Source organism: Salmo salar, chromosome 13, assembly GCF_965601325.2.
Source record: "Salmo salar chromosome 13, fSalSal1, whole genome shotgun sequence".
NCBI lineage: Eukaryota > Metazoa > Chordata > Actinopteri > Salmoniformes > Salmonidae > Salmo > Salmo salar.
Genome location: NC_138303.1, coordinates 92346706 through 92490744, shown reverse-complemented (window position 1 = coordinate 92490744; position 144039 = coordinate 92346706). Strand labels below are relative to the sequence as shown.

General features: G+C 42.2%; 5 protein-coding genes across 6 annotated transcripts in view; 2 read left to right on the top strand and 3 right to left on the bottom strand.

Moving 5' to 3' along the window:
- The window catches only part of LOC106568265 (neuropeptide FF receptor 1-like), an 11918-nt gene extending 265 nt beyond the window's left edge, over window positions 1–11653 (top strand). The window contains exons 1-3 of the mRNA XM_014138436.2: window positions 1–36; window positions 10517–10616; window positions 10822–11653. The exon at window positions 1–36 is cut by the window's left edge and continues 265 nt beyond it. Of these exons, the coding sequence (XP_013993911.2) occupies window positions 1–36; window positions 10517–10616; window positions 10822–11653 (968 nt within the window). The remainder of the gene's footprint in view (window positions 37–10516; window positions 10617–10821) is intronic.
- Window positions 11654–22717: 11064 nt separating this feature from the next.
- On the top strand, window positions 22718–81067 carry bmp1 (Bone morphogenetic protein 1). Of its 2 annotated transcripts, none has more exons than XM_014138167.1 (20): window positions 22718–22995; window positions 30140–30253; window positions 30465–30617; window positions 30893–31010; window positions 33790–33968; window positions 34068–34173; window positions 37843–37967; window positions 38714–38829; window positions 50619–50721; window positions 51226–51342; window positions 64646–64791; window positions 65125–65320; window positions 67503–67628; window positions 76421–76581; window positions 76824–77004; window positions 77156–77281; window positions 77487–77614; window positions 77984–78197; window positions 79819–80069; window positions 80237–81067. In XM_014138167.1, exons 1-20 carry the CDS (start codon window positions 22857–22859, stop codon window positions 80369–80371), a joined length of 2934 nt encoding a protein of 977 aa, XP_013993642.1. In that variant the 5' UTR covers window positions 22718–22856; the 3' UTR covers window positions 80372–81067. The 2 variants fall into 2 exon arrangements, with proteins under 2 accessions (XP_013993642.1, NP_001167068.1); NM_001173597.1 differs by having other exon boundaries at window positions 22778–22995; window positions 76418–76581.
- Window positions 81068–84144: 3077 nt separating this feature from the next.
- LOC106568238 (E3 ubiquitin-protein ligase TRIM62) lies at window positions 84145–88194 on the bottom strand. The gene is made up of 6 exons (XM_014138412.3): window positions 87417–88194; window positions 86884–86979; window positions 86500–86733; window positions 85842–85864; window positions 85624–85739; window positions 84145–85189 (listed from the first exon to the last, which is right to left on the bottom strand). Exons 1-6 carry the CDS (start codon window positions 88047–88049, stop codon window positions 84645–84647), a joined length of 1647 nt encoding a protein of 548 aa, XP_013993887.1. The 5' UTR covers window positions 88050–88194; the 3' UTR covers window positions 84145–84644.
- A 1627-nt stretch (window positions 88195–89821) lies between these two features.
- On the bottom strand, window positions 89822–90377 carry LOC106568266 (profilin-2). The gene has a single exon (XM_082959712.1). The coding sequence runs from the start codon at window positions 90269–90271 to the stop codon at window positions 89843–89845; it is 429 nt and encodes a 142-aa protein (XP_082815838.1). The 5' UTR covers window positions 90272–90377; the 3' UTR covers window positions 89822–89842.
- A 38287-nt stretch (window positions 90378–128664) lies between these two features.
- Window positions 128665–136027, bottom strand: LOC106568105 (uncharacterized). The gene is made up of 4 exons (XM_014138138.3): window positions 135437–136027; window positions 130090–133715; window positions 129840–129914; window positions 128665–129737 (listed from the first exon to the last, which is right to left on the bottom strand). Exons 2-4 carry the CDS (start codon window positions 133647–133649, stop codon window positions 129485–129487), a joined length of 3888 nt encoding a protein of 1295 aa, XP_013993613.3. The 5' UTR covers window positions 133650–133715; window positions 135437–136027; the 3' UTR covers window positions 128665–129484.
- Between the last annotated feature and the right edge of the window lie 8012 nt (window positions 136028–144039).

Here is a 144039-nt window from a genome sequence, read left to right as displayed (position 1 = left end):
GCGTTCCAACGACTTTGATTGACAGCCTAATATCAGGTGAGAAAGTGGAGGGAGCAGAAATGCGTAGGGCACATGCAGAAATCGATGCGGGATCCCCGCCGCAAGGGGAATCATATGGTTCTGGAGGCGAGAGTGTTAACTTTCTATGAAGGGATCAAAGGTTTCAGTCTGGCTTTTACAGCTCGAGGCTGTCTCCAGTTGAGTCAACCAAGTGTGAGAACGTCTGGAGTGGAGTGAAAAGGCTGAATTTCAATCAACTTGCTGTTGATATGAATGAATTATTGCATACCCGCTGGGCACACCACATCATTTCAACCGGTACATTTTTGGTAATATTTGGTTAAGTTGTTCAATGAGATTTCAACCTTTATTTACCTACTCAAAAAGACAGCCATAAGTTTCTTGAATTCCAAATGTTTGTTGAATTCACTATGCTTTCATCCATCCATAAAAAGCACAACAAAATTCCAAAGGAAAAAGTTAAAACAATGTCAGATTTTTGATTTAGTTGTCATCTAAATGTGTTATCACTGCACTTTCAACAATTTACAAGCGCAATAAAGTTCAAATGGGAATACAATGTCAGAAATGTTGTATTTATACAACTACTTAATGTTTGTTATTACTGTGCTTCATCTAAAAGCACAACCAAATAACCTGGGCCTGGGTTCCCATAGTGTTGGAATTTAGGCTTACTTTTATAAATGTTTTATTTAACCTTTCTTTAACTAGGCAAGTCAGTTATGAACAAATTCTTATTTACAATGACTGCCTATCAAGAGGCAAAAGGCCTCCTACAGGGACTGGGCTGTGATTAAAAATACAAATTTAGGACAAAACACACATCATGACAAGAGAGACACCACAACACTACATAAAGAGAGACCTAAGACAACAACATAGCATGGCAGCAACACATGACACAGCACGGTAGCCCCACAAAATGGCAGCAGCACAACATGGTAGCAGCACAAACATGGGTACAAACATTGTTGGGCACAGACAACAGCACAAAGGGCAAAAAGGTGAAGACAATAAGTGTTTTAACGATGCATGTTTCCTACAATGGCCGAAGATGTAACAGGTGTTTCCCAAAACAACACCCAGAGAAAATGCGTTGTTGAAGCATGTGTTGATACGCTGCTCTCGGATCAGCGTTCTCCATTCAAATCTTACATTAACGTTCGAATTATTCCACAATACTGACGACGGATCAGCTCCTAGAAAGATATTATTACCTATGACTGCAAATATTGAGGTGGCTTATTCTAACACTTACCCTATAATAATGCAGTAAAATATATGGCACATCATTGGACACATTAGGCTACACATCATGAAATATATTGAGACAAATTACAGACAGTAGCCTACAAGTAGCTAAATAAATCTCAATTGATTGGACATTAAATGCATTTCAATATAATATAATTGAAATTGGCCTAGCCTATAGCCTATAGCCTACTGTATTTTTTTTTTAATACAGTCACCACTGTTTTATATTTTTATATGAAGCTTTATATGTCGCAATTGCAAAGACATTGGTAACTTTGTATTTGCAGTCAACTTTGTTCTGAATTATCGGCGGTCACAGAGAGGCGGACAAACCATGTGATTTTATGTTTAGCGGAGATGTTCTGTGTATAACGTGATGCTATGGGTAAAAAAACATCTAACTACGCACTTAGTTGTTCTTTGAGTGGTCTGACGTAAACTGAGATTATGAGCGTTTTCAAGTGAAAAGTTAATAACGATGGTTTTGGGCAGGAGCGGAGTTGTGGGAGGACCTTTGGGGGCTTGCCCCGCCCAACCTTATCTGCTTGCCCGTCCAAATAAAATATTGAAATATTGATAATTTATTTGACCGAGATTCGCGTCGAGAGAAAGATGCATCAATCTCAGTTAAAGCATTCGAGTGAGCGAAACAGCGACCCTCTGTCTCAGTATGTGTAGACCATGTATCTGATGCTGTCTGGACCAAAAGAGTATGGCATGTCATACTATTTCTGTCCAGACAGCATCAGATGCATGGGCAACGTATAGAGGGGGCGCTGTTTAGCTCGCGCGGATGCTTTGTCCGACGATATAGTGTCAGCGGAGAGGAAAGCGACAGGGCACAGTCGCCAAAATCTGTCCAGTATAAACCCAGTGCGTTTCTATGGGAATAATATGCAGACCTAAACTTGTCGTCTGCCTTCCAGCCTTTGAGACAAAGAATCCCATTGTTAAGGTGGAGACATGAGCATCTCATCATGACAGATCTCTGGTTTCAGCCTCTTGTGAATTGGAAAGGAAAGTTAAAATCAAAATCAAATTTTATTGGTCACATACACATATTTAGCAGATGTTATTGCAGGTGTAGCGAAATGTTTGTGTTCCTAGCTTCAAAAGTGCAGTAGTATCTAAAAAATCACAACAATACACAAAAATCTAAAAGTAAAAGAATGGAATTAAAAAATATTGAAATATTAGGACAAGCAATGTCGGGGTGGCATTGACTAAACTACAGTAGAATAGAATAAAGTAACATATGAAATGAGTAAAGCAGTATGTAAAAATGATTAAAGTTACTAGTGTTCCATTATTAAAGTGATTCCATGTCTATGTATATACTGTAGGGCAGCAGCCTCTAAGGTGCATGGTTGAGTAACTGGATGGTAGCCTACTAGTGATGTCTGATGGCCTTGAGATAGAAGCTGTTTTTCAGTCTCTCGGTCCCAGCTTTGATGCACCTGTATTGACCTCTCCTTCTGGATGATAGCGGGGTGAACAGGCAGTGGCTCGGGTGGTTGATGTCCTTGATGATCTTTTTGGCCTTCCTGTGACATCGGGTGCTGTAGATTTCCTGGAGGGCAGTGTGCCCCCGGTAATGCATTGGGCAGACCGCACCCTCTTCTGGATAGCCCTGCGGTTGTGGGCGCTGCAGTTAGCGTACCAGGTGGTGATACAGCCCGACAGGGTGCTCTCAATTGTGCATCTGTAAAAGTTTGTGAGGGTCTTAGGGGCCAAGCTGAATTTCTTCAACTTCCTGAGGTGGAAGAAGTGCTGTTGCGCCTTCTTCACCACACTGTCTGTGTGGGTGGACCATTTCAGATTGTCAGTGATGTGTACGCCGAGGAACTTGAAGCTTTTTACCTTCTCCACTGCGGTCCCATCGATGTGGATAGGGGCGTGCTCCCTCTGCTGTTTCCTGAAGTCAACAATCAGCTCCTTCGTTTTGTTGATGTTGAGGGAGAGGTTATTTTCCTGCACTGTGTGGGTGTACAGTGCACTGTTAGGATGCTGGAATGCCCAAAAGTAAATTGATGTTTCAACAAAATTATATAATTACTCCTGTCTAAATAAAATCATTCAAAATACTTCACCATGGAGCATGACTTACCCACAGAGGATCATTATTTTATTGTTATTTTTAAATGCTGTGGATTGTTTCATGCATGCATATGTAGGAAGGTGCCCATTTGGCAATGTCTTATTTCTGATTGTCTTAACTCACCACTCATGTTTTCTTCGCCTCACACGAGGCAACAAAGTCTGTTTTTCTATCAGCCATTGCGAATGATACATGTAGTTCCTCAGTATTTGAAAAATCTTTCAACAGTCCCATCCTTGTTAATCACTAAGCTTCCGTGTGAAAGAGCAAGATATCATCATCTGATGATTCCATATATCCAGTGGAAACGTCATAAAAAAACAGCTTTTTGTCCCGAGCTCACGTGTGCAGGAAACTTTGAGGGCCCGGAATAGGCTAGTTGATTCAATGTTGCAAGTTACTAAGAGACAGCTTCCAGACGGACCCTGTGATAATTTGATACAATGTTGAACTTCACTAGCAATAGCTCAGGTCAAGACAGATAAAAAGGGAGGCAGACAGGCGGAGAAGAGAGATGAATGTGATTGAAGGAACCAGAATTTTTATCAGGATATTTTCTACTGTTTGTAGTTATCGGCTTTAGGCCTATGTATTTTACTTACTTGACGATGGAAGTTATAGGCCTTCTGTTGCATCTCTGAGTCCTATGTTCTCATTTCTTTAGCCACCAATGGGTCACAGTGTATCAATGTGTCCATATGGCAGAAGCTAGTGCTCTGGCCATAGTTGAATTTTAACTTTGAGATTTTTACCATTTTACTTCAGATGTTTATTATTAACCACGTGACACCTTAGGTGCTTCCTTTTGGGGCGGCAGGTAGCCTAGTGGTTAGAGAGTTGGGCCAGTAAGTGAAAGGTTGGTGGATCGAATCCCCGAGCTGACAAGGTAAAAATCTGTTGTTCTGCCCCTGAACAAGGCAGTTCACCCACTGTTCCTAGTCCGTCATTGTAAATAACAATTTGTTCTTAACTGACTTGCCTAGTTAAATAAAGGTTACATTTAAAATATATATATATTGTCACGTGGTTAATAATAAACATCTGAAATAAAATGGTAAAAATCTAAAAGTTAACAAACAATGACTTTGAGAAACAAAAACATTATTATTCAAATGAAACTGTTCCAAGAAAATGTGCATTTATACATACAGTGAGGGAAAAAAGTATTTGTTACCCTGCTGATTTTGTACGTTCGCCCACTGACAAAGAAATGATCAGTCTATCATTTTAATGGTAGGTTAATTTGAACAGTGAGAGACAGAATAACAACAACAAAAATCCAGAAAAACGCATGTCAAAAATGTTATAAAATGATTTGCATTTTAATGAGGGAAATAAGTATTTGACCAATCTGCAAAACATGACTTAGTACTTGGTGGCAAAACCCTTGTTGGCAATCACAGAGGTCAGACGTTTCTTGTAGTTGGCCACCAGGTTTGCACACATCTCAGGAGGGAATTTGTCCCACTCCTCTTTGCAGATCTTCTCCAAGTCATTAAGGTTTCAAGGCTGACGTTTGGCAACTCGAACCTTCAGCTCCTCCACAGATTGTCTATGGGATTAAGGTCTGGAGACTGTCTAGGCCACTCCAGGACCTTAATGTACTTCTTCTTGAGCCACTCCTTTGTTGCCTTGGCCTTGTGTTTTGTGTCATTGTCATGCTGGAATACCCATCCACGACCCATTTTCAATGCCCTGGCTGAGGGAAGGAGGTTCTCACCCAAGATTTGACGGTACATGGCCATGTCCATCGTCCCTTTGATGCGGTGAAGTTGTCCTGTCCCCTTAGCAGAAAAACACCCCCAAAGCATAATGTTTCCACCTCCATGTTTGACGGTGGCGATGGTGTTCTTGGGGTCATAGGCAGCATTCCTCCTCCTCCAAACACGGCGAGTTGAGTTGATGCCAAAGAGCTCCATTTTGGTCTCATCTGACCACAACACTTTCACCTAGTTGTCCTCTGAATCATTCAGATGTTCATTGGCAAACTTCAGACCGGCATGTATATGCATGTATATCTGCTTTCTTGAGGAGGGGGACCTTGCGGGCGCTGCAGGATTTTAGTCCTTCACGGCATAGTGTGTTACCAATTGTTTTCTTGGTGACTATGGTCCCAGCTGCCTTGAGATCATTGACAAGATCCTCCAGTGTAGTTCTGGGCTGATTCCTCACCGTTCTCATGATCATTGCAACTCCACGAGGTGAGATCTTGCATGGAGCCCCAGGCCGAGGGAGATTGACAGTTCTTTTGTGTTTCTTCCATTTGCGAATAATCGCACCAACTGTTGTCACCTTCTCATCAAGCTGTTTGGCGATGGTCTTGTTGCCCATTCCAGCCTTGTGTAGGTCTACAATCTTGTCCCTGACATCCTTGGAGAGCTCTTTGGTCTTGGCCATGGTGGAGAGTTTGGAATCTGATTGATTGATTGCTTCTGTGGACAGGTGTCTTTTATACAGGTAACAAACTGAGATTAGGAGCACTGCCTTTAAGAGTGTGCTCCTAATCTCAGCTCGTTACCTGTATAAAAGACACCTGGGAGCCAGAAATCTTTCTGATTGAGAGGGGGTCAAATACTTATTTCCCACATTAAAATGCAAATCAATTTATAACATTTTTGACATGCGTTTTTCTGGATTATTTTGTTGTTATTCTGTCTCTCACTGTTCAAATTAACCTACCATTAAAATTATAGACTGATCATTTCTTTGTCAGTGGGCAAACGTACAAAATCAGCAGGGGATCAAATACTTTTTTCCCTCACTGTATTCATAACTGGCACACAGATCGGTAGAAATGGAAGAATAAATGTTAAGCTTCTCCAAACTTGAAACTCATGAGTTGCTTATGGTCTTTACTACTACACCCATTCAGTGGCGATTTTAGCATGTAAATCTTGGTGGGGCAAACTCCCCATTTCTTTTGTTGATGCATGCCAGCAAAGCCACTACACAACACAGCACAACACTAAACAATACATTATTTGCACTATAACGGTGACAAACTGTGTCCATACTGTTAGGGCCTACATAAAGCTGTCCCAACAGCAGAACTTTCCTTTCAGCACCACCGCTACACCTACACAGCTGAGCCTTGTCTGGCAGCGAAACAGTTCATTTTGGGCGACTGGTTGCCTAGTGATTAGAGTGTTGGACTAGTAACCGAAAGGTTGCAAGATCGATTCCCCGAGCTGACAAGTCTGTTGTTCTACCCCGAGAAATCCGTTAAACCACTGTTCCTAGGCTGTCATTGAAAATAATAATTTGTTCATAACTGACTTGCCTAGTTAAAAAAAATTCAGCCTCATTTACTGCCTTTAAAAAAAACATAGCTGATATGGCTGACTTACTGAAACAAATGTGGTTACTACATTTGTGTAAGTCGATAAGAACCACATTCTCCTTCAATAATAATGAATGCTAAAATAGACTTTTTGTTCAGTAAATTCATACTGTTTATTCTTATATCATTAACACTTAGCTTGAAGTATAAGAAAGTGCAAGCAAACGAGCTGCGACGAGGTATGCCTATTCGTTCAGCACTTTCAAAATGGACACAGACAGAAATTCAGATAGATGTTAGTTCAGATAAATTTAGCAACATGTTGAGGCCTTAACATGTCTAGCTTGCTAGCTAAGAAAGTATGATGTTGATATGATCAGTCCAATCAAAGCTATGTAGATATAACGTGATTTGATGTCATTTTATCTATAGTCAATGACTTTGAGCCTTCTTGGATGGTCACTTCTAATGTAAATCTATGGCAGCACCCAAAGGGGCTTGAACTGCCTAGCTCTCCCTGTAGATTTTGCGGTGACACTAGAGAAGATTACCAATGCCTACGCTCTGTATTTTCCACTGGCTGCCCCTCCACCACAGAAAGCACTGAGCAAGGCTGAAACATCTGTATTTTGGAGCTGCCATATTCAAGAAAGCAAGAAAGAGATCATGTTTGTATTTTACTTTATTCGCTCAATAAATTCGTTTTTACATTGTTCGCAGACTTTATTTCAAGTTCATTTCAAATTTAATTTAGTTGAGATAGAGGTGAATCCAACATATAGTTTAGTATTAATTTGTAGAAAAACTTGAATTAAAGCCAGACTAAATCAGTGGCACCAATGGATCTATCCAAGCAGAAGATCTCATTCAAATGGTGATATTTGTTTGCGTTGACAACCAAACACAATACAAAATTCAGTTTGTCTACAAATATTAATAGTTGATGTATTAATAATATTAAATGTTGGATTCATGTCTCCATATCAACCATAAGTCAAATTTTAGGAATAAATCTAATCTATGCAAACTTTAAATGCACTTTAAATAGACTTTGACTTATTTTTTTTAGGTTGAAATGGAGACGTGAATCCAACATATTCTAAGTGTTGTGTTTATGTACTGACATGTATGTGTAACTGATAGATACACACACACACACACACACACACACACACACACACACACACACACACACACACACACACACACACACACACACACACACACACACACACAATGTATGTCAGTTGTAAGTCTTTTGTCTGTAATGTCTTTGCGTTATGTGTCGGACCCCAGTAAGACTAGCTGTTGCCATTGGTGTTGGCTAATGGAGATTCTAATTAATTAATTAAAATCAAATATTAATGATGACTTTGAAGATTACATTTTAAATCAACCAAAGCTTGAAACCCTAGGCCTATAAGGCTGCATTTACACAGGCGGCCCAATTCTGATATTTTCCAATAATTGGTCTCTTGACCAATCACACCAACTAAGGAACTATGTTTTGCATATTTTTAGTTGAACCCAGAGTTGAATTGAGACAATAGCTGTTTATGACTTTGCAAATGCTATACAGGCCAAAATAGTACAATTGATGACATATGACTTATAAATATATATGGTTACATTTCAATTGCTCTGTCAAACCTACATTTTGGAATGACTTTGATAGCAACAGTGAATATATTTAGTTATATATCGGTAGTAGTCAGTGACAAAATAAAAGCTAAGCAGGGTTGGGCACGGTTAAAATCCTGGATGGGATAACAATTTAATAGTCGTAGATCAACTCTCCAGTAGGAGGTAGTGGATGTAACGTTGAAGATCTGACATTGTTTCAAAAGGTACCAATTATATATATTTTATACACAGTTTGTCAATGTTGAAAATTGGTTACTATGATGACATAATCCTATGGTTGAAATTTCACCTTCAAAAGAACAGTTTTGACTTTTTTCAAATCCAATGTACTTTCCATGTAGATTCCATGTCACAATACATTGAAAAATGACATTCAAACAATGTTGATTCAACCAGCTTGTGCCCAGTGGGTACAGTTCAAGTCGGAGGTTTACATACACTTAGGTCGGAGTCATTAAAACTGTTTTTCAACCACTCCACAAATTTCTTGTTAACAAGCTTCTGATAGGCTAATTGACATCATATGAGTCAATTTGAGGTGTACCTGTGGATGTATTTCAAGGCCTACCTTCAAACTCAGTGCCTCTTTGCTTGACATCATGGGAAAATCAAAAGAACTCAGCCAAGACCTCAGAAAAAAATTGTAGTCTGGTTCATCCTTGGGAGCAATTTCTAAACGCCTGAAGGTACCACATTCATCTGTACAAACAATAGTACGTAAGTATAAACACCGTGGGACACACAGCCATCATACCGCTCAGGAAGGAGACGCGTTCTGTCTCCTAGAGATGAACGTACTTTGGTGCGAAAAGTGCAACTCAATCTCAGAACAACAATAAAGGACCTTGTGAAGATGCTGGAGGAAACAGGTACAAAAGTATCTATATCCACAATAAAACGAGTCCTATATCGACATAACCTGAAAGGCAGCTCAGAAAGGAAGAAGCCACTGCTCCAAAACTGGCATAAACAAGCCAGACTACGGTTTGCAACTGCACATGGGGACAAAGATCGTACTTTTTGGAAAAATGTCCTCTGGTCTGATGAAACAAAAATATAACTTTTTGGCCATAATGACCATTGTTATGTTTGGAGGAAAAAGGGGGAGGCTTGCGAGCCGAAGAACACCATCCCAACCGTGAAGCACGGGGTGGCAGCATCATGTTGTGGGGGGTACTTTGCTGCAGGAGGGACTGGTGCACTTCACAAAATAGATGGCATCATGAGGCAGGAAAATTATGTGGATATATTGAAGCAACATCTCAAGACATCAGTCAAGAAGTTGAAGTTTGGTCGCAAATGGGTCTTCCAAATGGACAATGACCCCAAGCATACTTCCAAAGTTGTGGCAAAATGGCTTAAGGACAACAAAGTCAAGGTATTGGAGTGGCCATCACAAAGCCCTGACCTCAATCTTATAGAACATTTGTGGGCAGAACTGAAAAAGCGTGTGCGATCAAGGAGGCCTACAAACCTGACTCAGTTACACCAGCATGGGCCAAAATTCATCCAACTTATTGTGGGAAGCTTGTGGAACGCTACCCGAAATGTTTGACCCAAGTTATTATTCTGTCTCTCACTGTTCAAATAAACCTACCATTAAAATTATAGACTGATCATTTCTTTGTCAGTGGGAAAACGTACAAAATCAGCAGGGGATCAAATACTTTTTTCCCTCACTGTACATGTATTGTGTAATGTTGAGTCCTGGGAGTGTCATCTGATGAAGATCGTCAAAGGTTAGTGATTAATTTTAGCTGTATTTCTGGTTTTTGTGACGCCTCCTTGCTTGGAAAATGGTTGTGTGGTTTTTCTTGTCTGAGCGCTGTCCTAACATAATCTAATGTTATGCTTTCGCCGTAAAGCCTTTTTGAAATCGGACAATGTGGTTGGATTAACGAGAAGTGTATCTTTAAAATGGGATATAATAGTTGTATGTTTGAGAATTTTGAATTATGAGATTTTTGTTGTTTTGAATTTGCCGCCCTGCTATTTCACTGGCTGTTGAATAGTGTGTCCAGCGGGTGGGTCCCACATACCCCAGAGAGGTTAAACTGTATCTATTAAATGCATGCATTTTCCCTCCCTTTCCCACCGTTTGCTCCCTTAATGCAATTTAAATCCAGTGTCAATCGAAACACATTAAGATTCGTTAAGATTAAAATATTTGGTGTTGCAACCGGGCTACCGCTTGTGTGTAATGCAGTCTTTCTTTCCAGGATGGCCGTTTGGCCAGATTACATGCACCATGAGCAACCTGGTCCAGGGGATGTCAGTGTCAGCATCAGTCTTCACTCTGGTGGCCATAGCTGTTGACAGGTAATCCACTACCACACCACCGCACTATCCTGTCACAGATCTGTTTGTGCTCTTGTCAACTCCATTGCTGTAATTGTCAAGCCAAACATTTATCTCTGTGGCATTCGGTCTCTCTTCCTCCCTACCCCCTTCCTCTCTCTCTCTTGCTCTCTCTCTCTCTCCCTCTGTCTGTTTTCTTCCCTCCCTACCCCCCCCCTTCTCTCAGGTTCACAGGTATTGTGTACCCCTTTAGACATCGAATGAGGCCTGTGACTGCTCTCGTCACCATCCTCTTCATCTGGGTGCTGGCGTTTGCTGTAATCTGCCCCTCGGCCGCTACCCTGACCATCATTCACCTGGAGGACACCTACCTGGTCCAGGACAACCAGACATACCCTGTCTTCGTCTGCTTCGAGAAATGGCCCTGGCCCGAGATGCGTCGTGTCTACACCATGGTCATCTTCGTGCACGTGTACCTGGCCCCCCTGGTTGTCATCAGCATCATGTATGGCTGCATCGTTGCCAAGCTCTCAGTCAACCTGAGGCAGGTGAGGCTGGCAGAGGTGCGGAGGGCCCATTCCCAACGCAGGGTTAAAGTGATCAACATGCTGATCATGGTGGCGGTGCTCTTCATGGTGTCATGGCTGCCTCTGTGGACGCTGATGCTGCTGACTGACTACAGGGATCTGGACACGCAGCAGATTGACTTCCTCAGCAGCTACGTGTTCCCTGTGGCCCATTGGCTGGCCTTCTTTAACAGCGGGATTAACCCCATAATCTATGGCTTCTTCAATGAGAACTTCCGCAGGGGGTTCCAGGCTGCAGTGGCCTGCAGGTCCTGTTCACAAAAAACAACAACAGGGGTGGTTAATACACGCTTCAACTTCCCGCCCCCTAACAGAGTATTTAATGAGAACCCTGAGTCCTCTGGTGGGAGAAAAGGCCACTGCTCTAAGGGCACTCCTAAGATTATCCCACATGGAACCAATGGAATCCTCCTGGATGACATTAACAGGAATGTTGGACTCAACAGGGTGATTGGAGCCTGGGTGGAGTGACTCTAATTAGGGCTGTGACGATTATAGATTTTGGTATAGATTAATTGTCGTGCAAATGGCCATGGTTAGTGCAATAATTGAGCAAGTAATGCATCATAATGCATCTTTACAAATTAGCTATGAGATACCTAAGGAATACAACATAGCTTTGTTGACACACCCCTGTCTCAAAAACCAATTGTTTTGACTGCTGGGAACTTTTGGAAATGAAGCTTCTATTAACTATTAACCATGCTGTTCTGCTTGCAAAATGATAACCAACGTTACCCACCCATGGTGTAGGTGTGGTTCCCTTGCGCACACTGAATAAATGTAATTCAACCACTGAAAACCCTCCCACTTGCTGGCCAACAGATTTCATTCAATAGGGTTTTCAGTACATTTATCTAAAGCCATCCCTTTGAATACGGTGTACCTTTAATTCAAATTTTCTCGACAAACTCACTATAATATGTATCAAGAGAATGGGCTCAGAATAGGGATCAATCGAAGCAAGCCATGTAAATACACACCTATTCATCACCAATTGGTAGATTTTAAAATACTCAGATTTTATAGATTATTTGGCTTAGGAAAGTATTTATAAATCATACATAAACAGTGTTGGAGAGCCTTCACACACAAAATATATTGGTGAATCAAAATTACAGTGGTTTGATTTATCCTGAAAGTTGCCATATTCAATAGATCAACCCTTAAATATTGGAAGATGAGAAAGGTGTACGATAGAAGTTGAACAGTAGTCCAATAAATCCCCGGACTGTGATGACAACGGTCCAGTCGCCATGAAGCGTGCGCCAGGCTCCAGGTTTAAACTGCTATGTATGGTCTGCTTCCCATAATGATTTAAAAAGGCTACGTGTCCCAAATTATTGCACAACTTGTAATACGCTAATACTGTATGTCCACTATTGCTAGCGACCCTCCAAAACAACCGCATGGACGTGACAGAGGAAAGAAAGGGAGGCCTAGACGATGTAATGGAATGATGCAAAATGTAGACTACAAATTTAAGGAAATTAACGGTCCCTGCACTAAAGTGACAGTTATTATGTACAGTGCCTTCAGAAAGTATTCATACCCCTTGACGTATTCCACATTTTGTGTTACAGCCTGAATTCAAAATTGATTAAATATATTGTTTTACAAACAATCCCACATAATGACAAAGTGAAAAGATGTTTTTAGACAGTTTTGCTAATTTATTGAAAATGAAACACATCATATCTCATTTACATACAGTACCAGTCAAACGTTTTGACACACCAACTAATTCCAGGGATTTTCTTTATTTTGACTATTTTCTACATTGTGGAATAATAGCGAAGACATCAAAACTATTAAATAAAATATATGTACTTCAAAGTAGCCACCCTTGACTTGATGACAGCTTTGCACACTCTTGGCATTCTCTCAACCAGCTTCATGAGGTAGTCACCTGGAATGCATTTCAATTAACAGGTGGGACTTGTTAAAAGTTAATTTGTAGAATTTCTTTATTTCTTAATGTGTTTGAGCCAATCAGTTGTGTTGTGACAAGGTAGGGTTGGTATACAGAAGATAGCCCTATATGGTAAAATAGCAAGTCCATATTATGGCAAGAACAGCTCAAATAAGCAAAGAGAAACGACAGTTAATCATTACTTTAAGACATGAAGGTCAGTCAATCCGGAAAATCTCAAGAACTTTGAAAGTTTCTAGATGTGCAGTGGCAAAAAACATCTAGCGCTATGATGAAACTGGCTCTCATGAGGACCGACACAGGAAAGGAAGACCCAGAGTTACCTCTGCTGGAGAGGATAAGTTCATTACAGTTTCCAAATAAATGCTTCACACAGTTCAAGTAACAGACACATCTCATCATCAACTGTTCAGAGAAGACTGTGTGAATCAGGCCTTCATGGTCAAATTGCTGCAAAGAAACCATTACTAAAAGGACACCAATAATAAGAAGAGACTTGCTTGGGTCAAGAAACACCATTAACGGACATTTGACCGGTGGAAATCCCACCGTGAAGCATGGAGGAAGAGGATAGAGGTGGATAGAGGTGTGGGGGTGCTTTGCTGGTTACACTGTCTGTGATTTATTTAGAATTCAAGGCACACTTAACCTCTCTAGGGTAGGTGGCACCAAATCGTCCCACCTACGTAACAGCCAGTGTAATCCCGTGGCGCGTTATTCAAAAACCTCAAAAATGCAAAAACTTCAATTTTTCAAACATATGACTATTTTACACCATTTTAAAGACAAGACTCTCGTTAATCTAACCACACTATCCGATTTCAAAAAGGCTTTACAACGAAAGCAAAACATTAGATTATGTCAGCAGAGTACCCAGCCAGAAATAATCAGACACCCATTTTTCAAGCTAGCATATAATGTCACATAAACCCAAACCACAGCTAAATGCAGCACTAACCTTTGATGATCTTCATCAGATGACAACCCTAAGACATTATGTTATACAATACATGCATGTTTTGTTCAATCAAGTTCATATTTATATAAAAAAACAGCTTTTTACATTAGCATGTGACTAGCATGTGACTAGCATTCCCACCAAACACTGCCGGTGAATTTACTAAATTACTCACGATAAACGTTCACAAAAAGCATAACAATTATTTTAAGAATTATAGATACAGAACTCCTCTATGCACTCGATATGTCCGATTTTAAAATAGCTTTTCGGTGAAAGCACATTTTGCAATATTCTCAGTAGATAGCCCGGCATCACAGGGCTAGCTATTTAGACACCCAGCAAGTTTAGCACTCACCAAAGTCAGATTTACTATAAGAAAAATGTTATTACCTTTGCTGTCTTCGTCAGAATGCACTCCCAGGACTTCTACTTCAATAACAAATGTTGGTTTGGTTCAAAATAATCCATAGTTATATCCAAACAGCAGCGTTTTGTTCGTGCGTTCCAAGACACTATCCCGAAAGGGTAAATAAGGGTGACGAGCATGGCGCAATTCGTGACAAAAAAATTCTAAATATTGCATTACCGTACTTCGAAGCATGTCAACCGCTGTTTAAAATCAATTTTTATTCCATTTTTCTCATAAAAAAGCGATAATATTCCGACCGGGAATCTGCGTTTAGGTAAACAGACGAAAGAAAATAAAGCATTCGGTCGACTCGGGCCGCGCCTAAGCCCATAGTACTCTGATCGGCCACTTGCCAAACGCGATAAAGTGTTTCAGCCAGAGGCTGCCTCGATATCGTTCAGCTTTTTCCCGGGCTCTGAGAGCCTATGGGAGCCGTAGGAAGTGTCACGTTATTGCAAAGATCCTCAGTCTTCAATAAAAAGAGCCAAGATGAAACACAACTTGTCAGACAGGCCACTTCCTGCATGGAATCTTCTCAGGTTTTGGCCTGCCATATGAGTTCTGTTATACTCACAGACACCATTCAAACAGTTTTAGAAACTTTAGGGTGTTTTCTATCCAAAGCCAATAATTATATGCATATTCTAGTTACTGGGCAGGAGTAGTAACCAGATTAAATCGGGTACGTTTTTTATCCGGCAGTGTCAATACTGCTTCCTAGCCCTAACAGGTTAACCAGCATGGCTACTACAGCATTCTGCAGAAATACCCCATCCCATCTGGTTTGCGCTTATTGGGACTATCATTTGTTTTCAACAGGACAATGACACTTCTAGGCTGTGTAAGGGCTATTTGTCCAAGAAGGAGAGTGATGGAGTGCTGCATCAGATGACCTGGTCTGCACAATCACCCAACCTCAACCCAATTTTTATATATATATTTTTACCTTTATTTAACTTGGCAAGTCAGTTAAGAACAAATTCTTATTTTCAGTGATGGCCTAGGAACAGTGGGTTAACTGCCTTGTTCAGGGGCAGAACAACAGATTTTCACCTTGTCAGCTCGGGGATTCGATCTTGCAACCTTTCGGTTACAAGTCCAACGCTCTAACCACTAGGCTACCTGCCGCCACATTAGATGGTTTGGGATGAGTTGGACCGCAGAATGAAGGAAAAAACAGCCAACAAGTGCTCAGCATATGTGGGAACTCCTTCAAGACTGTTGGAAAAGCATTCCAGGTGAAGCTGGTTGAGAGAATGCAAAGAGTGTGCAAAGCTGTCATCAAGGCTGGCTACTTTGAAGAATCTAAAAACTAAAATATATTTTGATTTGTTGAACACTTTTTTGGTTACTACATGATTCCATATGTGTTATTTCATAGTTTTGATGTCTTTGATGCCATGTCCAAGATAGAATTGTGATCAGGCATACAGTTTATCTGGGGAAGGGTATAAAGCCATTTCTAGAGTGTTGAACGGAACCAAGAGCACAGTGGTCTCCATCAGTGGGAAATTGAAAAAATATGGAGCTACCCAGACTCCTGCCTAGATCTGGCCGTCCGACGAAACTGAGCAACCGGGTAAGAAGGACCTTGGTCAGGGAGGTGACCAAGAACCCAATGACCACTCTGACAGAACTACAGAGTTCCTTGTCTAAGATGGGAGAACCTTCAAGAAGGACAACAGTCTCTAAAGCACTTCAACAATCTGGGCTTCATGGGGGAGTGGTCAGACGGAAGACACTCCTGAGAAAAAGGCACATGATAGCACGCCTGAGAGCTTAAGGTATGAGACAAAAATTGGTACTCTTTCGTTTGAATGCAAAGCACTATGTCTGGAGAAAACCAGGCACAGCTCATCACCTGTCTAACACTATCCCTACCGTGAAGCATGTGATGGCAGCATCATGCTATGGGGATGCTTTTCAGCGGTAAGGAGACTGGTAAGGATAGAGGGAACAATGTATGGAGCCAAATACAGGCAAATCCTTGATAAAAACCTGCTTCGGAGTGCAAATGACCTTTGACTGGGGCGAAGATTTACGTTACAACAGGACAATGACCCCAAGCATACAACCAAAGCAACGCTGGAATGGCTTCAGAACAAGAATGTGAAAGTCCTTGAACAACCCAGCCAAAGCCCAGACTTGAATCCCATTGAAAATCTGTGGAATGACTTAAAGACTGCTGTTCACCACCATCTAACATAACAGAACTTGAGAAAATCTGCAAAGAAGAATAGGAGAAAATCCCCAAATCTCGATGTGCAAAGCTGATACAGACATACCCAAGACTACAAAGTATGGACTCGGGGGTGTGAATACTTATGTAAATTAGATATTTCTGTATTTTATTCTCAATAAATTTGCCAACTTTTTTTTTTTAAGTCAAGGGGTATGAATACTTTCCGAAGGCACTGTATGTGGGTATTATTGACGGTGGCTTCTGATAGCGGCTAATATTTAATATAATAGAAATGGTAAAAAAATATATAATAGTCTGGGCACATAATTAAAACATTCTAGAGTGCATAATTCAACCCGATATTGGTGCGCTACTGTCAGTGCACACCAATTTCCATACAGCCTCGACTTGGGTTTCCAAATTTCACCCCTGCAAATCATGAAGCCATAGGCATACAATAAAATTGTGGAATAACGACAGCTATTTATACTTCACTGTGGAAAAGGGGCCTGTACAACACCCCTCCCACTCCCTTGCTGCCTGGAGGTGAGCTCTCCCCTCATTTGTCGTGACACACCTCCATCAAAGCTCATTAAGAACAATCACGTGCACCTGAAAGAGGTGGGCCTACCCCTTTAAATGCCCCTACCTGCAATTATTAGCCATCTTTCAACCAAACTAGCATGTGACCGCACAGATGCGGTCATTGACAATGAGTATCATACGAATGTAGTGTGTGGCAGCCAAGTTGGAGTTATTCCTTTTGTTATGTTACTGTAAATACATACTATATTTCTCCCTACAGCATGGGTGCTAATTTGATTGTGCTTGTTTGTTGCCCATAGAGCACTAATATTGTACATAGATGCTAATGTGTATCTTTGAGCCTTCCAGTTTGATGACATGAGTATAAGTATGTTTTCCCTTTATTGCCCAAGTTAATGGCATATTGTGTAAACAATGTCTTGTTTCTATTCATCCTAGTGAAACAATCTTCACCCCTCACCTACATCACCATCTATCACATTTGTTAACTGTAACACCGTCTGAAGCCTACAAAGACCAATGATACAAATCTAATCAATAAAAGATCAAAAGGCTACCCTCTCCTTGTGTTCGTGCAGACCTACCTATTGCGTTACCTCCCACCCATCCTACCCAGTTTCTTTGAGCTATTTTACAGGGCTGAAATACCTGTCATATTGACATGCTTTTCAGTTTGCTGAAAAATGTAATCTGATTACAAAAAAATGGTAACTAATCCGTTATGTTCCTAGCATAGTTGTAATCGGATTGCTTTAGAAAAACTAGTTAACTTCTTGGATTACTTTTAAATGTCTTCTCAATTACATTTGAAGAAAGGCACAACTTTTAATTTTTTTCCACCTGAGTGAATATGACTATAAGTCAGAGACCACTATGATAATATTTTTGATGGATCCTTTCGGTCTTCCAATGCCTGTTAAGGGGAAGTAATAAAACATGTAATCTGATTACATTACAGAGTTCGGTTAATCCCAGAGTTACGTTACTGATTACAATTTTGGACCGGTAACTGATTACATTTAGTAAGTAACCTACCCAACCCTGGTCTTATCGATAGCGCTAATCAATTTATAAATGAGTGCATAAAGATTGGTGTTTTTCTACTCAGAACCAATGGGTTGCTCCACCTTATTCAGAGTTTCCTCGCATGTAAAGGTAATGGAATTATGAGTGCATTAAGTCAAGGTCGGAATACTGCGCATCTGTAAATGATCTATGATCTCCACCCCAAACGAATAGCTGGCTGGCACATGCTTTACCTCATGCTTAAGTTCAAGGTCAGAATAAAGTCAAATTTACACGTGCGTAACTCGGGTCTGAATCCCCCCCCCCCCCCATCAGATTCCATCAGACTCGTTTTGCATTGATATCATGATCTATTCCTTGGTAGAGGTTCCACTTTGAGGTAAAACCTTTTGTTGATTGACTTTAGGCTGATAAGATACAATCCCCTGTCACCACCAATATCAATATGCATGCACACACATCAAACAGCCACGAAGCCATTATATGCAAATGCATTTGGGTGTATGGGTCCTCTGGGCCTGTGAAATGACATTCAAACATGAGTATTTCTGGAAGACAGGAATACACATGCTGAGACGTCAGTCATTGAATAGTTCCCCTTTGGGTGCAGTTAGAAGTACGAGATACCATAACCGCTCACAGGGATGGCTAACACTTGAAGTTCAGTCTGTCTGTACAGATTCATGTAAAACGGCTTTTAGTTTCTTTGCACTTCACTTAGGGGCTGATTCAAATCTATACCTTTTTTATGTGCGTTTTGATATAAGCAATTGTCAGTAGTTAGTATTCAGACCTACCTTGCTCCTTTGTGTAACTGGCGTTGCAGGTGTGGCTCCGTTGCACGCATTGAATAAATTTAATTAAACTGCTGAAAACCCTCCCACTTGCTGGCCAACACAATTTATTGTGGAGTATTCATTTAATATGGTTTTCAGTACATTTATCTAAAGCCATACCTTAAAAATGAGATAAATCTAACATAATCCTCACTAATCATTGAACGATAATGACTGCCGTCCAGTTGCATGAACCGTGAACCGTGCGCCAGGCTCCAGGCCAGGCTCCAGATTTAAACAGCTGTGTGGCGACTGCGTTCCAAATTGATTCGAAAAGGCTACATATCCCAAATTATTACACAAGGTTAGCCCAATATCATCCACTATTGCTAGCAACCCACAGAAACAACCACATAGACATGGACATCCAAAATTTAGGCTACAAATTGAAGGAAACTAACACTAAAGTGACAGTATGTGGCCAAACAGTACGTGGACACCCCTTCACATTAGTGGATTCGGCTATTTCAGCCACACCCGTTTCTGACAGGTGTATTAAATCGAGCACACAGCCATGCAATCTCCATAGACAAACAGTGGCAGTAGAATGGCCTTACTGAAAAGCTCAGTGACTTTAAACGTGGCACCGCCATAGGATGCCACCATTTCACAAGTCAGTTCGTCAAATTTCTGCCCTGCTAGCGCTACCTTGGTCAACTGTAAGTGCTGTTATTGTGAAGTGGAAATGTCTAGGAGCAACAACGGCTCAGCCACTAAGTGGTAGGCCACACAAGCTAACAGAACGGTACCGTTGAGTGCTGAAGCATGTAGCAAGTAAAAATGGTCTCTCCTCAGTTGCAACACTCACTACCAACTTCGAAACTGCCTCTGGAAGCAATGTCAGCACAAAAAATGAAATGGGTTTCCATGGCCGAGCAGCCGCACACAATCCTAAGATCACCATGCGCAATGCCAAGAGTCAGCTGGAGTGGTGTAAAGCTCGCCACCATTGGGCTCTGGAGCAGTGGAAACGTGTTCTCTTCATTATCTGACAGTCTGACGGACAATTCAAGGTTTGGCGGAGAACGCTGCCTGCCCGAATGCATAGTGCCAACTGTAAAGTTTGGTGGAGGAGGAATAATGGTTTGGGGCTGTTTTTCATGGTTCAGGCTAGGCCCCTTACTTCCAGTGAAGGGAAATCTTAACGCTACAGCATACAATGACATTCTAGATGATTCTATGCTTCCAAATTTGTGGAAACAGTTTGGGGAACGTCCTTTCCTGTTTCAGCATGACAATGCCCCCGTGCACAAAGCGAGGTCCATACAGAAAAGGTTTGTCGAGATCGGTGTGGAAGAACTTGACTGGCCTGCACAGAGCCCTCACCTCAACCCATTTGGAACATATTGGAATGCCGACTGCAAGCCAGGCCTAATCGCCTGAAATGCAGCTGTAGGCAACACCTAAACTATAGCCTCCTGTAACCTATCAAAACTAATTTCCCGTTAGAAACTATCACTTTTTTGGAGAATATAAAATCCTCCTGCAGCAGGATTATTTTATTCCTGCAACAAAACTGGTCAAATTAAGGTCCCACACCTCTACTGTAGCTGTAACACTATTTGGACATTGCAATAAAGAGATCATCCATGTTGTTAATATAATAAGTCATGTCAGCGTCATGAATCGTTAAAATGGCGACTAATGTTTTTTATGATGTATAATATTAACAACATGAATGATCTCTTTCTTGGATTGAGGAAGGAAATAGGTACACTGCTGTTAAAAATTTTGGGGTCACTTAGAAATGTCCTTGTTTTTGAAAGAAAAGCAAATTTTTTGTCCATTAAAATAACATCAAATTGATCAGAAATACCGTGTAGACATTGTTAATGTTGTAAATGACTATTGTAGCTGGAAACGGCAGATTCTTACGGAATATCTACATAGGCGTACAGAGGCCCATTATCAGCAACCATCACTCTTGTGTTCCAACGGCACGTTTTGTTAGCTAATCCAAGTTTATCATTTAAAAAAGGCTAATTGATCATTAGAAAACCCTTTTGCAATTATGTTAGTGCAGCTGAAAACTGTCGTTCTGATTAAAGAAGCAATACAACTGGCCTTCTTTAGACTAGTTGAGTATCTGGAGCATCAGCATTTGTGGGTTCGATTACAGGCTCCAAAAGGCCAGAAACAAAGCACTTTCTTCTGAAACTCGTCAGTCTATTCTTGTTCTGCGAAATTAAGACTATTCCATGTGAGAAATTGCCAAGAAACTGAAGATATGCTGGCTTTCTAGGCAGAGTTGTAAAGAAAAAGCAATATCTCAGGCCAAATAAAAACAAATTATTAAGATGGGCAAAAGAACACAGACACTGGACAGAGGAAGATTGGAAAAAAGTGTTATGGACAGATAAATCTAAGTTTCATTTGTTTGGATCACAAAGAAGAACATTCGGGAGACGCAGAAAAAACGAAAAGATGCTGGAGGAGTGCTTGACGCCATCTGTCAAGCATGGTGGAGGCAATGTGATGGGGTGCTTTGGTGGTGGAAAAGTGGGAGTACAGGGTAAAAGGGATCTTGAAGAATGAAGGCTATCACTCCATTTTGCAACGCCATGCTATAACCTGTGGACAGCGCTTAATTGGAGCTAATTTCCTCCTACAACAGGACAATGACCTAAAGCACAGCTCCAAACTAAGCAATAACTATTTAGGGAAGAGGCAGTCAGCTGGTATTCTGTCTATAATGGAGTGGCCAGCAGAGTCCCCAGATTTCAACCCCATTGAGCAGTTGTGGGAGCAGCTTGACCGTATTTGTGTGAGGTGCTTCAGGAAGCATGGGGTGAAATCTCTTCAGATTACCTCAAGAAATTGACAACTAGAATGCCAAAGGTCTGCAAGGCTGCAAATGGAAGATTCTTTGACGAAAGCAAAGTTTGAAGGACAAAATGATTATTTAAATAAAAAAATCATCATTTATAACCTTGCCTACGTCTTGACTATATTTCCTATTCCTTTCGCAACTCATTTCATGTATGTTTTCATGGAAAACAAGGACATTTCTAAGTGACCCCAAACTTTTTAACGGTATTGTATATGATGCTGTTAGGTGTGTCAACAGCAGTTTTGTTGGGGTTGGTTGTCCCATTAACTCTGGGGTTGAAGAGATCACAATGTCCAATATGTTGAACACACATTTAATCAACAAGGGCTCAGGCTATAGACATTGAATGAAAGTAATATAGGGCCCGCTGTCACCCAGGTCTAGGCTAACTGGGATAACCCAACCAACCATTCAGCTGGAAATGTTAGTGAAATGGGTCAGTTTACTTATTCAGTTCACCCAGAGCATTGGATCATTTTTAAACCCTAAACTCCAGTTTACCCCTAACACCCCATCTAAATCCTAACCCCATACATCCGGCCCATCCAGCGCCTAGGCTATAAACCCCGATGACTAAACCAACATCCTGTATGGGTTCATACATAAAAATAGGCATTTTACAAGTGTAGCTTTCAACAAGATTGCACTACAAAATTGTGTTGATTAAAAAAAGACTGAATTGGCCTGTGTTGGTGACCAGGGTGCAGCTTTGTGTCACGACCTCCAGTGTGCTAAGTTTGTAAGCTTTTCTATGGGATGTTGGCCTGGCGCCCGGGTATGTTAGCGAATCACTGATCTAGAATAAAGACATTGTGGAGAGGCAGCACCGTGTGTATAAACCCGCCCTCAAAAAAAAGATTGCGTTTCCCCAAATCCTCTCTGTCTACCCGCTTTTCCTTTATTTTCTTTCCTTTTAATTTTCCAAAACTCTGCTTTTATTAACTTCAAAATATGACTTTTATGCCGAGCTATTTGTTACTGCTATCAGGTCTCCGCGTTTTACTTACGGTTGATTTGGATGTGGAAACAAGTAACTTCATTGACCTAAGCGCCCCAGAAGTAATCGACTACAAAGATCCCTGCAAAGCTGGTAATGTTATTATGTTTCATATTATATGGGATAATTAATTATAGTTTGCTTTATCTGGATTCCCTTTATAGATAAGACTGCACATTGGGCAAGACCGAAGTGATGGTTGATTTAAAGGGACAGGCAATGAGTTGAACTTGTTTTCACAAGCGCACCGCTCGAAGGTGATGCACATCACTTACATAGTATACCAACAGCGTGTAAAGTTACCGAAATCAATTATGGTAGAAATGATAATAAACTCGAGGCCAAGGCCAACCATATCGGGCATTGTTTCACAGTGGTGGTTTAGTGGTATTGTATGGAACACACAGACAGCTGTCAAATCCAGACTGGGCTGAAAAGCCTTTGTCCATTAATCAATCAAGCATCACTTTGAGCCTTGCTTCAATACAATTCAATGTTCTCTGTTATGTGAAGATCATTTATCCTGTTTTACCTTCTGTAGTCTATGTAGGAGGCTGGAATAGAGCTATGGAAGACTTTTGAATAGAATGGCCATGGAACATTTGAATAGAATGGCCAAGGAACATGTCAAGTGGGGGCATGATGAAACAGATTCAAAACAGAGGATATGGCCATTAGATGAATCTAGGAGTGCAAAACCACATTTGGCACAAAATGTGGTTCGAAAACATATATGTGTGTGTGTGTGTGTGTGTGTGTGTGTGTGTGTGTGTGTGTGTGTGTATATATATATATATATATATATATATATAAGACATAACATTGTACTTAAGCTACTGTAAATTGGAGGCTGGAATAGCTTTGCAACAGTTTTAAAGAATAGACATGGAACATGTAAATTGGGTGCAAGAGAAGATAGAGTCAAAACAAGGGACAAAGCCTTAAAGGGATATTTTACCTATGACTCTGGGTTTGTTTTGATCGTGTCCAAGCCACCTCTAGGTCAGTGAGATCTGTTTCACACATATTGGCCACCAAGAAGCATGCGTGTCTGGGTTTCGTGCACCAAATGATATACCCGATGACCTCATCCGGTGTTTTGACAGAGTGAATGAGATCTGAAAATTAAAGTAGTCCTGCTTTGTGTTATTTCACAAAGCCTCTATGTTATGATAATCGTTCTATACATTTGTGTCCGTGTATAATTGATATGGTTGTCCTTGTTTGATAGAGCCATTGGACATTTCCAGCGATGTTCCTATCGGCATATTCATTGTTAGATGTACAAGGTGCCACATTTTTTCTCAGCCTCTGAAAGACTACAGCTCAGCGTGGGGCGGTGCTTCCTGCTCTGGCCCTGTCATGCATCGTGCATTTGCTATAAGCAGACTAATACATAGGAAGTCGAAACTTCCTGATTCTACCGGTGAAATTAAAATCTTGTTCTAGCTTGTGGTGAGCACTTTTTTATGTTTATGGCAAAGTCTTGATGTTTTTAATATAGTAATGACTATATACAGTGGCAGAGCTAAGGTGAAATGTCCCTTTAATTGAATCCATCAATTTAAACACACAGGACTTTAGGGTATGTAACAAGGTGCTTCATTTTGGAAAAGGGTCTGCTCAGCCAGACAACTGTTATCCACAATGCTATATGTATCTGTGACCACCTGGGTTATAACTAGGGTTGAATATTTTCCCGGAATTTTACAAATGTTCCATCCCGAGAATAAGTCACTAACCTGCTATTTCCCACCAAAACCGGAAGTGTCATTCAAAAGTATTTAAAGGATATAAATAGCCCTGTGTCTGGATTTGAATAGAGTTTTAATCGAAAATTCAAGCACGAAAATAAAACCTAAAAAGTACAATGATGTAGCTATGCTCTCTTGGGTAAATAAATTAAACAAGCTCCAGTAGGCGAATCTTTTTGAGTGTAAACTGTATTACTGTACTGTATCGTATTATACTGTATTATATGGACTGGAATTAGGCACCTCGTTCAAACCATGATAAAGCAGAGAGAACATTCTGGTGCAGCACCATGTGTCCTACAAAGAATAGCGAATTTGGTAATCATTTTTAAGAATATTTCCCCTAATGTTATTAGCCTGCCTACCTCTTTCTGTAAGAATCGATGCTGATGATGAGAAGCAGGAACGGAGAATGAACATTTAATCAAGCACAGACAAGGAACAGGACAGGAACAGCGTCAGAACAGGGGGAACAAAACAACATGACGACAATAATGCTGAAGCGGGGGACAACCTCAGGAACAGACAGATATAGGGGAGGAAATAAACACAGGTGCGTGAGTCCAGGTAAGTGTAATGAATCGCTGATGCGTGTGACGAGGGGAGCAAGTGTGCGTAATGGTGGTGGCGAGAGTGCGTAATGGTGGTGGCGAGAGTGCGTAATGGTGGTGGCGAGAGTGCGTAATGCAGGGCAGCCTGGCGCCCTCGAGCGCCAAGGAGGGAGAGCGGGAGCATGCGTGACAGTACCCCCCCCCCCCCACTAGGTGGCGCCCACCTGGATGAGCCTGACGGGCCAGCCGAGGCATGGGCGCTGGACCAGCCGGTTGGGACGAGACAGCTTGATGAGCCTGCTGGGACGTGGGAGCCTAATGAGCCTGCTGGGACGTGGGAGCCTGATGAGCCTGCTGGGACGTGGGAGCCTGATGAGCCGGCTGGGACGTGGGAGCCTGATGAGCCGGCTGAGACGTGGGAGCCTGATGAGCCGGCTGAGGCATAAAAACCTGGCGATCCGGCTGAGGCCTGACGTGGGATGGGCGTCAGGGTCAAGGAAAAATCTTGAGCCAGCTAGGGCGTGGAGAGAAAAAGGCACAGAACGCCAACATCAAAACCTCGTCCCAACTGTAAAGTATGGTGGAGGGAGCATCATGGTTTGGGGCTGCTTTGCTGCCTCAGGGCCTGGACAGCTTGCTATCATCGACGAAAAATGAATTCCCAAGTTTTTCAAGACATTTTGCAGGATAATGTAAGCCTATCTGTCCTCCAATTGAAGCTCGACAGAAGTTGGGTGATGCAACAGGGCAATGACCCAAAACACAAAGTAAATCAACAACAGAATGGCATGAACAGAAGAAAGTATGACTTCCGGAGTGGTCCAATCAGAGTCCTGACCTTAACCTGATTTAAAATGCTGTGGCATGACCTCGAGAGCGGTTCACACCAGACATCCTAAGAATATTGCTGAACTGAAACAGTTTTGTAAAAATTAATGATCCACAATTCCTCCTGGCCGTTGTGCAGGTCTGATCCGCAACTACAGAAAATGTTTGGTTGAGTTTATTGCTGCCAAAGGAGGGTCAACCAGTTATTAAATCCAAGGGTTCACATACTTTTCTCACCCTACACTGTGAATGTTTACATGGTGTGTTCAATAAAGACATGAAAACGTATAATTGTTTGTGTGTTATTAGTTTAAGCAGACTGTGTTTGTCTGTTGTTGTGACTTAGATGAAGATCAGATCAAATTTTATGACCAATGTATGCAGAAATCCAGGTATTTCCAAAGGGTTCACATACATTTTCTTGCCACTGTATATATAGGGCTATAAATCAATCTTGAACAGGATGATCTATTTTGGAAGCAATTTGAATGGAATTGATAGAGAGAGAGAAAGACTGCAAGAGAGTGCTTGCTCTTGCACTCTCTGCAGCTGCAATAAAAAATAAAAAACATATCTACAATAAAAAAATTAGGTGACCCTGAAAGCCAGATAGAGATGTGTAAATTAGACTCACATTCGGTCATTATACTATTGTAGCATAGGCTATACTGCAGCAAATGTAGGTCCACCTGTCACAATAATTTATAATATTTTATTACAATTTATCAGTTTCTCCCAGTTATTTATCCTGGGAAAAGGGAGTGGTTTTAGGCAGTACATATAGGTAAATTTCGTTAACCGCTAACCTAGTTTGAACTCAGGTAATCTGTGGTTGTATTAATCCACTGAGCTTGCTCAGAAAATTTACACTCAGGCAAGGTTACTCATCACGTGAGCGTGGTTCACTGAACCCCCTCCATCATACTTCAATGCCCTTTGGCCTCTTCCTCCTCTTCACAATGACCCCATTAGCTAACAGACTAGACATCAATAGATCAAACTCGGGTCACAGCACCATTGTGATCCACTTCGATGCTTTTTATTTGTATTTAGTAATACATTTGTGGTGCACTGAATAGGCTCCCTCTTCTTGGAGACCCAGTTTACAATTGTGTTCAACTATCTGGTTCCCCACATCTCTCAACTCCCCTCTTTTCTTCCCTTTCCTCTACCTCTTTTATATCATGTTACTCTCATCTTCTCTCCACCCTCCCAACCTTCCCCATATTTACTTTTCCCTCTCCATTCTTTATTTCCTCCTTTGTCCTGTTCCCTTCTTCCCTCTCCCCCCTAATATCATCTCTGTCCTCTTCCTTCTATCCGTCTCTCTGTTGCCTGGAGACCTGAGGTCATTGAGGCCATGACAGAGTAGTCCTCGGTTGGAAGCCGGTGAAATCCCACTGGCTGCAAGGCATGTGCTGAGCACTGTAGGCCTAGGTCTGTAGTCATTTACAGTCACTCTTTGCATGAATGACTTTGCTTCAAAGGCAGGGACAACCAGGGCCTTTTGCCAAAGTACTTAGTTAGGGTTACTTAGACTCAGTATTTGGTGGTTCCCTTCTCCATAATTTACTTTTCTCTTGCCCCATGAAGTGGTGCATCATCACCCATGTACAGATGTAGAGTCTTAATTTGAGCCAGATTGTTATAGCAGGAAAATAATCCTGCAGCAACAGGAAATGTTGATTATTATGTGGATTATAATTAATGGAAATTTTTGTAGGGGTTTATATATTTATACAAACCCCTATAAACCCAATTTCAAAATGGAAATTGCAAACTTCAAAAACCTTTTCAAACCTCAAATACACTACACGTTTTACATTTCCTGAAACTCCAGTGTAGATTTGGCCTTGTATTTTAGGTTATTGTCCTGCTGAAAGGTGAATTTGTCTCCCAGTGTATGTTGGAAAGCAGACTAAACCAGGTCTTCCTCTAGGATTTTGCCTGTACTTATAGCTGTATTTTGTTTCTTTTTATTAAAAAAACATCTCTCTAGTCCTTGCCGATGACAAGCATACCCATAACATGATGCAGCCATCACCATGCTTGAAAATATGAACATTGGCGGAACTTTTTTGGCAGTATAATTTAAGTGCCTTGTTTTAGAATATTTGATTCTGTACAGGCTTCCTTCTTTTCACTCTGTCATTTAGGTTAGTATTGTGGAGTGCTAATTTTCCATGGACCTTATTTGAACATGTCACAGAGTGAGGGTAGCCACAAGGGAAAAGGGAGAAAAAGGCAGAGTGTAGATTAATCCCACTAGACTCATTCCCTCTGGACAGAAGTCAGCAAATTCCCAGGAGACATCTACTTTTCCATATTGCTTGGACTACTTAATTATGAATTCTGAGTATCATATCTGACATTTGCCAATCTATATGTCATGCATCTCACACTTTGTGGCTCTAAAGGTTCGATTTGTCATGGCAGGTTGAATTGAACCTGTTTTCTGATCAATTTCTCTCAACTCACTGTGCTAATTAAGCCTTCCAATTGTTATGCTTTGACAGGTTACTCTAACTGACAAGTAGCAGCCTGTCTGGGTATTCAAAGAGTATGGCCTCTTAGCTCTACATCTGCTCACTGCTGCACACCATCATGCCGATCTATGTGGTAGTATGGGTATTGGAACATGACCATAAGGTTTGTGTGGGGTTGATTAGATTACTGTATGTCATGGGGAAAAAGGGTCCAGATTCAGAAAGCACGTCTATTTCAACCCCTTTATGTACACTGTACAAAAATATAAACACACTATGTAAAGTGTTGTAAAGTGTTTCATGAGCTGAAATGAAAAACAGCTTATTTCTCTCAGGTTTTGTGCACAAATTTGTTCACATCCCTGTTAGTGAGCATTTCTCCTTTGCCAAGATAATCCATCCAGCTGACAGGTGTGGCATATCAAGAAGCTGATTAAACAGCATGATTATTACACAGGTGCACCTTGTGCTGGGGACAATAAAAGGCCACTTTAAAATGTGCAGTTTTGTCACACAACACAATGCCACAGATGTCTCAAGTTTTGAGGGAGAGTGCAATTGACATTCTGACTGCAGGAATGTCAACCAGAGCTGTTGCCAGATAATTACAATTTTATTTCTCTACCATTCTCTACCAATGCCATTTCAGAGAATTTGGCAGTACGTCCAATCGGCCTCATATTCGCAGACCACGTGTAACCACGCAAGGACCTCCACATTTGGCTTCTTCACATGCGGGATCGGTGCTGAGCAGTATTTCTGTCTGTAATAAAGCCATTTTGTGGGGAAAAACTCATTCTGATCGTCTCATTCTCCCCAGTGGGCGGGCCTGGCTGCCAAGTGGGTGGGCCTATGCACTCCAAGGCCGCACCGCTGCACCGCTGGCTGCACCGCTGCCCAGTCATGTGAAATCCATAGATTAGGGTAACTTAATAAAATCGTTTTAATTGTTGCATGTTGTGTTTATATTTTTGTTCAGTATAATTGTGTTCTATTGGGCATCTCTGTTTAAGTATGAATGCACTGTATGTGCGCACACACATGACAGTTAGTGGGTATGTGAGGGTTATTTTGCAATGCATACAGTATGCAGGAGCTGTGTGTGCTTGTCAAACAGTAGGCTAACAGAGCCCTGAGGGCCTCCCATTGGGGGAAAGGGAAGCACCAGTCACACATCAGCTCACACACAGTAGCCAGCAGGCAGGGTGTGGGCCTTATTGCATATCTTCACACATGTCAAAAATGAGGGACCTAAGCAAAACATACCCCAAAGCACTGCAGCAGCTTTGCATGTTGTAGGTGATATACTGTCAGCTGAATTCAAATGCGTACCATGCCGAGTGGCTGTAGATACGTTTATGTTTTTAATATACCAGATTCCCACCTTTACTTCCAGTTTCTCCCAACTACTGTGTAGCTATATATTTCAGTACAAATAAAGGTTTACCAAAAACAGTAGTTGTCTCCCTTTCACTTTTTCCATATCTGTCTTCTTGATTGCCTGTCTAAATAAGTGTCTCTCTAGTTTTGCAAACTTTTTTGCCAACTGTGAATCGCATTAAAAACAATGTTTCAGCTGCAGGATGAATTCTTGGTTGTGTCTGTGTGTCTGCTCTAGCTGCCTTCCTGGGAGACATTGCTTTGGATGAGGAAGACCTGCGTATGTTTAAGGTGGACCGCATTCTGGATGTTATTCAGAGGTCCATCCAGACCTTCAACGACACAGATGCAGGTACAGTACAGGAGCCATGCTGGACATAAGAGGATTCACAATTGGGGTCAATGTAGGGTGTGTTCACATATGACTGCCATCTGAGTTGCAAAACCATGTATGAATTTTAAATGAGGGGTTACATTTGTTTTCTGAAGGGACTGAGTTAAAATTGATTGAATGACCTCAACCCTGCATGGGTTACATATCTGTTTGCATGTGTTTGTTCCAGTGAATGGTTCGTTGTCCAGTGAGAGCAGTAGGAATGACATGTCTCCAGACAGCCATGGGCAGGGCTTTCGCAGGAGGAGGGCTGCCACCTCCAGACCAGAGCGGGTGTGGCCAGATGGGGTCATTCCATATGTAATCAGTGGGAATTTCAGTGGTGAGTTCTGACTAGGAGATAGAGAAATAACTTAAATTGACTTGATTTTCAGATGCTTCATTGATTGTTAACGTCTCTCCATCAGTCTGTATATATCTACAGTATAGCTACATACCATAACTTTGTAGCATTATAGAGAATAAATCATTATTTGTTTGCCTTTGATGTTCAATCATATAAGTTGTCTACTAATGTACGACATCAGTAATTCAATCCACTGAGACTCTCAGTGCAGTCCTTGATTAGGGCACTTGAAGGACCACCCTCCCTTTTAGGCAGCCAGCGAGCGATATTCCGTCAGGCTATGCGTCACTGGGAGAAACACACGTGCGTGACCTTCATTGAGAGGACAACGGAGGAGAGCTACATAGTCTTCACCTACCGGCCGTGCGGGTGAGTGACAGGCCATTGTTGCAATAGATTTTAGACGGGTTAGTTGAGAACGTCACCAAAATGAAGCTCATTCTTCAATGCGGCAGAAGGTTGTGATTCTAGATGGCCAGATAGATAGCAACAATGACAAGAAACTGCGATGTGGGGAATTTTAAGTGACTCGTTTCAGCTAGTTTTATCTTGTTATTTTCACTGATCTAACGTTGATGCTAATTTGGCATAAATTCGCTAGCTAACTAACCAACAACTGTAACGATGTATTTGAGAGGCAAGTTCTCATATGTTTTCAATAAATATTGGAGACGACGTTATTTTTATTTATTTTTTTATTTCACCTTTATTTAACCATGTAGGCTAGTTGAGAACAAGTTCTCATTTACAACTGCGACCTGGCCAAGATAAAGCTCAGCAGTTCGACACACAACAACACAGACTTACACATGAAATAAACAAACATACAGTCAATAATACAGTAGAAAAAAAGTATATATACATTGTGTGCAAATGAGGTAAGATAAGGGAGGTAAGGCAATAAATAGGCCATGGTGGCAAAGTAATTACAATATAGCAATTAAACACTGGAATGGTAGATGTGCAGAAGATGAATGTGCAAGTAGAGATACTGGGGTGCAAAGGAGCAAGATAAATAAATAAATACAGTATGGGGATAAGGTAGTTGGTTGGGCTATTTACAGATGAGCTATGTACAGGTGCAGTGATATGTGAGCTGCTCTGACAGCTGGTGCTTAAAAGCTAGTGAGGGAGATTTGTGTCTCCAGCTTCAGTGATTTTTGCAGTTCGTTCCAGTCATTGGCAGCAGAGAACTGGAAGGAAAGGCGGCCGAAGGAGGAATTGGCTTTGGGGGTGACCAGTGAGATATACCTGCTGGAGTGCGTGCTACGGGTGGGTCCTGCTATGGTGACCAGTGAGCTGAGATAAGGTGGGGCTTTACCTAGCAAAGACTTGTAGATGACCTGGAGCCAGGTCGTTTGGCGACGAGTATGAAGCGAGGGCCAGCCAACGAGAGCGTACAGGTCGCAGTGGTGGGTAGTATATGGGGCTTTGGTGACAAAACAGATGGCCCTGTGATAGATTGCATCCAAATATAGTGTACATGTTGTCAACAACCTAAGCCAACTCTGTCTGTTTTGTCCCATAGTTGCGCCCATAGTTGCGCCCAGTTGCTAAACAACCAACCCGTCTATTAGGATACCAAATCTTTTCTTGTCTCTCCAGGAAAGCTCAATGCACACACCTACTACTTAGAAGTCCTTTATACCCACCTGCTGGTAAATTACAGCTCTCTCCTGATTTTCATCAGTACAGCTCCATCCCACAGAACATTGCCAGTTGCTTCTGGGTTGTGGCCTTCTAAGCTGTCCTTGACACAGAATATATGTTTTTCCTATGCAAAAGAATGCACTTCAGGCAGGAATGCTTCACTGTCATTTTAGCCTATATCTTCAGCGCCTGTGGTTTCAAACCTGGTGATTATCTCCATCAGCAGCAACTACATGCCTCCACATTGACCTTAAACGTTTTCACAATGTCTGCCATTCAGACAGGGTTCATACTTCTCACTGCAGGACTAATTGCCCTTTCTTCTCCCATATTCTTTGCTTAAAACAGATTAGGATTGGCTACAAATGTATAGTCTAGCAGTAACACTCATCCTCGGAACCACATACAGATGCCGGTTTAATCCCTTCATCAGCCCTATGAATTTCTCATTCCGCTGCTCTTTTTCCCTGCTTCTTTGCTCCTGTCATTTCACAAATAAATACAAATATGTAAGGAGTTAGAAATTCTGTTCTCCTTTGAAAAAGAAAGAAAGAAAAGACTGGGAGCAAGGCTGTAAGATAGTTGTTCTACACAGGGGATTTGATTCTAGACAGTGTGTAAGTACACAGTTTTTTTGGCCAGGGCTGACTTGTAAAAGAGTTGTAAATCTCAATGTGACCGCTCGTTAAATAAAGGATAAAAAATAAAGTGTGTGTTGCCTGCATGTGCTGTGCAATTGTTTTCAACCTGTTACTGTATGTGTGTTTTTGAGTGTTTTTGCGCCTCCTATAGCGACGTTTGCTCCAAAACTAGCTGAGATCGTCACAAATTGCATGTGACAAAAAAAGAAAACCTGGAACCTTGCCTCAGAGCAAAGTCTTTGGTCTGTTTCTAAATCTGGGCTTGGTTTTCATGTGTGACTGACCATAGAGCTAGAGCTGTATTGTATTTCTCCAGTTGCAGAGTTTGACCATACTGGGTTATTGAAGTGTGCGGGGTAAACGGTCAAATCCTTCGGCCGCCTTTCCTTCGCCACCATGGCCTATTTATTGCCTTAACTTACCACATTTGCACTCACTGTATATAGACTTTTTGTTTTCTTTTGTTCTACTGTATTATTGACTGTATGTTTGTTTACTCCATGTGTAACTCTGTGTTGTTGTATGGGTCAAATTGCTACGCTTTATCTTGGCCAGGTCGCAGTTGCAAATGAGAACTTGTTCTCAACTAGCCTACCTGGTTAAATAAAGGTGAAATAAAAAATAAATAAAAATAAAAATCAATTTTCATTCAGCCAATTCAGGGGACAAATTAGAGTCAACTTATGAACTGAGAGTACAAATCAATGGGTAGTTTTTCAATTCAATAAATTTAATAACAAGGTATTATGTGTGCTGAATTGACTGAAGTAAATGTTAATCAAGCACAATCTGTGGGAAAAGGCCCACTGTCTCCCAAGCGTATATATCCCCCCGAAAGACTGTGTCTCCCACTGCAGGTGTTGCTCCTACGTGGGCAGGAGGGGCGGAGGTCCCCAGGCCATCTCCATAGGAAAGAATTGTGACAAGTTTGGGATCGTTGTGCATGAACTGGGCCACGTGATCGGCTTCTGGCACGAGCATACACGTCCCGACCGCGATGAGCATGTTAGTATTATCAGAGATAACATCCAGGCAGGTAAGTCTCTCTCTTTCTCTCTGTCTGCCTGCCTGTTTAGTCACATTATTGAATAATACCTGATTTTAGTCTGATCTTGATTCTTCCCATTTGTCCCAGGACAAGAGTATAACTTCCTGAAGATGGAGCCAGGGGAGGTGGACTCTCTTGGGGAAGTGTATGACTTTGACAGCATCATGCATTACGCACGGAATACCTTTTCAAGGTTGGTACAAAGCAACTGATTAATTATAGGCTCTGTTTGGTTCATTAGGTACTGTCTGGTTGGACATTCTACTCCTTAGGATCAACATGTAATGTATTCGGTCCTTCAGTTGAGTATTATTCACACAAGTACTTTGCTTTTCCCCTGACATATTCTAGTCAGGTCAAATAGAAAAGTTATGCAGTAAAGCATCTCCAAAGCATCTGCATATTAGTTGTCTGGTATACAATAAATGAATAGTGCCCTTTATTAAGCTATGTAAATTGATCATATTATCTTCTTTTTTTAATATCCCCCAAGACCCCCCCCTGTGCATGATAAATCCTCTTATTAGTATACGTGTTAGAATAACAATGTCACTGTCAGGAACTGGTTGTCTTCCAGCAAAACTAACACTTTGCACATAGTTATTCTGCAAATAACCACGGGAAGCCATGGGGATTGGGTCCTGAGTGGAATGATTTCACAGAAGACAGACGTCTTTTCATTTCAGTCTCGTGCATGTTGTTACCCTGTTGCTTTTTCTGTGTTTTACTTTTTTACCTCCACCAACACTTTGCAGGCCAGGGTCGTGGAGGCGGGCCAGGGTAAATATAGGGCTGCCAGTTGGGTCTTTGTATGTGACAATCTGGGCTGGAGTGGCCTTGTTCTCTTGCATTCAGGGCTGGGCTCCACAGAGCCCTTTGGCACAGCCTAAAGCCCTCATTCAGAACACTCTGTTTGCACATGCCTGCCATTCAAGGGTGCATCGCCATGGGAACTGGGTGATGGTGAGCTCCCTAACTGGCTGCTGGGGGACAGAAAGGGAGTTCAATAAAGTAATAAAGTGTCAAACAGGAACCCCATGTGAAAATATCTTATTATGGCTTGCGCCTCAGCTGTCCCAACTCATGACTGCTTTTCCAGTGGAAATGGAGTTTACGAAAGTTAAATCAGGAAGGCTGGTCTGAATGATCATTTAACTTCATTCAGTAAGCACAACATAATTAACTTTGTTTCCTTTTCTACGGGCCTAGTGGGAATGAATACAAACGTATCATCATCAGCATAGCGTCTTGTTTCTTCTCCTCTTTCCTAATAGCTATGTGCGGAATGTGATTCACCTATTTACCTTAGCCTACAGATGTAGGATATTAATTTGAGACAGTTTGCTACAGCAGGAAATCCTGCACCAACAGGATATGTGAATTATTATGTGGATGTTAAACCACAGCATTGTTGAATACTTGTTTCTGATTGGCTAGAAGGGCATTCTAGAATGGACATTAAAACCAAATAATGGGACAGTTGGAAAAGATATTGGGACAGTCGGAAAAGATATCGGGACTCCTCGTAATCATGATGCAATATGCACCTACACATGCAGACTGTACTTACAGAATGCTAAATCAACAACCACAGAAACTGAAATAGGATACATTGTAAACACAGGTCCAACGAGGAAAAAATGTAGCTACGTAGCATTGATTTGTTTTTGCAGAGAAATATTTTTTTTTTTAGCATCTGATGACCTAACGAGGTGAGTGATGAACCGGCTGTCGCTATGCTGTCCTCACACATGTTTCTAGTTTACAATGCTATCTCCTCGTAATCAACAGTCATTGTTGACGAGTATCCTGACGAGAAGGCAAACTTTTCTAGCTAATCGGGCATCATCAGCTAATCGTTATGGATGTATCAAAATGAATGTCGATAGGAAACGGTTTAAACAAACGCAAATGCAGCTAATTTGCTGTTATACTGGGTGAAGAGGTTGTGACCGTGTTAGCCATAGTTAGTTGGCTAGCTAGCAAGCAAGGGATAAGAACGTTACCACCAGCATGGCAATGGAACATAAACAATGAACGACTGGGTCGCGTCAATTAAAATCGAACTAATCGAATGAAAAATGAGAAAGCTTATAAAAATGAAAATATCAACCACAACAACAAAAAATGATGCCGGTAAATGTGTGCTTTAGTATTATTTTCTCTGGTATAAGCATGATAAACGCCTCCATTCTGTACATTACCTTGGAAAAGTGAGCTCCACAAAGGATGCTGCGTCGTCTATTATTTCCAAGGTATGTATAGAACAGAGGCGTTTATCCCGCTTATACCACAGTTGTCAGCAGATGTTACAAAGTGCTTATACAGAAACCCAGCCTGCAAGCAATGCAGATGTACTATAGAAGCACGGTGGCTAAGAAAAACTCCATAGAAAGGCAGGAACCTAGGAAGAAACCAGGCTCTGAGGGGTGGATAGTCCTCATATGGCTGTGCCCAGGGGAGATTATGAGAGTACATGGCCACCCGTTCATAGATGACAAGCAGGGTCAGATAATAAGTTGTTTTGGAGGATATAATGAGGATGTAACAGGTCATGTCAGGATTAAGGGGCGAGCGGGCGGGAGAGAGGGAGAGAGGTGTGTGTGTGTCCGGGACAATGTAGCACGTCAGTGTACCATAGCTAAGTGGACTGAGGACGGCCAGGAAGTCCTGAGGCCTGGTCCTAGGACTCAGGTCCTCCGAGAGCGCAATTGGAGAATCAAAGACAGTATACTTAAGTTCACACAGGACACCAGATAAGACAGGAGAATTACACCAGATAGGACAGACTGACCGTAGCTCCCCGGCACATAGACTATTGCAGCATAGATACTGGAGACTGGGTCGGGGGACTCTGTCCAACGATACCCTCGGATGGGGCCAACCAGGCAGGATATAACCCCGCCCACTGCCAAAGCACATACAAATATAGATCAATAGGAGAAAGCCCTGCCTCCAGCTGTTTGCTTAGAAATTCTATGCCTTATCCGGGTAGCTGGAGAGTAGAGCATTGCAGTAGTCTAATCTTGAAGTTACAAAAGCATGGAATAGCTTTTCTGCATCATTTTTTTACAAAAAGTTTCAGATTTTTGCAATGTTACAAAGATGGAGAAAAGCAGCTCTTCAAATATTTTTTCTTTGCGATGACTGTACAACCATCCAGATTATTGTCAGATCAAACAGCAGATATCTTTGTTTATTTGGACGTAGAACTAGCATCTCTGTTTTGTCCGAGTTTAAAAGTAAAACATTTGCAGCCATTTTGGCAATTTTGGGCCTTCACCATGTTTTATCGAAATATACAGCTGCACCAGAGTGAAGTGTTTTTTAAACCTGAAGTTTGCATTCCCTGCTGTGCAGGAAATTTTATCAGCAACAAAGGAGTGATCAAATTAAGATCCTACATCTGTTTAAGCACGGCACAATAATGCACATTCCTCACGCTTGTTGTTTAACCCATGGGTTCACTCTGGCAATTATCACCTTCCTCTCTCTCTCTCAATCAACCAAATCTTGGGATGTATTTGTATGTCAACTTACCCTCATTCTCTTACTTGCTGTTTTTCAGCAACTGTTTTGGGGTTTGATGCCATCACATCATCTGGCGCTGAGGATTCCCCAAACGCTTTAATAAAATGTCATATTGCATTCCGTCTTTGCTGTTCATTCAGTTAAGCCTGTACTCGATTGAACTGTTGTTAAAGATGGTAATATCTAAGATGAATGGTTTTGAATTTCTGCAGTAAAACCAAAGTTTCCTCTTGTCCATTAATACAAGTGAAAACTTCAGTTCTGCAAAGAGAGAATAGGTATAGGTCTCTCTTATTTACCCTCAGTGTTTGTGTTTGTGTCTGAACCACAGAGGCATTTTCTTAGACACCATTCTACCTCGCTATGATGTAAATGGAGTCAGGCCACCCATTGGCCAGAGGACAAGGCTGAGCAAAGGGGACATCACACAAGCTCGCAAACTCTACAAGTGTACAAGTAAGACAAATCTGACTTGGCAGGCCCCCTGACTGCTGGTTCTTTGGCTGTCCCTATAAGAGCACCCTTTTTGGTTCCAGGTAGAACCCTTTTTGGTTCCAGGTAGAACCCTTCCATTTTACCTGGAACCCAAAAGGGTTCTTCAAAGGGTTCTGCTATGGCTACAGCCAAAGAACCCTTTTAGGTTCCAGATAGCACTTTTGTTTCTAAGAGTGTAGTATTCTCACTATGAAATGTCAGAGAGAACATGCTGATAAACCCTGCACAAGGTCTGACTACTACCACCCCTGCCTATTCAAAAGATGACGACTGATGATTACTGTGTTAATTTTTCTGAATCTAAGACAAGACCGTGACGACAAAGCTGTGACATTAGTAGATGAATGGACTTGGGTTGTCATGGTCGAAAGGAGATTGATTGTTTTTTTGTTTCTTTGTTTCCAAAAATTGGAACTCAGTTTATTGTTGTAATCTGGAGAACTCAAGCCCCAGGAATGGCCAACGTTGTTAAAATTCAACAACCAATAAATCAGCAACCATTCAAGTGCTAAGTGTTGTGCCTCCTTTTTGAGGCTAAGGGAAATCTACAGTATGTTGAGACATCCGAAACGAAAGCTTGTCTTTTTGAAACCCAGCGATGTTTTATTTTGAAAACTGCCTTCTTTCTCTATTGTAGCTTATGCCATTCCTGTGGTGTGTTTAGAGTCTGTTAACGTTTTTTTTACCATGTGCTGTTTTGTGGGCAGGGTGTGGGGACAGCCTACAGGACAGTAGTGGAAACTTCTCCTCTCCAGGTTATCCCAATGGATATGCAGCCTATGTCCACTGTATCTGGAGGATCTCTGTCACACCTGGAGAGAAGGTGGGTTGAAAACATCCAAGGGCTAGCTGTCAAACTCTGTCTTGTGGAAATAGTTCACAACTGTGCAGCAAGTTTCTCAGTGAGTTAAATCAGTTCTAGGGTTGCAAAGCTACCGGTAATTTACTAAAGTTACCAGAATCTTCAGTAATTTTGGTAATTGACAGAAAATCTATGGCAATTGATCGTAACGTTGGTCATTTATATTTGAATAACTTAAAAAAAGAGTATTCATCTATTATAAACTCGTATAAAAACGTCCCTTTTTCATGACCCTGTCTTTCAAAGATAATTCGTAAAAATCCAAATAACTTCACAGATCTTCATTGTAAAGGGTTTAAACACTGTTTCCCATGCTTGTTCAATGAACCATAAACAAATAATGAACATGCACCTGTGGAACGGTCGTTAAGACACTAAAAGCTTGCAGACGGTAGGCAATTAAGGTCACAATTATGAAAACATGAAAAATTCTGAAAAACACCAAAAGAATGATGCCCAGGGTCCCTGCTCATCTGCGTGAACGTGCCATAGGCATGCTGCAAGGAGGCATGATGACTGCAGATGTGGCCAGGGCAATAAATTGCAATGTCCGTACTGTGAGTTGCCTAACACAGCACTACAGGGCGACAGGACGGACAGCTGATCGTCCTCGCAGTGGCAGACCATGTGTAACAACACCTGCACAGGATCTGTACATCCGAACATCACACCTGCGGGACAGGTACAGGATGGAAACAACAACTGCCTGAGTTACACCAGGACCGCACAATCCCTCCAACAGTGCTCAGACTGTCCGCAATAGGCTGAGAGAGGCTGGACTGAGGGTTTGTAGGCCTGTTGTAAGGCAGGTCCTCACCAGACATCACCGGCAACAACGTCGCCTATGGGCACAAACCCACCGTCGCTGGACCAGACAGGACTGGCAAAAAGTGCTATTTTCTGACGAGTCGCGGTTTTGTCTCACCAGGGATGATGGTCAGATTCGCTTTTATTGTCGAGGGAATGAGCGTTACACCGAGGCCTGTACTCTGGCGCGATATCGATTTGGAGGTGGAGGGTCCGTCATGGTCTGTGGCGGTGTGTCACAGCATCATCGGACTGAGCTTGTTGTCATTGCAGGTAATCTCAATGCTGTACGTTACAGGGAAGACATCCTCCTCCCTCATGTGGTACCCTTCCTGCAGGCTCATCCTGACATGACCCTCCAGCATGACAATGCCATCAGCCATAACTGCTCATTCTGTGTGTGATTTCCTGCAGGACAGGAATGTCAGTGTTCTGCTATGGCCAGCGAAGAGCCCGGATCTCAATCCCATTGAGCACGTCTGGGACCTGTTGGATCGGAGTGTGAGGGCTAGGGCCATTCCAGCCAGAAATGTCTGGAAACTTGCAGGTGCCTTGATGGAAGAGTGGGGTAACATCTCACAGCAAGAACTGGAAAATCTGGTGTAGTCCATGAAGAGGAGATACACTGCAGTACTTAATGCAGCTGGTGGCCACACCAGATACTGACTGTTACTTTTGATTTTGACCCCCCCTTTGTTCTGGGACACATTATTCCATTTCTGTTAGTCACATGTCTGTGGAACTTGTTCAGTTTATGTCTCAGTTGTTGAATCTTATGTCCATACAAATATTTACACATGTTAAGTTTGCTGAAAAAAAATGCAGTTGACAATGAAAGGACATTTCTTTTTTTGCTGAGTTTTTCTGTGTCCATATAGTGCATTCAGAAAGTATTCAGACCCTTGACTTTTTCCACATTTTGTTCACGTTACAGCCTTACTCGAAAATGTATTAAATTGTTCTATTTCCTCATCAATCTACACACAATACCCCATGATGACAAAGCAAAAACAGGTTTTTAGAAATGTTTGCAAATTTATTTAAAATAAAAAACGTAAATATCAAATGTATATAAGTATTCAGACCCTTTACTCAGTACTTTGTTGAAGCACCTTTGGCAGCTATTATAGCCTCAAGTTTTCTTGGGTATGACGCTACAAGCTTGGTACACCTGTATTCGGGGAGTTTCTCCCATTCTTCTCTGCAGATCCTCTCAAGCTCTGTCAGGTTGGATGGGGAGCGTCACTGCACAGCTATTTTCAGGTCTCTCCAGATATGTTTGATCGGGTTAAAGTTTGGGTTCTGGCTGGGCCACTCAAGGACAGTCAGAGGCTTGTCCTGAAGCCACCCCTGCGTTGTCTTGGCTGTGTGCTTAGCGTCGTTGTCCTGTTGAAAGGTGAACCTTTGTCCCAGTCTGAGGTCCTGAGAGCTCGGGAGCAGGTTTTCATCAGGGATCTCGCTGTACTTTGCTCAGTTCAACTTTCCCTCAAACCTGACTAGTCTCCCAGTCCCTACCGCTGAAAAACATCTCCACAGCATGATGCTGCCACCACCATGCTTCACCGTCGGGATGATGCCAGGTTTCCTCCAGATGTGACGCTTGGCATTCAGGCCAAAGAGTTCAATCTTGGTTTCATCAGACAAGCAAATCTTGTTTCTCATGATCTGAGAGTGTTTAGGTGCCTTTCGGGCTAACTCTGTGTGAGCTGTCATGTGCCTTTTACTGAGGAGTGGCTTCCATTGGCCTGATTGGTGGTGCTGCAGAGATGGTTGGCCTTCTAGAAGGTTATCTCGTCTCCACAGAGGAACTCTGGAGCTCTTTCAGAGTGACCATCGGGTTCTTGGTCACCTCCCTGACGAAGGCCCTTCTCCCCCAATTGTTCAGGTTGGCTGGGCAGCCAGCTCTAGGAAGAGTCTTGGTGGTTCCATGCTGCATAAATATTTTGGTACCCTTCCCCAGATCTGTGCCTCAACTCAATCCTGTCTCGGAGCTCTAAGGACAATTCCTTCGACCTCATGGCTTGGATTTTGCTTTGACATGCATTTTCAACTGCGGGACCTCATATTGATTTTTTATTTTATAAAAAAAAAATGTATTTAACTTTTAATTAACTAGGCAAGTCCATTAAGTACACATTTTTATTTACAATGACGGCCTTCCAAAAGGCAAAAGGCCTCCTGCAGGGATGGGGGCCAGGGATTAAAAATAAATAATAAATACAATATAAATATAAATATAGGACAAAATCACACATCACAACAAGAGAGACAACACAACAAAACATAAAGAGACCTAAGACAACAACATAGCAAGGCAGCAACACATGACAACACAGCATGGTGTCAACACAACATAACAACAACATGGTAGCAACACAACATGGTAGCAGCACAAAACATGGTACAAACATTATTGGGCACTGACAACAGCACAAAGGGCAAGAAGGTAGAGACAACAATACATCACACAAAGCAGCCACAACTGTCAGTAAGAGTGTCCATGACTGAGTCTTTGAATGAAGAGATTGAGATAAAACTGTCCAGTTTGAGTGTTTGTTGCAGCTCGTTCCAGTCGCTAGCTGCAGCGAACTGAAAAGAGATCCAGGGATGTGTGTGGTTTGGGGACCTTTAACAGAATGTGACTGGCAGAACGGGTGTTGTAAGGGGAGGATGAGGGCTGCAGTAGATATCTCAGATAGGGCGGAGTGAGGCCTAAGAGGGTTTTATAAATAAGCATCAACCAGTGGGTCTTGTGACGGGTATACAGAGATAACCAGTTTACAGAGGAGTATAGAGTGCAGTGCTGTGTCCTATAAGGAGTATTGGTGGCAAAACTGATGGCCGATTGGTAAAGAACATCTAGCCGCTCGGGAGCACCCTTACATGCCGAAATATAAATCGTGTCTCAGTAATCTATCATGGGTAGGATGGTTATCTGAATCAGGGTTAGTTTTTGGCAGCTGGGGTGAAAGAGGAGTGATTACGATAGAGGAAACCAAGTCTAGATTTAACTTTATTCTACAGCTTTGATATGTGCTGAGAGAAGGACAGTGCACCGTCTAGCCATACTCCTAAGTACTTGTATGAGGTAACTACCTCAAGCTCTAAACCCTCAGGAGGTAGAAATCACACCTGTGGGGAGAAGGGCATTCTCCTTACCAAACCACATGACCTTTGTTTTTGAGGTGTTCAGGACAAGGTTAAGGGTAGAGAAAGCTTGTTGGACACTAAGAAAGCTTTGTTGTAGAGCATTTAACACAAAATCCGGGGAAGGGCCAGCTGAGTATAAGACTGTATCATCTGCATATAAATGGATGAGAGAGATTCCTACTGCCTGATCTATGTTGTTGATGTAAATTGAGAAGTGCGTGGGGCCTAGGATCGAGCCTTGGGGTACTCCCTTGGTGACAGACAGTGGCTGAGACAGCAGATTTTCTGACTTTATACAGTCGTGGCCAAAAGGTTTGAGAATGCAAATATTACATTAAATATTACACAAATATTAATTTTCACAAATTCTGCTGCCTCAGTTTGTATGATGGCAATTTGTATGTAGTCCAGAATGTTATGAAGAGTGATCAGATGAATTGCAATTAATTGCAAAGTCCCTCTTTCACATGCAAATGTACTGAATCCCAAAAAACATTTCCACTGCATTTCAGCCCTGCCACAAAAGGACCAGCTGACATCATGTCAGTGATTCTCTCGTTAACACAGGTGTGAGTGTTGACAATGCTGGAGATCACTCTGTCATGTTGATTGAGTTCGAGTAACAGACTGGAAGCTTCAAAAGGAGGGTGGTGCTTGGAATCATTGTTCTTCCTCTGTCAGCCATGGTTACCTGCAAGGAAACACGTGCCGTCATCATTGCTTTGCACAAAAAGGGCTTCACAGGCACGGATATTTCTGCCAGTAAGATTGCACCTAAATCAACCATTTATCGGATCATCAAGAACTTCAAGGAGAGTGGTTCAATTGTTGTAAAGAAGGCTTCAGGGTGCCCAAGAAAGTCCAGCAAGCACCAGGACCGTCCCCTAAAGTTGATTCAGCTGCGGGATCGGGGCACCACCAGTACAGAGCTTGCTCAGGAATGGCAGCAGACAGGTGTGAGTGCATCTGCACGCACAGTGAGGCAAAGACTTTTGGAGGATGGCCTGGTGTCAAGAAGGGCAGCAAACAAGCCACTTCTCTCCAGGAAAAACATCAGGGACAGACTGCACTCTGCACTCTTTGAGAGAGGTAGTTAGCAAACCAGCCCAAAGACCTCTCAGAGATACCAATACTCCTTAGCCGACCCACAAGAATGGAATGGTCTACCGTGTCAAAAGCTTTGGCCAAGTCAATAAAAATAGCAGCACGATATTGCTTAGAATCAAGGGCAATGGTGACATCATTGAGGACCTTTAAGGTTGCAGTGACACATCTGTAACCTGAGCAAAAACCAGACTGCATACACGAGAGAATACTATAGACATCAAGAAAGCCAGCCAGTTGATTATTGACAAGTTTTTCCAACACTTTTGATAAACAGGGCAAAATAAAAATAAGCCCATCTGACCCAGATGGTTTTTTGGGGTCAAGTTTAAGGAGCTCCTTTAGCACCTCGGACTCAGTCACTGCCTGCAGGGAGAAACTTTTTAGCGGGGCAGGGGAAAAAGAGGGAGAAACATCGGGGATAGTCACATTAGAAGGGGTGGGAGATGAGGAAATGTTGGACAGGCAAGGAGGCATCCTGACTTAATGAAGTAGTGAATAAAGAGCTCAGCCATGTGCTTCTTGTCAGTAACAACCACATCATCAACATTTAACTTCTCTAGGGCCAGTGGAATCCCGTGGCGCGTTATTCAAATACCTTAGAAATGCTATTACTTCAATTTCTCAAACATATGACTATTTTACACCATTTTAAAGACAAGACTCTCGTTAATCTAACCACACTGTCCGATTTCAAAAAGGCTTTACAACAAAAGCAAAACATTAGATTATGTCAGCAGAGTACCCAGCCAGAAATAATCAGACACCCATTTTTCAAGCTAGCATATAATGTCACAAAACCACAGCTAAATGCAGCACTAACCTTTGATGATCTTCATCAGATGACAATCTTAGGACATTATGTTATACAATACATGCATGTTTTGTTCAATCAAGTTCATATTTATATCAAAAAACAGCTTTTTACATTAGCATGTGACGTTCAGAACTAGCATACTCACGATAAACGTTCACAAAAAACATAACAATTATTTTATGAATTATAGATACAGAACTCCTCTATGCACTCGCTATGTCCGATTTTAAAATAGCTTTTCGGTGAAAGCACATTTTGCAATATTCTAAGTAGATAGCCCGGCATCACAGGGCTAGCTATTTAGACACCCACCAAGTTTAGCCCTCACCAAAGTCAGATTTACTATAAGAAAAATGTTATTACCTTTGCAGTTCTTCGTCAGAATGCACTCCCAGGACTTCTACTTCAATAACAAATGTTGGTTTGGTTCAAAATAATCCATAGTTATATCCAAATAGCGGCGTTTTGTTCGTGCGTTCAAGACACTATCCGAAAGGGTAAAGAAGGGTGACGCGCCTGACGCGTTTCGTGACAAAAAAATTCTAAATATTCCATTACCGTACTTCGAAGCATGTCAACCGCTGTTTAAAATCAATTTTTATGCCATTTTTCTCGTAAAAAAGCGATAATATTCCGACCGGGAATCTGTGTTTTAGTACAAAGAGAGAGAAAATAAAAACATGGGGTCGCCTCGTGCACGCGCCTCAGTCTCATAGTACTCTGACCGACCACTATCCAAACGCGCTAACGTTTTTCAGCCAGGGGCTGCCTCGACATCATTCAGCTTTTTCCCGGGTTCTGAGAGCCTATGGGAGCCGTAGGAAGTGTCACGTTACAGCAAAGATCCTAAGTTTTCAATAAAAAGAGTCAAGAAGCTCAAGGAATGGTCAGAGAGGGCACTTCCTGTACAAAATCTTCTCAGGTTTTTGCCTGCCATATGAGTTCTGTTATACTCACAGACACCATTCAAACAGTTTTAGAAACTTTAAGGTGTTTTCTATCCAAAGCCAATAATTATATGCATATTCTAGTTTCTGGGCAGTAGTAATAACCAGATTAAATCGGGCACGTTTTTTATCTGGCCGTGTAAATACTGCCCCCTAGCCCTAACAGGTTAACCTCTTACATCTAGGCGTTCCGCTAGCACCTGCTCCAATATCCAATGATGGGCGTGGCGCGAAATACAAATTCCTCTAAAATCCGAAAACTTCAATTTTTCAAACATATGACTATTTTACAGCATTTTAAAGACTTTCGTTAATCTAACCACACTGTCCGATTTCAAAAAGGCTTTACAACGAAAGCAAAACATTAGATTATGTCAGCAGAGTACCCAGCCAGAAATAATCAGACACCCATTTTTCAAGCTAGCATATAATGTCACAAAAAAGAGTCCCGAGTGTGGGAACAAACATAGTCTGTCCCACGGTTGGGTATGGAAAGTTTGTAGTCAACAAAGTATGCAGGAGTCATGAGGCAAATAGCAAAATGCACAATAATTTTTTAAATTATATAATGACTTGGGGCTAGCCATTGTAAGTTCAGAGTCACTCACCCCAACAGTGCGTGAGTGCTGGAGGCGAGCGAAAGCTCGGGAGAAAGGGATGAGTGTGGAGGGGGTACCTGTACCAGACAGGGGGAGACAGGCCAGGGCAGACGGTGAACAGATCGCCAGGTGGAATCCAAGCAGCAGTGCAGCAGGCAACGGGAGCAGGTGTCACACCCACTTGGGAGAAGCTTTTATTTCTGGAGGCAGATTTCTTGTAGAAAATGCCAGTGAATGGTCTTTGAACAGCAGGAGGGGGCTTCAGGGGATGCTTCAAATAATCCTGCTACTTGTTGGGCCCAAAGGCCTCGACACCGTTTACTTCGCACCTTAGTGCTAATTGAATTTGTATCTGATTTGTCCTTCCATGCCTGGGAGCCTTAACTCAGCATTCAGTCCCCGTAAAATAAATCATTGTAATGTACTTTTTCATTTTTTCTTAGGTAGATAGGTGTGTGCCTTTTGAAATCATGTCGAATCAATTGAATATACCACAGGTGGACTCCAATCAAGCTGTAGTAACATCTCAAGGATGATCAATGGAAAGAGGATGTGTGTATATTGAGGATTTTAATTATTTAACCTGTCTGGGAACCTGGGACGCTTGCGTCCCACCCTAGTCAACAGCCAGTGGAATCGCGTTGCGCGAAATACAAATACCTCATAAATGCTATAACTTCAATTTCTCAAACATATGACTATTTTACACCATTTTATAGATACACCTCTCCTGAATCGAACCACGTTGTCCGATTTCAAAAAGGCTTTACAGCAAAAGCAAAACATTAGATTATGTTAGGAGAGTACCCAGCCCAAAATAATCACACTGCCATTTTCAAAGCAACTAGCATGCATCACAAATACCCAAAACACAGCTAAATGCAGCACTAACCTTTGACAATCTTCATCAGATGACACTCCTAGGACATCATGTTACACAATACATGCATTTTTTGTTCGATAAAGTTCATATTTATATATAAAAACAGCATTTTACATCGGCATGTGACGTTCAGAAAATATTATCCCTCAAATGCTTCCGGTGGATCAGCGCTACAATTTACAAAATTACTATTCGAAAACATTGTTAAAATGTAATATTGTCATTCAAAGAATTATAGATTAACATCTCGTGAATGCAACCGCATTGCCAGATTTAAAAATAACTTTACTGGGAAATCACACTTTGCAATAAACGAGGTGCTATGCTCAGAAAAATAGGCTAGGCGATACAGGTTAGCGCCATCTTGGAACCATCTAAAATCAAATATACTATTGTAAATATTCCCTTAACTTTGATTATCTTCATCAGAAGGCACTTCCAGGCATCCCAGGTCCACAACAAATGTAGTTTTGTTCGAAAAAGTTAATAATTTATGTCCCAATAGCTCCTTCTTGTTAGCGCGTTCCGAAGGCTACTCATAATGTACTGAAGCGCACGGGACTTGTCGCCATGAATGTGAAAAAATATATATATTTACGTTCGTTCAAACATGTCAAACGTTGTATAATATAAATCGTTAGGGCCTTTTTCAATCAGAGCTTCAATAATATTCAAGACGGACGATTGCATTGTCTTACTAAACGTTTCGGAACGAAAGGGTACCCATGGGCGCCCGCGTCATAGTAGTAATGGCCCTCCCTCTATGACCAACTTTCCAGGCCTCTCGTTCGGTCAGTTTTTACCGGAGAAGAATCAAACCACTGTAAAGACTGTTGACATCTAGTGGAAGCCTTAGGAAGTGCTAAATGAATCCTAACTCACGGTGTGTTTCATAGGCAAAGTGTTGAAGGTGATTCCACAAATCAGATTTCCACTTCCTGCATAGAATCTTCTCAGGTTTTGGCCTGCCATATGAGTTCTGTTATACTCACAGACACCATTCAAACAGTTTTAGAAACTTTAGAGTGTTTTCTATCCAAATCTACTAATTATATGCATATTCTAGTTACTGGGCAGGAGTAGTAACCAGATTAAATCGGGTACGTTTTTTTATCCGGCCGTGCAAATACTGCCCCCTAGCCCCAACAGGTTAATACATTTTAGAATAAGGCTGTAACGTAACAAAAAGTGGAAAAAGTCAAGGGGTCTGAATACTTTCCGAATGCACTGTATGTGACCGACTGCCTCGATTCAGTCTTATGCAGCAAAATTAGAAATTGTGTTGGAAAGTAGAGACTCAGAGTTATAAAATAGTATATCATACACTGCAGTTGAGGAACAATGGGAATGTAATTCTGCTTTGAAAGTTGATAAACTTGTAACCCCACTTTTGAGAAAATGGCCTTGAATGTTTTGGTACACCTACTGGAGAACTCTTTTTTGTCTACACCTATTCATCATCGTTCACACCCTCTTAAGCCTTAACCCTACCCATCTTTTTAAGGATTCACATGTGAGGCTATGTGGTAAACACATGCTATATCAAATCAAATCTAAGTTTCTTTGTCACATGCACAGGATACAGTACAGAAGGTGTAAATGGTACAGTGAAATAGTTACTTGCATAGCAGCAATATCAAAAACAGAAAGTGTCTAGATAAAAATACCTGGCTAATTTGATGGATCATGTAATAATCCGGCCAAAATGGAGTCTTTTGTTTAGACATGTAGCTAACTAGCTAAACAATGAACCGGCATAATCCCAATGCATACTACTACCAATATAAACATTGTCATTAGCTGTAGTATGAATCTGTTGGTAGCTGAAGCTAACAAACTAGGTTCAATGTTAGCTAGCTAATATTAAGCTATAACTAGCAATGCAAATGGTTTTCTGATTCGAATAATATTACTACACAGATCATACACGTAACGTTAGCTATTGAGCCAGCAAGCTAATATTTGCTAGCTAACTAACAGTATTCTTTAACTTGCAATAAAAATGACTTATTGACAAAATTAGAAACTTATATCTGAAAATGTAGCTAGACTCTTACCCGTATACATGGGTGAATGCTTCATGGCAGACTGGAACCATTTAACTACGTGGCATGTGCAGAAAGTAGCCCATCACATTTTCCAACTGATCTGTCGATAACACCTGCTAAATTCAGGGCTTCAACGTTGTTGACAAAAGTAGCAAAACTTTTGTATTTCTCGATGGCTAATGTTATATCTTTCAAAAACGGTGAGGTAGAAAGGACTGTCAACACATACTGAACAGCTCACATTATAGACGGAAGCATGCTAAATGGAAAACCAATCCAAACATCTCCCGGCATGTCCAGCCCATCCATTATCTCAGTCAATCATGGCTAGCGTGAATGTTCCTGTCTTTTTCCGTGGCTGAACAATCTAGACTCTTAATTTAACGATTTTATTTGTATTTATGGATGGAATACAAGTTTGTTATTAAGGCACATGAAGTTCACGTTTCAGAAGGCATTTCTGCCAAAAAAAAACGCATTTTGATAAAAAAAATTATGTTTACGTTCAAATGCCGCTCCTGTGAAGTAGTGATGTGCGACATACACCTAGTTTCCTGAAAAGAGTCACATTTTGTCCATGAGTTTTTAGTAGATAGACCATATGGTTGAAAAGAAAATAGGCTAATTAATGAAAAAAGCATTTAATCAACAATGGCATTATTTTCAATTATCTCTGCAACTCTTCCAACAATTGACTTTTTTCACAAACGACACCAGTTTGACACCAACACATTGACAACAAATACATATTGACATAGTAAAATAAATCAAAATGTGTAAATTAAAATTAAAATTATATTTCATGCTGAAACCCTCATATTAAACACCAATGATATTCACAAAATTGCTGGTTTGTATTTAGGACAATGTTTTACAGCGTTGTCATTCTATTACATTTTTTTTAAATTATCTTATTTAATTATTTTATATATTTTATGTGATAAAGCCACACAGAGGGCCAGAGATTATTACAGACACCTAATCTGATGTACCCAAAAGGGCCATTAGATATATTGTGATAGATTACATAAACTCCTTGAAAGATACCAAGATTCTGCTAGTTTACTGGTAAACTTTGCAACCCCTAATCAGTTCACTTGACAACAAATATACGGTATCCTATAACAAAGAGGAGGATAGTTCTGGTTTGATTCAAGTGAGGTGCATTGGCCACATTGCCTGACAACTCAACCTGAATTTAAATCCGCTGCTCTATCGATCACTTGAGAAGAAACGCTTGACTTCCTCTTACCTTTATGTGCTACCCTTAACAAACTCTACTCCTTCCTTTCTTTTATCTCTCCCTATCTTCATTTCTGTCTGTCTGTCTGCGTGTCTGTGTCTGTCTGCGTGTCTGTCTGTCTGTCTGCCTGTCTCTGTCTCTCTCACACACAGATAATTCTGAACATTACTGCCATGGACCTCTACAGGAGTCACTTGTGCTGGTATGACCATGTGGAGGTCCGAGACGGGTTCGGGAGAAAAGCCCCTCTGAAAGGTCTTTACTTGGAAAAAGGTTTAGAGTAGAACCCATCCATAGAGAACTCTCCAGAGAGGTCTGCTATCTACATCTGCCAATAACTATTTCAGGAAACATCCAATCAAGTTAATGTTCACCTGAGATTTTTAAATCCTAGAGCAGAAAAATGTTAGAATGGTTGGAATGTACAATATGTTCAGAATAATAGACTGATGCATAAAGATCAGACATCGCCAGCTGTCTGTGTAATAGTGATAAACTATGCCTCGGATTCAATCCAATCGCCCCTTTTCAGCTATGCACCTTTTAAAGGCAGTGTTCCCTCATTCACGGAGACCGCATTCACAGTAAACTTTGCACATGTCAGCACAATCGGAAATTACCTTTAAATGTAAATCGCACAATAAGGTGTATCTAACTCAGATTGGAATGAATCCTGGCCCAAGAGCTGCCTGCCTCGGTGTTGTTATTAGTCATTACCCTGGAGTTGTTCTGGTGTTTTTGTTTTATCTTTTGCATCAGGCCGTTACTGTGGGGACAGTCTACCTGGCCCTATCGTTTCCACGGATAGTCGGCTATGGATAGAGTTCAGGAGCAGCAGCAACTGGGTGGGCAAGGGCTTCTCAGCCGTGTATGAAGGTAACATCAGCAGTTTGACCATAGTCCATATTGTTTATATTTTGTTTATATACAGTACCAGTCAAAAGTTTGGACACATCTACTCGTTCAAGGGTTTTTCTTTATTTTTATTATTTTCTACATTGTAGATTAATAGTGAAGACATCAAAACTATGAAATAACACATATGGAATCACGTAGTAACCAAAAAAGTGTTATATATTTGAGATTCTTCAAAGTAGCCACCCTTTACCTGGATGACAGCTTTGCATTCTCTCAACCAGCTTCATGGGGTAGTTACCTGGAATCCATTTCAATTAACAGGTATGCCTTGTTAAAAGTTAATTTGTGGAATTTATTTCCTTCTTAATGCGTTTGAGCCAATCAGTTGTGAGCTTACACCGCGGGACTTTGAGGTACCCAGCATCAGATTCATTGCTCCAGACCACCGCAGGGGGGAGTTAGAGCACACATTAATCATTTGGGTCCCAAAGTTTTTATATGACCAATCATTTGGAGTGGTTCCAATGATGAATTTGACGTTATGCCACCCGTCGCTGGCGACAAAAAAATGACGGTGGAAGCAAATGTAAGTAATTATAACGAGTCAAGCAAAGAATGTATAATTGAGAGGAATATGTTAATGTAGAGACAAACGATTGTGCATATTTTTTAGTCATAAAGTTAATTTACGAAAATCGCTATTTAGCAAGTATTTTTTCAGTTATATCCAATACCAGGTGTATCAAAATTCATTCTTTGAATGATGCTGTGTCTGTATGTATGTATTACAATTATACACTTCAACGGTGTTTACCACTGCCGCTCCTGGGACATCAATGATTACACATTGTAACTATGCAATATACTAGAAATATGATTTAACCTGTTGGGGCTACAGGTTAGCAATGAACCCCGAGACGGGATTGCTAACAAGGCTGGAAATTCAAAACATCAAAAATCTAATAATTTCAATTTCTCAAACAATCAACTATTTTACACAATTTAAAAGATAAACATCTCCTTAATCTAACCACATTGTTCGATTTTCAAAGAGGCTTTACGGCAAAAGCATAAAGTTAGATTATGTTAGGACAGTACATAGCCACAAAAGTACAAACATCCAGTTTCAATTCAAGGTCAGGCGTCACCAAAAGCAGAAACCAGCTAAAATTATGCACCAACCTTTGACAATCTCCATCAGATGACACTCCTAGGACATTATGTTATACAATACATGCATTTTTTGTTCCATCAAGTTCATATTTATATCCAAAAACAGCATTTTACAGTAGCGTGAAATTCAGATTTTTTTCTTCTCTGAAATGCTTCCGGTGAACATAACAAAATTACTATTCGAAAACATTGGTAAATGATAATATTGTCATTCAAAGAATAATATATTATCATCTCGTAATTGCTACTGAATGGCCAGATCTCAAAATAACTTTACTGGGAAATCACATTTTGCAATAAACGGGGTGCTATGCTAAGAACAATAGGCTATGCTATACAGTTAGCATCATCTAATATCGATAATAACATTGTAAATATCCCCTTACCTTTGATTATCTCCATCAGAAGGCACTGCCAGGAATCCCAGGTCCAGAACAAATGTGGTTTCTTTTGACAAAGTTCATAATTTATGTCCAAATAACACCAAGTAGTTAGCGTTCAGTATGCTCCCACAAAACGTGGTGGGGGGGGGGTGAAAAATCACGCCGAAAAGCTAAAAAAACCTAGTAAATAATCTATTTACGTTCGTTCAAACATGTCAAACGTTGTTTAGCATTAATCTTTTGGTCCATTTTTAACGTGAAACATCAGTAAACATCAGTAATATTTTCACACAACCTATCCTATGTCTAGATAAACAATTATGACAAACTCACTCTTCTCAGATTTATGCGCAGGCGCAAAAAAATGAAGTGACGACATGTCAACTTCCCTGCATTCTAATTTGCTCTCTGTTTATCATAGACGCTTCAAACAACTTTATAAAGATCGTTGACATCTAGTGGAAGCCGTAGGAGTTGCTAAATGAATCCTTTCTCACTATGGTATCTATAAAACAATGACACTAAATAGTACAGTCACAAAATTCACATATTTTTTTATCTATTTTTCACAGGTTTTTGCCTGCAATATGAGTTTTGTTATACTTACAGACACCATTCAAACTGTTTTAGAAAATTCAGAGTGTTTTCTATCCGAATGTGTTAATAATATGCATATCCTAGCTTCTGAGTTGGTGTAGGAGGCAGTTAAAAATGGGCACATATTTTTTTCAAAATTTCTCAATACTGCCCCCTAGCCCCAACAGGTTTTAAGTAAAGGCTGATTTGTAATTCATATATACAGAAGAAAATAAACAGTACACTACACTTCCTATGCATATCTAACTCCCTTTATCTGCATTAATCTGAGGAGGTTCTCCCAGCCATGTGACGATTGAAAACAGGGCAGCAAAGTTTGTTTGTCACTAGAGCGGTTTAGAGCATATTACTATTAGCCTGTGAATAACCAGACCTTCATACAAACTTGCTATGCTGGGAGTAACAATCCAGGCTATTTGCTCTGAGACCGGCATAATAATGTAATGAAACAAGCAGGAAGCAGGTTTCGAATCCTCAACATTCTAGCCCGAAGTCCAGCACTCTATCGACTGTGCCCAAATGTATTAATTGGGGTTGGGGCCGATTGTGGCTAGAAACACTTTATCAATTGGAATCTTTAACAAGTGGAAAGAGGAAAAAGTATTATTATTCGTTTTCGCAAGCGTAGCAGGCTGTGAATTCTTCTAACAACATTTCTAGGATGGGCTATTAGCTGAACAATAAAGTATTCAACCTTTAATGAAGAATTGTCTAATAGCCGAGCTAGGTGTGAACCCCCCCCCCCCCCCCCCCAACTTGTGCTAGGTGTGAAACCCCCACCCCCAACTTGAAACAAGTCATTCATATCTACTTTTCCACATCTACCTACACACGTATCTACCTACACACAGTTAATGTTCTGAATTTTTTTTAATATATATATATATATACACAGTTGAAGTCGGAAGTTTACATACACCCTAGCCAAATACTTTATACTCAGTTTTGCACAATCCCTGACATCTAATCCTAGTAAAAATTCCCTGTCTTAGGTCAGTTAGAATCACCCCTTCATTTTAAGAATGTGAAATGTCAGAATAATAGTAGAGAGAGTGATTTATTTCAGCTTGTATTTCTTTCATCACATTCCCAGTGGGTCATTCGTTTACATACACTCAATTAGTATTTGGTAGCATTGCCTTTAAATTGTTTAACTTGGGTCAAACGTTTCGGGTAGACTTCCACAAGCTTTCCACAATAAGTTGGATGAATTTTGGCCCATTCCTCCTGACAGAGCTGGTGTAACTGAGTCAGGTTTGTAGGCCTCCTTGCTCGCACACGCTTTTTCAGTTCTCCCGACAGATTTTCTATAGGATTGAGGTCAGGGCTTTGTGATGGCCACTCCAATACCTTGACTTTGTTGTCCTTACGCCATTTTGCCACAACTTTGGAAGTATGCTTGGGGTCATTGTTCATTTGGAAGACCCATTTGTGACCAAGCTTGAACTTCCTGACTGATGTCTTGAGATGTTGCTTCAATATATCCACATAATTTTCCAGCCTCATGATGCCATCTATTTTGTGAAATGCACCAGTCCCTCCTGCAGCAAAGCACCCCCACAACATGATGCTGCCACCCCCGCGCTTCACGGTTGGGATGTTGTTCTTTGGCTTGCACGCTTCCCACTTTTTCCTCCATAACAATGGTCATTATTGCCAAACAGTTCTATTTTTGTTTCATCAGACCAGAGGATATTTCTCCAAAAAGTACGATCTTTGTCCCCATGTGCAGTTGCAAACCGTAGTCTGGCTTTTTTCTGGCGGTTTTGGAACAGTGGCTTCTTCTTTGCTGAGAGGCCTTTCAGGTTATGTCGATATAGGACTCGTTTTACTGTGGATATAGATACTTTCGTAACTGTTTCCTCCAGCATCTCCACAAGGTCCTTTGATGTTGTTCTGGGATTGATTTGCACTTTTTGCACCGAAGTACGTTCATCTCTAGGAGACAGAACGCGTCTCCTTCCTGAGTGGTATGACGGCTGCGTTTTCCCATGGTGTTTATACCTGCGTACTATTGTTTGTACAGATGAACGTGGAACCTTCAGGTGTTTTGGAAATTGCTCCCAAGGATGAACCAGACTACAATTTTTTTTCTGAGGTCTTGACTGATTTCTTTTGATTTCCCCATGTCAAGCAAAGAGGCACTGAGTTTGAAGGTAGGCCTTGAAATATATCCACAGGTACACCGCCAATTGACTCAAATTATGTAAATTAGTCTATCGGAAGCTTCTAAAGCCATGACATAGTTTTCTGGAATTTTCCAAACTGTTTAAAGTCACAGTCAACTTAGTGTATGTAGTCTTCTGACCTACTGGAATTGTGATACAGTGAGTTATAAGTGAAATAATCTGTCTGTAAACAATTGTTGGGAAAATTACTTGTCATGCACAAAGTAGATGTCCTAACCAACTTGACAAAACTCAAGTTTGTTAAGAAGAAATTTGTGGAGTGGTTGAAAAATGAGTTTTAATGACTCCAACTTAAGTGTATGCAAACTTCCGACTTCAACTGTACAGTCGTGGCCAAATGTTTTGAGAATGACACAAATATTAATTTCAACAAAGTTTGTTGCCTCAGTGTCTTTAGATATTTTTGTAGATGTTACTATGGAATACTGAAGTATAATTACAAGCATTTCATAAGTGTCAAAGGCTTTTATTGACAATTACATGAAGTTGATGCAGAGGCAATATTTGCAGTGTTTACCCTTCTTTTTCAAGACCTCTGCAATCCGTCCTGGCATGCTGTCAATTAACTTCTGGGCCACATCCTGACTGATGGCAGCCCATTCTTGCATAATCAATGCTTGGAGTTTGTCAGAATTTGTGGGTTTTTGTTTATCCACCCGCCTCTTGAGGATTGACCACAAGTTCTCAATGGATTGACCACAAGTTCTCAATGGGATTAAGGTCTGAGGAGTTTCCTGGCCATTGACCCAAAATATCAATGTTTTGTTCCAGTAGCCAGTTAGTTATCACTTTTGCCTTATGACAAGGTGCTCCATCATGCTGGAAAAGGCATTGTTCGTCACCAAACTGTTCCTGGATGGTTGGGAGAAGTTGCTCTCGGAGGATATGTTGGTACCATTCTTTATTCATGGCTGTGTTCTTAGGCAAAATTGTGAGTGAGCCCACTCCAGTGGCTGAGAAGAAAACCCACACATGAATGGTCTCAGGATGCTTTACTGTTGGCATGACACAGGACTGATGGTAGCGCTCACCTTGTCTTCTCCGGACAAGCTTTTTTCCGGATGCCCAAAACAATCGAAAAGGGGATTCATCAGAGAAAATGACTTTACCCCAGTCCTCAGCAGTCCAATCCCTGTACCTTTTGCAGAATACCAGTCTGTCCCTGATGTTTTTCCTGGAGAGAAATGGCTTGTTTGCTGCTCTTCTTGACACCAGGCCATCCTCCAAAAGTCTTTGCCTCACTGTGCGTGCAAATACACTCACACCTGTCTGCTGCCATTCCTGAGCAAGCTCTGTACTGGTGGTGCCCCGATCCCGCAGCTGAATCAACTTTAGGGGACGGTCCTGGTGCTTGCTGGACTTTCTTGGGTGCCCTGAAGCCTTCTTCACAACAATTGAACCGCTCTCCTTGAAGTTCTTGATGATCCGATAAATGGTTGATTTAGGTGCAATCTTACTGGCAGAAATATCCTTGTCTGTGAGGCCCTTTTTGTTCAAAGCAATGATGACGGCACGTGTTTCCTTGCAGGTAACCATGGTTGACAGAGGAAGAACAATGATTCTAAGCACCACCCTCCTTTTGAAGCTTCCAGTCTGTTATTCGAACTCAATCAGCATGAAAGAGTGATCTCCAGCCTTGTCTTCGTCAACACTCACACCTGTGTTAATGAGAGAATCACTGACATGATGTCACCTAGTCCTTTTGTGGCAGGGCTGAAATGCAGAGGAAATGTTTTTTTGGGGATTCAGTTAATTTGCATGGCAAAGAGGGACTTTGCAATTAATTGCAATTCATCTGATCACTCTTCATAACATTCTGGAGTATATGCAAATTGCCATCATACAAACTGAGGCGGCAGACTTTGTGAAAATGTATATTTGTGTCATTCTCAAAACTTTTGGCCACGACTGTATATATTGGTCATGGCTCCCGAGTGGTGCAGCGGTCTAAGGCACTGCATCTCAGTGCAACAGGCATTACTACAGTCCCTGGTTCGAATACAGGCTGTATCACAGCCGACCATGATTGGGAGTGCCATAGGGCGGTGTACAATTGGCCCAGTGTAAATCCGGGGTAGGCCGTGATTGTAAATAAGAATTTGTTCTTACCTGACTTGCCTAGTTAAATAAAGGTTAAATTTAAAAAACAACTGGCTGGAACCGCAGCGCAATCAGTAGGAGGTGAACAGTGGCTGGTACTGAAAATATTGCTAACTTGTTATGCAAGTGTTGCACACCAACAGATGGAGAAAACCTACACCAGTCGAGCAATTCATTTCAACAATAATCTTCATTTTAATTTGACTTTACAAACAACAAGAGGGCTTAATTGGAGTCTATTTATTCGGAGCCTAGACCTATATAAAATAACTTAACTGGCTGAGGTAGGCTATGAGGCTGAACAGCCTAATGGAAGTAGGATTTTTTTATTAGGCCTACTTACAATTGCAACTGGTCAAAAATGTAGCATCCTACATAAAACAATAATTTAAAGAAAAAAAGTCTGCACGTTCGAACTAAAACAATGTAACTAATAATGAAAAGTCCACATTTGTAAATCCCTAACTCAAACTAATTGGAAAGGTAGATACGAATTATTTGTGACATTGTGGTTACAATAAAGAATGTAAACAAGTTGTAAACAAGATGCTGTGTTTTTATTTACACTAGTGATGGACAACTGGAGGCATTTTGAAAACAGGTTTTCAAACACTTGTTTTTACACAAGTCTACTGTAGTACTGTAGCAGGTGTAGCCCATCATACAAATGTTTCCTATTAGCAGAACAATATTCTTTTTTATAGCCTGGCTACTGTAGTGAAAATCCCTCAACTTGCAATGTATTCGATGCTTAAGTACTCTAAAGTGTTACATTTCTAACTCAAAACAGCAGTACAGTATTTGTTCATCAACATCTTATGCTTTCGTTAATAAAATAATGAGAAAAAAGACATTCAAATGCGGATGTTTTATTTAAACTACATTTTATTGTTGTATCTCCAATTTCTCTTGCCAAAACATCTTGATGGCCTTGACTAGTTCATCTTTGCTTGTCAACTTGGCAGAGTTATGGATGAATGTGTTCAGTTGAAGCCAAACAAGTTTGATCGGGTTTAAGTCAGGAGACCTATTAGATATACTGTAGGCTTACCGTAGGTGTTGTAGGTCTTTTATTTATTTATTTATTTATTTTTATTTAACCTTTATTTTACTACATAAATATCTACTTACTCTGCTGGCGTCTTGACCCAGTTTATGCCGTCATTTGCAATGCAAACCTGGATGGCAGTTTGTTTTGGGTCATTGTCTGCATTTGGAGAAGAAAAAAATAAGTTTAGCCTAACAGTCAACATTAGGTACAATAATAGAAATATACATGTAAATATGCCTAAACGTAACAAAATATTGCTATAATCCTACCTTGAAAGAAACAATGTGGTCCCAGAAAAACCTCTGACATAGGGTCCAGCATATCTCTTGATGATTTCTTCCTCAAAGAAATCTCGAGTCATGATACCTGAAGAAGGAGGCAAGAGTGAATTATTGTGGAACACATAACAGTCCGAGAGGTGGAGGCTACAATATTTTATGTACCTTTTGCTTTGTAAATAGCCAAACTTACCATAAAAAATCTAATATGGGTCTCATCCCTGGCGAGAAATTGCCCCCAACACATGGAGTTTGAGCGGATGCTTGGGACTCGGCTTGCTTGATCTTCCTTTTTTTCTGTAGCAATTTGGAGTAAATTGCTCAAGGGCCACTGTTGATTCGTCTGTGAAGATGACGCCATTGAATGTCTCTCCAGCTTTGGTCCTTGCCTGGGCCTGCATGACACAAAGTTCTTTGTTGGTCAGAGGAATGAGTACTTGAGGTCACCGAGAAAGTCTGGACATGGCCTACTCTCCATTATGTAAGGAATTAGACACTTTCCCATGTTTACTACATTATGTAGTGTAGGCTATGTTTACTTGTCAGACTGCACAGTAGCCTAATAAACAAATGCAGGTGGCTTAAGTCTTCAAAATGCTTTATTATCCAAATGTAAAGGCATATACTGTACAGTACTGTATTTCTTCATCAGCATCTTTATGCTTTCGTTAATAAGATAATGATAAAAATACTCTTTCAAAATGCTGATGTTTATTTAGTTATGGATCCATAACAAATTACTATGGGAATAAATATCACTGAATTACAGAAATATTGGAACAAAGTTGTCTAATGAAGGTAAACAAATTGTTGCTTACTGGAAAATACTCTTTCAAACACACGGTCACGTTGTACAGTGACATTATGGCTATTAGCAGGGCTATATTTTGGCTTTTATAAAAATTATTTTGACCTTTAGTCAGATTACAATAGTCACTATCGTTTTTTTGAAAACGAAATCATCTCCAAAATATCGTTATATATAGCCTTCCCGCTGTGGACGTCTATTTCAGCATCGTTTTGCGCTGCTCTGAGACAAGCTTGGAGAAACGAAAATGTTAAATTATATTCCATGATATTCTTAAGATATATGTGTTGATAAGCAAGTGATGTCTGCTAATTAATCAAGTTAGGTTTCTCCGGAAATAAATAATTCTAAATAACAAACTGGCTTTATTTACAAATTAGTGAGAATGTCTCACCCCATGTAGGGGTGCGTGCTGGTGGCAGGGAAGTCAGGCGCAGGAGATCGAACTTGGTATAAAATGGAGCAGTTTAATAAGTGCTCAAAACTCCGAAAACCAAAATATACAAAATAATACAAATGGGTACAAAACCCGTCGCACACCAGAACATATCTTGCACAAAGCTTACAAACAAACAATCACTGACAAGGACAATAAGTGGGAGCAGAGGGTTAAATACACAACATGTAATGAATGGGATTGGAAACAGGTGTGATACGCACGGCTGCAATGCGGTCACACTCCATCTCCACCCCTGAGGTGGAAATGCGATACCCTAGGAAGGAGACGGACTGTTGGAAGAACAGGTATTTCTCAGCCTTGACGTACAGGTCATGCTCCAACAGGCGACCAAGCACTCTGCGCACCAGGGACACATGCTCAGCGCGTGCAGCGGAGTATATCAAAATGTGTTCAATATACACCACTTCACCCTGCCCGTGCAGGCCCCTGAAAATCTCGTCTTCAAAGGCTTGGAAGACTGATGGCGCATTCATCAACCCGTACGGCATGACGAGGTACTCATAGTGCCCAGAGCTGGTACTGAAAGCCGTCTTCCACTCGTCTCCCTCTCGGATACGCACCAGGTTGTAAGCGCTCCTGAGATCTAATTTGGTGAAGAAGCGCGCCCCGTGCATTGACTCTATCGCTGTGGCTATGAGCGGTAGCTGGTAATGATACCTCACAGTGATCTGATTCAGACCCCGATAGTCAATACACGGGCGCAGACCTCCCTCCTTCTTCTTCACAAAAAAGAAACTCGAGGAGGCGGGTGGAGGACCAAATGTACCCCTGACGCAGGGATTCGGAGACATATGTTTCCATAGCCTCCGTCTCCGCCTGTGAGCGGGGATCCACGTGACTCCTGGGAAGTGCAGCGTCTACCAGGAGATCTATCGCACAATCGCCCCGTCAATGAGGTGGTAATTGAGTCGCCTTCTTTTCTTTCCGCCCGATGGAGCCGGGTGGACGGTGGCCAGGTATAGCTCCAGTTGAAGCAGGAACCCCTGGCAGTTCGCAGCCTCTCCGTCGTACTCCTGGGGCAGGGAGAGACGAATCCCACTGGAACCAGGTGGAAAAGGGGCGCTCAGAGAAGACCCCGGTTGTGCTGGTAGAAGGCGCAGGAAAAACTCCCTGTCTCTCCCAGCTGTCCATGGCGATGCCAAGATGGTGAAGCATTGCTGCGTACTCCTGGACGTGCTCCTCCACCCCTATAACTGGGGTATCTGCTCCTGCTGACTCCATACGCCGGTCAGTGATTCTGTAGGGGTGCGTGCTGGTGGCAGGGAAGTCAGGTGCAGGAGATCGAACTTGGTATAAAACGGAGCAGTTTAATAAGTGCTCAAAACTCAGAAAACCAAAAATATACAAAGTAATACACATGGGTACAAAACCCGTCGCACACCAGAACATATTTTGCACAAAGCTTACAAACAAACAATCACCGACAAGGACAATGAGTGGGAACAGAGGGTTAAATAAACAACATGTAATGAATGGGATTGGAAACGGGTGTGATACAAGACAAAACCAAAGGAAAATGAAAAGAGGATCAGTGAATATTAGAAGGTCGGTGACTTCGACCGCCGAACGCCGCCCGAACAAGGAGAGGGACCAACTTCGGCGGAAGTCGTGACACCCCATGTTTAAGAATTGCTGTTTTCTCGCTCACTCTAGGTTAAATGAAAACGAAATCTCCAAAATATCGTTACTTTTTAAACAAAGTGAATGTTTTTATTATTAATTAATTTTGAATTATATAAAAGCCCCTTAGATATTCATTTAGAATCCTCCAATCCTTAAAATGCAATTATTGGCGGAGAGCAACGTCATTGAATTTTTTGTTGTTGTTGATATACTGTAGACCTACCATTGGCTAAATGAGTCTCATTAGTGTTGAGTAATGTGCTGTTAAAAGTGGTGTAGGTCTTATTTATTTAAAGATCATATTGAAGTTAGAAGCAATAGGATTTGAAGCAAAAGCCTTCAACTATTTTAGCACCGTTTCGCGCCGCTCTGAGACAAGCATGGGGACTGGTCTTGATAAATCAATGAGATTTTTATTTTCACTTAATCTCCGTTTGGGTAATGGTTAGACTAGAATTTGAACATGCTCTTTGTGTAACCTTTATTTAATTAGGCAAGCCAGTTAAGAACATATTCTTATTTACAAGGACAGCCTACTCCTTCCTCCCCATCGGGAAATTGAATCCCGGTCTCCCGCGTGCCCTCATTCTCTAATACAGACATGGCCTGCTTTCCCTTATGTAAGGAATTAGGCACTTTCCCATGTTTACTACATTATGTATTGTAGGCTATGTTTACTTGTCAGACTGCACAGTTGCCTAATAAACAAAAGCAGGTGGATTATATCTTCAAAATGCTTTAAATGCTTTATTATCCAAATGTAAAGGCATAACGAATTACTATGGGAATAAATATCACTGATTTACAGAAATATTGGAACAAAGTTGTCTAATGAAGGCAAAAAATGTAGAGTCTTCTAATCCTCTTATGCTGTAGCCTACTCCGGACCTTCACATTGTTCAGCACCATATTTTCCATTGCATCCTAATGGAAACCCTGAGAGTTTTGTTTTACATTTTTCTTGGAATAGAAACACCATAATATTAATTAAATTAATTAAAATGAATCCCATATACTATGTTATTACAAAAAAGGTTTTAAATTCTCTGGTAATGCCAATATGGAAGACTATCAAATGCTTCTCCAAGATGCACTCTGGTGGTCAAACTAGCACTAAATTGCATTAACAGAAAAATGGCTGACAATTAAATAACGTGCCACAGACTGCTGCAGTAGCCCGCAAGGTGTGCTGCAGTATTACACAACTTTTAAAGGAGGAACCACTGTATACAGAATATAGCACTATTTGGTAAAAGACCAAGTCCATATTATGGCAAGAACAGCTCAAATAAGCAAAGAGAAATGACAGTCCATCATTACTTTAAGACATGAAGGTCAGTCAATGTGGAACATTTCAAGAACTTTGAAAGTTTCTTAAAGTGCAGTTGCAAAAACCATCAAGCGCTATGATGAAACTGGCTCTCATGAGGACCGCCACAGGAAAGGAAGACCCAGAGTTACCTCTGCTGCAGAGGATAAGTTCATTAGAGTTACCAGCCTCAGAAATTGCAGCCCAAATAAATGCTTCACAGAGTTCAAGTAACAGACACATCTCAACATCAAGTGTTCAGAGGAGACTGTGTGAATCAGGCCTTCATGGTTGAATTACTGCAAAGAAACCAATACTAAAGGACACCAATAATAAGAAGAGAATTGCTTGGGCCAAGAAACACGAGCAATGGACATTAGACCGGTGGAAATCTGTCCTTTGGTCTGATGAGTCCACATTTGAGATTTTTTGTTCTCTTTGTGAGATGAGAGTGGGTGAACGGACGATCTCAGCATGTGTGGTTCCCACCTTGAAGCATGGAGGAGGAGGTGTGATGGTGTGGGTGTGCTTTGCTAGTGACACTGTCAGTGATTTATTTAGAATTCAAGGCACACTTAACCAGCATGGCTACCACAGCATTCTGCAGCGATACGCCTTCCCATCTGGTTTGAGCTTAGTGAGACTATCATTTGTTTTTCAACAGGAGAATGACCCAAAACACAACTCCAGGCTGTGTAAGGGCTATTTGACCAAGATGAAGAGTGATGGAGTGCGGCATCAGATGACCTGGCCTCCACAATCACCCGATCTCAACCCAAATGAGATGGTTTGAGAAGAGTTGGACCGCAGAGTGAAGAAAAAACTGCCAAAAAGTCCTCAGCATATGTGGGAACTCCTTCAAGACTGTTGGTAAAGCATTCTAGGTGAAGCTGGTTGAGAGAATGCCAATAGTGTGCAAAGCTGTCAAGGCAAATTCTACTTTGTAGAATCTAAAATCTAAATTGTATTTTGATTTATTTAACACTGTTTTGGTTACTACATGACTCCATATGTGTTATTTCATAGTTTTGATGCCTTCACTATTAATCTACAATGTAGAAAATAGTAAACTAAAGAAAAACCCTTGAATGAGTAGGTGTGTCCAAGCTTTGACTGGTACTATATATATAGATAGATATTGAGAGAGATTTTTTTCTCCCTTTTTTAGTGTATGAAAAAAGCCTTTGTTTTCTGAAACATTCAAATGATGTAAGCTCTATACACAGAAACTCTTGCTTATCACTATATTCTCTTGATCTCAAAAGAAGGGGAAAAGGGTGAAGTTGATATTGTTGTTGGAAGAATTCATGGAAGTTATACCCCCCTCCTTCTGCTTCCCTCTCTCACCAGCCATCTGTGGGGGAGAGGTGAACAGGGACAATGGCCAGATCCAGTCACCCAACTACCCTGACGACTACCGACCCAACAAAGTGTGCGTGTGGAAGATCACAGTAGCACAGGATTTCCATGTGGGCCTCTCCTTCCAGTCATTTGAGGTAAAGGCTGTGAGGCGGAAAGGGAAGTGGAATGTAATTTTCACTCAATCCTGTACGAGACACCCAGACACTGCTGAGCAGGAGGAAGAATCGGCATTCAATCTGGGATGACAGCAGCCCATCCAGCACATCCTCTTACTGCCAATCGTATAGTCCAGACACTTGGAAATGTAGGACGTGATGGAGACTTCTTCTTTATCACTTACAGGAGGATACTGCTAAGTCGAAATAATCATATTTAAAACCGACATAGCAGAGATGTGAATTTGTAGGACAGTTGGGCATCCTCTGTCAACATCCTCCCCAATGTTCCTTGCCTTATCTCTACCATAGATTGAGAGGCATGACAGCTGTGCCTATGACTACCTGGAAGTGAGAGATGGGAACTCAGAGAGCAGTCCACTGCTGGGCCGCTTCTGTGGCCATGACAAACCAGACGACATCAAGACCAGCTCCAACCAGCTTTGGATGAAATTTGTGTCTGATGGATCAGTGAACAAGGCTGGATTTGCTGCCACCTTCTTCAAAGGTCAGATGTCAAGAATAGTGTCCATCTGTGATTAGTGTTTATGATGACACAGGATTGGGTAATACTTTTCACAAAAATCCTTTGTAAAATGTGGTACCAGGGAAGAATATGTGTGGTAATATAGGAGTTCACGTTCACATCTGTGCAACCATCTTCTGATTATTAAACTCTATCCCAGGCCTTCACATTTATATTAACATTGACTTGACAAATTGCTGTTACATTTTGGGCTGCATCATTATTATTTTGAAAAGGTTCCAAGGTATGCTACTTGTTATTCCTTTGTGGGATGCCATGACCTCTGGGTGAGATGGAGTATATAAATGGAGTATATGATAAACTCTTTATTTCTGTGGACTGAAAATACAAAGGGAAGGATGTAGAATTTATGGTTTCCTAGAATGCTTTGCTAAATGTTCTCGTTCTTCTTTCATCATGGCATATTACGACGACGTCTGTACTTGGAAGAGGTCGACTATGATGAACATACAAAGGGAGGGAAGTGGAAGTAGTTACAGTGGGGGAAAAAAGTATTTGATCCCCTGCTGATTTTGTATGTTTGCCCACTGATAAAGAAAGGATCAGTCTATAATTTTAATGGTAGGTTTATTTGAACAGTGAGAGACAGAATAACAACAAAAATATCCATAAAAACGCATGTAAAAAATGTTATAAATTGATTTGCATTTTAATGAGGGAAATAAGTATTTGACCCCCTCTCAATCAGAAAGATTTCTGGCTCCCAGGTGTCTTTTATACAGGTAACGAGCTGAGATTAGGAGCACACTCTTAAAGGGAGTGCTCCTAACCGCAGCTTGTTACCGGTAAAAAAGACACATGTCCACAGAAGCAATCAATCAATCAGATTCCAAACTCTCCACCATGGCCAAGACCAAAGAGCTCTCCAAGGATGTCAGGGACTAGATTGTAGACCTACACAAGGCTGGAATGGGCTACAAGACCATCGCCATGCAGCTTGGTGAGAAGGTGACAACATTTGGTGCGATTATTCGCAAATGGAAGAAACACAAAAGAACTGTCAATATCCTTCGGCCTGGGGCTCCATGCAAGATCTCACCTCGTGGGGTTGCAATGATCATGAGAACGGTGAGGAATCAGCCCAGAACTACATTGGAGGATCTTGTCAATGATCTCAAGGCAGCTGGGACCATTGACACCAAGAAAACAATTGGTAACACACTACGCCGTGAAGGACTGAAATCCGGCAGCGCCCGCAAGGTCCCCCTGCTCAAGAATACATATACATGCCCGTCTGAAGTTTGCCAATGAACATCTGAATGATTCAGAGGACAACTGGTGAAAGTGTTGTGGTCAGATGAGACCAAAATGGAGCTCTTTGGCATCAACAACTCGCCGTGTTTTGAGGAGGAGGAATGCTGCCTATGTCCCCAAGAACACCATCTCCACCGTCAAACATGGAGGTGGAAACATTATGCTTTGGGGGTGTTTTTCTGCTAAGGAGACAGGACAACTTCACCGCATCATTTTACGGGGCCATGTACTGTCAAATCTTGGGTGAGAACCTCCTTCCCTCAGCCAGGGCATTGAAAATGGGTCGTGGATGGGTATTCCAGCATGACAGTGACCCAAAACACACGGCCAAGGCAACAAAGGAGTAGCTCAAGAAGAAGCACATTAAGGTCCTGGAGTGGCCTAGCCAGTCTCCAGACCTTAATCCCATAGAAAATCTGTGGAGGGAGCTGAAGGTTCGAGTTGCCAAACGTCAGCCTCGAAACCTTCATGACTTGGAGAAGATCTGCAAAGAGGAGTGGGACAAAATCCCTCCTGAGATGTGTGCAAACCTGGTGGCCAACTACAAGAAACGTCTGACCTCTGTGATTGCCAACAAGGGTTTTGCCACCAAGTACTAAGTCATGTTTTGCAGAGGGGTCAAATACTTATTTCCCTCATCATGGAAATCATTTTATAAAATTTTTGACATGCGTTTTTATGGATTTTTGTTGTTGTTATTCTGTCTCTCACTGTTCATATAAACCTACCATTAAAATGATAGACTGATCATTTCTTTGTAAGTGGGCAAACGTACAAAATCAGCAGGGGATCAAATACTTTTTTCCCCCACTGTATACAATGTGCTGTAGAACTGATGGTTCTTTTCTTCTTCTTAATTGCATATCACAACGGCGTCTGTGGGTGGTAGAGATGGACGAGTGTTGTAAGCCTGATAATGGGCGCTGTGAGCAGCGCTGTGTGAATACCCTGGGCAGCTACCGATGCGCCTGTGACCCTGGCTTTGAGCTCGCCTCAGACAGACGCAGCTGTGAGGGTGAGTGCAGGGGTTTATTACTTATCCATCTCCTAAAAACACCAATGTAGAATGAATCACACAACTTCACCATCCCACTCACTGGACAGTCTCAAGCTAATAGACAACTCAATCCACAGTCTCACATCACAAAGTATTCATCTTTGCTATTGTCATAATTGATTAATGAGCTTCTCAGGAGAAAAATATCCCAATATTGACACCAGTGTAGCTGAAAAGCACTCATCAGTCCCTGTCTTCTAACTAAATGTTGATATTCTTTATCACTTGGACATCAATGTGCCAGATGCTTACTGTGGAGCATAAGTCATGGTTGTAGGATGGAGAAATGGTGCCCATTGTCTTCATCCTCTGTAGGCTACATTTTTATACTCAGTGTCCTCTGCCACCTCAATGGTTTAACCATCCTTTATCGGAGGAAGGTTTGTTTTTATTACAGTCAGACCACTTCATCACTGGTCTATTAGAACAAGGAGCCGCTACATGGATTTTGAACGAGCTAGGATACATGCAAAGAGTCTTTTCACACATTTCAGAGCAACAAGACCTGTACATTTTGAAAAGCACTCCATAGAGCTTTAATGGGCATCTTAGCCCATATGGAAAAGTTATGTATGGCAATAAAGGTATATGTAAATTACTTATGTTTTATGGGCATATATGGTGGAAACATATATGCCCATATATGCTTATTTATATATCCACACATAAGTACATATACAGTGCCTTCGGAAAGTATTCAGACCCCTTGACTTTTTCCACATTTTGTTACATTACAGCCTTATTCTAAAATGGTTAAAGTTAAACATTTTCCTCAGCAATCTTCACACAATACCCCATAATGACAAAGTGAAAACAGGTTTTTATAATTTTTTGCAAATGTGTTACAAATAAAAAAACATACCTTATTTACATAAGTATTCAGACCCTTCGCTATGAGACTTGAAATTGAGCTCAGGTGCATCCTGTTTCCATTGATCATCCTTGAGATGTTTCTACAACTTGATTGGAGTCCACCTGTGGTAAATTCAATTGATTGGACATGATCTGGAAAGGCACACACCTGTCTATATAAGATCCCACAGTTGACAGTGCATGTCAGAGCAAAAACCAAGCCATGAGGTCGAAGGAATTGTCCGTAGAGATCCGAGGCACAGATCTTGGGAAGGGTACCAAAAAATGTCTGCAGCATTGAAGGTCCCCAAGAATACAGTGGCCTCCATCATTCTTAAATGGAAGAAGTTTGGAACCATCAAGACTCTTCCTAGAGCTGGCCTCCCTGCCAAACTGAGCAATCGGGGGAGAAGGGCCTTGGTCAGGGAGGTGACCAAGAACCCAATGGTAACTCTGACAAAGCTCTAGAGTTCCTCTGTGGAGATGGGATAACCTTCTTGAAGGACAACCATCTCTACAGCATTCCATCAATTAGGCCTTTATGGTAGTGGCCAGATGGTAGCCCCTCCTCAGTAAAAGGCACGCTCAGAGTTTGCCAAAAGGCACCTAAAGACTCTCACACCATGAGAAACAAGATTCTCTGGTCTGATGAAACCAAGATTGAACTCTTTGGTCTGAATGCCAAGCGTCACGTCTGGAGGAAACCTGGCACCATCCTTACGGTGAAGCATGGTGGTGTCAGCATCATGCTGTGGGGATGTTTTTCAGCGGCAAGAACTGGGAGACTAGTCACGATCGAGGCAAAGATGAACGGAGCAAAGTTCAGAGATCATTGATGAAATCTGCTCAGGACCTCAGACTTGGGTGAAGGTTCACCTTCCAACAGGACAACGACCCTAAGCACACAGCCAAGACAATGCAGGAGTGGGACAAGTCTCTGAATATCATTGAGTGGCCCAGCCAGATCCCAGACTTGAAACAGATTGAACATCTCTGGAGAGACCTGAAAATAGCTGTGCAGAAACACTCCCCATCCAAGCTAACAGAGCTTGAGAGGATCTGCAGAGAGGAATGAGAGAAACTCCCCAAAGACCGGTGTGCCAAGCTTGTAGCATAATATCCAAGACTCGAGGCTGTAATCGCTGCCAAAGGTGCTTCAACAAAGTACTGAGTAAAGAGTCTGAATACTTATGTAAATGTGATATTTCAGTTTTCTAAAAACCTGTTTTTGCTTTGTCATTATGGGGTATTGTGGTTAGATTGATAAGGAAAACAAATATTTGTATCAATTTTAGAATAAGGTTGTAACGTAACAAAATGTGTAAAAGTCAAGGGGTGTGAATACTTTCTGAATGCACTGTAAGTACATATATGTCACATAAGTTGAAATACAGTATACAATAATTGCCATTTTCATAAATGTGACATTTTTCTGCCTTGACTGGTACTGTATGTGCATATATGTATAATACTTATATGTTCATATGTGTGACACATGAAGTATTCAAATTGTTATTACATATATGTCCCTTATATGTCATAATATATATTACCTTATATATGTGTGACACATAGTATTCAAATGTTTATTACATATATGTCACAATACATGTTATCAATATTAATATGTTACGGGAGCATTATTTCAGTGATATTTTTAGTCATGGTAATAAAACATTAGAACAAACGACACAAAATACAAACGTAATTTAATCCTATAAATGTTTTTCTCACATCACTTCTCAATTCAGCCATTTTACTGTTTTAAGCTGTTCACACTTGTCCCTTTGTTGCACCTGGGAAGCGCTTCATGGCAGCATCTGTGGGAGGAAAGAAACAAATAGAAGATAAAGAGCACAGAACAGTTGGGTTTGGGGTCATAGAATGCAATAAAAAAAGGAAAAAAACGATGTGAAAAGCGTATCAGATTCAGTTTAATAACATCATTGACCATTAATGCCATATTTGCAATGATTAATTTGTAAATTAATTAAGGGATAGCTAACTTTTTTTTACACCTTATAGCCAGTCAGATGGTTCCTTGCCCTGAAAGGCCTGGAGAAAATGTAATCCATGGTTCAGAGTGATTTAAATAGCCAATATTAACTTGAGGGGATTTGGGCATGAATATTGAACTTTGTCTAATTTCCCCCATCACCCACATATGTTTTTTGTTAGGCATCTCACTATAAGGTGTAAACAAGTGAAATATCCTTTTAACATCTTCAATTTATTCAATTGAAATTGACCCCAACCCTGTTTTGGGATATTCATTTTTAATGGAATACTGAGAGATTTCGAGATTTGGGATGTTTATCTACTTATCAGAGTCAGATGAACTCATTAATACAATTTTTATGTCTGAAGTTAGCATGGTATGAGTCATATATTTTTTTAAATATCATGACAATACCAGCACACTGTCAAATGCTAATTTGCAATCGATTAACAAAAACCTACTTACCAATTATTGCGGTCACTTTTTCAGGATCCAATCCGTCTTTTTTCTCCCCATCTTCTCCCCTTTTAGCTTTGCCACCTAGAATTCTTCAAATAGTTCAATGTGTCATAAATAATTATCCAAAGTCATAATGACGCAGCCAGATATTTAAATTTGAGTTAGGTCAGAATATAATGACTCTGTCTTATCTGTACAATGCTACAAATGACACATACATAGACATACTGTACCACAGCCATTGTCGCTTAGAATTAGAATGAGCAGAACGGACATTCCCAACTGAAACGGTGTTGGTTGGGGTGAACAGCAAGTAGCCTATTTTCACAGGCGATGGATCTCCGACACAACGCCTGTTATCCTTATGGGCATTCTGAGATGGAGATTCCCCAAAAATTACACATTGTGATTTGATCTTCAAACTTGGAGAAAAAATGAATAAAAATAATCCATCTGCAAAACATGAATAATTCAGTCAGATGCTGTAAAGACTAGAAAGTACTGTAAGTACAGTAACATAATATATCCTCTGTATTTAATATAGTCATACTAGCTAATACATTGACTTGTAGCCCTTTTTTATATTTTAAAATACATGAACCATATACAGCCATCTCAATATTGAGCCAGCTAACGTTAGCCACTAATTTAATAGCAACCCTATAGGCTTGACAGGCTAGGATTAGCGCAGTTAGCTTTGTGTTAGGTTATACAGCTTTTCTAAAACAAAATACAGAAGAAATGGTTAGTTGTCACAGGCGTCTTCTAGTGTTGTTGAGGGGAGGGGTCCAAAATAAAAGTGGATTACAACCACATACAGTCATTGATTACATCAACAATATGTAAACCATGTTTTACAAATACAATGTGATTCCATAACCCTATAGGCAGCCAAAACTATAGGGTACAAAAATAAACATTCATAGGTTTTTGTGCATTTTAAAAACTTGTGCAGTACCAGTCAAAAGTTTGGACACATCTACCCATTCAAGGGTTTCTCTTTATTTTTACTATTTTCTAGATGGTAGAATAATAGTGAAGACATCAAAACAAAAATAACACATGGAATCATATAGTAACCAAAAAAGTGTTAACCCTTTGACCCGTACGATCTCGTATTTGTGATCATTGTTGAGTGGTCCCTGCAGCGTACGATCACAAATATGTAATTGGAACAGTAGCAACACAGCGTATGAGGCAACAAATGCATCTAAACAGCATTGTTGTCTGAAAAGCATCTAAACAATGTTTTGTGCTGATGGGAAATAAAGGTATTCACAACTTTATTCCTCAATTTCACCTTTTATTGTAAAAGATAAATGCGAACTTCGTCATCCATACATCACACGGAAGACATCCACAGCTAAACTCATTACATAAACCAGTCTAAATAACAGGTTTCACTGACAAAAAAAACAACATAAGTTAGACACCTAACACTAGACTTGTTTACAATGTACCACATCTCTGGTGAGCACAAGGGAGAAATGTAATATTGTTTAGAAAAGAGATGCGTGTCAGCTAAGCTAGCAGCATCTATATTCTTTATGATGGCAGCCATGTTTGTTTATGTTTGACTTGGTGAAAACTCCCTAATCCCAGAATGCCATTCACTATAAGACGCAAATAAACAACGTCAAAGATGGCTGTGCCCATTGTCTGAAAGATTTAGTTTAGCCACATTTCAGCATATTACAAATCGTCTATGTACTTGTTACAGTGTATACAAGAACCGGAGCACATGACTTGACAAGTCGTTTACTGTTTTTGACAAATCACAACACAAATAAAATGTTATCACCTCACAGATCATCACACCAAATACAAGCCTACTGCCTAGCCTAACCGTATCACAAAAGCTAAACAGGGATGAAACAATTTTAGTGGGATTTGTGGGGGGGTTCATTTCATTTGTGGGGGGGTTTCAAATCCATGGGGGTAGAAATGAGGAAAGATATTGTGGGGGGATATGATGCAGGAAATATTACTATGATGGGGGATTAATCAATAAATTGGGGGCAAACACAGGATAAGTTTATACGCTAAATAAAAATAAACCCCTTAGGGGGGTCTGAGCTGGCAACATTACAATCTGATGGTGCGTTCAAAACTACTGGGAGACTCGTAAATCTCTGACTTCCGACATCACTGCGTTCAAGACAACTGGGAACTTTGAAAAAAACAAGCTCCGACTGGGATTTTCTCTCGGGATTCCAACTCGGGAACTCGGCCCTCTTTCTAGAGCTCCGACTTTCCGACCCGTAGATCACTGATGTCATGGTTTGACCTAGTATTTTTTTTGTTCCCAGTTGTCTTGAAAGCACCACAAGTCAGTCGAGTGAACTATCCCTTGTTATAACATCTTTGGTCTGACAGACGCTTACGTGATAACCAGAATGCATTGTATGATGTCAACAAAATGGCGCCACACATAGCCAGCAAATAGCTTAGCATTAGCACATCATAATCAGTACAACCATCAAAAAAGTATTTTACACACATCGTATGTGTCCATTACAATCTATGCAAGAATCGGAATGCATGATTTGTCACCAGTACTTGAAAACGTGATTAAAACATTAATTCAATTATGATCCATACATACAAATGGTGTGCTACAGTAGAAACGACAACACGATATACAGAAAATAAGCCACTTACTTTGATAGGAATGCATACATGTCCAAAGTTTGTAAGGAAAACAATGAAGGCAATTCCGGTGCCAGCCAGATAATGTGCTGGGGGAAAAAGTTTGTGCAAGGCCTGTTCTGACTAGAGATGCGTAATGTCTTCATACTTGATCTAGGGAAACACTGGGGAATTGATTTGGCTCTTGTTGAAGAGAGAAGTTTGTCCACGGTTCAGTAAAGCCTCAAACGTGAATTAATGAGGAGGTGGAACAAACCTCAATTCAAACTGTTGTTAGAAAATAAAACTTAATATGAAATTGACTAGTTTAAACATAGCCTATAGATAATTAGCAGGCAACGTGCCTTGGTTTGAGGGTTCACTGTCCTGTTGTGTAACAATCACATTTTGGAACAGTGAGTACATTCTGACATCACACGCATAAAAAAACTCACGCTGGGCGACTGTTAGAGATATTTGTAACTCACGCGTTAACAACATATTTTAGATTTTAGATTCTTGAAAGTAGCCACCCTTTGCCATGATGACAGCACACTCTTGGCATTCTCTCAACCAGCTTCCTAAGGTAGTCACCTGGAATGTATTTCCATTAACAGGTGTGCCTTTTTAAATGTTAATTTGTGAAATGTCTTTCCTTCTTAATGAGTTTGAGCCAAACAGTTCTGTTTTGACAAGGTAGGGGTGGTATACAGAAGATTGCCCTATTTGGTAAAAGACCAAGTCCATATTATGGCAAGAACAGCTCAAATAAGCAAAGAGAAATGACAGTGCATCATTACTTTTTAAGACATGAAGGTCAGTCAATCTGGAACATTTCAAGAACTTTAAAAGTTTGCAAAAAAACTATCAAGTGTTATGATGAAACTGGCTCTCATGAGGACCGCCACAGGAAAGAAAGACCCAGAGTTACCTCTGCTGCAGAGGATAAGTTCATTAGAGTTACCAACCTGAGATATTGCAGCCCAAATAAACACTTCACTGTCACGTCCTGACCAGTAAAGGGGTTATTTGTTATTATAGTTTGGTCAGGACGTGGCAGGGGGTATTTGTTTTATATGGTTCGGGGTGTGTGTGTATGTAGAGGGGTGTTTGGTTTATGTATTCCGTTTTTTTTTGTCATTGTTCTATGTTAGTGTATTTCTATGTTCTGTCTAGTCATTTCTATTTCTATGTTTAGGTAATTGGGGTTCATTTGGAGGCACCTGTCTATCGTTGCCTCTGATTGAAGGTCCTATAAATAGGAATGTGTTTGTCGTGGGATTTGTGGGAGGTTGTTCTTTGCATAGCTGTGGTTTGCACTGCTAGGGTTAGCCTGCGAACTGTTATGTTGTCATCCGTTTTCTTGTTTTCGTGAAGTGTTCGTGGTTATTTATAATAAATGTCAAAATGAGCACTCAACCCGCTGCGCCTTGGTCCATCCACTACGCCTTGGTCCATCCACTACGACGATCGTTACATTCACAGAGTTCAAGTAACAGACACATCTCAACATCAACTGTTCAGAGGAGACTGCGTGAATCAGGCCTTCATGGTCAAATTGCTGCAAAGAAACCACTAGTAAAGGACACCAATAAGAAGACGAGACTTTCTTGGGCCAAGAAACACGAGCCATGGACATTAGACCGGTAGAAATCTGTCCTTTGGTCTGATGAGTCCAAATTTGAGATTTTGAGTGTCTTTGTGAGACGCAGAGTAGGTGAACGGATGATCTCCGCGTGTGTGGTTCCCATTGTGAAGTATGGGGGAGATAGCGTGGGGGTGCTTTGCTAGTGACACTGTCAGTGATTTATTTAGAATTCAAGGCACACTGAACCAGCATGGCTACCACAGCATTCTGCAGCGATACGCCTTTCCTATCTGGTTTGCGCTTAGTCCCACTATCATTTATTTTTCAACAGGACAATGACCCAACACACCTCCAGGCTGTGTAAGGGCTATTTGACCAAGAAGGAGAGTGATGGGGTGCTGCATCAGATGACTTGGCCCCCACAATCACCTGACCTCAACCCAATTGAGATGGTTTGGGATGAGTTGGATCGCAGAGTGAAGGAAAAGCAGCCAACAAGTGCTCAGCATATGTGGGAACTCCTTCAAGACTGTTGGAAAAGCATTCCAGGTGAAGCTGGTTGAGAAACTGCCAAGAGTGTGCAAAGCTGTCATCAAGGCAAAGAGTGGCTACTGTACTTTGAAGAATCTAAAATATATTTTGGTTACTACATGATTCCAAATGTGTTATTTCATAGTTTTGATGTCTTCACTATTATTCTACAATGTAGAAAATAGTAAAAATAAAGAAAAACCCTTGAAAATGAGTAGGTATGTCCAAACGTTTGGCTATATATTACTTTTCCATATGGGAGGTTACATTAGTTGGTGTGTTTACCCTCTTTTGCATTAAGAGGACATGATTGTACTTTGTGTGGTATAAATCTGTCACTTTCTTTTTTATTTCCTACTGCCACTCGAAATGTGGTTATTCTTAATTGCTGTACTTAGTGGATGCTTATTTCATTTTGTAGAGCTTTGATTCAAACCCTGGTACATATTTCATAACAGGACTACATTGGTAGGACCTGACTTTCTTATTTGCTTAATTAATGTTGCAGTTTGAAACCTAGGGAGTAGTATTATGACATTGTGTCACAGTCACGTGCTTCATACTTTATTGAACTGTGAACAAGTTCCACCTACCTCTCCACCTTTCCTAAACTATAACTGTTATGTGGTTTGAGTTGTGTTGCCTTGTGGCCACGTGTCCGTCCCTAATGTCAGCTCTGTATCCCCCCAGCAGCTGCGTGTGGAGGCTTCATTACCAAGCTTAATGGCTCCATCACCACCCCTGGCTGGCCCAAAGAATACCCCCCCAACAAGAACTGTGTTTGGCAGCTGGTGGCCCCCACACATTACCACATCACCCTGCTGTTTGATGTCTTTGAGACCGAGGGCAACGATGTAAGCATTATAGCCTGAGAACACCCTATAATACTTACAAATGTTGTGAGTGGGCAGGAATGGGCATTTACAATGGCCTCACAGTGAAGGTGACCATGAAGATCTCTCATGAGGGAATGATTGTCTAGTCCTGTAAGCCGGTGTGTGTGTGCTGTGGTTTACTTTGAGTTATTCCATAGTACTTGCTCCAGTTCCTTTTGAGGTGTGTCTGACATGTCCTATGTGGTCTCTTCTTCCCTCAGGTGTGTAAATATGATTATGTGGAGGTGAGGAGTGGACTGACCGCTGACTCCAGGCTTCATGGGAAGTTTTGTGGAACAGAGAAACCAGAAACCGTCACCTCCCAATACAACAACATGCGCATTGAGTTCAAATCAGACAACACAGTGTCAAAGAAAGGCTTCAAAGCCCAATTCTTCTCTGGTAAGCCTTGAAACATTTTTTTTTTGTTGCAACAAACATACTTTAAATGTATGTTTAAAGTATTTGGTCAATGGCTCGAACAGTCTAGTGTCACTAAGGGTTTACTGTAGGTGGGTTTAGCAATTTCTGACAATGTTCTGTTCCCATGCAGACAAGGATGAGTGCTCTAAGGAGAATGGAGGCTGCCAACATGAGTGTGTCAATACCTTCGGGAGCTACAGTTGTCAGTGTCGCAGTGGCTTTGTGCTGCATGACAATAAACATGACTGCAAGGAAGGTACAGGATATCTCCTATTTTAATGGATTTATCCATACATTTACATCGAGCTATTTCTGTTCATACATGTACCTATCCATATTTATCCATCCAGTATTTACATACAGCCCTTGACATCCTATTTTACATGGATTATGACATCAGAGTTGGGGATAGGATATGTCCTCTTGGATTACTGATTGAATCAGCAATGTTTATCTTTCAGCTGGCTGTGATCATGTGGTGAGCAGTGTGTTAGGCACCATCACCAGCCCCAACTGGCCTGACAAATACCCCAGCAAGAAGGCCTGTACCTGGGCCCTCTCCACCACCCCAGGCCACCGCATCAAAATCGTATGTTTACTGCTGTGTCATGATCAAATCAAGTCAAATATTTGTCACATGCTTACGGCCCTTCCCAACAATGCAGAGAGAGAAATAATAGAAAAGTAATAACACGAGGAATAAGTACTCAATGAGTAACGACAACTTGGCTATATACACAGGGTACCAGTACTGAGTTGATGTGCAGGAGTACAAGGTCATTGAGGTAGAAATGTACATATATGTAGGGATTGGCATAGTTTTAATGACACCTATTATGTAATGCTTACAATGTACATTATAACGGTACATAGTCATTAGTGGAAGATGGGTCATGTAGATTATTACTGTTGTTAATAGCTCACCACCTACCTCACTGAATCTACATTCACTTTTAAGGCTTTCAATGAGATCGACATGGAGGCTCATCTGGAGTGTGCCTACGACCACCTAGAGATCTACGATGGGCAGGATGGCCGGGCCCCCAGTCTGGGACGCTTCTGTGGCATCAAGAAACCCTCGCCAGTCATCTCCAGCGGCAACGAGATGTTTCTGCGCTTCTTCTCTGACAACTCAGTTCAGAAGAGAGGCTTTGAGGCTTCACACAGTGCAGGTGGGTGACACATACACTGGCATTAGCATTTTGTGATACCAGAAAGAAAAGGATTGAAATGGATCATTCTCATTGGTGCACACAGGGATATGGTTGAACTGCTAACATGTTTTGATTTCAGAGAGATGAGAATAGTCAACTAATATTCATTGTATAATACATTATTTAACCTTTTTCCATGTAAGTCTGGTCAATCCACTGCCATAACCTAATTAAGACATTGATAATAATTGTTACGTACGCCTCTTGGAGGAGGGAACGTAACAACCTGCTACATCTCAACTCCCCGTGGAGTGAAAAAGTATGTGATCGTAGGAGCGGGGAAGGATGACAGAGGTAGAGAAAAATACAGTTTACAGGGAATGTAATATTCCTTAACACGGTAATATGGGGAAAAAGGGGCTGGACGTAACCAAAGCAAAGAAAGTAAAATTAAAGAGTCCCCTCCTACCTACCCTTTAGCACCACCCGGCACGCTAACCAAAATACACAGGGTGGTCCACCCAGGTCTTACATAGTGTGCATAGACAGATTAAATACTACGGGTTATGTATGCCCGCAGGCCTCTTGCCTCAACACTCCCAAGGTGCATTCCCCTTCCCCCCCAGAAACAAATGAAACTGAATAATTAACGTGAACAAATTCAATTAACCAAAAACACTAAGTCCTTTTGGCATACACAAACCTCTGAAGGACCGGCTACAAAATATTAACAACAAAACTTTCACTGACCAACAACCAACACAGGACATAAAAAGAAGCTCTCCTCCCCGAGGGAGGAACACTGGCTTTTATCAAGCTGGAGAAGGCATTCTTAATTGAAGAGACAGCTGTTTCCCCTGACGAGAGGGAGGGGTCAGAGCTCCAATCAGCGATGGGGCCGACCAATCAGCTGCTTTAGGATTCTAGGAAGCCATTTCCTGAATTACACACACATACAAACCCACAACACAGAAACTGGGGAGCGTGACCATAATAATAATCCATTAACCCCAGCAGACCAGTTAAGTGGTATTCATTCATCTTACCAAGGACTTTGATCCAGTTGGGACTAATTTTGTCCCTCAGCTCAATCAAAAAGGCTTGTGTATTCCCAAAGACAACTAATTACTGGGAGGTTGAAAAGGATGTGCAACAAGGATTTGATCCTGGGACCATTGTTTACCTCCATCGTTAATGATCATCTCTCTGTGTCTACTGATGCAAATGTATTCTTGTATGCTGATGTCAATGTCTCTGGTTTTTGATTCTCATCTTGTCTTGGTATTATATTATCCCTAACATACAGTACATTATGTTTGTAATGTGTGATTCAGCAGGCAGCGTGACAACATTTACATGTTTTGTCAGGACCCATGAATAATGAAATATGAATTCATTAGTACGATTGGGGGTGACAATGCCCATGTTGCCACCTGGATTTGTGGTTTTTGGTGTCTTTCAACTAAGAAAACAAAGGGACAATATGTCAGCTTTTTCAGATTGGTATAAGGTTATAGAATCCCACATGGAATGTGGGAACACTGACTCAGAGAATTATTTGTTGATAAATTGGACATTTATATCTCAATGAGTTCCTTCTCTGAGGCTCTGTCTCTTTTTTGTGGCTGTGCGTTCTCAGAGTGTGGAGGAAGCCTGAAAGCTGAGGTCAAGACCAAAGATCTTTATTCGCACGCCCAGTTTGGGGATAACAACTACCCAGGGGCGTCTGACTGCCAGTGGGTGGTCTCCGCTGAGAAGGGCTACGGAGTAGAGCTCATCTTCCAAACCTTTGAGATTGAGGAAGAGGCAGACTGCGGCTATGACTACATTGAACTATTTGATGGTGCTGATGTCAAGGCCCCAAGGCTTGGTCGCTACTGTGGATCTGGGGTAAGGACGACAAAAGGTTTCAGTACACCTACTAGATTGTAACAGCTACTGTACATATATAGTGCTACTGTATGTAGCACTTCACAAAATGCCAGGGGTGTTTGCCTACTTAAAAAATGTAGAGGTGTAAGATAATCTTTCTCTCTCTCTTTGTATTTATCTTCCAGCCTCCTGAGGAAATCTACTCTGCTGGGGATGCCATTGTTATAAAGTTCCATTCTGATGACACCATCAATAAGAAGGGCTTCCATGTACGGTACACGAGCACAAAGTTCCAAGACACATTGCACACAAGCAAGTGAACCCCTCTTTACCAAGACTTAAGAGGAGACTGTGCACCCCAAAGCATTGACACTCCCAGTTCCCTAAGAAGAGCGGATGCTTGGATAGCTGCCCCCCCCATACCCCACTCCGCCCAAAGCCAGCTGTAAGGAGTCAAGCCATGCAGCAGTAGAGAGCGTTTTCAAGTTTGTATCATTTAGATTAGGGAGGGTGGACGAGAGAGGGGATATGTGTGGGAGACCTGAAATTAATTCCCCAAAAGTTTGTAATTTCCTCAAGATAACAAAAAGGATCCCACAGGCCTGTAAGGATCACTGGGATGGTGGTATAACTGTATAGGATACAGGATTATCAGGGTTTTAGGGAATACTCCCAAGATCCCCGACCACCTCCTAACTTGAAATCCAGCTGAGCCCTAACTTCTTGGGAAGATAACCTTCCCACCTTGCCTTGGTTCCTAAATATGTCTATTTACTCTTGACTTAATTATTGGCACTATACTGTGTATCATTGAGGGTTGCACATTGATGATTAGGAAAGACAGATAGAACCGGGGAAATTTGTTTTGAGCACACAGTTGCAATTAGTATGGTCTTGCAATGCAGAACAGGGATGATTCCCCCCCCACACATGATTGATGTTAGCAGAACAAGAAAAATGAACATGTGTTGTTATTCTTTTCAAGGGCTAGGCTAATAAATATAGATAAATGTAAATTAAGGTGGTGGTCTGTTCTTTTCCAATTGTTTTTATGATTTGTCCCAAATAAAGACTCCCCTACGTACAGTTGAAGTCGGAAGTTTACATACACTTAGGTTGGAGTCATTTAAACTCATTTTTCAACCACTCCCCAAATTTCTTGTTAACAAACTATAGTTTTGGCAAGTCGGTTAGGACATCTACTTTGTGCATGACACAAGTAATATTTACAACAATTGTTTACAGACAGATTTTTTCACTTATAATTCACTGTATCACAATTCCATTGGGTCAGAAGTTTACATACAGTAAGTTAATTGTGCCTTTAAACAGCTTGAAAAATTCCAGAAAATTATGTCATGGCTTTAGAAGCTTCTGATAGGCTAATTGACATCATTTGAGTCAATTGGAGGTGTACCTGTGGATGTATTTCAAGGCCGACCTTCAAACTCAGTGCCTCTTTGCTTGACATCATGGGAAAATCTAAAGAAATCAGTCAAGACCTCCAGAAAAAAATGGTGGACCTCCACAAGTCTGGTTCATCCTTGGGAGAAATTTCCAAACGCTGAAGGTACCACGTTCATCTGTACAAACAATAGTACGCAAGCATGAACACCATGGGACCTTGCAGCCGTCATACCACTCAGGAAGGAGACACGTTCTGTCTCATAGAGATTAAAGTACTTTGGTGTGAAAAGTGCACATCAATCCCAGAACAACAGCAAAGGACCTTGTGAAGATGCTGGATTAAACAGGTACAAAAGTATCTATATCCACAGTAAAACGAGTCCTATACCGACATAACCTGAAAGGCCGCTCAGCAATGAAGAAGCCACTGCTCCATACCCGCCATAAAAATGCCAGATTACGGTTTGCAACTGCACAGGGGACAACTTTTTGGAGAAATGTCCTCTGGTCTGATGAAACAAAAATATAACTATTTGGCCATAATGACCATCGTTATGTTTGGAGGAAAACGGGGGAGGCTTGCAAGCCGAAGAACACCATCCCAACCATGAAGCACGGGGGTGGCAGCATCATGTTGTGGGGGTGCTTTGCTGCAGGGGGGATTGGTGCACTTCACAAAATAGATGGCATCATGAGGAAGGGAAATCATGTGGATATATTGAAGCAACATCTCAAGACATCGTTCAGGAAGTTAAAGCTTGGTCGCAAATGGGTCTTCCAAATGGACCATGACCCCAAGCATACTTCCAAAATTGTGGCAAAATGGCTTAAGGGCAACAAAGGTATTGAAGTGGCCATCACAAAGCCTTGACCTCAAACCTGTAGAACATTTGTGGGTAGACCAGAAAAAGCGTGTGCGAGCAAGGAGGTCTACAAACCTGACTCAGTTACACCCGCTCTGTCAGCAGGAATGGGCCAAAACATTTGACCCAAGTTAAACAATTTAAAGGCAATGCTACCAAATACTAATTGAGTGTATGTAAACTTCTGACCCGCTGGAAATGTGATGAAAGAAATAAAAGCTGAAATAAATAATTCTCTCTACTATTAGTCTGACATTTTCACATTCTTAAAATAAAGTGGTGATCCTAACTGACCTAAGACAGTGAGTTTTTACTCTGATTAAATGTCAGGAATTGTAAAAAACGGAGTTTAACTGTGTTTGGTTAAGGTGTATGTAAACTTCCGACTTCAACTGTATTTATTTGGACAGTGAAGCTAAAACATTTAATTTGGCTCTTCACTCCATTTTGGATTTGAGATCAAATGTTTTATATGAGGTGACAGTTCAGAATGTCACCTTTTATTTGAGGGTATTTTCATACATATCTCTTTTACCGTTTAGAAATTGAAGCACTTAATTGAAGCAGTCCCCCCATTTGAAGGTGTCATAAGTATTTGGACATATTCACTTATAACGTATTAAAGTAGTCAAACATTGTATTATTTGGTCCCATATTCCTAGCGCACAATTACTACATCAAGCTTGTGACTCTACAAAATTGTTGGATGCATTTGTAGTTTGCTTTGGTTGTGTTTTAGATTATTTTGTGCCCAATAGAAATTAATGGTAAATAATGTATTGTGCCATTTTGGAGACACTTTTATTGTAAATAAGAATAGAATATGTTTCCAAGCACTTCTACATTAATGTTGATGCTATCATGATTACGGATTATCCTGAATCAATCCTGAATAATGAGTGTGAAAGTTACAGAGGCACAAAGATTATACACCCAAAACATGCTAACCTCTCACAATACCAATAACAGGGGAGGTTAACATTTTTTGGAGGGTATGATATTTATCACTCTTTAATTTTCTCACTCATCATTATTAATGATTCATTCATGGTTATCTGTAATCATGGTAGCATCCACATTAATGTAGAAGTGTTAAGAAACAAATTATGTTCTTATTTACAATGAAAGGCACTTCAAAATGACACAATACATTATTTACCATTCATTTCTATTGGGCACAAAATAACCTGAAACACAACTAAAACAAACTGCAAATGTATCACAAGCTTGATGCATTCATTGCGTGCTAGGAATATGGGACCAAATAATACTACTTTAATACACAAAGTGAATTTGTCCAAATACTCAAGACACATTTTCATACTGATCCCCCGTGAGAGTCGAACCCACATCCCTGGTGTTGCTAGCGGCATGCTCTAACAGCTGAGTCACACGGGACCACTCCTGATGTGTGTGGGTTGTATCAGCCTGCATGGTGGAATGAGAATGTTTTCCTCAAAGTGCTACTGCTAATGGTACGTACAAAAAAAAATCAGTGTGCAGGTTTAAACTGCTCGCTCGCTCTCTCCCTCTCTTTCTTGATTAGTCGGGGATTTCTCGGAAATGGTCCATCAATTTCACTCACATAATTTTGACGAATTACTCAGCTTGGTTCAATGTACTGTAGGCTAAGCCTAAAGGATCACAGGAAGAAAGACTGACACAACCACACAGAAAACTCTTTTCAAATGACCTCTTAACGAGTTTCCTCTTTCCTGTGCTCTGATATGCACAAATCCACCATGCAGAAGTGTGCTTATGCCTGTTACTGTTTGTGCTGAGACTGTCCAGATCAAATAACAGGTTCTATTTCAACACAGAGACACAAAACAAATTCTTATTTATTTTGAATGGTACAGTATCGTGAGGTGAACGTTTGAAATACTGATGATATCCAAAATTCATTAAAAGATGATTATTATGCATTGAAGATTACTTATTAAAATAGTTGGTCCATTTTTTTTCTCAAAATATTGAACTGCCGTACATTGTACACGATAAGGCAATTTTGTATTCATCATTCTGTTTACGCCAGTCACGTACAATTTACACTGTAATACTGCAAAAGGTTACTGCGCATACATACATTTAACAAACCTTGACGGTGAAGCTCTGGACCACATCAAGATTACGTTTATAAAATGTTATTTACAGTTGGCCTGCTTACTCTCTCTAACATCTCAAACAATATGACGGTAGTATTTTGTGTCAGTTGATTTTACGTCGCTTATAATCTAACAGTTAGATTCTGAGGGTGTTTTAGCACCACACCAGTGTAAGGATGGCCTCATGCTTTGCGGGGAATAGATGCGTGCCGCGACTGTCAGATTTTGGGAAGGAAAACTTTGAGGGGCTCATTCTCATGCACTTTATCCAGGAATCCCAGATTGAAGTAGGGGTACAACGTCTCTGTGAAGGTTTCACGGAACGTATAGAGATGTGTCATGCTCTCTGCATTGTAGAAAGAAACCAGACCCCTCTTATAATCCAGATATACCCCTATCCTAGCCAGAGGCTCCTCCAGTGAAAGCACAGTAGGGGGCGATGTACAGGCCATGTACTGTATTCCATAGGACAGGGACAGGGTCCAAAAGCCATTGGCCGGCAAGGCTTTGATTACTCCCTTCCTCGATACAGTTTCTCTAGCCACACCCACGGTCCACACAGTGCTGCTGTAGACCTCTATCTCCCAGTAGTGGCGGCCGTGGGTGAAGCCCTGACTGCCCAACAGGGACAACGCAGCATTGAAGCGGTTGGGGTTGTCCTGGACAGAGTGGTTGAAGGTCTGGTAGCGGACACAGGTGAGGGAGGAGGTCAGGCTAAGCCAGGGGTTGGCCGTGCTCGAATTCAAGGTGATGGCAGCCGGAACTGAGAATAAGGGAAAATGAGTTGGTAAAGTTAGGTATTGCATGATTTTACATGCCATGACACAGATAGAAAGCGTTACAATGTGAACACAGTATAATTCTCAGTAGCAGTTTCAACTTTCCATTTTAAATAACAACAACTGTCAAGTAGTCAATTCTGGGCAATTCATGTATGTTGCAGAGTAAAAATAGTTGCTGAAAGCTCCTGAATTATTGCTCCTGAGTGCTGTAATTGTCAGTCACTCTACTAAAGGTTCAGTGGAGGCTGCTGAGGGGAGGACAGCTCATAATAATGGCTGGAATGGAGTAAATGGAATGGTATCAAACGTGGTTTCCATGTGATTGATACCATTCCATTGACTCCATTCCAACCATTACTATGAGCCTTCCTCCCCTCAGCAAGCCTCCACTGTAAAGGTTGATGCCTTACAGTACCTGGGTAAATGCTTCCTTTCAATGATTTCCACACTCGGTACTGCAGGGGCCCTGCGAACCGACCCTCACACAGGCTGGGGGCCGTGAGAGTAGGCTTTTCAAACTTGGGCGTCGGCCTGCCAAAGTCAACACAAGCTTCAGACAATACATATCAGAAACATGAAAACTCCATTATGGAATAACAATCTAAAACGTCCCACGTCCCATCACGCACTCACCTCTGGACCAGGGTCTTGATATTCTGGGACGAGACAGGAAAAACAGAGGGGATTAGTTTTGGCAGTGGGTAAAAAGAGAGAAAACAGTTTTCCACATGACATCAGTGTCTGAGCTCACGCTATCCCGGCCCTGTGGGATCTCCCAGTGGTTGGGGGAAAGTCCCTGGGTCTGAGCCTGCTTTCCCTATAATCTCCTTATCCTCACCATCGACCAGGAGTGAGGTCATGGGCCCACATCCTGCCTGTGCTCCACCCTGAAGGGTCCCTCCTTGCACTCTGGAGGGCCATTGTGTGTATTTTATGTGTTTGTCATTGATAAGGGTCTTGTTCTTATCAAGGATGATGCTGAGTGAATTTCCCAAGTTGGGATCAATGAAGTACTACTCTACTCATTGCTATCAGAAAGACCTTCCTGTAGAATGTCTAGAATGGTTACTTACTAACTTATTACAGCAGATGTAAATGTCTAGAAGTGTGCAAGCTAGTTTTGTCCTCCCATCCAGTACATCGTTTTCAAACGGCACAAGCAAAATAACATAAAATCTAACCTAAAACTTTTCAGTGTGAAATTTATATTTTTCACATTCCCCGTCAAGGAGGCTCATTGAGTTACTTCTCATGTGAAATTCCACCAGCCTAGAATTACCCTGTCTCTCACCCGCAGCAATGTAAAGGGGTCCTGCTCCCTCAGCTTGTCCTCGATCTCATTCAGGGCCCTCTGCAGACGGCAGACCTCCACACAGAGCAGGGCCTTGTGTTCGTCCAGCCTGATCAGCTCCCTGCGCTCCTCTGTCTTCAGCTTCACCTGCAGCAGCTTCTCTTCCTGGTACAGGAACTGGTGCAGGTCGCTGAACTGGGCCTCGATGCGCTGCTTCAGGTCTGCCGTGTGCTCCTGGGGGGACAGAACGTGTGTGGGGTGGGAGGGTTTGGGGGGGTTCATTAGCAATGGCAGTTAGATCGAGAGGGTCAAGGTTTATGAGACACTCAAGGTTTAAGTGCAATGTACAGATTGTTACAAGCTGTAGATACGAGAGCGTCTCACCTTGAGCTTCTTAACTTCGTCCTCAGTTTCTCTCTCACACTGCAGGGCCGTGTTCAGCTCCCCTTTCAGAGAGTCCATGGAACTGCTGAGAGACGCCTGCATGGCCAGAAAAAAGCAGCAGCATGACTAAGTCGGCATCAGCCTTCTGTTCTCTACACCAGGCCTTACAGTAAATACAGTAATCTGCTCTTGGAGTGAGGCTGGAATATGAATGTTATGGGAAACAAGCCGGATGCAACTCTTAACAAGAGAATGTGGGGAGAATAATGAGCAGTTTGTCTTACAGAAAAAAGTGACACGTAAAGTGATGTGACAAATCATTGACATTGTAGTTGTTGATGCCAAGTCACTGTTTTTTTTGTTCAACATTTGATCAAATCTACTTTTTTTGCTTCAATTCCTCCCAAGCAAAATTCTACTGCTCAGTCCATAGCACCACCTGTCTTCAATTTCCCCTATGCCTTTTACTAGCATTCTTTGAAAAATGAAAGAGTGTAACAAGGCAACACAAGTCAAATAGAATTTGGACTTACCCTGTATCTCTGCTGTGCCTCTTGGACACACACCATGTTGTGGTTCCGGTGCTCCTGAGAGAGTCCACACACCAGACACAACAGCTCTTGGTCCTCCTCACAGTACAGCTTCAGCTCCTCTCGGTGCCGGCCACAGCACGGGGCAGGAGCATAAGCAAGGCTCCTCTCTGGTACCCCCGTGTCCCCCAGCAGCCCCTCTCTCTCCTCCAGGCCCTGGCAGTAGCTCTCCACTATGTTACCCACGATGCGGTTGGGCCGGTAGCTCTGGCCAGGGAAGACCTTCCTGCACTGGGGACAGGATCCGGACCCCCCCTGAACCTGGCCTCTGGGGCCCGTCCAGTATCCAGCGATACATGCCTGGCAGAAGGTGTGGTCGCAGGGCAGGGAGACAGGCTGCTTGAAGAGGTCCAGGCAGATAGAACAGGTCAGGTCTCGGCTGAGTCGCTGTGCTGAGCTCTTGGATACTTGCCCAGCCATACTAGACGACCTCTGATTTTCCTTTGTAGTTTGCATTGGAAGCTCCCCCTCCCTGTATTTGGAACTTTTCTTGTCTGATTTCTCCACCTCGACGTAGTGTGGAGACGTTAACTGGAGTTTCTCCACCTCTCTGTGATTCTTACTCCTTATGTTCATTCCTTCTTTCAGACTTCTCGTTTTTTTGTGCTGGATTGGAAGCTTTTGAGACGTCCTCCTTCTCCTGAGTGTTTGGGTCCTCTCTGTCTGGTCTCCGCTCTGACTCGGCTCAGTCTTCCTGTTGACTGTGGGAAAGGAAGGGGCTGGTGAGGAGGCGGCCTCTCTGTTGCTCCATCCCAGATAGGCAGGGGTGCTCTGTAGGCCCCCTTGTAAACTCCCCCTCTGACGTCAGAGCTACAGTCAGGAAACTAAGGCAGGCCAGCCACGGTCATTCTGTGCTCTGATTGTTTGTGTAGAGAAGTTATGGTGGTAACTGCAGTGCAGTCCTGCTTCTTGAGCAGAATAGGGTTGTTAATAATCCACTTTACTATAATGCTTAGTTATGGGAATCAGTTAATCCCTAGCGTGTGTGTGTGTGTGGTGTGTGTGTGTGTGTGTGTGTGTGTGTGTGTGTGTGTGTGTGTGTGTGTGTGTGTGTGTGTGTGTGTGTGTGTGTGTGTGTGTGTGTGTGTGTGTGTGTGTGTGTGTGTGTGTGTGTGTGTGTGTGTGTGTGTGTGTGTGTGTGTGTGTGTTTAGGCCTACAGTGCTGTATGTGAAAACTTTGAGTCAAAACAGATGTGCCCTATTTTTTCTTTAGCTGGCTGGAAAACAACCTACATTTTGCATGACAGTAAACAATGGTATTAAATGATTTCAAAGATCCATATACTGTAACAAAACTGACAAAATATATAATCAACTGGCAGAAAATTGATAAAAAAATATAGAAGTGAACAGTGATGGCTGTTCTCTGTAAACTCCTAAGTGTGGGAGCTTACTGTGCTTAAAGAGTATCGTGAAGTGTGTACTCGCACATCTGGAGCTCCAGTCAGCTATAGCCAACTACACCCACGGTCATATGAGTACCCAAACAGGTTTTTCATAACTGAACTTTCCAATAGAAGTGTGTGAATTTATCAAATCAAATTTTATTGGTCACATACACATATTTAGCAGATATTATTGTGGGTGTAGCAAAATGCTTGTGTTCCTAGTTCCAACAGCGCAGTAGTATCAGACAATGTGGGGAAAATAGTTCAAAGCAATTAAGTTCAATAACCAGTACAGTGTCAGCCTGCGCTAGCTGGTTACTTGTAAGCGCACTCCAATGTAGACAAACACCTTGTCAAACACTATGGGCTGAAGTCATATTTTGTGCATATGCCCTTTTTTATTTCTTCCACCTGATGTTAATTTCAGGCACTGTATGCATGAGTCACATTTCTTCTTTAATTGTTCACGTGTCTAATACATTCTGTTCTGAAAGTATATTATTGACCTTAGACTCATGTTATGCTATTATGCAAGTTATGAACGCAATTTGTGACCATTTCTCCAAGATTCTTGACAGGGTATGTATTTACTCTGCTATTGGTGTCTAGTCTTCCAAGCAGCAGGCATACTTAGCCTACTACTTGTTAAACTGAGTGTCTGACACTTAACCTTTTAACTGTCTTTATGTCAGTTATTGTCACATTGCCTGTTTATCCTGGTCTGTGGCTGACCATGTAGTACTGTAATAACAATGTGGGACCTGGCCATCCAGACTCGTGTGTACTTGGCTTGCATACTAGGTCACTGTATTCTAGGTCACTACACAATTAAAGAAGCACAAATATGTCACTAACTACAGGACACAGTGTAGACAGTTTCAACTCAGTTTACTCTGTCAAAAATCCCATACTGTCCATGACACAGGAATGTCCTCCCAAGCAAAAGTTCAGGTAAGCAGTACATACAGGTAAGCAGTAAATTCAAGCAAGTTGTGATGATCCTGCGTTGCGAAGGCATGCAGCCATCTGATAGGCCTTGTGGTTGAGGAATCCGCTGCTGATCCCCCTGTTGCCGAGGAGCACCAGGAGGAGATGGCGTGTCCGGCGCACGGCCACACCCCGGCTGGGCCTGTGCTTGGTGCGCAGGTCCATTGACCTCTCCCCTGGGGTGACCATGTTGTCCCTCACCAGAGCACAGCGCAGCCCCCCCAGGCTCACTCCCTGGGTCTGGATGGCCTCTCTCTTCCTGGCCAGTATCCTCCTAATCTCACGCCGGGTCAGATGTTCCAGTGATCCCCCTGGAGTGGCCGCCATCACCCTGCGGGTACTGACGTTCACCAACGCACAGTCTGCACACTGGCCTTCAAACATCAACCTGTCCACATAGTGCTGCAAGCTGGGCAACGCCATTCCTGGATGATGAAAGCAGGCAGTGTGCAGAATGGTGATCAAGTAGAGATAATTGATTATCTACCAACATGGGTCCATATTGAGAATTCCCTAAAAACCTACCTTGTTGGTGTGGGGAAAACATGTCAGTGAAATACTGCCACTGTGTCAACTGAAGTGTCTAAGACTTCTGTGATGTCACAAAGGATAACTAATAATGTCATCTCCTTTTCTTGCACAAAGCTTACCACTGAATCAGAAGCAGAATACAGACATCTAGTGGCCAAAGTGCAAGTCTGCCATTACCTGTATTATAATACGCATACAGGACCTAGGAATGGCAGGAGATGGAATTGTATTACTCATGGACATACTTATCTGAAGTGGGGTGGAGAAAATGAGAAAATAAATAAAATCAGTAATTAAATTCAGCCCAGAACTTTGTGTTTAACTCCATTCATAATATCTGATCACCCCAAGTCTAACAAATTGTTAGTTTCCAACAAAATACCTGACTATTGCTGAAAACAAATGTATCCAGTACCATGCAAACCAGTGGCGGTCAGTGCTGTTTATGATGAGGGAGGACACATTTATTTTTTCATGAGCATGGCCTTATTTCTATTACAGCATATTGGATGACTGTCATTCATATTCCATTCACCCAGTTCAATGAAACATCGATAAGTTTAGGCTACTACATGACACTCAAATGTGACTCAACACCTGGACTTGGTCTTATGTAGCAACATTTCAAATTGTTTTTTGTTTTTTTACATTGGATTAAAGTAGAGACTCAGAGCTACAAAATGGTATATCATTCTCTGCATTTGAGGAACAATGGGAAAGTAATTCTGCTTTGAAAGTTGATCAACTTGTAAACTCACTTTTGAGAAAATGGCCTTTGAATGTTTTGATATCTAGTGAAGAGCTCTTCTTTGTCTACACCCATTCAGCATTGTTCACACACTCTTAAGCCTTAGCCCCACCCATCTCGTTTTGCTCTTGGAGCGCACACTTGATGCTCTGACCGATGATTTGTTTACCTATGAATGACAGGAAAACAGCCTAACCAGCTTTTCTGGCAACAATTTCATTATGCTTTTTTTGCAGACGTTTACTGACACCGGCCATATTCAACGGGTGTTGTACACATGTCGCGTAATGTTAGCTAACCAGCCAGCCAGCTAACGTTAGCTAGTTAAACAACAATGAACACAGCGCCAGTACACTAACAGTACACTTTAGCTTAAGACATGTAGCTAGCTAGCTAGGCAAACAATGAACCTAGCAAGGTAAATAAAGTGTAAGATCACACGTAACAATGTTAACTAATGAGCCAGCCAACTAACATTAGCTAGCTAAACAACAATGAACACAGCGCTAACAATGGCACAGAGTGCTGGACCTAACCGACCAGGTTCAATGTTAGCTAGCTAACATTAGGCTCTCACTAGAAAAGCAAACTGCTCTGGGATACGAATAACAATGTCAGCCAGGGAGCCAGCCAGCTAACGTTACCTAGCTAACAGTACACTTTAGCTTAAGACATGTAGCTAGCTAGCTAGGTAAACAATAAACCTAACTAGGTAATCAAAGTGAGATCACACATGTTTTACATTCAAACAGTGAAGTCATGACTTGCCTAGTTTCCTGAATCGGGTCACAAATGTTCCCTATATATGAGTATATATATATATATATATATATATATATATTATATATATATATATATATATACATGAGGTTGCTACAACCTAGCCTATGAATGAAAGTTTACAACTGATGGGTTCTGACTTCTAAACTTTAAATATTGTTAATCATCAGGTATCCTATGGAAATGAGTAGAGCCACAATCTGGTTTCTACACCAGAAGTTAATGGTTATCTAGAGGAGGAATGTACAGTTGAAGTCGGAAGTTTACATACACCTTAGCCAAATACAGTTAAACTCAGTTTTTCACAATTCCTGACATTTAATCCCAGTAAAAATTCCCTGTTTTAGGTCAATCTCAATGGCGTCCTTTATTTTAAGAATGTGAAATGTCAGAATAATAGTAGAGAAAATGATTTATTTCAGCTTTTATTTCTTTCATCACATTCCCAGTGGGTCAGAAGTTTACAAACACTCAATTAGTATTTGGTAGCATTGCCTTTAAATTGTTTAACTTGGGTCAAACATTTTGGGTAGCCTTCCACAAGCTTCCCACAATAAATTGGGTGAATTCTGGCCCATTCCTCCTGACAGAGCAGGTGTAACTGAGTCAGGTTTGTAGGCCTCCTTGCTCGCACACGCTTTTTCAGTTCTGCCCACAAATGTTCTATGGGATGGAGGTCAGGGCTTTGTGATGGCCACTCCGATACCTTGACTTTGTTGTCCTTAAGCCATTTTGCCACAACTTTGGAAGTATGCTTGGGGTCATTGTCCATTTGGAAGACACATCTGTGACCAAGCTTTAACTTCCTGACTGATGTCTTGAGATGTTGCTTCAATATATCCACATAATTTTCCTGCCTCATGATGCCATCTATTTTGTGAAGTACACCAGTTCCTCCTGCAGCAAAGCACCCCCAATACATGATGCTGCCATCCCCGTGCTTCACGGTTGGGATGGTGTTCTTCGGCTTGCAAGCCTCCCCCTTTTTCATCCAAACATAACGATGGTCATTATGGCCAAACAGTTACATTTTTGATTCATCAGACCAGAGGACATTTCTAGATACTTTTGTACATGTTTCCTCCAGCATCTTCACAAGGTCCTTTGCTGTTGTTCTGGGATTGGTTTGCACTTTTCGCACCAAAGTACGTTCATCTCTAGGAGAGAGAATGTGTCTCCTTCCTGTGCGGTATGACGGCTGTGTGTTCCCATGGTGTTTATACTTGTGTACTACTCTTTGTACAGATGAACGTGGTACCTTCAGACATTTGGAAATTGCTCCCAAGGATGAACCAATTTTTCTTCTGAGGTCTTGGCTGATTTCTTTTGATTTTCCCATGATGTCAAGCAAAGAGGCACTGAGTTTAAAGGTAGGCCTTGAAATACATCCACAGGTACACCTCCAATTGACTCAAATTATGTCAATTAGCCTCTCAGAAGCTTCTAAAGCCATGACATTTTCTGGAATTTTCCAATCTGTTTAAAGGCACAGTCAACTTAGTGTATTTAAACTTCTGACCCAATGGAATTGTGATACAGTGAGTTATAAGTGAAATAATCTGTCTGTAAACAGTTGTTGGAAAAATTACTTGTGTCATGCATAAAGTAGATGTCCTAACCGACTTGCCAAAACTCTAGTTTGTTAACAAGAAATTTGTGGAGTAGTTGAAAAACGAGTTTTAATGACTCTAACCTAATTGTATGTAAACTTCTGACTAAAACTGTACATGGTTCAAGCAGACCACCATAGTCCCTGTGCCCAAGGAAGCGAAGGTAACCTGCCTAAATGATTACCGCCGGTAGCACTCACATCGGTAGCCATGAAGTGCTTTGAAAGGCTGGTCATGGCTCACATCAACAGCATCCTCCCGGATACCCTAGACCCACTCATATTCGCATACCGCCCCAACAGATCCACAGATGACGCAATCTCAATCACACTCCACACTGCCCTTTCCCACCTGGACAAAATGAACACCTATGTGAGAAAGCTGTTCATTGTCTACAGCTCAACGTTCAACACCACAGTGCCCACGAAGCTCATCACTAAGCTAAGGACCCTGGGACTAAACACCTCCCTCTGCAACTGGATCCTGGACTTCCTAGGGTGGGGTAGGCAACAACACATCTGCCACGCTGATCCTCAACACTAGGGACCCTCAGGGGTGTGTACTTAGTCCCCTCCTGTACTCCCTGTTCACCCATGACTGCGTGGCTAAACACGACTCCAACACCATAATTAAGTTTGCTGACGACACAACAGTGATCACAGCGATGAGACAGCCTATAGGGAGGAGGTCAGAGAACTGACAGTGTGGTGCCAGGACAACAACCTTTCCCTCAATGTGAGAAAGACAAAGGAGCTGATCGTGGACTACAGGATAATGCAGGCTGAACAGGACCCCATTAACATTGACGGGGCGGTAGTGGAGCAGGATGAGATCTTCAAGTTCCTTGGTGTCCACATCACCAACAAACTATCATGGTCCAAACATACCAAGACAGTCGTGAAGAGGGCACGACAAAACCTTTTCCCCCTCAGGAGGATGAAAAGATTTGGCATGGATCCCCAGATCCTCAAAAAGTTCTACAGCTGCACCATCGAGAGCATCGTGATCAGTTACATCACCGCCTGGTATGGCAACTGCTCGGCATCTGACCATAAGGCGCTACAGAGGGTAGTGCGTCTGGCCCAGTACATCACTGGGGCCAAGCTTCCTGCCGTCCAGGACCTATATAATAGGCGATGTTAAAGGGAAGCCCATAAAATTGTTAGAGACTGCAGTCACCCAAGTCATAGACTGTTTTATCTGCTTCCGCATGGTAAGCGGTACCGGAGCACCAAGTCTAGGTACAAAAGGCTCCTTTAAACAGCTTCTACCCCCAAGACTGCTGAACAATAAATCAAAATGGCCCCTGGAGTATTTACATTGACCTCACCCCTCCATTTGGTTTGTACACTGCTGCTACTCGCTGTATATTATCACTTCACCCCTACCTACATGTACAAATTACCTCAACTAACCTGTATCCCCGCACACTGACTCGGTACCGGTCCCCCTGTATATAGCCTCGTCATTGTTATGTTATTTTGTTACTTTTTATTATTTTCAAATTCTTTACTTTATTTTATTTGGTAAATATTTTCTTAACTCTTGTTGAACTGCACTGATGGTTAAAGGCTTGTAAGTAAGAATTTCACGGTAAGGTCTACACTTGTATTCGGTGCATGTAACAAAAAATGTTTGATTTGAACCACAAAGACCAGGGAGGTTTTCCAATACCTTGCAAAGACGGGCACTTATTGGTAGATAAAGCAGATCTTTTTCATTACACTTTGGATGGTGTATCAATACACCCAGTCACCACAAAGATACAAGCATCCTTCCTAACTCAGTTGATGGAGAGGATGGAAACCACTAAGGGATCTCACCATGAGGCCAAACGTGACTTTAAAACATTTACGAAGTATAATGGCTGTGATAAGAGGAAACTGAGGATGGATCGACAGCATTGTAGTTACTCCACAAAGACAGATTGAAAAGAACGAAGCTTGTACAGAATCAAAATATTCTAAAACATGCATCCTATTAGCAATAAGGCACTAAAGTAATACTGCTAAAATTTGGGAAAATAAATTACCTTTATGTCCTGAATACAGTGTTATGTTTGGGGCAAATCCAACACAACACATCACTGAGTACCACTCCCATATTTTCAAGCATGGTGGTGGCTGCATCATGTTATGGGTATGCTTGTCATCGGCAAGGACTAGGGAGTTTTTTGGGGGGCTAAAAATAAACGGAATAGAACTAAGCACATGCAAACTCCTAGAGGAAAACTTGGTTCAGTCTGCTTTCCAACAGACACTGGGAGACAAATTCACATTTCAGCAGAAAAACTACCTAAAACACAAGGCCAAATATACACTGGAGTTGCTTACCAAGACAACATTTAATTTTCCTGAGTGGCCTAGTTGCAGTTTTGACTTAAATAGGCTTGATAATCTATGGCAAGATTTGAAAATGGATGTCTAGCAATGATCAACAACCAGCTTGTTGGAATTTCTTTAAGAATAATGAGCAAATATTTGAATACTTTTTGAATGCACTGTATTTCAGTATCTTCCCACCCCTAAAGGGATAAAGAACAAGCTTTAGATTTATTTTCAAAGTAAGAAGATGTTGACTGCTTAGTGCAACTCTCCAGAAGAGAAACTGTTTATTTCAAATCTAAAGATGGTAAGCAAATCACCACGGGTGAAGATTTTTCGAGTATAATTGTCATCTTAAATATCACATCATTGTCATTTTATAGACTACTGTGGGCTGTCATCTATAGTGAAATATGAACCATACAAATACAAATATGTAGGCCAACACGTGACTTCCAATAAAGTGATGTGTGAATTATGTCACATTTGTCTCTACATTCAGGGAAAGGATCTGACTGAGAGAAAAAAAAATGTCCTGAAGAAAGTATTATAGCACTGGTCAGTCACATATGCCAATGTATTGCATCTCCCTTTTGTACCCTCCAAAACCACATTCTAGCACAAGGATGGGCAATTCCAGTCCTCTGGCCTGATTGGCGTCACACTTTTGCTCCAGCTAACACACCTGACTCCAATAATCAACTAATCATGAACTTCAATATAGAATGCAATTACTTTAAATTAGCTGTGTTTGCTAGGGATGGGGGGAAAAAAGTGGCACCACTCCGGCCCCCGAGGACTGGACTTGCCCATCCCTGTTCTAGCACAACCTTACCAGCCTTAAAAGCCATTCCATACCTCCCCATACCTTCCTGTGTCCTGGTGCTGTGCCTTTATTTGTTAGGTAATACATACCCTGAACTGGAAACTGTGTCTTCAATCATTCCTGTATCCTGACCGATGAACCATAGTGGCAACATCACTACTCAACCTAGCCTAAGATGCAGGCCACCCTAGTCCTTTTCTTTAGTCACATCTGTTCTTGTGAATGTGATAATACATTTGGTCACTAGAGGGCAGGGACATGTAATTTACAGAAATCCTTGCAGACAAATTACAGAGTTTGCAAGTCTGAGTGAATGAGAGTATTTGGGTGTCTTGGTACTTCTTGAACATTTTCATTTATTTTATTCACTTTATGTACAATGAGGCCACATGGCCAGACAGAAATAAAGTGTTCTGCAAATCCAGTGGGCAAAAAGCCAACAGGAAATTACTACATTCTGATAAACCTTCAAGTGTGAATGTCACATGCTATAATATGGCAGCACAGGTGAGTATCTTGCAAACAAGTGAACGTGGGGGTTGATGTGAGCTAGTACTTGCCAAATAGTAGGTCAGTTATTTCTACTGGGTCACACAGCTGTCGGCTGTGGCAGGAAAACATTACTTTCATGACGGCCAAAGGAAGATGTCTCGACACAAAGGTTTGGGAAGCACTGTGGGGGAACCTATTCCCAGTGGAACGCTCTAGTCTGGCTGTTGATGCAGGGGTACCTTATTTACAGGTGGACAGGTATAAACGGGTTGGTTGTTTAGCAACAACCACCATGTACGCAACTTCGGGGCAAAACAGATTGTTGACATGTAAACTGTTTTGTCTCCAAAGTTTATTGAAAAGAAATCTGCAAAATCAGCATTTGTCTCTCAAATACACCGTTAGCTGTTGGTTAGCTAGCTAGTGAAGTTTTGCCATATTAGCATAGACATGACAGTCAAAACAAGACATGATATCAAGAACAAGATAAAACTAGCTGACAAGAGCCACCTCTTGTCAGCCTTATTCTAAAATTATATTAAATTATTTATTTGTCTCATCAATCTACACACAATAGCCCATAGTGACAGTGAAAACAGGTTTAGACATTTTTGCAAATTTATATATATATATATATATATATATATATATATATATAAATTTGCAAAAATGTCTAAACCTGTTTTCACTGTCACTATGGGCTATTGTGTGTAGATTGATGAGACAAATAAATAATTTAATATAATTTAATATAATATATATATATATATATATATATTTAAAAAAAAGCGTATTTAAATAAGTATTCAGACCGTTTGCTATGAGACTTGAAATTGAGCTCAGGTGCATCCTGTTTCCATTGATCATTCTTGAGATGTTTCTACAACTTGATTGGAGTTCACCTGTGGTAAATTCAGTTGATTGGAAATAATTTTGGAAAAGCACACACCTGTTTATATAACGTCTCACAGTTGACAGTGCATGTCAGAGAAAAAAAAACATGAGGTCAAAGAAATTGTCCGTTGAGCTCTGAGACAGGAGTCGTGGCACAGATCTGGGGAACGGTACAAAACAATGTCTGCAGTATTAAATGTCCCCAAGAACACAGTGGCCTCCAACATTCTTAAATGGAAGAAGTTTGGAACCACCAAGACTCTTCCTAGAGTTGGCCGCCAGGCCAAACTGAACAATTGGGGGGGAAGGGCCTTGGTCAGGGAGGTAACCAAGAACCCAATGGTTGCATTGACAGAGCTCCAGAGTTCCACTGTGGAGATGGGAGAACATTCATGAAGGACAACCATCTCTGCAGCACTCCACCAATCAGGCCTTTATGGTAGAGTGGCCAGACGGAAGCAATTCCTCAGTAAAAGGCACCTAAAGACTCAGACCATGAGAAACAAGATTCGTTGGTCTGATGAAACTAAGATTGAACTCTTTGGGCTAAATGCCAAGCGTCACATATGGAGGAAACCTGGCACCATCCCTACGGTGAAGCATGGTGGTGGCAGCATCATGTTGTGGGGATGTTTTTCAGTGACAGGGACTAGGAGACTAGTCAGGATCGAGGGCAAGATGAACGGAGCAATGTACAGAGAGATCCTTGATGAAAACCTGCTCCAGAGCGCTCAGGATCTCAGACTGGGGCGAAGGTTCACTTTCAGACAGGACAACGACCCTAAGCACACAGTCAAGACAACGCAGGAGTGCCTTCGATACCGACGATACCCCCGGACAGGGCAATCCAGGAAGGATATAACTCCACCCACTTTGCCAAAGCACGCCCTCCACACCACTAAAGGGATATCAACAGACCAACTTACTATTCTGAGACAATGCTGAGTATAGCCCACAACGATCTCCCATACAACACGAGCCCGAGGGTGTGGAAGACCGGACAGGAAGACAACCTCAGTGACTCAACCCACTCAAGTCAAGTATAGCGAAAAAGCCTGGCAAGACATGATGCACCCCTCCTAGGGACAGCATGGGAGATTACTAGCAATCCAGTGACTCATCCCCTGTAATCGGGTCAGAGGCAGAAAATCCCAGTAGAGAGAGGGGCGCCGGCCAGGCAAAGACAGCAAGGTTGATTCATCACTCCAGTGCCTTGCCATTCACCTTCGAACCCCTGGGCCAAACTACACTTAATCATAGGACCTACTGAATAGATGAGTCTTCAGAAAGGACTTAAAGGTGGAGACCGAGTCTGCGTCTTTCACATGGATCGGCAGATCATTCCATAAAAATGGAGCTCTATAGGAGAACGCCCTGCCTCTAGCTGTTTGCTTAGAAATTCTAGGAACAATAAGCAGGCCTGCGTCTTGTGACCATAGCATGTGTAGATACAGTATGTCTGGCAGGACCAAATCGGAGAGATACACTACATGACCAAAAGTATGTGGACATCTGCTCATCAGACATCTCATTGCAAAATCATGGGCAATAATATGGAGTTGGTCCCCCCTCTGCTGTTATAACAGCCTCCACTCTTCTGGGAAGACATTCCACTAAATGTTGGAATATTGCTGCAGGGACTTGCTTCCATTAACCACAAGAGCATTAGTGAGGTCGGGCACTGATGTTGGGCAATTAGGCCATGCTCACATTCGGCATTCCAATTCATCCCAAAGGTGTTTAATGGGGTTGAGGTGAGGGCTCTGTGCAGGCCAGTCAAGTTCTTCCACACCGACCTCGACAAACCATTTCTGTATGGACCTCGCTTTGTGCACAGGGGCATTGTCATGCTAAAACAGGAAAGGGCCTGATTGGTGTCACATTTTTTCTCCATCCCTGATTAGGTGATTATTGGAGTCAGGTGTGTTAGCTGGGGCTGGGGAAAAACTGTGACACCAATCAGGCCCCCGAAGACTGGAATTGCCCACCCCTGGTCTAGAATGTCATTGTATGCTGTAGTGTTAACATATCCCTTCACAGGAACTAAGGGCCTAACCCAAACAATGAAAAACAGTCCCAGACCATTATTCCTCCTCCACCAAACTTTACAGTTGGCAATGTGCATTTTGGCAGGTAGTGTTCTACTGGCATCTGCCAAACCCAGATTAGTCCGTCGGACTGCCAGATGGTGAAGCGTGATTCATCACTCCAGAGAACACGTTTCCACTGCTCCAGAGTCCAATGGCGGCGAGCTTTACGCCACTCCAACCGACGCTTGGCTTGTGTGCGGCTGCTTGGCCATGGAAACCCATTTCATGAAGCTCCTGACGAACAGTTATTGTGTTGACGTTGCTTCCAGAGGCAGTTTGGAACTTGGTAGTGAGAGTTGCAACCGGGGACACTTTTTACGCGATATGCGCTTCAGCACTCGGCGGTCCCGTTCTGTGAGACTGTGTGGCGTATCACTTTGCAGCTGAGCTGTTGTTGGTTCTAGACGTTTCCACTTCACAATAACAGCACTTACAGTCGACAGGGTCAGCTCTAGCAGGGCAGAAATTTGACGAACTGACTTGTTGGAAAGGTGGTATCCTATGACGGTGCCAAGTAGAAAGTCACGGAGCTCTTCAGTAAGGCCATTCTACTGTCAATGTTTGTCTACGGAGATTGCATGGCTGTGTGTTCGATTTATTTTATACACCTGTCTGCCAGAAATAAAACTCTATCCCAGGGTTAGGTTTTCAGTAGACTGAAATGCCATGATTGCCATGTTCTCAGAACATAATATATTAATGTTGTAGACATCTAGACACGTTTCATGGGAATGTTGCAGGAACATTTCTGTGTATTAGTTGTCAAGACGTCACCTGATGGTCCCAAAGAAACATTCTCCAGAAAAAATAAGTGCACATCATGCCTTGTTGCTGTCGAGCCAATCAAGGCCCTGATTGGTGAACCACTGATCCATTCACAGCTCATTGTTTGGGATACACACACAGTGCTTTTAAGATAGTGTTTTCAACTTACATATATGACATAGATGATTACATTGTGCATGTTCACTTATGCAGTAATTATTATTCAACCTGGGATTTGAACTCCCAAACTCTTGGGCCACTGTACTCTGATCTTCCAGCTATACCCCCATGTCCTTGTAAGGTATTTCTTAATCTGACTATGGTCATAATTGATTTGATTGACTTATTTCAGCAACTTAAAATAAGGGCTTTCTTTATAGTCTAATGTTGGTGGGGCATATTAACCTGTTTTAATGATACTCCTGAATCACTATGATCAATAAAATTGTTTTTTTTCTTGAGTACTTTTAACAGAGCTGAGATTTACTTCAAAGTGCACTCACCCTATTGCGTACACCTATCAAGTTGTTTCATCTACATACAGTAAGTTCCTAGGGAGGAAGGGTTTCATCTGGACAAGGCCTAACTATACTTGCCCAATAATCACATGCCCTTGAGATATCCCTTATTGGGACAGTGTTTAAGGGGTTTGTCATTGGGGCTGTGGGCCTAGGTTTGAGACCCGCTAGTTATCATACTCTCACATTTTTAACAATATATGTTAATGTCATTATTTGGCAACAGTTACAACATACCTATCTGATGTAATTAAAATGAGTTTTTTACATGAACTCTAACGCCAAAACATGCTAAAAAGGTTCTCAGAAGGTTTTTTCAAACATAGATACAATGTTCCCCTAACTAACGGAAAACTGGACACAAACATTAGAAGAACATTACGGGTAACATTGCAAAAACATCCTCTCTCCCTAGAATTGTTAGCTGGGCGAATGGTCACTTCATGCTTTGTAATGGTGAAGCGGGCATGGACAAACAAGCAGACACTTGCCCCAACTACTGTAGCACCTCACAGCAATGAGACCTGATGGAGAGGAGGGGACTGTGACAGGTATGCACTGAAACATATATATCCTGCAGCCCAAATCATCCAATTGTGGTTATTGATCTTATCATGGGAGGACAGGTCAGAACACTGCTTATGTTCCTATCTACCTATCTATATACCCAGTCAAAACTGTTCGCTGCTCTGGCACCCCAATGGTGGAACAAGCTCCCTCACGACGCCAGGACAGCGGAGTCAATCACCATCTTCCGGAGACACCTGAAACCCCACCTCTTTAAGGAATACCTAGGATAGGATAAAGTAATCCTTCTAACCCCCCCCCCCCCCCTTAAAAGATTTAGATGCACTATTGTAAAGTGGTTGTTCCACTGGATATCATAAGGTGAATGCACCATTTTGTAAGTCGCTCTGGATAAGAGCGTCTGCTAAATGACTTAAATGTAAATGTAAATGTATCTGGAGCCGGAGGGACGAGTGTTAAACAGGCATAGTCTGAGGACCAATTGGCTTATGTAAACTAGGCATATCAAATCACTCATGCCTTAGCTCACCTCCATAATCCAAACATAATTCTTCATAGATGGAGGGGCACACAAACAAACGTACAAACACACAGTAAATGTGTGAGCTAAATTGTGCCATTCCATTTTCTTTCTTGCATAATATCCTCCGTATGAGTTTTTGTATGGTTGACTGCAGTGGTATCAAAAAAATCTAACTCAGTTAAAAGGCCAAAAACGGCAAGTCCATAAACATTGATTTGACAATAACAATCTACCATAATCTGGACATGGCATTACCACCCTACAGAACATAAGCAAACATTGACATTTACAGTAGGCTTTGACAAAAGACATGTCTGTACTGTTAGGGTCAATTAGGCTATTTCTTAAGATAAATAGAGAGAGGGGAGAGAGAGAAGGGGGAAAGAGGGAAAGGATGATGGGGAGATAGTGTTTGTGAGAGACCAAGAGAACGAGAGCAATAATGTATAACCTGCAATATAGACATTGATTTACACAAACGACAGTGGAAAAGTGATATTGATTATCGGAATGGACTGCACTTTGTAAAGTATCATAGCCTGACAAGCATTTGAAATTATTAGGATTTAAAATGAGGAGTCCATGGCCTCTCACTGTATTAGAACATTGTAAATGTCTCACCTGCATTGTGCCCTTTAGAAAAACCAAGTGAAACCTTCAAGTCAATATAGATTCCTATGTGGAGTGAACTCTTGTCTGTTTCCATGGTGACTTGGTCGCCCAGTCCCTGGTGATTCCAACCTCCAGCGTTGTCTTGATGCCACATGAGTAGGGTTCTAGGTACTGTCAGGGAAGGGACAGAGATAAAAATGGTTTTGTTGATGTTCTGAATTCTGTCACTGTACATTTCAAAAGTGCTAAACAAATAGTTATATTGACCATGTCTGTCCTAGCTAGCTCATTAATGTCTTAATCAAAATGACGGATTTCCTCTTATCTGCTTGTCATCCCCTTATGCCATAGTTTGTACATCTCAATTGTCATTAGAAACCACATTTGTTTAAGCAAGTCAGCCATATCAGCTATGTTTTTTTTAAAAGGCAGTAAATGAGGCTGAATGAACTGTTTCGCTGCCAGACAAGGCTCCGCTGATAGCCAGGTGTTGCAGTGGTAAGATGTGGGGACTGCTGTTGGGACATCTTTATGTAGGCCGTTTGTAGGCACCGTTTGTCACTGTTATAGTGCAAATAATGTATAGTTTAGTGTTGTGTTGTGTAGTGGCTTTGCTGGCATGCATCCCACTATTTTTCTTTTTTGCCCCACCAAGATTTACATGCTAAAATCGCCACTGACCAGCAGTATGATCTCTATCATTGAATCTCTTGATCCTCTCCCTGAGAATACTTTGTTAGTTACTTTTGATGTTGAGTCGTTATACACTAATATTCCACACGAGGGCGGTATTGAAGCCATGGAACATTTTCTTCTGCAACTTGACCCCAATGAACTACCTTCCAGTGAATGCATTACCATATTGGCTGAAATAGTACTCACACATAATTATTTCATGAATCTAAACAATGTCTTTATCCAGACGAAGGGTACTGCTATGGGATCCCCTATGGCTCCTAACTATTCTAATTTGTATGTGGGTTACATGGAGAAATTATAAATTCTCAATTCTCTCAAATTCATTTTTTGCCTAACATTATTTGGAAAAAGTACATTGATTATATTTTTGTTAAACAACTCCAGCTGTTTCATGCTTTTCTTAACTCTTGTTCTGAGCATCTGAGATTTATTATGCAATCTGATACACGTCAAATCAGTTTCCTTGACCTTTTGATTTTGTGTGAGGATAATGTTCTATACACTGATCTTTACAGGAAACCTACTAATCGTAACAGTTTATTGAGGGCTGATAGCTGTCATCCGCTTCCCTACAGCCAATTCTGTCCAAAACTATCAGATTTCAACAGAAATATGGCTGAGATGCAAAGAAAATTCAAGGAGAGGGGGGTACAAAAATGGTCAGATTAAATCTGCTACTGAGAAAATTGAGACAAATTGAGACATGATCTCTTTCAAGGACAGTCTGGCAAAAATAAGCATACTTGTGTTACATGCTATTCAAAGTGCTCTGAACAAATTAAGGGAATCGTTCACAAACATTGGCACATTCTAAGATCCGATGACAGTATCGGTAATGTGTTTTCGGACCCTCACTATTCTCGCAGGGCAGAAATCTCAGAGATAAATTGCAGTGGCGAACTGTCATTCAGGGCAGGTGGGGCATAACATAGAGTGACCAGGTGAATCCAGGTGAAAGCTATGATCTCTTATTTATGTCTCCTGATAAATCCACTTCAATCAGTGTAGATGAAGGTGAGGAAAAAGGTTAAATAAGGATTTTTAAACCTTGAGACAATTGTGACATGGATTGTGTATGTGTGCCATTCAGAGGGTGAATGGCCAAGACAAAAGATGTAAGTGCCTTTGAACATGGTATGGTAGTAGGTGCCAGGTGGACCGGTTTGAGTGTGTCAAGAACTGCTACATTTTTTACATTTACATTTTAGTCATTTAGCAGATGCTCTTATCCAGAGCGACTTACAGTAGTGAATGCATACATTTCATTTCATGCATTTAAAAAAATATATATTGTACTGGCCCCCCATGGGAATCGAACCCACAATCCTGGCGTTGCACACACCATGCTGGCGTTGCAAACACCATGCTCTACCAACTGAGCTACACTGCTGTTTTTTTCACACTCAACAGTTTCCCATCTGTATCAAGAATGGTCCACCACCCAAAGAACATCCAGCCAACTTGACATAACTGTGGGAAGCATTGGAGTCAACACTGGCCAGCATCTCTGTGGAACGCTTTCAACACCTTGTAGAGTGAAAACCCTTACGAATTGAAGCTGTTCTGAGGTCAAAAGGAGATGCAACTCAATATTAGGAAGGTGTTCCTAATGTTTTGTACACTCATGGATTATGTCTTTATTCAGTTTTGAAAGAAGTGCATTTAATTGAACTTGGGGAATCCACCTGTGAACTTTTATCAAGAAAGGTCTAAAGAGTGAGTGGCGTCTGGTCTGTACAGTAAGTGCACACTACAGCGCTCAAGATCAAGAGCAGATGGAGAACTGAACAGAGGGGTGATTATTTTACTACGCAGTGAATGGCTTCCACACAGAAACTACCATCAACAAATATAACTAAAACAAAGAAAATGATAGAGGACTTAGAGAATGGAAATGGGGCTAGGGAATGAGAATGGAATATTTGGGGTGGTGGGGATTGAGAGGAACAGCATTAGAGCAGGGACTTCAGAGGGAGAGTGAGGAGGACATGAAGACACAGGAGGTCAACATGGTCATGCTGATTAAGAAGACATGCAAATACACAACTTGGGTTCTTTTCAGCTGCCATTAAGCCCATCTCTCACTCTGATTAACAGCTATGCTCCTTTGTCACAACACAGTACCTCACCACAGTGCCAACTGTCTACCCAGCGAACATGCCCACATTGGCACGAGTGTAGGATCGGTCCGAAACTATGTGCTCTCTGTCACCTGGGGCTGCATGGCAAATGGCCCAGGAACGCAAGGAAAACACAAGGGACAAAGATTTACGGGCCAGTACACCCTTCCCCCCTCTGAGGAGCCAAAATGTATCTCTCTCTCTGCAACAGTAAACAAAGAATTGACTACAGAAATGTGTGTAGAATAACACTATTGCATCCATGTTTGGTGTCTATTTGAAACGTGTCCCCTGAGGAGAACTCTGATGCTATTTATATGGATGCATGATCTCTGTGGTCCCTTGTAGTTGTTCAGTGTAAACTCTGACGACACTGTATGCAATTGTCCTAGTCAGCCCACCCCCACAGGTCATCACACATAGATGTGACCCCCTTCCTAGAGGATGTTGGCTGGTTTGATCTGATTGGATATCTTAGTTTTACTACCGTTCGTTTGGTCTGTGGATTGGTCAACAATTGATTTTGAATCCGAAGAAGTCAGAACTGGTATAAATGGATTTAAGGTCCGTTGTTCTTGCTCATATCCTTCCATTGGAATAATGTTGTATGAAATGCTTCCCAGGCCTGAGTAGGTCTGATTAGTTCATGCTGTGTCTTGTATTAACCTTAGGCTCTGTATGCTTAGATTATGAATGCTATCTTAATGGCAGTATGGCCTTGTAACTTAAGCTTTATGCCTTGTATAATTTAATTGTTGATTTTACAATGTTAATTCAATCTATCAAATCAAATTGTATTTCTTACATGTGCCGAATACAACAGGTGTAGGCTTTACTGTGAAATGCTTACTTACAAGCCCTTAACTCTATTTGTTGAACTGCATTGTTGGTTAAGAAAATATTTACTAAATAAACAAAAGTAAAAAATACAATACAAAGTAACACAATAAAATAACAATAACGAGGCTATATACGAGGCTATATACAGGGAGTACCGGTACCGAGTCAGTGTGTGGGGATACAGGTTAGTCGAGGTAATTTGTACACGTAGGTAGGGGTAAAGTGACAGTGCATAGATAATAAACAGCGAGTAGCAGCAGTGTAAAATCATGTAGGTAGGGGGGTGTCAATGTAAATAGACTAGGTGTCAGAGAGAACAGTCTATGACTTGGGTGACTGGAGAGAGAACAGTCTATGACTTGGGTGACTGGAGTCTTTGACAATTTGTTTGGGCCTTCCACTGACACCGCCTACTATATAGGTCCTGGATGGCAGGAAGCTTGGCTACAGTGATGTACTGGGCCAGACGCACTACCCTCTGTAGCACCTTACAGTCTGATGCCGAGCAGTTGCCATACCAGGCGGTGATGCAACCAGTCAGGATGCTCTCGAGGGTGCAGCTGTATAACTTTTTGAGGATCTGGGGACCCATGCCAAATCTTTTCAGTCTCCTGAGGGTGAAAAGGTGTTGTCATGCCCTCTTCACAACTGTCTTGGTGTGTTTGGACCATGATAGTTTGTTAGTGATGTGGACACCAAGGAACTTGAAACTCTCGACCCGCTCCACTACAGTCCCGTCGATTTGAATGGGGGCATGTTCGGCCCTCCTTTTCCTGTAGTCCAAGATCATCTCCTTTGTCTTGCTCACATTGAGGGAGAGGTTGTTGCCCTGGCACCACACTGCCTTTGATATTGACAATTCTTAGTCCATATCTTGATAGTCTATTACTGTAACTCAGCTATAGTCTCTTGCATATTGCTTCATCATCTTTATGAAGTCAGATCATTCCTTTTAATAGACTTTATTAGCATACAAATTACATATTCTTATTATGTGTTGAATGTGAGGTATATATTATATACTTATATATCAAATGTTACTTCACTACACGATGTGGGCCCAATATTGTCCCTATGTAGGCTGCCCACATTGGACCAATGCGCCGTTGCTCATCGACATTGGCCCCAAGGCAGGTGGCCCCAAGTGCAGCCCTCTCTTCGCCTTAAATACCCTTTGGATGGGCTTCACTTATTGGGCCCATTTATTATTTATTACAATTATTTATTACAATTTAGCTCAATATATACATTGGATAATTTTCAAATCATAAAGGTATTTAACAAATGTGTTACATTGTATCAGAAAGACAACCAAGTTGTTACCAGTATCATACATATATTTTTTACAAGGGAAACTGTTAAGTTTCTAAACTCACATGCACTTATTTATGTCTTAATTATTTTTAAAAAAATCATAATTGGCTGCGTACAAGATCCCCAAAATGTTGGCATCACACAACAGAACACTTAGTGGAACTGACAGCTTTTTAGCATTATGAAGTCTTATTAACATCTGTTCATATACACCCATAGGAAGAATATGATTTTTTAATTTGTTTTTACATTTTCTGACAAGAAAATGGTAATTAAAAATTTTTCATAAATTCTTAGAATGTTTGGTAATGATGCATAGTGAAAATTCTATAGCAATATAGAGTGGGAAAGTAACAATTAATGGACACTGCAGTAAATAAAACCTAATAAAAACATCTGTCTCATCCAGGACCAGAGTCTACACAGACCGGTGCGCCGTAGCCAATCGGAACTACAGTAGGCCATCATTCACTTTGAACTGCTCTGTGTGTTTACAGGCAATACCGAGACTAGATCATTAGAACGCATTCGGCAAAAGTCACAAAATACATCTGAATGGATTTCAGCAAATATGTAAATACTACGGGGGTCCTCTTACTTTTGGGAACTTTACAGTCCAATTGATCAAACAACCACGAAAAGTAAGGTTCTCTCCCTCAGTTAGGCACATCAACAAGATCAACAACTAATGCTAGCCAGACCAAGATGAGCAAAAATCTAACGAGGGAACCTTAGATAAACCTTCAAACTTTTTCAGCTAGTTGGCAGTCAAAATTGCACTGATAAACGAAAGGGAGTAGTAGCCTTCTCGTCCTTCTGCAGCTGCCTGCCAATGCGTGCTTGTCCCAGCCCACGTTTTGACAACTGAATGGGCACTTCTTCGATGAGGTTTAGCGGCGGTTGGCATCCAATAAATGTTGCATTACCGCCATCTACTAGATGGGAGTATAACTCCCGTATAATTTGCTTGAAATAAACAAATACCCTACAAACACTACACTCACAAAATGTATATATATATTTATCAAATCAAATCAAATTGATTTATATAGCCCTTCTTACATTAGCTGATATCTCAAAGTGCTGTACAGAAACCCAGCCTAAAACCCCAAACAGCAAGCAATGCAGGTGTAGAAGCACGGTGGCCAGGAAAAACTCCCTAGAAAGGCCAAAAACCTAGGAAGAAACCTAGAGAGGAACCAGGCTATGAGGGGTGGCCAGTCCTCTTCTGGCTGTGCCGGGTGGAGATTATAATAGAACATGGCCGAAGATGTTTAAATGTTCATAAATGACCTGCATGGTCAAACAATAATAATCACAGTAGTTGTCGAGGGTGCAACAAGACAGCACCTCAAGAGTAAATGTCAGTTGGCTTTTCATAGCTGATCATTGAGAGTATCTCTACCGCTCCTGCAGTCTCTAGAGAGTTTAAAACAGCAGGTCTGGGACAAGTAGCACGTCCGGTGAACAGGTCAGGGTTCCATAGCCGCAGGCAGAACAGTTGAAACTGGAGCAGCAGCACGGCCAGGTGGACTGGGGACAGCAAGGAGTCATCATGCCAGATAGTCCTGAGGCATGGTCCTAGGGCTCAGGTCCTCCGAGAGAGAGAGAAAGAAAGAAAGAAAGAAAGAAAGAAAGAAAGAAAGAAAGAGAGAAAGAGAGAATTAGAGAGAGCATGCTTAAATTCACACAGGACACCGGATAAGACAGGAGAAATACTCCAGATATAACAGACTGACCCTAGCCCCCCGACACATAAACTACTGCAGCATAAATACTGGAGGCTGAGACAGGAGGGGTCAGGAGACACTGTGGCCCCATCCGATGATACCCCCGGGACAGGGCCAAACAGGCAGGACATAACCCCACCCACTTTGCCAAAGCACAGCCCCCACACCACTAGAGGGAAATCTTCAACCACCAACTTAGACATACAGAAAAAGAAACATACATTTGACATAGAATTAAGCTTAATGATTACAGTATGGCTCTAGATTGCAGGAAAAAGTCATTTCAGTTGTGAAAAATGCAAAATTCTCCAACTGCTGGACGGGGTGGTCTGGAGAGGTGCACCCCCCCAGCCATCCACACGTACTTTGTGCCCCCTCAGATTTTTGGGATGCATGGGCCTCCTCTGATACTGTATGTACTTGTTTATTTGTATCCTGCCCAGTGTGTTTACATAGCATGTTGTGTGTGTGTGTGTGTGTGTGTGTGTGTGTGTGTGTGTGTGTGTGTGTGTGTGTGTGTGTGTGTGTGTGTGTGTGTGTGTGTGTGTGTGTGTGTGTGTGTGTGTGTGTGTGTGTGTGTGAATAGGCTATGTGCTACTCAGGAGGACATGTCGTGTCACTAAGATTATCTAGGTTGTATGACTCTTCTGGGCCAATTAACAGGGATTAAACAGGTCTCCTAGCACTAAGTCCCTGTCTCTGTCCATCATGCTCATCCTCTGCTGTGTGCTAACAAGCTGTTAGTGGACTGGCTCCCATGTCATTCTCCTGACTAAACAGCTCTTTCAGTCCTGTGTAACTCACTGCTGTTTGATTCTCTACATGGTGGTAGCGCAAGTGTATTGCCTAATGTGAAAACAGTGTAATGTACTCTGTTTACAGTACTGTAGTATACTGCATTCAGAGGGCAATTTTGAAACATGTATCTTATTTTTTTTGCGTGTGACTACCACATTTGTGTTAATTACTATATCTCCCCCTTGGGCCAATCAGTGCAATTTTGTAAATGACAGATCTCTATGGCAAGACACCATCATTCACCCAAGTTGCGTCAAGATCGGGCCAGTGGTGTCTGACATATCGCATGAGTTAGCTAGACTCATATCCCTGAGCATGTGTGCCAAATTTCATCACTCTGAGTCAAACAGATCAAGCGATATAAACATGTGCCCGTTATAGCGTCACCTTGTGGTCGATATGAATGTTCTTGCATTTGTTGAGTATTGACAGGGTTTACCAAAGTTTGTTATAATACGAATATCCTTGACTGATTTATATGCATTTATGTGCCAGACCACACCTATAGGAATTTTTATTGGTCAATATTATTTTAGGTACTAATTTGGAAAATATTAGGTTGAGAGACCTTTGTCTCTCAACATAATATTGAGACCTATCTCCCTCACTAACTTTAAGCATCAGCTGTCAGAGCAGCTTACAGATCCCTGTACCTGTACACAGCCAATCAGGAAACAGCACACCCAACTATCTCATCCCCATATTGTTATTTATCTTTTCTTTTGCACCCCAGTATCTTTACTCGCATATCATCATCTGCACATCTATCACTCCAGTGTTAATGCTAAATTGTAATTATTTCTCCACTATGGCCTATTTAGTGCCTTACCTCCCTAATCTTCTACATTTGCACACAATGTACATAGATTTTTCTATTGTGTTATTGACTGTACGTTTGTTTATGTGTAACTCTGTGTTGTTGTTTTTGTCGTACTGCTTTGCTTTATCTTGGCCAGGTCGCAGTTGTAAATGAGAACTTGTTCTCAACTGTCCTACCTGGTTAAATAAAGGTGAAATTTAAAAAAGTAAATAAAAATAGATGCCACATATCAACTTTCGTGCTGATCGGTCAATTGGTGCCAGAAGATAAACTTTTGAAGTGTTTTTCACAAAATTCTAAATTACGGAAAATCCATCATGGTGGACCATACGGGGCCCTGAGGCAAATTTTTCCTTTTGAGGAGAGGGACCTATGTACCGAATTTCATGACTTTAGGTCAAACGGGGTGAGGGGCGTGACCTTTTTAATATAGCATTTTCTTCACCATCTGGCCAATCAGTGTTAATTTGTAAATACCGGATCTCTATGGCAGGACGCATCATTCACCCAAGTTTCGTCAAAATTGGGCCAGTGGTGTCGTGACTAACGTACGAACTCTCTATAACATACTAATGTACTAACAGATGGAGACAGATCCACAGTCCCTTCCCTGATTTCATCGTGGGTGACCATAAAACTGTAAACCACATACTGTATCCTTATCACAAAGTTTATTTGTGTGTATGTGTGTCTCTCTCTCTCTCTCTCTGTGTGTGTGTGTGTGTGTGTGTGTGTGTGTGTGTGTGTGTGTGTGTGTCTTTGTGTTCTAAATTAAAAGAGAAATGGAATGAAAAAGGGTAATATTCCCTAGCACTAATTCACTACTTCCTACAAATCTTAAAGCATTGGATTGGGGGAGGCATGGGCTAGTGGGAGTTTCCACAATATTTCTTATCTTTCAAATCAGTGAAGGAAGTGAACAAGTGCACACTTTGGGAGGAAGGAGAGATAAATTGGTACTAAGGGAGAATCTCAATTGCATACTCCTTACATACTCTCTCCTAACCTCCTTCTCAAAACCCATTGAAGGAGAAGGCCAGATGGGAGGGACCCATAGCCAAAGAGTGAGATGAGTCCCAAATCACCCCCTTTCCCTTCTCACTGCCCCTCTGCCTTCCTTTTGCTTGTTTTTTATTGTGATTTTTAAATTTTTATTTAGCTAGGCAAGTCAGTTAAGAACAAATTCTTATTTACAATGACGGCCTACCCAGCCAAACCCTAACCCTGATGGCGCTGGGCCAATTGTGCGCAGCCCTATGGGACTCCCAATCATGGCCGGTTGTGATACAGCCTGGAATCGAACCAGTGTCTGTAGTGATGGCCCTAGCACTGAGATGCAGTGCCTTAGAACGCTGTGCCTCTCGCCCCTCTGCCGTATGCACAAGTGTCCCAAAGCTGAGTGAGTGAAAATTATGGAGGGTATGGGGGCTAATTAGACCCTCCGATAACCACTTTGACCGAGCCAGCAATGCTGCAGGCTTAAGAGTGAAGTGGAATCCCACAAGGCACTGTGTTATTTTTGAGTTTGCGCAATTTCAGACAAAATAATGGAGAGGTGCCTAAACATATGCCACATGCATTTGTTATGTCGGATTTCGAGATCTGACATGTAAAAGATGAAATACCTCCCAAATTAAGTATTTAACTGTTACTGAGGTTTATATCTTGCAAAGCAACAGGGGGATTTGTTCATTTGCATTTCATTCTCGTTTTATTTTAAAAGCAGATCATAAATTCCATCATTCAAGTCACAATTGTCACGAAGTTGATGAGTTTATTGGGCGTGTTCGACATTGCAGCCGACAGAGCAGGCGACTGCCGACTGACTTATTTGCAAAGAACCTTGCATCATAAATAACTACTCATTATTATTTGTACATCAAAGTCAGTCACAATTTACCCATGATACATTAAGGTTTTGATTTGATCCCCTCAAATACGGCTAATGATTTCCTCACCACTCTCAGGAAGTCACCCTTGGAGTTTCGTCAGCAACAGGTGAAAATGGAGGGCCCTTCGAGTGAGTTTGTAGGGATAAAGGGGGTGGTTTGGGATGTACAGTGAGAGATGAGAGCAATGTTACTCTCTGCTTCTGTCTGCTGGCAATTGGCAGTTTTAAAGTCATCTTTTGGACTATGAAAACCTGTTTTGACACAATTAATATCACAGCTGCTCTCATTTTCAAGATTCTGGTATACAGAAACAAACAACACACTCACACACATGCACACACTGAAACACACATTATTTCATGCAAGCGAAAGGACACACGTACACACACACACACACACACACACACACACACACACACACACACACACACACACACACACACACACACACACACACACACACACACACACACACACACACACACACACACACACACACTGTGGAATAGCCACCCACCACCTCTCTCTCTGTGCTGATGTGATGTGTGATGCTCAGCTATGAAGTCCTCTGTCAACTGGACTCTAATGTAAGGGGAGGGTAGATATATTTATAGATCACACACATTATCAACAGAAAAGTATTTCCGTTACAAGTATTAAATAGAGCGTGGAATGCAGTACAATTACACACAGTACTAATTCAATTATGTTTTGTGCAATTGGAAAAGTGCTATTGAGAAAATGTATGTCTGGCTCCCATAGCCAGTACTAGTAACAAAAACATATAAGACGGTCAAATGTTTGTGCATGAATGTGCTCACTGCAAAAATGTTGTTCACAGTGTGAAAATATATTAATCTTTGAACTGTGTATGCATAAGTGGGTGAGTTTATGTATGTGAAAAGGTGTTCAGAATGTAAATACTGTACAGAGGCGTCATGCACATTGGGGGCAGAGGGGCATGTGCCCCCTCATATTTGTCCCGTGGGGGGGGAAAAGCGTTTCATTTTTTGTTGCTGGGTGTTTCTCTGTAATACTACTAGCCACCTAGACATTTTATGAAGTTGCCTTTAGCTAGCCCAGATAGGTCCACAATCTCCCAACCTCATAACTGGCTACCAAGAAGCCATTTCAGGCTATCACTTGTCTAACTATCTTAGCTGGCATGCCTGCTGGAAGGTTGGTAGACTTTGGAAAAGCAAGCAACTACTAAATGTACTGAATAAGACTCACATTCCTTTCAATCTTATAGCAGTCAGGAGGATACAGAAAGCTCAAGAGGTATGCTTAGATGTACAGAAAAAGAAACATACATTTGACATAGAATTAAGCTTAATGATTACAGTATGGCTCTAGATTGCAGGAAAAAGTTATTTCAGGTGTGAAAAATGCTAAATTCTCCAACTGTTGGATGGGGTGGTCCGGAGAGGTGCACCCCCCCAGCCATCCACACGTACTTTGTGCCCCCTCAGATTTTTGGGATGCATGGGCCTCCTCTGATACTGTATGTACTTGTTTATTTGTATCCTGCCCAGTGTGTTTACATAGCATGTTGAGTGTGTATGTGTGTGTGTGTGTGTGTGTGAATAGGCTATGTGCTACTCAGGAGGACATGTCGTGTCACTAAGATTATCTAGGTTGTATGACTTTTCTGGGCCAATTAACAGGGATTAAACAGGTCTCCTAGCACTAAGTCCCTGTCTCTGTCCATCATGCTCATCCTCTGCTGTGTGCTAACAAGCTGTTAGTGGACTGGCTCCCACGTCGTTCTCCTGACTAAACAGCTCTTTCAGTCCTGTGTAACTCACTGCTGTTTGATTCTCTACATGGTGGTACTGAACCCCAGCGTTATTGTCACTGAGCACATTTGTCATTACTGTAATTACTGTATAGTGTCAGAGTACATCCTAAGCCTGACCAATACTTACCAATCAAGATCGACTGAGACCTAGAAACCACACCTCTCTGGAGCTCGAGACCACCCTCCCCCACCCCCAAAAAGCATAGCTAAGAGATACACAATCAGAAGAGGGCACTGGGATGTTTTGGGATTAAAACAGAATTCACTAGAACAATGTGTTTTAGAGCCAACCCAATTTGAAAATAAATCAAAGTGTAACCTAGACCAAAGCCTTTTTGGATAGCCACAACAGTCTACAAGCTAGTTAATATATTTTTGGTTGGCAGCCCACTCACAATCTTTTAAAATAATTTTGGTAATACAGCTAGCTAGCTAAGTTAGCTAACAACTTCATACACGTTGTAGTTATCTAAATAGCTAGCTAGCAATATTAGCGATTTCGATAATTTGTGCTAATTGGAACATTTTGTGAGTTTTGTAGGGTATGGTTAACAAAAATGAATAACTGGCAACTGTTGGTTTGATAATATTTTGTTGTTAAAGCTTAAAAAAGTAATCTGTTTGTTCATCAAATCTGCTCGATAGGAGAACATTTTAATGGCCTCCATGCACTTCTTGGAAATGCTAGTTTGAGCATTACACACTTCCTGTGTAAGCCCAGGGCTTGCAGATTTGGCCCTGAGGGTTTGAGGGTGCTTTTAGATGGCCCAAGTTCTTGGATAAGTCAGTATATCATTATGTTTTGATGAACCCTGTTTTGGAGGTGAGGGATGCCGTTTCGGCCAAGTCCAACACAATTGCCGATACGTTCAAGCACCAGGTTTAGTACACAGTGGAAAGAGGGCTAATGTATTCTACAGTGGCACTTGTAGCATAGCTCCTTTGTAGTTCACCTGCGCTATTTTTTTTTTTTTAAGTACACAAGTTGAATATCGTTACGAGGTTTAGACTTACATTTTTATCTATTGTGATGTATATTTCTCGGCCACAGTTTGTAATTTTTTCCCCCGTGTTAGGTTGTTACGTGAGTCAGGCCTGAACTTCAGCCAATCCCTGTATTTGTATCTAAATCCTGAGCTACAGTACCTGATGATTCCCCCTTCTTCCCCCTCTGGCCCACTCCGGCCCCCTCCTTCCCCATCCGGCCCCTTCCTACTATCTGCAGCATCATCCCACTGATTCATTGCCCCTATCTATCCTATCTATCCCCTGTGCATTGTTGTGCGCCAGCAGCATTGAATATCACAGTGCTAACTTAATGATTTTTCTCTTTTTGTGCCTTCCTCGCTTTCTTCTCCTCTGCTGTGCTCTGTCACATCGCATCATTGTCACGGGACACACCGACCTCGCATCTCCCTGGACAGAAGCTCCACTCAAACCCCCCTGGAGAACACCCAGCTCAGAGAGTACAGAGGGGGGAGTAGACCTCCGCCTGTCCCCCTACACACCCCTGTCCCCCCCCTCGCTGTCCCCAGGGGCCGCCAATAGATCTCCACGTCAGAGTGAGTCACCAGTCCTCTCCAGCTGAATCAAACCGGCAGCACTGTTTCCATTTTTAGGGAAGAATGAGTGGAAGAGTCTGTTCTGTTTATAAGATTAGATTATGCTTGGAGATTTTTCTAGGGACAAGGCAGAGGACAGAGAGGGTGGGGTGGGTGTGTAGGAGTTGGGGCGGGCACATTTTATTTTATTGCGCCGAATAGAACAAGTGTAGACTTTACTGTGAAATGCTTACTTACAAGCGCCTTCCCAACAATGCAGTTGAATAAGGTTTACATATTGGACCTAAAAGCTCTGACGAAGGCCTTGAGAACAATACGTAAAGCTTAATAAAGAGCAGTGATACTAGCAAGGGCAGTGTGCAGGTTTCTTCTTTTTTCTCATCTTATTCAACTGTTACCTGCAACAAAGATGTCTCAGATGTGCGAGTGCCTTTTGAATTTTGAACCAACATTCAGTTAAAAGGAAATTAACAAATGAATAAAAATAAAATAGTAACACAATAAGATAACACAAAATAACAATAATGAGGCTATATACAGGCTACTGTATATACAATGAGTACTGGTACTGAGTCAGTGTACTTGGTTACGAGGCAGTTGGGGTGATTGATTGAGGTAATACAGTGGGGGGAAAAAGTATTTGATCCCCTGCTGATTTTGTACGTTTGCCCACTTACAAAGAAATGATCAGTCTATAATTTTAATAGTAGGTTTATTTGAACAGTGAGAGACAGAATAACAAAAGAAAATCCAGAAAAACGCATTTCAAAAATGTTATAAAATGATTTGCACTTTAATGAGGGAAATAAGTATTTGACCCCTCTGCAAAACATGACTTAGTACTTGGTGGCAAAACCCTTGTTGGCAATCACAGAGGTCAGACATTTCTTGTAGTTGGCCACCAGGTTTGCACACATCTCAGGAGGGATTTTGTCCCACTCCTCTTTGCAGATCTTCTCCAAGTCATTAAGGTTTCGAGGTTGACGTTTGGAAACTCGAACCTTCAGCTCCCTCCACAGATTTTCTATGAGATTAAGGTCTGGAGACTGGCTAGGCCACTCCAGGACCTTAATGTGCTTCTTCTTGAGCCACTCCTTTGTTGCCTTGGCCGTGTGTTTTGTGTCATTGTCATGCTGGAATACCCATCCACGACCCATTTTCAATGCCCTGGCTGAGGGAAGGAGGTTCTCACCCAAGATTTGACGGTACATGGCCCTGTCCATCGTCCCTTTGATGCGGTGAAGTTGTCCTGTCCCCTTAGCAGAAAAACACCCCCAAAGCATAATGTTTCCACCTCCATGTTTGATGGTGGAGATGGTGTTCTTGGGGTCATAGGCAGCATTCCTCCTCCTCCTCCAAACACGGGGAGTTGAGTTGATGTCAAAGAGCTCCATTTTGGTCTCATCTGACCACAACACTTTCACCAGTTGTCCTCTGAGTCATTCAGATGTTCATTGGCAGACTTCAGACGGGCCTGTATATGCATTCTTGAGCAGGGGGACCTTGCGGGTGCTGCAGGATTTAAGTTCCTTCACGGCGTAGTGTGTTACCAATTGTTTTCTTGGTGACTATGGTCCCAGCTGCCTTGAGATCATTGACAAGATCCTCCCGTGTAGTTCTGGGCTGATTCCTCACCGTTCTCATGATCATTGCAACTCCACGAGGTGAGATCTTGCATGGAGCCCCAGGCCTAGGGATATTGACAGTTCTTTTGTGTTTCTTCCATTTGCGAATAATCGCACCAAATGTTGTCACCTTCTCACCAAGCTGCTTGGCGATGGTCTTGTAGCCCATTCCAGCCTTGTGTAGGTCTACAATCTAGTCCCTGACATCCTTGGAGAGCTCTTTGGTCTTGGCCATGGTGGAGAGTTTGGAATCTGATTGATTGATTGCTTCTGTGGACAGGTGTCTTTTATACAGGTAACAAACTGAGATTAGGAGCACTCCCTTTAAGAGTGTGCTCCTAATCTCAGCTTGTTACCTGTATAAAAGACACCTGGGAGCCAGAAATCTTTCTGATTGAGAGGGGGTCAAATACTTATTTCCCTCATTAAAATGCAAATCAATTCATAACATTTTTGACATGCGTTTTTCTGGATATTTTTGTTGTTATTCTGTCTCTCACTGTTCAAATAAACCTACCATTAAAATTATAGACTGATCCTTTCTTTATCAGTGGCCAAACGTACAAAATCAGCAGGGGATCAAATACTTTTTTCCCACACTGTATGTACATGTAGGTTTGATTAGGTGATTGTTTGAAGTACTATATCCAGTACATGTTCCAAGATGGCGTAGCTGTCGGACGTCTGTTTTTGTCTTGTCTTGTCCTGTCCTGTGTATATATCGATTTATTCGTATATATTTTTAATGTTTTAATCTCAATTTCCATCTACTGACTGAACATACTCTCCTGCAACCCGCCTCACCCAATGTGGTATGGATCTGCCATTATTTTATACTTTAGAACCAGAATCCCCATCAGAAGCTAGCCAGCTAACTAGCTACTAGCTATTAGTCAGTTAGCCACTGCTAGCGGTCATCAACGTTAACTCGGACATCAGCCAATCTCAGCCCGATCAATTCCTGCCAGTCTGCACAGTACGATATCAACCCAGAGTATATCGGACTGCTTTTCTCTACCACATCTCCGGATTCCTACTGCAAGCTCTGAACTTTTACACTGGATCATTGCAGCTAGCTAGCTGCTATCCGAGTGACTACTCCTGGCTAACGTCTCTGTCCCAAAGAAAGCACCAGTTAGCCTGGAGCAAGCCTGGACCTAGGCCCATCTCCCGGCTAGCCGAAGAGATTCCATCAGCCAATTCCTGGGCTACAATACCTCTTTTGCCAATTGGCCTCAAACCCTTTACTACCGTCACAGAGCCCCGCCCTTCCATCACGACTGGTCTGCCAACGTAACCGTCCGAGGGGGGTTCTACAGTCTCTTCCATTGCGTTGTCCCCCGCAGACCCATCTGCTAGTCTGGTAGCCCCGGCCTGCTAGCTGTCTGAATCGCCGTATCTCCAGCTCGCCTAGCTACTCACTAGACCCTATGATCACTCGGCTACACCTGCCTCTCACTAGTGTCAATATGCCTTGTCTACTGCTGTTTAGGTTAGTGATCATTGTCTTATTTCACTGTGGAGCCTCCAGCCCTGCTCAATATGCCTTAGCTAGTCCTTTTGTTCCAACCCCCACACATGCGGTGACCTCACCTGGCTTAAATGGTGCCTCTAGAGACAAAATCTCTCTCATCATCACTCAATGCCTAGGTTTACCTCAACTGTACTCACATCCTACCATACGCTTGTCTGTACATTATGCCTCGAATCTATTCTTCCACGCCCAGAAATCTGCTCTTTTTACTCTCTGTTCCGAACACCCTAGATGACCAGTTCTTATAGCCTTTAGCCGTACCCTTACCATACTCCTCCTCTGTTCCTCTGGTGATGTAGAGGTTAACCCAGGCCCTGCAGTCCCCAGCATCACTCCCATTCCCCTGGTGCTCTCATTTGTTGACTTCTGTAACCATAAAAGCCTTGGTTTCATGCATGTTAACATTAGAAGCCTCCTCCCTAAGTTTGTTTCATTCACTACTTTAGCACACTCCGCCAACCCGGATGTCCTAGCCGTGTCTGAATCCTGGCTTAGGAAGGCCACCAAAAATCCTGACATTTCCATCCCTAACTATAACATTTTCCGACAAGATAGAACTGCCAAAGAGAGCGGAGTTGCAATCTACTGCAGAGATAGCCTGCAGAGTTCTGTCATACTATCCAGGTCTGTGCCCAAACAATTGAGGCTTCTACTTTTAAAAATCCACCTTTCCAGAAACAAGTCTCTCACCGTTACCACTTGATATAGTCCCCCTTCGGCCCCCAGCTGTTCCCTGGACACCATATGTGAATTGATCACCCCCATCTATCTTCAGAGTTCATACTGTTAGGTGACCTAAACTGGGACATGCTTAAAACCTCTTAAGGATCCGCTTCTTTTTTAAATTTTCGCCTAAAATGACATACCCAAATCTAACTGCCTGTAACTCAAACCCTGAAGCAAGGATATGCATATTCTTGGTACCATTTCAAAGGAAACACTTTGACGTTTGTGTAAATGTGAAAGGAATGTAGGAGAATATAACACAATAGATCTGGTAAAAGATAATACCAAGAAAAAACCAACCGTTCTTTTGTATTTTTTTGTACAATCATCTTTGAAATGCAAGAAAAGGCCATCATGTATTATTCCAGCCCAGCTGCAATTTAGATGTTGGCCACTTGATGGCAGCAGTGTATGTGCAAAGTTTTATACTGATCCAATGAACCATTGCATTTCTGTAATTTTTTTTTATGAAGACTGCCCAAGTGTGCCCAATTTGTTTATTAATATCTTTTCATGTTCAAAACTGTGCACTCTCCTCAAACAATAGAATGGTATTCTTTTACTTTAATAGTTACGATAAATTGGACAGTGCAGTTAGATTAACAATAATTTAAGTTTTCTGCCAATATATGATGTCTATGTCCTGGAAAATGTTCTTGTTACTTACAACCTCATGCTAATCGCATTAGCCTACATTAGCTCAACCGTCCCGTGGATGGGACACCGATCCCGAAGAAGTTTTTAAACTCCCCGGCCGTCCTAGCTAGATGCCCTCAATCTCACACAAGTTATCAACTAACTTACCAGGTACAACCCTAAATCCGTAAGCATGGGCACCCTCTTAGATATCATCCTGATCAACTTCCCCTCTAAATACACCTCTGCTGTCTTCAACCAGGATCTCAGCAATCACTGCCTCATTGCGTGCGTAATGGGCACGGGGTCAAACGACCACCCGTCATCACTGTCAAACGCTCCCTAAAACACTTCAGCGAGCAGGCCTTTCTAGTCGACTTGGTATCCTGGAAGGATATTGACCTCATTCCGTCAGTAGAAGATGCCTGGTTGCTCTTCAAAAGTGCTTTCCTCACCATCTTAAATAAGAGTGCCCCATTCAAAAAATGTAGAACTAAGAATAGATATAGCCCTTGGTTCACCCCAGACTTGACTGCCTTTGACCAGCACAAAAACATCCTGTGGCGTTCTGCAATTGCATCGAATAGCCCCCGCGATATGCAACTTTTCAGGGAAGTCAGGGACCAATATACTCAGTCAGTTAGGAAAGCTAAGGCTAGCTTTTTCAAACAGAAATTTGCATCCTGTAGCACTAATTCCAAAATGTTTTGGGACACTGCAAAGTCCATAGAGAATTAAAGCACCTCTTCCCATCTGCCCACTGCACTGAGGATAGGAAACACTGTCACCACCGATATATCTACAATAATCGATAGTTTCAATAAGCATTTTTCTATGGCTGGCCATGCTTTCCACCTGGCTACCCCTAACCCAGCCAACATCTCAGCACCCCCTGCAGCAACTTGCCCAAGCCCACCCCCGCTTCTCCTTCACCCAAATCCGGACAGCTGATGTTCTGAAAGAGTTGCAAAATCCCTACAAATCAGCTGGGCTAGACAATCTGAACCCTCTCTTTCTAAAATTATCCGCCGAAATTATTGCAACCCCTATTACCAGCATATTCAACATCTCTTTCGTATCGTCTGAGATCCCCAAAAATAGGAAAGCTGTTATAGACCTAGATCCATCCTGCCCTGCCTTTCTAAAATATTCAAAAGCCAAGATAACTAACAGATCACCGACCATTTTGAATCCCACCGTACCTTCTCCACTATGCAATCAGGTTTCCGAGCTGGTCATGGGTGCACCTCAGCCACGCTCAATGTCCTACACGAGATCATAACTGCCATCGATCAAAGACTGTACTGTGCAGCCGTCTTCATCGACCTGGACAAGGCTTTCGACTCTGTCAATCATCGCATTCTTATCGGAAGACTCAATTGCCTTGGCTTCTCAACTGACTGCCTCGCCTGGATCACCAACTACTTCTCAAATAGAGTTCAGTGTGTCAAATCGGAGGGCTTGTTGTCCGGATCTCTGGCAGTCTCTATGGGGGTGCCACAGGGTTCAATTCTAGGGCCGACTCTTTTCTCTGTATATATCGATGATGTCGCTCTTGCTGCTGGTGATTCTCTGATCCACCTCTATGCAGATGACACCATGCTCTATACTTCTGGGCCTTCTTTGGAAACTGTGTTAACAAACCTCCAAACGAGCTTCAACGCCATACACAACTCCTTCTGTGGCCTCCAACTGCTTTTAAATGCTAGTAAAACTAAGTGAATGCTCTTCAATCGATTGCCGCCCACACCCGTCTGCCCGACTAGCATCACTACTCTGGACGGTTCTGACTTAGAATATGTGGACAACTACAAATACCTAGGTGTCTGGTTAGACTGTAAACTCTCCTTCCAGACTCACATTAAGCATCTCCAATCCAAAATTACATCTAGAATCAGCTTCCTATTTCGCAACAAAGCCTCCTTCACTCATGCTGCCAAACATACCCTCGTAAAACTGACTATCCTACCGATCCTTGACTTCGGCGATGTAATTTACAAAATAGCCTCCAACACTCTACTCAGCAAACTGGATGTTTTCTATCACAGTGCCATCTGTTTTGTTCCCAAAGCCCCATATACTACCCACCACTGCGACCTGTATGCTCTCGTTGGCTGGCCCTCACTACATATTCGTCGTCAAACCCACTGGCTCCATGTCATCTATAAGTCTTTGCTAGGTTAAGCCCCACCTTATCTCAGCTCACTGGTCACCATAGCAACACCCAACCGTAGCACGTGCTCCAGCAGGTATATTTCACTGGTCATCCCCAAAGCCAACACTTCCTTTGGCTGCCTTTCCTTCCAGTTCTCTACTGCCAATGACTGGAATGATTTGCAAAAATCTCTGAAGCTGGAGTCTTCTATCTCCCTCTCCAACTTTAAGCATCAGCTGTCAGAGCAGCTTACCAATCACTGTACCTGTACATAGCCATCTGTAAACAGCACACCAAACTACCTCATCCCCATATTGTTACTTATCCTCTTGCTCTTTTGCACTCCCGTATCTCTACTTGCACATCATCATCTGCACATATATCACTCCAGTGTTAATGCTAAATTGTAATTGTTTCGCCTCTATGGCCTATTTATTGCCTTACCTCCCTACTCTTCTACATTTGCACTGTACATAGATGTTTCTATTGTTATTGACTGTACATGTGTTTATGTGTAACTCTGTGTTGTTGTTTTTGTCGCACTGCTTTGCTTTATATTGGCCAGGTCGCAGCTGTAAATGAGAACTTGTTCTCAACTGGCCCACCTGGTTAAATAAAGGTGAAATCATTTTTTTTTTATTATAATGTTGTTATGGACTGAAAAGCAGAAAGTATGGGTAGCCATTTAATTAACTTCTCAGCAGTCTTATGGCTTTGGGGTAGAAGCTGTTCAGGAACCTTTTGGTCCCAGACCTGGTCCGGTACCGTTTGCCATGCGGTAGCAGAGAGAGCAGACTGTGACTTGGGTGGCTGGAGGTGTTGACAATTTTAAGGGCCTTCCTCTGACACCGCCTGGTATAAAGGTCCTGGATGGCAGGAGCTTGGCCCCAGTGATGTACTGGGCCGTACACACTACCCTCTGTAGTGCCTTGTGGTCCAAGCGGTGCAGCCAGTCAAGATACTCTCAATGGTGCAGCTGGTAAACATTTTGAGGATCTGAGGGCCCATGCCAAATCTTGGGGGAAGAGCCGTTGTTGTGCCCTCTTCACGACTGCGTTGTTGTGTTTGAACCATGATAGTAATTTGAAGCGCTCGGCCTTCCTTTTCCTGTAGTCCACGATCAGCTCATTTGTCTTGATGACATTGAGGGAGGGGTTGTTGTCCTGGCACCAGACTGCCAGGTCTCTGACCTCCTCCCTGTAGACTTTCTCAATGTTGTCTGTGATTAGGCCTACCACCACCGTGTTGTCAGCAAACTTAATGATGGTGTTGGAGTCGTATGCAGCCACGCAGTCGTGGGTGAACAGGGTGTACAGGAGGAGGCTAATCACACACCCCTGTGGGGCCCGTGTGTTGAGGGTAAGCGTGGCGGATGTGTTGTTGCCTACTCTCCACCTGGGGGCGGCCCATCAGAAAGTATTCAGTATCCAATTGAAGAGGGAGGTATTTAGTCCAAGGGTCCTTAGCTTATTGATGAGTTTGGAGGGCACTATGGTGTTGAACACTGAGCTGTAGTCAATGAACATTCCTCACGTAGGTGTTCCTTTTGTCCATGTGGGAAAGGGTAGTGTGGAGTGCAATAGAGATTGCGTCAACTGTGGCTCTGTTGGGGCGGTATGCGAATTGACGTGAGTCGACGATGTCTGGGATGATGGTGCTGATGTGAGCCATGACCAGCCTTTGAAAGCATATCATGGCTACAGATGTGAGTGCTAAGGGGCGATAGTCATTTAGACAGGTTACCTATGGTGTTCTGTTTGAAACATGTGGGTATTACAGACTTGGTCAGGGAGAGGTTGAAAATGTCAGTGAAGACACTTGCTAGCTGGTCAGCGCATGCTCTGAGTACGCATCCTGGAAATCCATCTGGCCCTGTGGCCCTGTGAATGTTAACCTGTTTAAAGGTCTTAAAGGTCTTACTCACATTGGTTACTGGGAGTGTGATCACACACTCGTCCAGAACAGCTGGTACTCTCATGCATGGTTCAGTGTTGCTTGATTCAATGTGAGCATAGAAGGCATTAGGCTTGCGTCACTGGGCAGCTCACAGCTGGGTTGCCCTTTGTAATCCATGATTGTCTGCAATCCTTGCCACATCCGACGAGTGTCAGAGCCGGTGTAGTAGGAATCCATAGCTTCTGGTTAGGATATGTACGTACGGTCACTTTTGAGACTAGGACATCAATGCACTTATTAATGAAGCTGGTGACCGATGTGGTAAACTCCTTAATGCCATCGAATGAATCCTGGAACATATTCCAGTCTGTGGTAACGAAACAGTCTGGTAGCTTAGTGTCCTCTTCATCGGACCACTTCCGTATTGAGTGCATCACTGGTACTTCCTGATTGAGTTTTTGTTTTTAAGCAGGATGGAGTTATGGTCAGATTTGACAAATGGAGGGTGAGGGAGAGCTTTTTATGCATGAGCTAGAGTTTTTAACCTCTAGTTGCACAGGAGACATGCTGGTAGAAATGAGGTCAAATGGATTTCAATTTCCCCGCATTCAAATCCCCGGCCACTAGGAGCGCCACATCTGGGTGAACATTTATTTGTTTGCTTATGGCCTTATACAGCTCGTTGAGTGCGGTCTTAGTTCCAGCATTGGTTTATGGTGGTAAATAGACAGCTACGAAAAATAGCTACAGCTTATCATCAGGTATTCTAACTCAGGCAAGCAGAACCTCGAGACTTCCTTATTATTAGAGATCACACACCAACCATTGTTGGCATAGAGACACCCCACCCCTCAGCTTAACGAATGCAGCTATTTTGTCCTGCAGATGTATAGAAAAACCAACTAGATTTATATTTTCCATGTCCTTGTTCAGGCACGACTGAGAGAAACACAGGATATTACAGTTCTTCAGGTCACATTTATAGGATGGTCTCAAACTGAGCTAATCCAGTTTTTCCTAGCCACTGTGCTTCTACACCTGCATTGCTTGCTGTTTGGGGTTTTAGGCTGGGTTTCTGTATAGCACTTTGTGACATAAATACATTTGATTGATATTTTCCAATGATTGCACGTTCGCCAATAGAACGGAGGGTAATGGCGACTTATCCACTCACGGTCACAGTCTCGTTAGATATCCCGCACGCCGACCTCTATAGCGCCACCTCCTCCAAGTGACAAGCATAGAAGGCATTTAGCTCGCCTTGTAGGCACTGGGCAGCTCACAGCTGGGTTTCCCTTTGTAATTCGTGATAGTTTGCAATCCCTGCATCATCCGACGAGTGTCAGAGCCGGTGTAGTAGGATTCGATCTTAGTCCTGTATTGATGCTTTGCCTGTTTGATGGTTCATCGGAGGGCGTATTTTTTTATTTTTATAAACGTCTAGATTTGTGTCCCGCTCATTGAAGCGGCAGCTCTAGCCTTTAGCTCAGTGTGGATGTTGCCTGTAATCCATTGCTTTTGGTTAGGATATGTATGTATGGTCACTGTGGGGATAACGACATCAATGCACTTATTAATGAAGCTGATCTGGAATGAGCATTATGTCCTCCAACTCTGATTCGTTGAAATAGAAGTCCTCAGCCAAATTTAGGTTAGTAAGTGCTGTTTTGATGTTCAGATGCTCTTTTCAGTCATATGAAATGATGGCCAAAACATTACGTACAAAAAAAGTTAGGATCAACGCAAAAAAACACACAAAATAGCACAATTGCTCAGGAGCACGTAAAACGGCGGCCATACCTTTCGGCACCATTACAAGAATGTGCGTAAAAATACACTCCCCCAAACCAATGCCTCCCAGACACATGCATACACACACACACACACACACACACACACACACACACACACACACACACACACACACACACACACACACCCCCCCCCCCCCCCCCTTGTTTAGTGTCTCATCATTGTTTAGTGTCTCAGTAAAAACATTACTGCCCATGGGTGTATTGTTAAAACAAGGCAGTAATAAGCAATAAGCAATAAGCAGGAGAGCAGTTTAGTCTATAGTTATTTTTAAGAGGCATGGCCCTGTTTCAGTTACTCTGGTCTCTTTGATCCTAGTAGGATAATTGTGTTCTCTTTATAGCTAGCTGTCTCATTCCCAATAGAATGTTTATTTACCAAAACTTTAATCTCAAAGACAGTTTGAACTGGAGGTTCGTGGGGATCGTGTGCTAACAGAACAGGACAAGGATGAGCTTCCTCACAGTTCTCTGCTTTGACATCTGACAGGACATGAACACTTAAAACTTCAACAGAGTTCTATTACGTCACATCTGTTTAACTGCACCAGCCTAAAGCACACACACAACAACATTTTATTTTCCTCTCTACCCTTGCTTGCAATTTGAGCCTCCATCTCTCTCTCTCTCTCTCTCTCTCTAGCATCAGACACAGTGCAAGATGAATAGATGAATAGACTGCCGTTTGTGTTGACATTTAAGAGATGAAGCTTGTTCTGGATAAACAACATGAGGGAAAGCAACATGGAAGAATACACACCATTTTCTCCAGTGCTAGCAACATGAATGAACACACACCATTTTCTCCAGTGCTAGCAACATGAAAGAACACACACCATTTTCTCCAGTGCTAGCAGTGTTCTGAAGCCAAAGGGAGTGTGTGAGAGTGAGTATGAGAGGGGTAAGAGGGCACTACTTTGTCCTCGTCATGCAGCAAGGCTGGCATAGCTGCCAGGGCTGCCAACAAATAGTTCACAACAATACATGGCCCATGTCTGACAGGATTTCTCTAACAACATGTCTCTCTATGTTTTTCATGACCTCTGGCTCAAGATTAAACTTTTCCAAAATGGCATGTACCCCTTGGCAGCTGCTTATTTGTTAGAGACATTCACTAGCAGCATGAGCTAAAGTTATTCATGCTTAATTGAAGCCTGTCGTTTGGTGCTTTTGGTGTAGGAGGTTGTGTGTGCATGAATACAGTAAGTGTGTATGTGCTGTGGTGCACACATGTGTATCTGCATGTGCCCATGGAACATTTTATTGTGGGATTTCCATGCTTCATTGCAGGGTTCCATCCTGCCTTTGTTGAACTCTGGAATTTTAAGAAACCCTGTTAGGCTTTAGATTGTTTGGGGATTTGGAGACCTTCTGCACGAGCTTCATCCCCTCCGGGAAAAAGAGAATGAAAGTTTCTCCAGTTCCAGGACCTGCTGAGAACTGTCTAACAGTGTCAGGTCAGAGAACAGAGGGGACCTGGATGACTACAGTATGCATGAGTTTGATGGGTGGATTCCTGTGTAGCACCATGCGTGAGTGCTTGTATATGTCCCAGTACCTTATGTGTGTTTTATGTAAGAGATTATATTACTTACAAGGAAGGATAGACATCAAAGTCAGCGATAAGCAATTTTAATCACACATGAAAAGAAAATGTTTACAGTATGTACTGTGGGCTTTGGTTTATTTCACAAAAATATGATGTATATACATTGACCCTGGGATAAGCTGGTAGGGGAATCTGTAAGAGGATGGAAACACTTCACTTGATGCTTAGCTACAATAAAATACTATAGAATATGGACTGTCATCTAGAATAGGCTCTGAAAATTGTGATTGCAATCTAGAAAACTTTTGGATGTCGTATCTAGTTCAACAACTAGTGCATGTGCTTTGGATGAAAGTTCATGATTTTAACCTGAGGGATGAAGTTTTCTCCATATGATAGACTGTTGCTAGACTGGACAAAGGTCTGTAGTTACTAAAGGCAATTCCTGTTCATGCTATGTCCTAATTGGACAGTAGGGTGTCAACCAGCCATTAAGGAGCAAATCAGATTTCAGAACACCCATCATGTGGACAGGAAGGGATGTAGGTGTCTTCTACGATGACAAGTGCTACTTGCTGTGATAGGGACATCATGCCGAGTTCAAAACAACTGGGAACTTGGAAATCTCTGACTTCTGACTTCAGTGTGCTCAAGACAACAGGGAACTCTCAGAAAAACTTGCTCGGACAGGGAAAAATCGTTTGGAACGTTCATCTAACTCAGAATTCCGACTCAGGAACTCGGCCTCTTTCAAGAGCTCTGACTTTCCGACCTGAAGATCACTGACGTCTTGATTTGACCTTGTATTTTACAGAGTTCCCAGTTGTCTTGAACACACCATCAGATCTTATATTACAGGGATACCTCAATACCTCATGAATAACATGCTAGGAATTCAAATGATCTGGAGAGAGTTGGTGAAAGGAGGACTTTGTCCTCTGAATTTTCCTAGGCAGCCATTGGAAAAGCATCTTGCACAACTTCTTGCTTTTGACCTTGGACTTGGTCATGGTCTTAGTGATGGCGTTCGTCAGCAGGGTGCTGTTGTGGGGCAGGGAGGGAGGAGTGTTGTTGTCAGCCCTCTGAGGATACAAAACCTCCAAGAAACATCTCTCTTGCTGCCTGAAGTCATACTCCACACTGCAGGGACAGAGAGATAGATCAAGAGAGAGGGTGAAAACGGAGGAAAGCAAAAACAGGAGGATAGAGTCCGCCGATCTGACCATGCTTCCTGTGTCTCACCTATATACAATACAAGCAGTCTTCTGACAGGTGGAGCACTCCCGGAGGTCCTGGCCTGTCCTGTAGCATCGCCGACTGAAACAAAGAGCAGGAGATGTTAACTAGAACAAAAGAGGCTTCTCTCTAATTCCTTCTCTCTTCTCTGTAATGTCATCCTGTTCACTTTCTCTACTCACTCCTTCTACTTCCCTTTCTATTTTTCCCTTTCTCACGTTCGCTTTCTCTCTCTCTCTTCCCCGCTATCTCTTACCCCTTGCTGAGAGCATGGCTCATCTCAAGGTCTTGGATGATGTTGAGAAGTGTAGTGATCCTGTCCTGGTTGGCTGCCAGGCTGGCCTCCACACACTGCAGCCTCCTCTGGAGAGGGGCTGGCCTGCTGCACTGTGGGGAGGGGGGCAGCAGCAGCAGGTCTTTATCAGCCGGGTGGGAGTGAGCCAGCCTAGGGTCGTCTCGGGAGGGTTGTGGGATGGTACTTGACAACAAAAATACTGGATGGATCATCTGGTGTGTCTGATTGGGATGGGTGAGGGTGTAGGATCCTAGGTGTGCCATGCGTGATGGTGGTAAAAGGGGGTTGTACTTGGGGTTTATGGCTTTGTGCGTGAGGAGCTCAGTGATTGTGTATGGACGGGCCTGTGGTATGAGTCGGTGTGTGGGGCTTGTGTGTTTGTGTGGGGTTGGTGTGGAACGGAAGTCTGTGTTTATGTGGTTTGGTGTTTCGGTGATGGGTTTGACATGTGCAGTAGTGTTTGTCTGTGATGCAATGAGGGGCTTAGGATCTGTTCGTGTCTGTGGTGTGCTGGAAGGTGGAGCATAATTTCTGTATATCTGCCTGTCAAGGCTGAATCTAAATGTGGTATTTGCATGTGTATGTAACACGCTGGAGGGAATGTGCTCTTTGTGAGAATGTATCTGACACTCAGATCCAGGTTTTAGGTTTGTGAAAAGGTCTCCCTGATGTTGTGTGACAATGTGCCCCTGCTGTTCCCATTCTTTGTTTATCTTTATTTCAGTGATGTGTTTTGGAAGGTTAGGTACCTGTAATGCACTGAATATTCCAGAGTGTCTTTCCTGATGTGTCTGTGATACGATGACAGGATTACAGTGTCTACTTTTGTTTGACAGAGACAATACTTTGGCATATACATTTGTATGCATTATTGGATCAACAACAAATCTGTTATGAGAGCTGGTGTGAAGGGCAGCGGTTTGTTCAATATGTGTATTTATAAATGTGCTGTTATTCTGCGTGTTAGTGGTTGATCTGTTTGATGGGTCAGGTGGTTTATTGTTGTGTGTCTGTGTCATGATCAGTGGTCTACAGTTCGTCAGTGACGTGGATGAGGACTGATGCTGCGTAGCTGTGTATAAGGCATTTGAAGAGAGAGAGGATATAGTTGTATGTGATGCGTTATCAACGTTAGGGGGTGTTATGGGGGATGCATTAGCTGAGTCAGGGGAACTAGGTGTGTGTGATGTGTTTGACAGGTTAAGTGTATGGAACAAAGGCTTTGTGGGTGTATTTGTGTGTGATGGGTTATCATAGCTTGTGGGAGTAGTTGTGTGTGATGGGTTGTAATAGCTTGTGGGAGTAGTTGTGTGTGATGGGTTATAATACCTTGTGGGAGTAGTTGTGTGTAATGGGTTATAAGAGCTTGTCGGAGTAGTTGTGTGTGATGGGTTATAATACCTTGTGGGAGTAGTTGTGTGTGATGGGTTATAATACCTTGTGGGAGTAGTTGTGTGTGATGGGTTATAAGAGCTTGTCGGAGTAGTTGTGTGTGATGGGTTATAATACCTTGTGAGAGTAGATGTGTGTGATGGGTTGTAAGGGTAAGAGCGAGTGGCTTTGCATGGTGTGTTTGCTGGTTTTAGAGTTGTAGCTATGTGTAATGTGTTAGTGAGGCTAGGGAGTGTTGTTCTATGTATCGTTTTAGTAGCACTGTTTAGGAGTGTTGTGGTTGTCGTCAGTGTGCTTTCAGGGGTGGGAGGTGTAGCTGTGTGTGAGTTTGCAGAGTTAGGGGGTTTAGTTGCGTGTGTGTTAGCAGGGTAAGGGGGTGCACTTCTATGTAATGTTGTAGCAGTGGTAGACTGTGTTGATGTGTTTTCAGGCTTAGGCGCTCTAATAACATGAGATGGATTAACATGGTTTGGAGGAAAGGTTCTGTATGGTGTGTTTGGAGGAAAGGTTCTGTATGGTGTGTTTGGAGGAAAGGTTCTGTATGGTGTGTTTGGAGGAAAGGTTCTGTATGGTGTGTTTGGAGGAAAGGTTCTGTATGGTGTGTTTGGAGGAAAGGTTCTGTATGGTGTGTTTGGAGGAAAGGTTCTGTATGGTGTGTTTGGAGGAAAGGTTCTGTATGGTGTGTTTGGAGGAAAGGTTCTGTATGGTGTGTTTGGAGGAAAGGTTCTGTATGGTGTGTTTGGGTGTGTGGGTGTCTTTGGATGTTTACGGTGTGTGCATGGCGTGTTTGCCCTGGTGGCTATTGCGATCTGAGGATACATTTTGAGTATTTTTGGTCGAGAAATCTTACTCCAGTGAGATGGGGTCTCAAGGGTGTTGGCATCTGCACGCCTGGGTTCAATAGTTGCCTTAGTGACTGTAATAGATTTTGTGTGTAAGATGGTTCTTTGGCGGGTTGGCTTGTCTGAGTGTGTATGTGAAGGTGTAACTAGGGTTTCTACTGGGTCTCTGGTAGAGGTATGCAGGGGGTATGTATGATGTGAGGTATAACCATTAGTCTGTTTCAGATCTTTGGTTTTCCATGCAGGCGCTGGGTTTGCAGGCAGGCTGGGCTTCCTGTCTTTGTTGTTTTGAATAGGGGGTTTACAGCGGGGGTGGGTGGATTGAGATTCTGTTTGTGTCAGCTGTCTTTGTATCAGATCCCTGTCTGCAAGCCTCGGAGCGGAGCATGTAGAGTTCTTCTTTTTCTCAGTATGTGAAGGGAGAAGGTGGTTTCTGTCTGTGAGTGAAATAGGTGTTATCATGGCTGTTGTTCCTTCAGGGCATGCAGAGGAATGGCTCTTAACTTCCAGACTGGCATCTCCAGCTCCAGGGACCACAGTCTGCCTCCCTCCACAGTGTCTGCACATTTGCTGGAGCATCCAGAGAGGTGGGGGAGCAGGTGCTCGTTTTGCATTCCCACAATATGAATGTGCCACAGAATGTTCTTTAGGTTTTGATTGGTCCCTTCCTCGAGAGGACATGGTCGAGACAGGCTCCGCCTCATCACTGCCATCAATACAAATCCCTCCTATAGCCTCCGAGTCAACTACGCTGCCATTTGTGTAGCGCAAGTCCCGCCTCCCTTTGATCTTGCCGTTCCCCACGCCCCCTAATAGGTGTGGGTTAGTCTTGATTGCTCGGACATAGCAATAAGTCCCACTTTTCCATTGGTTGAAGACCACATTTTCTGTAAGCTCACTGGAAATCTCTTCAAATGTTACACCCTTTTTGGTCTTGGAATCTAAACTCCTCTGTTTTGAAAGAACACCTCTTTGTCTGACACTCTTAGTCCGTCTGATTCCCTCCTCTTCCTTTGCCTCTTTTGGGATGTAGCCATTGCATGTAGGAGTAATGCTTCTTTCTGATTGACTGGGGAATGTGCCTGTTAGTTTTGTCCCGTACAGGATGGGTGGCGCTCTCACGCCGGGTGAAGTCTGCACTCCGATGCTGCACTGGGGACCCCATGTCAGTGGCAGCACTCCCCCAGCCCTCTCCCCCCCTGCTGTACTCCAACCACGGACCCCCACCAGGGCGGGAACTCCCAGTACTGGCACAGGAGTGGTCAGGTCAGCCGCCCGTCTCCCCATCACCTGGCCGACTGACTCAGTGGCCTGAAAACCCAGGAGAGCTTGTGTCCACCATCACCATCACATCTATGGGAAAGTCAAGGTTAGTTTACTGTAAAGAGCACATTATGATGTCTCATTTTGATAAGGCACTGTGAAAGGAATCCGTACCAGGGCAGAACAATTGGATTCCAACAAAGTACAAATCAAGGACACTGCCAGAGCTGCCCATATGCATCAGAAATAGAGGACAAGCAAAGGTCTAAAGCCTTGACAGCAAATTGGAGATAGTCATGAATAATGGACATTTTCTCGTCTACCACAAGTTAGAACAAACATGAAAGAATTTAGATGGATAAACCCTACACTGACAATGTGAGAGATAAACCCTACACTGACAATGTGAGAGATAAACCCTACACTGACAATGTGAGAGATAAACCCTACACTGACAATGTGAGAGATAAACCCTACACTGACAATGTGAGAGATAAACCCTACACTGACAATGTGAGAGATAAACCCTACACTGACAATGTGAGAGATAAACCCTACACTGACAATGTGAGAGATAAACCCTACACTGACAATGTGAGACAATATTATGTCAGATAATGTAGAAGAGTTTGTTTTAGTATTGTGAGCTGGATTACAGTACCCTCATAACACCAAGGTGTCACAGAGCAGGACAGGGGGGGGTGCATGACAGTCAAGATACACAGTCTTTGGAGTCCTTCCTTTGACCCTTGCTTACTTTTAGTCAAAGGAAAACCTTACTGGATTCCAGCACATTATATTCAGAACATAAAAGCATGGCCTGCCCAGGTTCTGTTTCCTTCAGAGGTCATATTTCACAGAGATCATCTAGTCACAGCATGACTCCTGTGGTGACCTCTCTCTCTGTCTCCCTCATGGGCATCCTCTCACACCATCCTGTCCCCACCTTGGGCGGGGGGATAATGTATGAATTTATGCTAACGACTTAATTAAAGCCTGACAAGGGGAAATGAATCAGTGGCTGTGTGTGCATTTAACTGACGCAGTAAATGCCAGAGTAGCCGAGTGTGTATGTGTGTCTTTATTTGACTGATGCATGCAACTATAGTTTGTGGCCAAAGCAAGGACAATAGTGTGTGTGTGTGTGTGTGTGTGTGTGTGTGTGTGTGTGTGTGTGTGTGTGTGTGTGTGTGTGTGTGTGTGTGTGTGTGTGTGTGTGTGTGTGTGTGTGTGTGTGTGTGTGTGTGGGGGGGGGGGGGGGGCGTGTTGTGCGTGCGCGTGTGTGTGTGTGTGTGTGTGTGGTGGGGGAGTTTAGTGTGTATGCCTAAAACATTATGTGTGAGTTTACATTTGCTGATACAGTAAAATACAACAGATAGCTAGCTGTGTGTGTGTGTGTGTGTGTGACTGAGTGTGTGCATGCAAAAAATATTTTTGTCCCACAGCCCACCCTCACCCCCCAGGCTTCATGCAGCGCTGTCAGAATTGCAGGTAGATCATCTAATCAGTTGTGCCTGCAGGCACCACTCTTTAACTGTCACATTGTCGATGTCAGTTGGTTGTAGTCCCAACTGACCCCATCTGATGTCACTACGGAACATTCCGTGACAAATGCCTTAGCCCCTCCTCAGACACAGTTGATCTGCCAATAATTCCCTTTCTGACACTGTAAATGAGGGGTAAACAGTGTCCTCTCATCATCACTATATAAAGGCTAGCGGATTTATATCCAGGACAGAGCAATGAGGAACCTGTCCCCTGCCTTCACAGTCAATCTAGACCGGGTCACTAAGCATGTTCAGGTGACTTACCATTGTCAGCGTTTGTCAAACCTTGGGTTGAGCTGTGGCACGTTTCACTTTGTCCTTGAGGTGTTCTGGGTCCAGACGTGGGGGTCCACCTCTCTACCTGGCCTCCTCTCCACCTTGCCCCCCTCCTCTGTACTCCTCTGCTCCAAGTCTTTGAGGAGGGGGGCACTGAGTGACTCTTTTTTGATGAGGTTGAACTCCTTCTCCCTTTCAGTCCCTCCGTGGCACACACAAACTCACATGAACATACACTATGCAGTCTAACAGTGGTGCAAAGCCATATTCCCTTCTGGTAAGTATTCCAAAAGCTCTGAGTCACCACTAATCTGGCTCCCTCAGACTAGACATGTAGTCCAGCTGCGTTCTCAGTTTATTCCCTCTCTCCTCTTATTTTGGTCCCTCTCCTCCTTCCTGCCTCCCTGCTCACATCATAACACAATGATGCACTGCCCTACGTTCAGCACTCTGTCCAACTATCCCTCTCCCTTCCTCTCTTCCTCCCTCCCTCTCTCTCTCTCTCGCTTCCTCTTTCTCTCTCACTATTCCCTCATGCGCACACACAGATCTATGGCTGGGTGACTGGCATCCGAAATTCATCTGAGGGGAAGGAGAGAGAAAGAGAGTGAGACAGAAGGAAGTGACTAAAATCACAAGGGAAGGGACTGGGTGAAAACTACCACCAGACTTGAAAAACAAGATAAGGCAAATTGCTGCAGGGTATCACACCAGCAGAGAAGACATTATATTTTACCCTGTGTCTCTCAACACATCATGTGGGTGATAGGGTGACAGCAGTTTCTGCATTGTACACTTTTTAGTTCGATCAGAACATTTTGTGATACAAGAAAGAAAAATACATTTTTGGCTAATTTAAACTGTGTTTTTTTTATATTCTGGTGACATGTCCTGCTTATGATGATATTGTAGCGATCCTTGCTATATGAACCACTTTATAATTTCCACCATGGGGTTAATCCGGTTGGCGCGATACGTATGGTTTTTGCCTTTTCATGCCAGCGACCCGGATTCACTTCCCTGCCCCACCATTCGCTACAATAGTCTGGAGCTAATGTTTCTGCCATGGACTGTGTATGTCCATAGTCCGTTGTGATACAATCTAACTACAGTACCCCCTACACATATTTAATACTCTCTCAGAACAGAACATATTTGACAGAATTATTAACATTACAATTCATATAAAGCAACAGTGAAATCCAATATTCAACTTCACAAACAAATGTTCTCACTATGTGGGGAATGAGGATTATACTGTATAACTGAAATAGTATTTGACAATCAGATTTTTTTTTTTTTTACAGCGCAATCACCATGAACAATGTACAGTGTAATGGCACATTGTTTAACTCTGAGGTAATTACTGCTTTATCCATATCTTATCATTGTTATTACCCCTATTCTGAGTTGAAGTGCAGGCAGTGATTGTTTTATTGGGTATTGCTGCCATCTACTGTTTCAAAATATATGGTACCATCCCTCTGAACAACTCCACAAACACATGCTTATGATAAGAAGTTATTTCAATATGTTTACCTTTTATATATCCAGATATTGACCAAAATAATATTGGATCACAAAGGTATCACGTTGTATAGTTGTCAATCTTGCATTTATTAGTGAGAGTAAATTACAGTGGTTGATTCGAGCGGTATCCCCAGAATCAATACACTTTAGTGAAGCTTCTCATCACAACATGGTGTTCATTTCACATTGGGAAGAGAAGGAAGCCACTGAAGATAGTACGGTTATTTGAATCATCATAAGCCCTCTCACTGGTTTTCATGTATACCACATCACCCTCCTCCAGATGTAGCACAGCTGCATTAGACACAAACTTTTTATGCCCACCGCTATTGATTTTATACTGACATTGTTATAAAGCAAAGCCCCCATCCAGTTTGTACCAATACCACAAAGGGTAAATCTGAGGTAGTAGACGCCTCTCACTGGTGCAGTGAAGATATCTGTATCAGAGGGAATTAAAAGAGAGAGATCATTCCTAACATAGAGATGAGCTCCAGTTTAATGTTTCATTAATCAGATAACTGTGTGCTTCAGTACACATTCTTATGAGGACATTACTATACCTGTAATTGGATTGTAGTGGTTGCTGATGTTTGTAAATACAGTGCCTTACAAAAGTATTCATCCCCCTTGACGTTTTTCGTATTTTGTTGCATTACAACCTGTAATTTAAATGGATTTTTATTTGGATTTAATGTAATGGACATACACAAAATAGTCCAAATTGGTGAAGTGAAATAAAAAAATAACAAAAAAAAAGAAATGGAAAGTGGTGCGTGCATATGTATTCACCCCTTTTGCTATGAGGACCCTAAATGAGATCTAGTGCAACCAATGACCTTCAGAAGTCACATAATTAGTTAAATAAAGTCCACCTGTGTGCAATCTAAGTGTCACATGATCTGTCACATGATCTCAGTATATGTACACATGTTCTGAAAGGCCCCAGAGTCTGCAACACCACGGAGCAAGGGCCACCATGAAGACCAAGGAGCTCTCCAAACAGGTCAGGGACAAAGTTGTGGAGAAGTACAGATCAGGGTTGGGTTATAAAAAAATATCAGAAACTTTGAACATCCCACGGAGCACCATTAAATCCATTTTAAAAAATTGGAAAGAATATGGTACCATAACAAACCATTGCTTAAAGAAAAAAATAAGCAAACACGTTTGGTGTTCGCCAAAATGGCAGCATCATGCTGTGGGGATGTTTTTCATCGGAAGGGACTGGGAAATTTATCAGAATTGAAGGAATGATTGATGGCGCTACCTGTTTCAGTCTTCCAGAGATTTGAGACTGGGACGGAGGTTCACCTTCCAGCAGGACAATGACCCTAAGCATACTGCTAAAGCAACAATTGAATGGTTTAAGGGGAAACATTTAAATGTCTTGGAATGGCCTAGTCAAAGCCCAGACATCAATCCAATTGAGAATCTGTGTTATGACTTAAAGATTGCTGTACACCAGCAGAACCCATCCAACTTGAAGGAGCTGGAGCTGGAGCAGTTTTGCCTTGAAGAATGGGCAAAAATCCCAGTGGCTAGATGTGCCATGCTTATAGATACATACCCCAAGAGTCTTGCAGCTGTAATTACTGCAAAAGGTGGCTCTACAAAGTATTGACTTTTGAATAGTTATGCACACTCAAGTTCAGTTTCTTGTCTTATTCCTTGTTTGTTTCACAATAAAAAATATTTAGCATCTTCAAAGGGGTAGGCATGTTGTGTAAATCAAATGATACAAACCCACCAAAACTGTCACGAATTCCACCGAAGGTGACTCCCCTGCCTGCTCGGGCGGCGCTCGGCGGTCGTCGTCACCGGCCTACTAGCCGCCGCTGATCCCTTTTTCCTTTTTGTTTGGTATGTCTTATTGTTTGCACCTGTTCCCCATTTGGTTCTCTTGATTTATGGGTATTTAAGCCTGTTTAGCCCGCACAGGTTTGTGCGGGATTATTTACATCAGTGTGTGTTGTTATTGAAAGTGCTGGCGATCATATAGTATTGTTTTATGTGCGTGCTGTGCACCTGTTGGTTTTGGGCACCTCGCATTTTCACGCCGGTTGTGTTGGCGTCGACCGTTTTTTGTTTGTGTTACGGAATAAACACATTATCTCCTTACCTCTGCTCTCTGCGCCTGACTCCTACCACCACTTCTAGCATTCGCTGACAAAAACAATCCATTTTAATTCCAGATTGTAAGAAATATTTGCAAATTTATAAAAAATAAAAAGCTGAAATAGCACATTTACATAAGTATTCAGACCTCTTTACTCAGTACTTTGTAGAAGAACCAATGGCAGCGATTACAGCCTTGAGTCTTGGGTATGATGCTACAAGCTTGGCACACCTGTATTTGGGGAGTTTCTCCCATTCTTCTCTGCAGATCCTCACAAGCTCTGTCAGGTTGGATGGAGAGTGTCAATGCACAGCTATTTTCAGATCTCTCCAGAGATGTTCGATCGGGTTAAAGTCCGGGCTCTGGCTGGGCCACTCAAGAACATTCAGAGACTTGTCCCAAAGCCACTACTGTGTCGTGTTGGCTGTGTGCTTAGGGTCGTTGTCCTGTTGGAAGGTGAACCTTCGCCCCAGTCTGAGGTCCTGAGCGCACTGGAGCAGGTTTTCATCAAGGATCTCTCTGTACTTTGCTCCGTTCATCTTTCCCTGGATCCTGACTAGTCTCCCAGTCTCTGCCGCTGAAAAACATCCCCACAGCATGATGCGGCCACCACCATGCTTCACTATAGGGATGGTGCTAGGTTTCCTCCACACGTGATGCTTAGGCCAAAGAGTTCAATCTTAGTTTTATCAGACCAGAGAATCTTGTTTCTCATGGTCTGAGAGTCCTTTAGATGCCTTTTGGCAAATTCCAAGCGGACTGTCATGTGCCTTTTATCGAGGAGTGGCTTCCGTCTGGCCACTGTGTTCTTTGGGACCTTCAATGCTGCAGAAACGTTTTGGTACCCCTCCCCCGATCTGTGCCTCGACACAATCCTGTCTCAAAGCTATGGACAATTCCTTTGACCTCATGGCTTGGTTTTTGCTCTGGCAAGCACAGTCAACTGTGGGACCTTTTATCACAGGTGGACTCCAATCAAGTTGTAGAAACATCTCAAGGATGATCAATGGAAACAGGATGCATCTGAGCTCAATTTCAAGTCTCATAACAAAGGGTCTGAACATTTCTAAAGACCTGTTTTCACTTTGTCATTGTGGGGTATTTTGTGTAGATTGATGAGGAACATTTTTTTAATCCATTTTAGAATAAGGCTGTAACGTAACAAAATGTGGAAAAAGTCAAGGGGTCTGAACACTTTCCGAATGCACTGTATATCTGTTGTTACAATGCACATTCCCTGTTTTGTATTTCATGATGATTTTGTGGTAATAGCTTCCACCAGGGTAGAGTAAGACTTTCATTAAGTTTCACTTTAGCACGGACCTATTCAGTTATAACCGTGAAGGACTGTGACCTGTCATGGAACACCATCTTCATAAAGGCAGGGGTAGTCTTGTGGAAGCCTTATGTTCCACATTTGAATAAAGAGGACTAAGTAAGTCAGTAGGTTTTCAGTTATACAGTACCAGTCACAAGTTTGAACACACCTACTCATTCAAGGGTTTTTATTTTATTTTGACTATTTTCTACATTGTAGAATATTAGTGAAGACATCAAAACTGAGTAACAAAAAAAGTGTTAAACAAATCAAAACATGTTTTATATTTGAGAGTCTTCAAAGTAGCCACCTTTGCCATGATGGCAGCTTTGCTCACTCTCACCTGGGATACTTTTCCAACAGTCTTGAAGGATTTCCCACACATGCTGAGCACTTTTTTGGTTACAACATGATTCCATGTGTGTTATTTTATAGTTTTGATGTCTTCACTATTATTCTATAATGTAAAAAATAGTAAAAAAGAAAGAAAAACCCTGGAATGAGTAGTTGTGTCCAAACTTTTGACTGGTACTGTACATGCTTTCCTAATTCCTAGTTGCTCGTTATACAGGTGTGTAATCGCACTGATATGGAGAGAATGTGATTTAGAAATCATCCTAACATAAAAAATTATTATATTTGTGACAAGTAATGGACCTAACCTTATTATCCCAAATTATGCAAATAACTGTTGATAAGGTTTTGAATGTATTGTGGTTTTGGGGATGAGCCGCATCCTTTTTTATTTTTTACATGAGTTGTCCCTTTTCAGATAGTCCACTTCCTTCTCAATAGCTATCAACCTGGCCTCCACAGCAGATACAATGGGGAGAACAAGTATTTGATACACTGACGATTTTGCAGGTTTTCCTACTTACAAAGCATGTAGAGGTCTGTCATTTTTATCATAGGTACACTTCAACTGTGAGAGACGGAATCTAAAGCAAAAATCCAGAAAATCCCATTGTATGATTTTTAAGTAATTAATTTGCATTTTATTGCATGACATAAGTATTTGATACATCAGAAAAGCAGAACTTAATATTTGGTACAGAAACCTTTGTTTGCAATTACAGAGATCATACGTCTCCTGTAGTTCTTGACCAGGTTTGCACACACTGCAGCAGGGATTTTGGCCCACTCCTCCATACAGACCATCTCCAGATCCTTCAGGTTTCGGGGCTGTCGCTGGGCAATATGGACTTTCAGGTCCCTCCAAAGATTTTCTATTGGGTTCAGGTCTGGAGACTGGGTAGGCCACTCCAGGACCTTGAGATGCTTCTTACAGAGCCACTCCTTAGTTGCCCTGGCTGTGTGTTTCGGGTCGTTGTCATGCTGGAAGACCCAGCCACGACCCATCTTCAATGCTCTTACTGAGGGAAGGAGGTTGTTGGCCAAGATCTCGCGATACATGGCCCCATCCATCCTCCCCTCAATACGGTGCAGTCGTCCTGTCCCCTTTGCAGAAAAGCATCCCCAAAGAATGATGTTTCCACCTCCATGCTTCACGGTTGGGATGGTGTTCTTGGGGTTGTACTCATCCTTCTTCTTTCTCCAAACACGGCGAGTGGAGTTTAGACCAAAAAGCTCTATTTTTGTCTCATCAGACCACATGACCTTCTCCCATTCCTCCTCTGGATCATCCAGATGGTCATTGGCAGACTTCAGACGGGCCTGGACATGCACTGGCTTGAGCAGGGGGACCTTGCATGCGCTTCAGGATTTTAATCCATGACGGCGTAGTGTGTTACTAATGGATTTCTTTGAGACTGTGGTCCCAGCTCTCTTCAGGTCATTGACCAGGTCCTGCCATGTAGTTCTGGGCTGATCCCTCACCCTCCTCATGATCATTGATGCCCCACGAGGTGAGATCTTGCATGGAGCCCCAGACTGAGGGTGATTGACCATCATCTTGAACTTCTGCCATTTTCTAATAATTGCGCCAACAGTTGTTGCCTTCTCACCAAGCTGCTTGCCTATTGTCCTGTAGCCCATCCCAGCCTTGTGCAGGTCTACAATTTTATCCCTGATGTCCTTACACAGCTCTCTGGTCTTGGCCATTGTGGAGAGGTTGGAGTCTGTTTGATTGAGTGTGTGGACAGGTGTCTTTTATACAGGTAATGAGTTCAAACAGGTGCAGTTAATACAGGTAATGAGTGGAGAACAGGAGGGCTTCTTAAAGAAAAACGAACAGGTCTGTGAGAGCCGGAATTCTTACTGGTTGATAGGTGATCAAATATACTGCTCAAAAAAATAAAGGGAACACTTAAACAACACATCCTAGATCTGAATGAAAGAAATAATATTATTAAATACTTTTTTCTTTACATAGTTGAATGTGCTGACAACAAAATCACACAAAAATAATCAATGGAAATCCAATTTATCAACCCATGGAGGTCTGGATTTGGAGTCAAACTCAAAATTAAAGTGGAAAACCACACTACAGGCTGATCCAACCTTGATGTAATGTCCTTAAAACAAGTCAAAATGAGGCTCAGTAGTGTGTGTGGCCTCCACGTGCCTGTATGACCTCCCTACAACGCCTGGGCATGCTCCTGATGAGGTGGCAGATGGTCTCCTGAGGGATCTCCTCCCAGACCTGGACTAAAGCATCCGCCAACTCCTGGGCAGTCTGTGGTGCAACGTGGCGTTGGTTGATGGAGCGAGACATGATGTCCCAGATGTGCTCAATTGGATTCAGGTCTGGGGAACGGGCGGGCCAGTCCATAGCATCAATGCCTTCCTCTTGCAGGAACTGCTGACACACTCCAGCCACATGAGGTCTAGCATTGTCTTGCATTAGGAGGAACCCAGGGCCAACCGCACCAGCATATGGTCTCACAAGGGGTCTGAGGATCTCATCTCGGTACCTAATGGCAGTCAGGCTACCTCTGGCGAGCACATGGAGGGCTGTGCGGCCCCCCAAAGAAATGCCACCCCACACCATGACTGACCCACCGCCAAACCGGTCATGCTGGAGGATGTTGCAGGCAGCAGAACATTCTCCACGGCGTCTCCAGACTCTGTCACGTCTGTCACGTGCTCAGTGTGAACCTGCTTTCATCTGTGAACAGCACAGGGCGCCAGTGGCGAATTTGCCAATTTTGGTGTTCTCTGGCAAATGCCAAACGTCCTGCACAGTGTTGGGCTGTAAGCACAACCCCCCACCTGTGGACGTCGGGCCCTCATACCACCCTCATGGAGTCTGTTTCTGACCGTTTGAGCAGACACATGCACATTTGTGGCCTGCTGGAGGTCATTTTGCAGGGCTCTGGCAGTGCTTCTCCTGCTCCTCCTTGCACAAAGGCGGAGGTAGCGGTCCTGCTGCTGGGTTGTTGCCCTCCTACGGCCTCCTCCACGTCTCCTGATGTACTGGCCTGTCTCCTGGTAGCGCCTCCATGCTCTGGACACTACGCTGACAGACACAGAAAACCTTCTTGCCACAGCTCGCATTGATGTGCCATCCTGGATGAGCTGCACTACCTGAGCCACTTGTGTGGGTTGTAGACTCCGTCTCATGCTACCACTAGAGTGAAAGCACCGCCAGCATTCAAAAGTGACCAAAACATCAGCCAGGAAGCATAGGAACTGAGAAGTGGTCTGTGGTCCCCACCTGCAGAA

Bases quoted from the DNA above. Each gene is read 5' to 3' on its own strand.
- bmp1 (NM_001173597.1), top strand. From the start codon at position 22,857: ATGACTTTTATGCCGAGCTATTTGTTACTGCTATCAGGTCTCCGCGTT. The intron at 22,996-30,139 runs GTAATGTTATTA...TGTCTGCTCTAG, and splicing joins CAAAGATCCCTGCAAAGCTG to CTGCCTTCCTGGGAGACATT. The intron at 65,321-67,502 runs GTCAGATGTCAA...TGTGGGTGGTAG, and splicing joins TGCTGCCACCTTCTTCAAAG to AGATGGACGAGTGTTGTAAG.
- LOC106568238 (XM_014138412.3), bottom strand. From the start codon at position 88,049: ATGAACATAAGGAGTAAGAATCACAGAGAGGTGGAGAAACTCCAGTTA. The intron at 85,865-86,499 runs GTGAGAGACAGG...GTCTCGTCCCAG, and splicing joins ACCCCTTTACATTGCTGCGG to AATATCAAGACCCTGGTCCA. The intron at 85,190-85,623 runs GTACTGTAAGGC...CCTTATTCTCAG, and splicing joins GAAAGGAAGCATTTACCCAG to TTCCGGCTGCCATCACCTTG.
- LOC106568105 (XM_014138138.3), bottom strand. From the start codon at position 133,649: ATGGGGAGACGGGCGGCTGACCTGACCACTCCTGTGCCAGTACTGGGA. The intron at 129,915-130,089 runs GTAAGAGATAGC...TCTTTGTTTCAG, and splicing joins AGCCATGCTCTCAGCAAGGG to TCGGCGATGCTACAGGACAG. The intron at 129,738-129,839 runs GTGAGACACAGG...CTGTCCCTGCAG, and splicing joins ACTGCTTGTATTGTATATAG to TGTGGAGTATGACTTCAGGC.
- LOC106568266 (XM_082959712.1), bottom strand. From the start codon at position 90,271: ATGGCGTTGCCCAGCTTGCAGCACTATGTGGACAGGTTGATGTTTGAA.